Source organism: Sceloporus undulatus, chromosome 1 (assembly GCF_019175285.1).
Source record: "Sceloporus undulatus isolate JIND9_A2432 ecotype Alabama chromosome 1, SceUnd_v1.1, whole genome shotgun sequence".
NCBI lineage: Eukaryota > Metazoa > Chordata > Lepidosauria > Squamata > Phrynosomatidae > Sceloporus > Sceloporus undulatus.
The window spans coordinates 45,307,942-45,443,012 of NC_056522.1; the positions used below are offsets into that span (position 1 = coordinate 45,307,942).

At 40.5% G+C, this 135,071-nt stretch overlaps 1 protein-coding gene and 1 long non-coding RNA gene across 2 annotated transcripts; one reads left to right on the top strand and one right to left on the bottom strand.

The window, feature by feature from the left end:
• Positions 1–17,769: 17,769 nt before the first annotated feature.
• On the bottom strand, positions 17,770–121,379 carry ITPKB (inositol-trisphosphate 3-kinase B). The gene is given in 9 exon segments (XM_042445175.1): positions 17,770–19,270; positions 20,424–20,495; positions 28,455–28,556; positions 31,504–31,708; positions 38,430–38,643; positions 40,963–41,062; positions 110,313–111,464; positions 111,466–111,860; positions 120,914–121,379. Coding segments are annotated over 8 exon segments (2,253 nt in total). The 5' UTR covers positions 111,658–111,860; positions 120,914–121,379; the 3' UTR covers positions 17,770–19,054.
• On the top strand, positions 43,699–93,997 carry LOC121919015. Its single transcript, XR_006101371.1, has 4 exons — positions 43,699–43,884; positions 48,654–48,813; positions 48,928–49,099; positions 92,780–93,997. It is a non-coding gene; the product is annotated as an uncharacterized LOC121919015 (long non-coding RNA).
• Positions 121,380–135,071: the final 13,692 nt, after the last annotated feature.

The window sequence follows — 135,071 nt, forward strand, 5'->3', positions numbered from 1 at the left end:
GTAGAAGTATAGTGTCTAGATCAAGGGAAGTAATAGTGCCACTCTATTCTGCTTTGGTCAGGCCCCACCTGGAATATTGTGTCCAGTTCTGGGCACCACAATTTAAAAAGGATGTTGAGAAACTGGAGCGTGTCCAAAGGAGGGCAACTAAAATGGTGAAGGGTCTGGAAACCATGTCCTATGAGGAATGACTTAGGGAGTTGGGTATGTTTAGTTGGAGAAGAGAAGGTTAAGAGGTGATATGATAGTCCTGTTTAAATACTTGAAGGGATGTCATAATGAGGAGGGAGCTAGCTTGTTTTCTGCTTCTCCAGAGTAGGGATGCCATATCCTGGCGGCCCCCGGGACAATTCCGCTTTTGGGGCCCCCCTGCCTGCCCTGGTCCAGTTCCCCCCCAACCCCGGCCTTTGTCCCGCCTCCGGGCCGGCCCCGCTCATGCGGCCATTGCCGCGGCCGCTAATGCGGCTGGCCGCCAACCCACCTCCTCCTTCTCTTCTTGGGCAGTGCCGCCTTCCTCCTCATCTCCGGCGCTGCTGCCGCCGCACCACCTGCAGCGAGGCTATGACAGAGGAGCTCATCCCCTTGGGCCAGCCGGCCATTGGCCAGCTGGCCAAAGGGGACGGGCTCCTCTTCCCTTGCGCGCGCCACCCCAGCCACAGCATTTGTCCTACATTTGTCCTGGTTTGGAGGTCCTGACTTATGGCAACCCTACTCCAGAGACTAGAACCTGGAGCAATGGATGCAAGCTCCTTGAAAAGAGATTCCACCTCAACTTTAGGAAGAACTTCCTGACAGTAAGGGTTGTTCGACAGTGGAACACACTCCCTCGGGTCTTTAAACAGAGAGTGGATGGCCATCTATTGGGGATGCTTTGACTGAGATTTCCTGCATGGCAGGGGGTTGGACTGGATGGCCCTTGTGGTCTCTTCCAACTCTATGATTCTATGAGTGTGTGTGTGTGTGTGTGTGTGTGTGTAGGACCTGTCTGTGAATAGTGAAAGCATTTGGTAGTGCATCCCCTCTTAGGTCAACTTTGGGACCCTAGATATTTATGGACTCCTATTTCATAAGCCTTAGCTAGCATGGCTAATGATCAGAGAGAATGAAAGTTGTAAGAGCCAATATCTGTTGATCCAAGGCTGGGAACCATTGTCACAAAGAATCCATTTCTAGGACTGTGATTTTTTTCCCCGTTCAGGGTTGATAATGCCTTTAAGAACTCAATGGCAGAATCAAGCCCATTTTTGTTTACTGCTCTAGTGCAATGCTAGCTGGGGGATTCTGGGAGTTGTAGCCCAAAATGTAACTCTTGGTGGCTCTTTGTATCCTCATTGGCACATAATGTGTACTTCCGTCTCAGTTCCAGCTGGGGAACTCCAGAACTTCAGGGTCCACCCAGTTCTGACATGAGACCACTCCACCAACCCCAGTGTCTTTGTCTGTCCACCCAAATGCCTCCCGTTGGCTTCCATTCAGGTCCATTTGTCATTCTCTTCTTTCACATGAAACTAGAAGTGTGTGTGTGTGTGTGTTTCATTTTAAACAGTGTTAAGGCAGGCTGCTTCTCTTCTAAACTCTTCTGTGTAAACATTAAAGGTTCAAACTGTGGACAAAAATACTGGGATTGAAAATGTGGTAAAGCAACAGGGGAGTAACTATGCATGTCAGTATTTTCAAAAGTCCTTCAAAAACTGGAAAGAGTAGAGTCACCAGACTAGGACTATCCCAGTCTCTGAGATTTTAGCAACAACAACAGAGACTTGGGGAACATCCCTTTATTAGAAAGGCATATTACATGCAACTGTGGTTGGTGCTTAAGATATATCACAGGAGGCAGGCCCTACAGATATTATTAAGTATGACATGCCACTCAAATAAAAAACTCATATCTAACTAATGAAGAAAATTGAGAATCACATACCTTTAAAGGCAACACTGATATATTCTTTGGTACTAGAAGTAATGGAAAGTTAGCCTCCCATATCCACAGATTTTTTTATCCATGGATTCAAGCATCCATGGATGAAAATATTATATATATATATATATATATATATATATATATATATATATTCAAAAGGCAAACCTTGATTTTACCATTTTATGGAAGGGCAACTAATTTGACTATGCCATTGTATTCACTGGGATTTGAGCTTCCTCAGATTTTGGTATCCATGGGGGGTCTTTGAATCAAATCTCAATGGTTACCAAGGGCCCACTGTATACCCATCTTGTCTAGTTGTGTTGCAGCCGTTGAGAAACTTAACCTCCATATTATAGTGGACACTCTGTATCTAAAGGGGGCTACTTCCAGGACCCTGTTTGAATAGTTAAAAAACACAGAAGATCAATTTCCTATTAATAATAGGGCGTAGTGCAGCAATACAGGTGGCTTCAAGCTCCAGTTGCCAGGCACACCTTCAGGCTTCACCACCTACCTTCTCTCTGCAACCTCTTCAGCCTCACAATACTGTACTGTACATATTACGTTACTTGTGTTGAGTAAAATATTGTGTATTGGGTTGCTTACAGTACTGTAGTTTGAATCTGCTGTTAGTTGAACACGTGGATATAGCAGTCCCACTGTACATTGGTTTTAACTATTTGCTTATTATTAAAAGATTGATGCCCCACACTTCATTGTGGGGTCTCAGGGGTGGTGTACAAATAAAACAGTACAGTATATATGATTTAAAACATTTTCCAGATTTAAGACCAGAAGATAATTCAAACAGGATGAAAAGAGATTAAATGGATAACAGGTTAATGCAGCCTAAAAGGTTAAAACAATTAAAACTATGTACATTGTTGGAATGGGAACAACCAGAGGAGGGTGGTGGATCACGGTGAAAGCTAAATTGGCTCTTCAGGGTAGGGAGGAAAACAAAAACAAAGGGACCGTACTTGAAGATTGAATTGGTAGATAAAAATATCTAACTTGCAGGTTCTTTGAGAATTAGAATCATCAGGTCATAGTAGAGCTGGAAAAGTTACTTGTCTGGACAACTCCCTGAGTCCCCATGGTTGGGAAGGTCTGGGAATTACAGTAAAAAAGAGTATCTTTTCCAAGATCTGTCAAGGAATACTGAATCCAGAGAGGAGAGCAGTAAATTATGTATCCTCTTTTCCCAAGGGAAAGGCTCACCTGACAAAAGGACACAGATAAAAAAAATTAACTGCTGATCTATCTGTATAACACACATATATAATTACTATAATTATAATTCAGAAGATAAATGTAAATGTAAATATTCAGAATTAGAATACTGTAATTCAGAAATAATTACTAGAATTATAAACAGAAATACAAAGTGGAACATGGCTGTGAGGATGTGACTGTGACCAGGTGGACTTGGTACCTGCTCTATTTTCTGGCCAGGTGTAACCTGTTGATAGGCAACTTCCATGCTTTCTGCTCTCTCTTCTAGTGTTTTTTTTTTTTTTTTTTACTTCTTTAAATAGGGTTTAGACTAGAAAACCCTTCCAAAAGAAGATAAGAAAGGGCCAACAAATCTGTCATTGTAACAGTGAAAAGCTAACTGACACTTATAGTGGGATTGGAAACAGTCCATGTTCATTCTTAAGTGAGCAGAATCATTCTATTAGCTGTGCAGTGTATACCATGCAGAGGTCTGTACACAAATAAAACATATAAATGGTACCGCAAACCAATTAATGCAATTCTTCGCCCTCAAAGAGAGGATCATCTGGATTTCTGAGGGAGACAGTATCTCAGGATGAAAGAAAATTCATTAACTCCTGCTGTTTTTCTTGCCATGGGAATAACTGCTGCACCATTCTGCAATGTGCCACTTCAGATGTTCCACAGCTCACAAACAGCTTTTTAAGCCACAGCTGCAAAAACCTGGGAGAAACTCATGTGAACCAGACTTTCATGCACAGCTTGGAAAAATGACCTTTTTTGGACCACATGTCCCAGAACACCTCCAGGCAGCAAGGCTGGAGGCCATTTTATTTGAGGGTTTAAAAATTTATATTCCAAAATAACTTTTCCAAGCACTGCTTTCAAGCATATTGACATTTAAAGTGAAGCATCCATTTCTCACATTATTTTAGGCCTCAGTGTTCTGTGTTCCATATCTGTTAGATTAGGATCTGATGTCATCTGTTGCTGCTCCAGTTCTCTGTTGCCACTCTAAAAATCTGGAATGACCTGCCGGATGAGATCCACCATGTAACATCGTTGCAGGCCTTTAAGAAGACAATAAAAACGGAATTTTCACTCTCCATTTGTTTAGCTGTACCCACCGGACTTTGATTTCAATCTATTTTATTAACCATTTTATTCGGAATTATTTTTAATGGTATTTTAGGGTGGGAGGGAGATAGGGGAACTAGGATCTAATGTGTCCTGTTATGCTTTTATCTATTGATACTCATGTTTGATTTTATTGTTCTTGTTTGCTGTTACCCGCCTCGATCCAATAGAGGAAGAGGCAGGATACTACTACTACTACTAATACTAATAATAATAATCTGGAGATGGTGGGAGTTATAATCCACTTTAGCTGTCAGATGGGTTGGGGAAGGCACATGGTGAATGGAAGTTGCATGTGCTTGTCCCTCCCCCCACAATGCTAGCCCTGTACTATAGAAAAGAGTTGCCACCCAATTATGGGACTTCAAAACCATACCACAGGCAGTGGCCCAATCCTGTTGCCTTCCTAGCTAAGAACAGTGCAAGTGAAGGTGGATTAATTCAAAAGAAACAGCTGCTGAGCACAAGGCTGACAGGTCAAGCAAATTAATCTTCCTTCAACACCATGATGGGACAGCATCTATCCTATACGAAAGCACCAGATTAGGGTGTAGATCAAGGTACCCTACATGAAGGCAGTTTCGGGTGTACAGATTGGGCTGCTTAGGGCACAGTCCTCAATTTAGACACCTTCTTGGGCTTCCAACACCTGCTCCCTGAGATGACCATCTTGCTCTATTTAATACCAGCCTGCATGTTGTTGAATGAACATCAGGGTTGTGGTGTGATTTTACCAACCGATCTGTTTTTTTACAAAGAGGGAAGGCTTCTGACCCCCCCCCCCCCCTATTTGGCACCTCATAGCAAATACAAGAAGGAGATCAGAAGCATCTATGGACACCTATAGTTTTAGTTTTTAACATTCAATGCTCCCAGTAACTTGGGACCTCAGTAGTTGAAGGAACTCCTCTCCCTATATAAACTTCTCTCCCTATATACCCTTTTCTGTGGTTTGAAATCTGTTGGAGGAATCCTCCTCTATGTCCCACGAGTTGAGAATACAGCATTGAAATCCCTGGAAGAGGGCTTTCACTGCTGTGGCACCCCAATTATGGAATCTGTTTAGAGGCCCAACTGACACCAACACTTGTCATTCTAGTGCCTAGAAAAAAACCCATAACTACTTCATAAGACTTTTGAGAGCTTGATTGAGCTTGTTCAAAGGTGCATATGTGAGTGGTTTCAAATTGTTTTAATAGCCCTATTTTAAGTGTTAAATTATTTCATATTTTTTTAGCCTTCCAGTTATTTTTTATTTTTATTTTTCAGTTATTTGATTTATAGTTTTTAAATTTATTTAAATTTAATTTATTACTTTTGTTTTTAAAACTGTTCAGATTTAGTGTATGCCACCCTGAGATTATCAGATATAAATAAATAAATTGATCGGCTTTTCTATTTTCCAGAAAGAGCAGGTGTGTAATGTTGTTTAGGACTACAGCAGCATGCTGCTTTCCTGATCCAGACTGTGGGTCAGGGCAGATTTGGTCCAGAGGAATCTAATTGCCAATCATAATTCAGATCTCAGCTTTTGGATCTTACTATTCATGTAGCTTCATCTGTTTGTTCTGATTGTGCATTCGGCAAGCCATAACATCTGACAGATATGAAGCAGGAGGGCATACTGATGGTTTGGAGGGTGCAGTATCTGTAAAAATGGATGTCAAGCAAAGAAAGATTAAAGAGAAAGGGTGATCATTCACCCATTTTACAAAACTGTGTTCTTTGGTGTGTTAACATTGTAAAGAGAAGAAACGAATTTACAGACACTTTGATATAACAATAACAACCTGCCACCATCTTGGTGTATATTGTATTGTGTAGACACTTAAATGAAGAGAAAACAGAAGAGAAAACCTTATGACTGTATTTGTGGTGTTTGTTCTTTGTTCTTCAGCTTTGTTATCTGGCTGCTTCTGTATGTTCCTCTGTTCTCCCCCAAAAGGTTAGTCTTGTCAGAGCTACAATTTAAAAATAGACCAAATTGTACCCGAGCTTCAGCCAGGAAAACAAACATGTTACTGAGCCTGAAACATTAGCAAATACTTACTGTAAAAAGCAGAGAGCTTTATTGGGCATTTTGTAAAAAATCCAAATTCCATATTGGGAGTAATACAGCATCTTTAGTTGAGTAAACCAAAAGGCATACAAAGTACTTACTGTAGACTGATGATTACTTTCAGTCTGCTAGGTCCATCTCTCTTTCTCTGTGTGTGTATATAAACACTCCCAGATTTCAGCCCCAAGTGAATTATTATTCCTTTGGAGCACCCTTTTCTCTGGCAACCTGGTTCTATGCACAGACTGACAATGACAGGAACAATTTCCGTGGTGCTCTGTAGTATCAGCACATGCCGAAAGAACTTTTCCCTTTGTTCCCAGATAAGTGTGATTATTCTCTGCTTATAACATTCTTAGTTACAACAATAAATACAGGTGAATTTACATTTGCAACATTTAAAATTTAAAGATATAGCCATGCTAGTCTGTAGAATCAGTGCGTAGAGAGATCTTGTAGCACCTTTGAGACTAGCTGAAAGAAAGAAATTGCCAGCATGAGCTTTCGTAGATGCATCTGAGGAAGTAGACTGAAGTCTAGGAAAATTCATGCTGCCAATTTCTTTCTTTCAATTAGTCTCATTGGTGCTACAAGATCTCTCTATATACTGATTTAAAATTTAAAATACTTCTCCAGAAATAAATTTAAAAATCCCATAATACATAGCTCTCACAGCAGTTGAGTGAGGTGGGAGTCAGTAAGGTAAGTTGAGTTGGAGTTTTAGCATAAGAAAATCTGATTGAATTGAGTTTCTTTTCCCTGCCTAGGTTGGAAGAGTTTGGGACAGGGTGAGAAACTACAAACTTGTTGTTACTAGAGGAAGGGGTTTCTTTTGCCTGTTTAATAGGGAGTGTATGGGGGGGGGGGGGGGGGGAGAAAAATGAAATTTTTTGTTGGGGGGAGGGGGGGGGGTTTTTTGCCCGTTTAAAGGGGGGGGGGTGGGGGGGGGGGGAGAGAGAAGAAACTGGAATCTTGTTGAGGCTGGAAGGAAGGATGGCCTCTGCCCATTTAGATGGGGGAGCTGTGATAGTGAAAGAGCAAGTGGATAACAGTAACAATACCCAAAGGGTAACTGATAAATATGCTGCAGGAGAAATAAGGAAGAACATTGGCTGCACCTGCAGTGGAGAAATAACCCGTTTTGACAACACTTTAACTGCCATGACTCAATGCTATGGAATTCTGGGAACTGTAATTTGTTGTGACACAAGAGCAGTGTCACTCTGAAAAGGAACCATTGCCTATTGGCAATCCAGATAACCCCAGCCAAGCCCTCTTGGATCAGCAGTTGGTGCCTCTTCTGGTCCCTTGTAAAATATCTGCATATTTATCTGGTAAAGATGAGCTCTGATGTTTTATCCTTCAAAACCCCTTAAAATTGGTAGTGGGCTTAGTAAAGCTGCTAGCTTTGTGCCTACTTCAGCACTGTTGAAAGGGCTATTCCTGATCTGCAATTATTCCCAGTGGAATTGGTCTCCCCATTTACATCAGTCTCAGTTTCCTTTACAAGTCCAGGAATATACATGGAGACCATCCTATAAATAAAAAGTAACCATAACTATTGTTTGTGTTTCTGTTTTTTGTTAATGCATGGTTTATCTGTGCTTTAAAATGTGAGGTTAGAATACACACAGTTCCTTAAATGGACTTATATGAGACTACCAGAGCAAAGAGAAAGGGTTTAGAATAAGAATCCTGGGATGTTTCCAGACAAAGCTGCTATTGTGCAAGTGCCTTGCCTCATTAATGGATTTTTTTTACTGGCAATCCAGATATTAGTGCCTTCCATTTACAAACGCCCTTGGGTTTGCACACTACTTCTTCCATTTTTCTCCTATTACCACTACCACCACCATCACCACGAAAAACAACACTGTGCTAGTGAGAGAGGGGAGAGTAGCTGCCTAGTGTCTTCTGGTTGGTAATGCTTGAAACGTGGAAGTATTCAGAGGAGCACCTTTGAGTGAACCTTATTTGGATGGAATAATTTGGGAAGGATTCTATGGGCCACATTCCAATAGAAGGTGCAACTAAGGTTATTGAGTGGGGGCAAACTGAAGTATGTACAGCCAGATACAAGTGTTACCAGTCTGGATATTTCTCCACAACCATGTTCAGTTTCATGTATTTCTATTTAGGAGTAAGCTTCAGTGCAACAGCTTCCCTGGCTGCAAAGCATAGCTCAGTTCTAAAGCTCAGCTTCCTCAGATGCAAAACGCAACTCATTTCTATAACTTACCTCCCCGGCTGCAAACCAGAGCCATGATCTTTATCAGGAGGCAAGGTGTAAAGTTCCAGCCAGGCAGAACTATGTCCCATCTCCCCTCTCATATCCTTTAAAGTCTCTTATGTCCCCACCCCAAAACACGGCCATTTAGCAACTGGTGAACAGCAAGCCAGAGGTTTATGTCTTTACAGTTAGAGTTTCCTCCATACAACAATGGAGGCATCTTTTAGGACCACCCAGGGTTTTCCAGAGGTCTTGGAGAACAACACTGTTGTTGTGTTCCTGACTCTCTGTTATGACCCAATGGTGACCTATGCCAGTATTAAGCGTACATAGCTCACTAATAGGATGCTAACCCAGAGATCTCTGTGTAAACAGATTTCATTGCTTTTGCTGCTCACCAAAGAATGCAAGTAAAAACAGACGAGTGTGTTGGAGAGATGTAGAATGCTTTTAGGTCTTACGAGGCTCCTGGGCCAAATATTTCCCATTACCAACTCAAAGTCTGTATCCTGATGGGGTCTGTCAAGAATTCCATACTTCTCAATCCCATACTTCCCTCCCTCGCGCTCTCTCTCACACATGTCTTACAGAGAATGAGAATTCCTATGCCTAAATATAGGCATGTTTTGCTATATATTCTGTGCATAGAATGTGGATTGGTTTGTTGTTAAAGGAATTCTGCAATCTTGATGACCAACATGCATGCTATGTTCTGCATATTCTGTCATCTTTTGCTGCCACTCCAAATGTTGCGTTGCTTCCATAGCTTAATGAAAGATGAGATCTGTTTCCAGGGCTGAGGGAAGATGATAGAAAGTACTGTTTAAATCTAGAGTCTGGAGCTGCAATTGTCAAGGTCAAAATCTTTTCCAGGCTGTAGCTCAGCACAGAGTACTGAAAAATTTCTTTTCTACATTTCTGCATTTTGGCTTTCTATGGTCTGCTGAAAATACCCTGATATGCTGAGCTTTTAGCAGATCAGGCCAAGTTGATTTAACCCTTGTGTACGTCACTACAAGGGCAATCTTAAAATAGGACCATTATAAAAACAAACAGCTTACAGCTTATGGATTCCCACACAGAACACCAGGATACTAATTCTTGATGGCAGAAATGTCCTGGGCCACAGGAGAGCTAGAAAAAAATGTTTCCTGAAACTTCAAAGCCTGATACAAAAGCAAAGCCAGCAGGAAGTCATAGTAGAGCAGGAGTAGGAATGGTGTGACCAATGAGCCACATGCAGCTTGCCAGGCCTCCACACATGCCAATATTTTTTAGACTAAAGTTCACTTGCTCTTCTGGATGTCTCCATGGAGTGCTACTGGCCATTTAAATGTTGTCTAGTCTGAATTAAAAGTACTGGTAATGACATTGCATGACATAGTAGTTTGAGCATTGGGCTATGACTCTGAAGAGCAGGATTCAATTCCCACTCGGCTATGCAAACCCACTGGGTGACCTTGGGCAGTCACACTCTCTCAGCTTCAGGGGAAGGCAATGACAAACCTCCTCTGAACAAATCTTGCCCAGAAAACCCCATGATCGGGCCACCTTAAGATCGCCATAAGTCAGAAACAAATGCACACAGCACACAATGACATTGAAGGCTCAAAATAGCCTGGGATCTCAATAACCGTCAGAGCACTTCTCTCTGTAAAAGGAAGGACTGAGGAGGTCTCCTGTAGGTGCCCTCCTTTGTTTCCTACCAATAGGAGCAACTCAGTCTGTGAGGATATGAGAGAGAGAGAGAGAGAGAGAGAGAGAGAGACTTCTGCTGGGGCTGGCCATCCCCTGGATGCATAGTTTGCCGACTCCTGAAAACCCCAGCTGAAATCTCCACAAGGTCATGCTGCTCACTGGGTAACCCCTGGCATATATCTCAGCCTATCCAACCTCACATGGTGGTTGTGAAGATGACCTGATATGCGAACATCAATTACACTACCATGAACTCTTGGGAGGAAAGGTGAGCTAGGCATGCAATTATGTTAACAACAACAGGGAATATCAGTGAAAGTACCTAGGATTTAGAGGAAACAGAGATGGATCAGAGGAAGCTGCAGAGATATTAGAAGTACACAATATTCTGTTGAGGCAGTATGTAGGTCTTGAACTCATTCACATGCTGTTCTACATACGCCCTTTCTTGTGGGTAGCTAGTACAAGTGAACTGAGTTACCTGTACAGAACTTTCCTCTGAAATGAACTAAACCTGTTTCAAGCACACATTCTTTACTTCAGTAGCATTTCCAGACCTAACTCATGTTCATTCAAACTGAGCAGCTGTTTACAAAGGCAAATTCAATATAATCTTTAGCCTCATGATTCACTACCACGTCTGGGAACATAATCTAGTGATTTGGGATGCAGACATATTTTCCTGCCACAAAGTGCTGTGTGATGGCTGTCATAAATACTACTATCTGCTGCAAAAAGTTGCGGTTTGGTTGCCAACTGGGAGGCTGCCACAAGTTTTGAAAAGTATCCGAAGAAGCATTTTCTGTTGCCTCAAAAGCAGCACCCTTCAGTCATAATGGATACAGCACTGTATCTCCTTACTGTGCTCTGCAAACTTACGTGGGGTTCAGTCCCAGCTGCTTGTCACAGAAAGCCTTACTCCCGAAAGAGAACTAGAGATGCTATTTTAATCACCATCCTGCTCCTCAGTGCTTCATGCCTCAGAAAATCTTATGTTAAGGTGGCTGCCTTGCTTCTAAGGTCAGGTTTGGGAGCCCTTTCAATTTATACACATTTAAAAGTTTTAACAGTTTGTAACACATTGAAATCATAATGATGAACACCCAAAAGAAAAGCACACCACTCCATTTTCAACATTGTTCTGCCATAAGATTAAAAATCAATAAAAGGCCTACCTGAATAAATAGGGTTTAGCCTGCCAGCATAAAGAAATTCCAGTATGTACAATGCTGTAAACCAGGCTTACAATATTGTAAATACTGAACATTATGCCAGTCTATGTTTTCAGTATAGCTGTTTATTTCTCCTTTCCCACCACCATTCCCTTCTCCTTTTGTGTCATCTCTTTTAGATTGTAACCCTGAGGGCAGGGAACCGTCTAATTAAAAATAATAATTGTAAGACGCTCTGATAGACTTTAGGGCTGAAGGGCGGGGTATAAATACCATAAATAAATAAATAAATAAATAAATAAATAAATAAATAATATTTGATTGTTTTTAACACTTTGTATTATGCCCTATCTGTATTCTGTTTCAACTTATAAGCCACTTTGGGTCCCTATTCAGAGAAAGGTGGGATATAAACTAAAACTAATATTCTACATTGGCTACTTCTTTATGAGTGTGTAATGTCTTCTTGCTCAACCCTCAGCCCCATCCAACAGTCATCAGCCAAATCAAGTGAAGGAGGTCTAGCTGATCATTGGAGGGCAAGGAGAATAACATCTTCCCTGAAGATGCCAGTCACAGATGCTGGCGAAACATCAGGAAGAAACTCTGCTAGAACATGGCCACATAGCCCGAAAAACCCACAAAAAAAAAAATAAGAATAACATTCCTTGCTCCTTTCCACCAGAGGAGCTGGAAATGTCATCATTCTTGTGCCAATCAGCAGCTGAACAGATCTCCTTTGCTCTATCCAGCTGTTGGCTCTTTAATGGCTTAGGTCCAGACTATCTGAAAGACCGTATCTTCCCATACAAACCTATGGAAGACGACTTTCTCTTGGTCCCACCACCCCAGGCTCGCTTGGTGAGGATATGAGAGAGAGCCTCCTTGGTGGCTGCTCCCACCCTCTGGAATGACCTTCTGTGAGAGGCTAGGCTGGCCCCTTCCCTGTTTCCTTTTCACCATCAAGCTAAGATTTTTTTTTAAATTCAAGGACGCTCTTAATATATAATAATGTCAAAAAGGCCTTTAATTGTTTTTAACTTTTGTATATTTATGTAATTTTATAGTTTTAAAGATAGTTGATTTTTTTTTAATTATTGTAAAATTTTAACATGATTTTATTTGTGAGCTGCCTTGGGCCTCTTTCTGGGAGAAAAGCAGCAAAGAAGCAAACAAACATCATTCCAAGTTTGCCCCACACATTATTTATTCACTGAATTTTGTATTTCTGAATGTGTACAGTGTGAGGACAGAATGCATGCACCCCTGAATATTATAAAGGTGTGGAAGCAGGGGAGAGTTCATATGACAAAAATATTTAGAAATGATTTCAGAAGACTGACAAATATATGCCAATATTCTACACTGCCTACTTAGTTACAAATGTCTAAGTATCATCTCCAGCCTGACCTCCCATACAGTATCTACCTTAACAGGTAGCTTTTAGTAGGACATTTTAGTAGGACAAAGTGATGGAGCTCTGTTCAGATGGTGGTTAGGGGCACTGTAGGAAGTTTCCAGCCCCCCTCCTACCAGCAAGCAAGGCTGCATCATCACAAACGGAGCTCCTGTCACAATTCCAAATGTCATCCTATTGCACTTCAGCTTCCAGATGAACAAATGTCTATCACTCAGTGCAGCTGCTGGCTGTTAAGGTAGGTTTGTGGGCCATTTAGGATTGTGGCAATACTGCTACAACAGTGATACACAGTATCACTGAATATAGAGCAGTTATGGATCCATAATCCTAGATTACAAATTTGTAATTGCAATACAGAATACCAGCCACTTTCCCAGATTTTTCTGGGTTTGTGCTGCACCAATAGACCTCCCATCCCAAATTATACCTCTGTTTTTGTTTTGGACATCTTGATGGGTGCATGTTTATGTGTGTGTGTGCACGCGCACGCATGCACACACATATATATGCTAATGCATCATGGAGGAAAAGAAATATCAAAGTAGGCATTGAACTAGCCAACTGTCTGGTACTGCCACCTGTTGGCTAAAATGAGCATCACTGAGTTCATTTTACTGAATACAAACTTTAAAAAGTAGTTACATGGCTCTGTGCTGATACCTTCATGAGATCGACCAAAAGATGCAAAATATACTGTATACAAATGTTGCTTGCAAAGTCCACTCACTTTGTCACCAGGGAAGGATGATTTCAAAAAATCATGGAATGGGAGAGAAGTGACAGTGTTAGAATCAGTTCTTGAAATGTTTAAGGGATGAGGGAAGGTTTATGCAGAGTGAAAGGTTACAACATATACATCATGGCTATAAGGAGGCTCGGAACAAAGAAACAAAAGAAGAGTGATATAATCCCACTTTTTTAGTCACATCAAAAAACAAAACAAAAAAACTCCTCCCTTTTAGTAATGTTTGCTAAAAGGATGAGGTGTAAGCATCAGATGTTAGCATTTTGAGTTACCTGCTAACACCCACACAACAGCAAGAGATTCTGTTCATTGTCAGCTACCCTGGCTATGTCCCTCCTTATCACTGTTGCTTCCTTTTCCCTTGCCCTCTCCATGTGTGTAAGCAGTGAAAAAGGAGGAGGAAGAGGGCAGCAATGGACTATCTTCGTCTTTTGGGACCATGGTGTGGATTGGGCCCATAGGGCAAGGGCAAACAAATGGGCAGTAGTGATGGAGGCAAGAAGGTAGTGCCACTCAGGAAGAGGTTGCCTATTGAAAGAATCTTGATCAAGGGGTCGCTCCCTGGGCACAGATCTGAAGTCAACTGTGGATTGATGAAAAGCAAAGAATATCAATGTCTGATCGTGAACATGAGATCCCCTTTTATCCATTTTTAGGTATACCTACACAGATGCACAAAAATAACTGGAGGTAGGATTATCAAAACCTAGTCTGCATTTTGGCTGCAGGTAGGCAGGCGATGGCTTAGTGGTTAAGATGCCAATTCTGACCATCTTAAGGTTGGAAGGTTGGTAGTTCCCATAACTAGTCCAAGCTTCTGCCAACCTAGCAGTTCAAGCACATGTAAAAGTGCAAGTAGATAAATAGGTACCACTTTGGTGGGAAAGTAATAGCGTTCTGTCCATTCATGCTGACCACATGACCACTGGAGTCATCTTCAGACAATGCTGGCTTCCTCAGCTAAGTAACAGAAGTGAAGATCACCCCTACAGCTGGTTACAATTAGACATTCACATCAAGGGGAAACCTTTACCTTTACTCCATACTGAACTGCCAAAATTGCTGAACTACATTCAGTCTTACTCTCACCTTCTCCTTCACTTTAGATATGCAGCATACCTGTTTGCATTACTAAGGCAGTTCATCAAATTTAGAACAAATTGTTTGCTCTACCCAGCTAATCTCACACTGTGACAAAACAATTTAGTTATTTCAAAGAATTAGACACTCAAATATACCTTGCTGGAAAGGGATGTGTGACCCTCCATGGTGCTGGACTGCAACTCCCATCAGCCCCAATGGCAGGATAGGGACTAGTGAGAAGATGGGAGATGTAGTCCAGTATCTGAAGGGCCATGTGTTGCCCATCCCTAATATAGAATTTGTGCCTGTGTGAAGCGACGTGGGAAGAAACGAATGTGTTTTTGTGAGTGAATGGCAAATTTTAGTAGGATGCTTGATATGATAAGCAAAAGGATTGATATGTTTAGCTGAAACAGCAGTCAGCCAAAGGACTTTTTCTTCAGCCACCCCTAAACTGGACTGACCAGCCAGAAGAGACTGGACAGCTGAATATGCTGTCCAAATTTAAAACAGCACTGAAGAACAGTCTCTTCTGACAGGCTTATCCAGATGATTTTTAAATTGTGAATTTAGATGCTGAATTTTAAATATGAACTGTTTTAAAATGTGTATGTCTTATTTGTCCTTTTAAACTGTTGCATGTTTTAATTAATATATTTTAATTGATGGTGTTCATTGTTGATTTGCTGTTGTTCCCTGCCTTGATCTAAGGGGACAGCCAGGTAAGAAATATATTGTTGTTGTTGTCACCTTACAAACTTTTCTGGCTTAAACCCAGGCTATCTGATTACATGGTTTATGTCCACACTATCCAAGAGATTGTATCTCCCTATATGAAACTGTCATATTCAAGATCCTCTGGGAGGGCTTTGTCTTGGTCCCACCACCATCACAGACCTGTCTGGACAGGACACAGGAAAGAACCTTCTTGGTGGCTGCTCCTAGGATTTGGAACTCCCTTTCACAAGAGGCCATGAAGGAAGATGTTTTCACCACCTTTTTGCCAGTGAGCAACGCTGCAATGATCAGAAGTAGGAGCAATTGCAGGTCCTTGCTACAGCCTCACTTACTGGCAGGAGGGGAGTAGAATCTTTCCTTGCACATCAATTGGAGGCTGAATGGATTTCCCATGCCTGATCTGAGTGGCTGGCTCTTAAGTGTGGAGGGTTGGGCCAGGAGACATTACAATTACATGGTTATGGAGACATAACTAAATAGCCAAGGTAGGATATTGGCCACTACGTTTTGCAGTAATGCTGAATTGGATAACTAATGGCAAATTTTATTGTCACCCTGCTCTACCGTTTCCACTTGCCATATGTTGAGACTGATTTCTTCTCACATACGTAAGTTTCATTTCATTCTTGGTTTCAGGCAATCTCGGGTCAAAGGAATGAAAAAGGAAAGTCACAAGACATCATGAAAGTAACCATCTCATAAGTTTTTATTTTGAGATATCTGACTTACAGGCACTGTGCATCAGTGGTGTTTTATAAGTCTGCAAGTTCATTGTTAATCAAGGAAAACTGGTGTAAAGGGTGTGGGGAAAACTACCTCACAGCAACAGTTCCAGGCTCCAAAAAGGTCTGATAAGACGTTTGGAAGAATAATTCGCTTCTTTTAAAGCCGCAAAACAAGGAATCTTGTTTTACAAACAGATAGGCTTAAAATATATATATATAACAAAAGCCATTAAAAAGCTAGATACAATTTTAAAAGGATACAAATTTATGCTGCTTCATGGACTTTCTCCTCCTCCACACATGTAGAAAGAGATGTTTTTAAAAACTGTATATCATTATTTAAAAGATTCCAAGCATTGAGGCTTAGTGTTCTAGGCAACGGAATAAAAGGAATGGCAATAAATAGAACTTTTAAAAAAAATCCAAACCACTTTTCCATGACACTAATCGAACAGAAACTAGTCCATAAGGCACTTCCACATAGGCTGTTATTAAACAGCATAGGAAGTATGAAAGGAAAAGCAGCTGAACAGAGCAACTATTTACAACAACAGACACATGTCCAATAAGATATGAATGGAGGAACTCCCAAGGGGTTGAGTTCTTGTGAAAGGCTTGCATGGGGACTCAAGGGACATTTCCCCACAATATACACTTGGTGCAAGAACAGAACCTTCCACAGCAAGACTCTGCAGCCATCCCATTGCAAGGGCCAGCAGGGTTGCAGCAATACAATTATGGGGAAGAGTAGTAGCAATGAGGCATCCGAGATGTGTCCTGAATTAAAAGTCAACTGGAAGTTATGCTCGGGAAGATTAATAACCTGAACTCAACACAGTCTTCTCAGTCCAATTTACTGCAGCACTCATGAATTGTCCCCCATGAAAAGGATCAGTAGCATTCCCTTTCGGACATTTCTGTTAACTGCTTTAGCAAGCCAGTCCTGCTATCTAGCTATCTACAGTGGTGCCTCGGGTTACGAAATTAATTCGTTCCGCCGCGGCGTTCGTAACCCGATTTTTTTCGTAACCCGAAAAAGCCATAGGCGCTAGCGCTAAAAGCCGCGATTTCGTGCGAAAAAGCGCCGAAAAGCACCAAAAATTTTTTTCGTAAGCCGAAAAAAAAAAAACGTAACCCAGAACAGTTTTTTCCTATGGGATTTTTTCGTATCCCGGGAATTTCGTAAGGCGGTGCTTTCGTATCCCGGGGTACCACTGTACTTTGTTCAAATGTTCCATGAGATTATAAAATGGCCTACATTCTTAGATGCAGAAGCAAATGGTTTTGCAAGACCTAAAGTGGTGATTTGTTACCAAAATGAAAAAAAAGGACATTAGATTAATTCAGGTTATAAATATCAGGGATCATCACCAATCTCTCTCTCACTAAATGAGACTACACATTTCTTCTCTTCTACATTTCTTGCAGATATATGGAAGTTGTTCACCTCACCACACCCAAATTCCACCTCTTAGGCCTCATTCATGCTATCCTTTGAGATATGAAAAACTAAATGTTTAAAAGAGAGTGAATATAAGAAATTGTTTGCCGTTTCAAAAAGATCTGCAGTGCTAATAGACACCTGAATAATGCTAGCTGCAGTTTTACCACTCTATGATAGTCCTTCCTTTGACATGCTACTAGGTCACATTGAGGCAGGGACTGACAATATATTGATTTAGTGCCCCTGTTCTGAGCCCCTCCCCATAGCACACTGCTGCTGAATTGGTCCAGCTACACCATCAAAATCATGGCCACTTCTCCCCTTCCCTTGCCTTCTTGTTGCTTTAGGAAGACAGAAGATACTCTGCACTGGAGTCTTGCCAAGCTCTAGGCTGAGGATGGATGTTTTGACACTCGGCTGCACCATACAGACTTGCTACAGTATTCAATGAATTTCAGCAGTGGCAATAGTGGTGATAAATCCAAATGCCACTACTGAGATGTGATAGTGCTGTGGCTTCAGCTGCATTCTGGGTTTTCCATTACGGCCACCTGAACCTGGGAAGTTGCCCACCCTGTTTAAGGCAACTAGGGGAAGAATACCTCTCCCCAAGAGTTCAAGCCAATAACAGCAGCTAAATGAATGCACCATGAAATTTAACCCACAGAAGCCGATTTTTGCAATTGCTACAACTACTCAAATATTGCATAGTAGTTATAAGCTAAGAAATTGCATGGCTATATTGAAAAGTAGACCTGGTATTAATTGTTCCTATAAACTCATATATCTGGATTCCTACTTTTAAGGAGGTTAGTAATTATAAATGGTTTTATTGTCCCCTGGCTTTCTTGGTAGATTCCAAAGTTTCATTTGTGAGGGAAATACCCAGGAAAAAAGAATATATATATAATCCCCACAAAGTGTCCTTCTGAAGCCATGGCTTTAACATGAGTGGCCCAAATCATATGCTCATATTGGACATGAGAGGGCAGCACATAACTACAAATGAATCTCTCCTTCACTCTGACAACTATTAGCAAAGTATTGTTAAAACAAGACTAGGGCACCACCTCTTCTTTTGCTGAGATATATGGAAATTGTATAAAACTCTTACATTAAAGGGTTTTTTGTGCTGGCACAGATGACACATAAGAACCAAATACCCTATTAAGGGGGAAGTGATGCAAGTCATGCATTTTGCTAGCCAGTGACAGGAGTCGCTGCTAACACTTAAAAAACCCTGTATTGCTATTCAGTTTCTCTGACTACGTTAAATTTCATGTTCTGTATTTGTTCTGGCACATAACTGCATATTTACACTTTAAATAAAATAATGAGCTCCTAAACTTCTAGATCTGGAAAGGAAGAGGGTGGATGGAAGGAAAGTGTCTTGTAGTGCAGTTCAGAAGGGTCAGTTTGAAGGGCTGGCTTCCAGGTAGTGGCAGAGTTGAACATTTGGCTTTAATGCAGATCTTCACTCTGAGACAATTCTGTTAGGATCTCAATGAGGTTATCCATCCCCCAGAGATAGCCATCCTCTCTGTTGCCTTCTACCCAGGGCACATTGTGCTGAAGGACCTGTCCCTCTGGAAGTGGCGTGGTTTTCCCAAAATCAATCATCCACACTTTGGCCTGTTCTCTCTTGTCATGGATGAAGAGAAGGGAACTCCCAATTACCTGCAAAAGTAAAGATAAAAAGGGATCACCACAGGTGGACTTAAAAGCATGTGCTCAACTAAAGATATTGCTTAAGATCTGCCATCACTGAAGTAGCTGCAAATACATAACTACATACTGTCTCATGATCCTCCCCAAACTTACCTTAACAGCCAGCAGCCACGTCAAGTGATGGAGATCTGTTCTGCTGGCAACTGTGGCATTGCAGGATGATGTTTCCAGACCCCTTCCACCAGCAAGTTGTGGAACAACAATCAGAAGCAGGAACCTGTCACAATTCTTCTGCAGTTTACTGGGAGGAGGCTGGAAACGTTATCCTGTAGCACCCCTGATTACCAGCAGAACAGACAGCCATCATGCATTGCAGCTGCTGGCTGTTAAGGCAGATTTTGGAGGGCATTTGTGATCATGGTAATTCGTCCATTATAGTAAACATGAATACCAAACAGTACGTTTAGCTTACACATTAATAAGTGCTCAACAGGATGCCAGCCTTGGTGGTTTGCAGTTTCCATAGTGTGAAATGAAAACAAGCACTTGTGGCCCAGAAAGAATTTTAAGACCAGAGAAACAGAAAGTTTACTTTTTCCCCTTCTAATTATGAAAAAAAAAAAAAACTGAACACAGTCCCCCTTCCTTCACTCTCATGTCTCAAATGCTGGGGCATCTTTATAAGTGGGGTGATAAATTGGCTCAGGGCTTTAGTCTGAAATTGAAAGGAACTATCCAAAATGCAGCACCTATAGTGGGTTTCAGTTCAGCAACTTGCGTAGCTTCCTTAAACTTTGGATTAAAACTCAGGAGTACATTAACCACCCATTCCCATGAAAGCCAGCAGCTACCACTGGTCTCAAGACTGGTTAAAAACAATACTTTGAGCAAATTAAAATAATGATGAAGTTAAAATAATGACCAGCCTCAAATGAATACCCAAGAAGAAAGTATGAAGCAGGTGGTGAAAAAAATCATCCCAATATTTTTGGCGCAGAGAAAGAGGTGTGTCTGTGAATATATTTGTCGCTTGCCTGTGATTAACTTAGTTTTCATACTTATTTAAACAATTGGTAAATCTTGTTCATTTGCTTAGGCAAACTGAATTCATTTGACACATGCCTGCAGATCAAAACGATCAAATAAAAGTGGTTGGTTTTACCTCATGACTTTTGAAGAATGGTGATGTTACCAATGTTTCACGGATGCCCTTCAACCGGTTAAGGTAACAGTTCTGAAGTTGAAAGAAAAGAACTTGTTAAGGTCTTTAAAAACATCCCAGAGTCCTCTACCGTGCTAATTAGAGATATGTTTCTGGACACGCCTAACTATGTTTGGGATAGAGGAGTTCTGATTATATTATACCCAAAATGTGAAGTCCAGAGATCACAGTAGTGCCATTGTAGTGTGCTTCACAGCATGTATGCATAAACCCCCTCCCACTCCTGTTATCTTGAGCATGGTTAGAGACTCTTGTGGAAGCTGCAGAGCAACAGAGAAAAGCAAGTGGGATTGATTCACTATGGCAAATAGCAGGAGGAACTGTGAATCTGCAGGTTGGTTGCCCATAATTTAAAGAGTCTTGTTTAAGCAGCACTGCCATTTTTATTATAATTAGCATGAGTCCCAAGGGACTCAAGGAAGCTGACAAATTAAAACACAAAAAAGTGAAAACATACATTAAAATACCATTAATGTTCATGGGTCAACATTAATATTAACACAGGATCAACATTAACATGGAACCAACTTTAAAATGGAATTAACTACTAACAACATTTAAATTCAACTTAATACACTGTTTATGAAAAAGCAATTCAATAAAAATGATAAGAACAGAACAGCATCCTTGGTAAAAGCTCTTTCATTAAAACCTCTCACTTCTAAAAGTTTGCCAGAATGAAAAAAAGTCTTTGTCTGCCATCAAAAGAACTGCAGTAAGGGAGTTCCAGAAGCCAAGGGACAACCACCAAGAAGGTGTTTTTCTGTGTTCCCATCAGCCATGTCTGTGAAGATGATGATAAACCACCTATTCCAGAATCTCCCTATAATAATAAATGAAAAGCCATTCCTTCAATGGCACAGAGACTTAAGAAACTTTATCTGGGCAAGACGTAAGTCAAGAATCAGATGGAAGACACTTATTGATTAAAAAAAAAAGATGTAATTTGCCATGTTTGAAAATATACTATTATGCCAGTGCACTAACATGGATAGCAAAGTGGGTGACACTAGAAAATGGCAGAATATTAATGTTAGAAGGGTTCAACAATTGATATGGCTGGCAAGCGTATCTCTGGTATGAAAAAGCTAAGATTCATAAAAATTTTGAAAATCATTTCATCAGAAAACCTTTACTAAGAGTCTGGAAAAAACAGGGGGAAAAGCTTTTACAGAAAGATTCCAAACTGGGTCTCAAGGCAAGAAGCATTCCAAGGAAGATGGACACAGTACAAGAACTGAATCAGATACGAAGATATCCTGGTAAAAAACCAACAAAACCAATACAATATAAAGAAAATTGAAGATTTTGAAAATATAGATCATAATTTGTACTGGTTCCCATATTTACAACTTAAAGAAAGCTATAAAAGGGCTTTAAAATTAGATCAGAGAAACGAATTGGATAGATAACATAATGCTTAGTAAAGGGGGGAGGGGGATGTCAAAATTATATAAATTGTTAAGAAAAAGAGAACTAGACTAAGAAGAAATTCAAAATACAATGATACAATGGGCTAAAGGTATAGAAAAAAACTAACTTAGAAGACTGGCAGTAAGCAAGAAAGAAAACAGAGAAATTCACTACTTCACAAGAATTAAAAGAATTTTTTAAAGATTGCTCAAAGATGGTACTTGACCCCCCCAGAAATTACTGAAAATATATAAAACAAAACAGGACAATTGTTGGAAATGCCAACAGACTCAAGATTCATTGATACATATGTGGTGGAGGTGTCCTAAGCTTAGAAAGTATGGGGGGGGGGGGAATACATATGATGATAACAAAGATTTTGAAAATAAATTATCAAATGAAACCAGAAGTATATTTGTTAAACATGACATGAAAATTAATTAAACAAAACAATAACAAATGTTAGAGAATTATACTTTATATGATAACCTCTGCCAGAATATTGCTAGCAAAAAACTGGAAGACAAGTGAAATTCCATCTATAGAAGAATGGTTGTAGAAATTAATAGATATGTGTGAAATGGATAGACTAACAGCTAGGCTAAATAATAAAAATAATAAAAATATGAAGATTGTGGATAGGAGATAGATTCCAATATTAGACTCTGGAAAAAAAAAGATGGGCAGTTTGAAGAAACAAAATTATATCAGTAGACTTTTGGATAGAAATGCTGTCTGAGACTAATATGAAAGTAAATTATCAGAAGAAAAAAGTAATGAGCTGTAAAATTGTTTATAAAGTCAGAGATACATGGGAATGCAATATATGTATGAAAATGTGTTAATTAGAATAAGTGAAAGGTATGAAAGAGATACACAAGGAAAAGAGAAAAGAAAGTTGAAGAGGGTGACAGTAAGTGATTGAAGGTTAGTGTAAGTGATGGTATGAATAGGAATAGGAAGATAGAAAGAAGATAGGGTGAAAAAAGAAGTAGTAAAGGAATGATAAAAGAAGAAGTAGAAGTAAAGAAATGGAAGATGAAAGGGAAGAAAGAGTTAGGATTGGAATAGAGGGATAAAGATGATGAAAGCAAATTAAAAGGTAAGAATGTGAAGATAAGTAAAAAAGAAGATATTATCATGTTAAGATTTGATTAGCATACCAAGGAAAGAACGTATGAGAATGTATTAGAATGCTCTATGTTTGATGTGTTAGATGAGGTGTTTGACTGTTGTTGTATGTTGTTGTTGTCGTTATTATTATTATTATGCTTTATATAGCGCTGTAGATTTGCACAGCGCTGTACATATAAACAAGAAAATAGATAAGAGTACACCTGCCCATGGCATACAATCTAAGAAATAACAGCATAATACATATAAGTAATACATAACAATACAGGAGAGGGTTCAATAAAACAGGCAACAAATTAAAATGTCAAATAGCATTATGTTTACACTTAAATAAAAACATTATTTTTTAAAAAAAATGACGATGATGATAGGACTGAGAGAAGAGCCTCTCCCTGGACAGGCATTATATGGGGACATTTGGTTTTTTCAGATTCTTCTGAAAGGTGGGACTGCAAACATATTTACATAACAAAATGACTTGGCAATGAACAGCAACAGCATTGTTTATAATCCTACTTCACTTAACTGTCTACTGTAAACTGTCTTGCAGGCTTGGAATGAGCAGAACTCACAGAGAGGGCAGTTTAGAGACTATAATGTGGTGGGGTCTAAAATTAAGTTCATTTGGCTTTAACTTGCAGAAGTAACTATTTTTACAATTCCAGTATTTATAAATGTGCTGCTTTTCGGGACAAAGCCCACCCAAGGCAGCCCACGTATACAAAGCACCTCAAGATACACAAAAACTCCTGGTTGTTCTACCAGAAGACAAAGCCTTTCCTAATTAGGGAGGCTTTCTGTGCTTCTGAATTTGCAACAATCATTTTAACTGATGTGCTTTTAAACTGTTTCAGTTCAATTGTTTTAATATCATAACTTGTTTAATTCTTTTTTAATAATATAATGCATTGTGTTTTATTTTTATTTGTTTTTTAAATTATACTGTGAGCCAACCTGGGAGAAAGACAGACGATAAACATATTATTAAACACAAAACTAAAAACATCTGCTTTTTAATACCATATTAAATCAAGGCCAATGAAAAGTAAACTGAATTACATCTTTAAAATCCATTAAAATGGTAGAAGATGGGATCAGGTGTATCTCATTCAGGAGTTACTACCAAGAAGACCCTGCCTCTAATTCCTGTTTATTTAATAAAACTTGACAGTGGCCTTGTGAGCAGAATGCTTGAGGAGGAATGTAAAAGTTCAAAATGTTTGTATGCATCTTAAAATAACCTGGTCCCCAAACATTTGAGGCTTTAAAGGTCACCACCATTATCACAAAATGAGCCTGAACCAGTAGCAAACAGCCAATGAAACTAGTTATTATATAGACATATATGGTCTGGCCTGGTAATCATTTAGTGGTTGTGTTCTGGTTCATCCGAAGTTTCCGAATCTTCTTTAAAGGCAACGTCATTACAATACATTAATATAACTATCTGGATTATATGTAACCGCAGCACCAGGTTCTGCTTTCTCTCTCTACAGTGCTTCACCTAGCTGCAACCTTAGGATGGTTAAAGGTTAGTGACAGATGCCATCTTTGCCTCCAGATTCCATGAGAACTCTCATATATACTGTCATTTTTTAAAAAATTGTAATTAAATTAATTAAATTAAATACCTCTTGTGTGATGTAGAATGAGCCCATGGGTTAATGGTACTGAAGGCTGCTGAGAGATCTAGGAGAATCAACAGGGTTTCAGTGCTCCCATCCATTCCTGTTGTTGCTGTGTATCTCTAAGTCATTTTTGACTTATGATGACCCTAAGGTAAACCTATCACAGAGTTTGCTCAGCAGGCTTTTCCAGAAAGGGTTAGCCATTGCCATCCTCTGAGGCTGATAGAGTGTGACTTGCCCAGGGTGACCCAGTGGGTTTTATAGCTAAGCAGGGATTCAAAACCTGTTCTCCAGAGTCCTAGTCCAATGCTTAAACCACTACACCATGCTGGCTCTCATCCAATACCTGGTATAAATTATCCAGAAGAGCAACTAGTGTAAAATGTTTATAGCTCTCTCACCAGGCAAGAGGCAAGCAAGATGTGTAGGAGAGGTATGTTGAGGGGGACTGATTTCCAGCGATGAGACATAATCTTGGGTTCCAGGAAATGAAGTTTAGTAGCCTTACAATCATTTCCAGATACACAAATCCTACTGTTTATTCAGAAGGCAGATATTTACTTAAAATCCAAAAAAGATTTCACAAACCCATCAACTCATCCTTCTCTCCCCCTTCACCAGGGAAACCCTTCCAAGTTTTGGTAGTGGACAATTCAGTCAAATATCCCTTTCCACCAACATATTTGGTGCTTGCTCTTCAGCTCCAGCCACTATTGCAAAGTAAATTCTGTCAAGCATTCTAGCAGCTGTATTATTTGGCCACTTTGGGACCACTTGACCTAGGAAATGGATTATCAAAACAATCCTCAGTAGGCTGATTGTTCATAAAGATAACTCATGGTAATCCTCAGCACCTGTTTGCAAACTTGACAAATGTATATGTAGCAGCATTACTTTTATTTCCTTATTTACCCAAACTGGTTTATCTGTTTTCACCTAAAAATGAAGCTCCAAGGGATACAACTGCTACTTGCCACTGTTCCAGTTGTGCACCTGGGCTAGCTAGACACCTGAGCATTTGAGACAAAAATCCCAAGTTACTTCCCCTGTAACTTATAATTTGTTGCCTAGTAATCATGCCCAAAATCTGCTGCACAACACAAATGTCATTGACTCTGCTGAGGTAGGGAGAGAGAAAAAGAGGGATTATCAGATAATGCTAAAATTTGCAAAAATGATTGTTTGGACTGTACTCTACACAGCTAGCATGGCCAAGGAACTCAGCTGGAAAGCTAAATATAAAAAAGGTTCGCGGGTGTTACAATTTTTAAAAAAGGATACAGGCACCACTTCTGGAGATAGTACAACCTTCCTATGCAAAGTCAACAATAACTCAGCCTCTTCTAAAATGGCAAGTTCTTACTCATTTGGATTGCCTCATTTGCAGAGTGCTTTATAGATATATAGATATAGATAGATATAGATATATAGAGAGAGTGCTTTATAGATTTAAACCAAGGGCACATCACCATTTTAGTCCTGAGGAGCCAGAACAAGTCTTGGCTTGGGAAGCAGGAAGCCATAACTGTATAGGTATAGACACACAAACACACACCTAAGTTCACACACATTCATTCAACTGTGGACATAAACATCATGTTGGTGAATGGAACAATGTTTTGAAGATAATGAGGAAACAGCTTTACATATGCAAACTTTTTATAATATATAAGTTGGGCCAATATAGAGAAAAATGTACTGTATGTATTCCCGAAGGCTTCACTAGTACAAATTGCGGACAATATAGTATATGGAAGTGCAGATATATTCCAGTCTTATACTACTCCTTTCTTTCAAGATCTACCATAAAAACAAAATTACTATCTTATGTAACCAACATTAAAGTTAATGTTCTACTTTTCTTGATTTAGTTTTCTATTCATTCATTAAAAAAAAAGAACAAAAAGAACAAGTATGGGCAGACAATTAGGCTTATGAGACACACTTCATTTTTACTAACACACTAAGATTTACCAAACAGAGTCAGGTGTAAAAGAATGACCCTTAGAATCATTAAAAAAAACCTTTTCAGCCCAGGAATTCAAGTATCAGAACTGCACATAGCTTACACTCCTTCTACAAAAACCCATTCCTGGCTACTCCCCTCTGACAACATTACTCTGACAAGTAAGACTGTGGATCAGGTGGAATTATTTTTGTTGCTGCTGCTATTAAACAACTGGAAGTCTTCACACATCTACTTTAAACTATCCAGAGATCTATCCGTAGATTCCATTCTATCTTCTGCCCACTCATAACAAACACACACAAATTACAGGAAAACAGATTCCACCTAAACATTAGGAGGAACGTCCTGACAGTAAGAGCTGTTGGATAGTGGAATACACTCCCTTGAAGTGTAGTGGAGTCTCCTCCTTTGGAGATTTGTAGACAGAGACTGGATGACCATCTGCCAGGGGTGGTTTGATTCTGAGTACCTGCATGGCAGGGGGTGGACTGGATGGCTTTTGAGGTATCTTCCCATTCTATGATTCTATGAAATCAGAATAAAATGGGTCTGCATTTGCCTCCTGAGTTGCAAGGTGTGTAACCTGGGTTAGTGTAAGCCTTGGATTCAAATGTGCTTTGGCAATGCATTTCTCATTCAACTTTACCTTTCTAAATCTTCATTAACAGCTATTTTGGTTCTAGATGCAATTCAAAGTGCTAGTTTTGATTTGTTACAATGTAAGAAGGGACTAGGGCATCTGTAGAATCCCTTCCCCCCTCTATGATCCTACCTGTTTGTCAAAGACATTTTTGGTGCTTTATTCCCATTTTCTCTTCCTCTAGGTGCTTTCTATAGGTACACCCCCCACCCTGGTGTATGGAATATTCTCCCTACAGATGTTCCCCAGGTACTATCACTGTTATCTTTCCAAAGCCCTTGGTTGGGTAGGCTATTACATGTAGGTTTTATTTAAACCATGTCCACTGTGAATTATGGGTTTTGTGTTTGTAATGGAGATTATGCAGTCTTTCTCAATTCTTTGCAGTGGCTTTTAAATAAGCCACCTTGGATATTTATTTAAAATGGAAAGGCAGGACACAAACTTTTAAACTTTTAATCTCAGAGCAAAGTACATATAATTTCTAGGTACAATAGCTTACAAGGCCAAACCTGCTTAGCTTCAGCTGTTTACCTGTGCCAAATTTAGTGGCCACTCCTAGGCTGTGGAACTCAGACATTGTGGGGAAGAGAACTGGGAAATGTTACTTTTTGGACTACTCACAGAATTCCCTGAGCCAAGATGGCTGGCAGGTTTTAGGAACTGTAGTCTAAAAAGTTAATTTTTCCAACCTCTGGTTAAGGCATTTTATATCTTTTGGATGTTCTTACCTACATGGAGAGGAGGAACATTATACTGTAAAGGTATAGATGTTAAACAACCCAGACCAGGGGTAGGCAACCTGCGGCCTGCGGGCCGGATGTGGCCCGGCGAGGCCTTGGGACCGGCCCCAGCCCGGTCCTGCCACCGATTGCCGCCGGGGCAATTGTCTATAGAAGCCTCAGAAACATGCATTTATATTAACATTTTTTTTAAAATCAGCAATTTTTTTCACGTGTCCTCCATTTTTTTTTAAAAAAGTGTCTTCCATTTGAAAATTTTGTCCTACATTTGTCCTGGTTTATTTATATATTTAATTTTTAAAAAAATTATTTAATTATTTATTTTTTGGCTTCGGCCCCCCAGTTGTCTGAGGGACAGCAACCCGGCCCCCGGCTCAAAAAGGTTGCCTACCCCTGACCCAGACCATGAAACAACAAAGGAAACAGTCTGTAATACTGACTCACCAGAATATTATGGTTTCCTTTAGTAAATTCTCTGAAGGCCTCCATGACTTGTTCCTTTGTTCTCGTCTTCTTGAAATCCCTGTTCACAGTGCCATCTTCCTTCTTTAAAAAGCAATGGAAAAATTCAAGGCTGTTACTCAAAAGAACCTTTTCATGTAGCTTTGTTAACATCAAATAGGATGTTGAATAACCTGTGATGAAGGAAGTTGCATGATGGCTATAATTGAATTAGCAACCTCAGCAGTTGCGGTGGAGGGGGGGAAGAGAGGGACAGCTTACTAACAAAGGGTAGACAGCTTACTAGAAAAGATCCAGGTTGCCTTTTCTTTCCCCCCCCCCCCCCTACATTTTGGGTGACATTAGCCATGTCTGTCTATTGGCAAATAGTATTCATTCAGTACAGAAGACTCACCTTTTCCCTGAAGCCCTTTGCAACTCTACCCATATATGTTGAAAAAGTTAGGAGATGCTGTGCAGCAGCTTTGAGGGGCATGAGGGTGGCTCTCAATAAAGGTGGGTGGGCAGATAAGATAAGAAAGCTCAATGACATGAATGGAAGTCCACTTGTACAATGCTGTATGTAGCTATATGAACATAATGCATTTTCCCTCACCCATGGATGGGAAGGGAGTAAGTCTGAAAAGATCATGAATGAGTCTAGTCATGGTTCCACATGCAAGCATATGATTTATTCACAGCCTTCCTGAATCTGGCACCCTACAGCTGTGTGGGATTACAATTTCCATAGTCTCGTGCCAGCATGGAAGGCAGAGTTATAGCAAAAGAAACTGTAATGCACATAGGTGGAATATCAATCTGTCCTGCCTAACACTGTCTGTTCTAGCTACAATGGATTTCAGAAGTTTGAGATACATTTCTTTTCTAGCCCTGCTATCCACAATCTCTTTAATCTACACACCCCTGACAACCTTGGAAGTGCCTGGTGACTACTTCAGACCATTGGGGTAGAAGTGATTCCCCCCTCCAGATCACCTATGCCCCATTGTTTACTCCCCAGCTACATCTGCTGCTTTTTTCTTTTCTTTTTTTACAAAATCAGGTATGACTATGTTCAAAAAAGGATGTGAGCCCCCAAAAATGGGCAAATAGAAATAAATGGGATAATTGAATGCCCCTGGACTTATCCATGTGTCTTGTCCATTTAGAGCTGAATTTCTTTTGGTGATGGAAGAGGCTGTGTGCATACTGCACCATTCCTACTGTTTCATCATTGCATGGGGTGTACAGAACTCTTGTGCCTGAATAACTCTTAGGCCTTTAGTATTCTAGAAGCCCTTGAAGTCAGGAGAAACCTGCACAGTTTATGTACGAATGTACACACGTTTATGTCCATGTGAATATGTATGTCTGATCCCTTGCTGGAAACAGGAGATACTAGGAGTCATTACTAAAGCATTAACCTTACAGCTCAGCAATATGCTTTGAAAAGACACGTATAAACTAGTTCTTTAAGGCTTCCTGTCTGGCAGCTCTAGCTGTACTGAAAAGGTCATATCTGAAGTTTCCAGCCATGAATTTGGCTGAAAGTTTGAAGAGGAGGTTATGTTTCCACTCCAATCCACTTCTCCTGCTTCCCTAAGATATCAAAGCAATGGTGAGAATATGGAAATGTCTTCAGCTCCAGCCACATAGGAAATGACACATCACAAGGCTCCAGAATGTGGAAATATTACTTTTATGGACTACCAACTCTCAAAATCTCTAAGCCAGCAGTAGCTATCTTGGCTCGGGAATCCTAAGAGGAAGTTCCCAAAAGTAATTTTTCAAAGCTTTGCTGAATTTCTACAACTGTTGGAATATGCAGGGAATCATGAAGCATGAAAAGTGCTCAACACACTGGAGGGTTAGAGGCTATGGAAAATCTAAGTTTCTGCACAGAAAAAGGCTGATTACATCCATCCAGGGCACCTCAGGAAGAGTTCATTCATTGTTCATTGTTGCTGTTAACTGCTCTCGAGTGGATCTCAACCCATGGCAACCCTGCTGATGAGACTTCTCCAAGACCCTCTGTCCTCTGCTCAACTCCTGCAAATTTATACCCGTGATCTCTTTAACAGAGTCCATCCACCTTGCCTACAGCCTTCCTCTCTTTCTACTTCCCTCTACCTTTCCTAGCATTACTGTTTTTTTCCAGTGATTCATGCCTTCTCATGATGTGTCCAAAGTACGACAATCTGAGTTTTGCCATCTTGGCTTCTAGGGAAATTTCTGGCTTGATTTGCTCCATGACCCATTTGTTGGTCTTTTTGGCTGTCCATGGAACCCTTAGCTCTCTTCTCCAGCACCACATTTCGAATGAGTTGATTTTCCTCCTATCCTTCTTCTTTACTGTCCAGCTCTCACATCCATACATGGCAATGGGGAATACAATGGCCTGTACGATTCTACCTTTTGTGCTCAGTAGTATATCCTTGTTGCAATAGCAAATACATTTCTATACTGCTTATCAGTGCATTTAAGCACTCCTTAAATGGTTTACAAAGTGTAAGCTAATTGCCCCCAACAATCTGGGTACTGATTTTAGCGACCTCGGAAGGATGCAAGCCTGAGTCGAGCCTGAGCCCCTGAGTGGTACTGAACTAGCAAACGTATGGTTTGTGAGTGAGTGGCTGCAGTACAGGCATTTAACCACTGCACCACCAGGGCTCTTGAGCACATGAACACAAAGGTACTCCTTACAGTGTCACAGATCTTTGGAGATTCAATGCAAACATCTGAAAGGGGCCTGAAAATATAGTCCACTGAACACTCCTGGGAAGGTAGGTTTGTGAAATGCAGAGTTTTGTAAGCATTTTCAGCTGCACTCACATCACAGAGCCAGTGGAAGAACTCACTTAATCTCAGAGGAATGAAAATTTCTTTATACTGCATTCTGCAGAGATGCATGAACATCTACCACAGTCACATATGATACAATATTTGACATTTTAATCACAGACACATGACTCTCAAGGGGTTTTCTTGGGGGACTTTCTCCTCCATCCCTCCCTGGCCTTAATATCCTCTGTTACAAACTTGATAACATTACCTTTATTCCCTCAATTCTGAACCCAAGAGTTGCTGTAGAACTTATTGTTTCCCTCCACTGCATGTATCGGGGCTTGGTTACTGCACGTTGAGAGTTCTCCTCCTCAGTTGGAGCACCAGGATCTACTTCAATCATCTTCTGATACATGTCCTTCCGCAGGCTTGGCTTCTTTCTGGCTTTTGTTAATTCTTCCTCCAAGTAGGTTCTGCAAGGACAATACATGTTATCAGCTTCAGAAATTGGTCCATTAATGCTATCATAGGCACCACGTGGGCAGGTTTAGGGCTGCTTGTATATTTCAGCCCACTGCAATCATCATCATGTATTCCAACATCAATGTAAGTGTTTGTATGTCATATATGTGTGTCTGTAGGAAAACAAATAGCAGGAAACTCAACGTAACTCTTGAGTTTTTCAGTAGTCGCCTTAATCCTGTAGGGGAAGTATGTCTTCATAAGTGAACTTGCTTTTGTAGGAATTAGAATTGGGGAGTTCAATAACATCCATATCCAGTAGAGGGCTGCTGTTATGTTACTGTGTAGCTGGCAAAATGACAGTTGCTCGATAGGACCGATACACAATGGGACTGATGCACAACAGGATGTGCATTGCATCACTCTCAATGCACATCACACTGATACCAAATGTACCACAGGCATTCTTGCCAGTGTCCTGTTATGCATCTACACAATTTACTAAAAGGGGCTGAAATTCTGTGAAATCCTGAAATCCTGTGAATATGTAACGGATTACACATTTGCAATTACTATATACTGTATTCACGATCCCTATGCAGCACCTAGTTTAGGGGCCAAATTGAGACTGTGAAAGTCCCCGAAACCCCAGTTATTAGTAAGTAGCCACTGCAATTGACAGGAGTCTGTTCCTTTGCTGATCAGGAAGCTGCTGCATGATGTTCCCACTCCCCTTTGTGCAAGTGATCTCCTTCCACAACTGGTGCAAGGGAGATTTGCAATGGAGTCCCTTTCCTGACTGTCACACCAGAGAACACTCACAGGAGGGGTGGGAATCACGGCATACAATACTGAAGTCAGCATTACAGAAATTATAATGCATGTGTGCAAAGCACTCTAGGGATTTCAAAATGTCCAACAGGTGCCAATTTTTGCCATCTCAAAGCACATGATGGACAATGAGCAACCAGGACCTTAACTGGCCCATGCATTCAGAACTGAGAGTTGTTACTCTTGAGCAGGACTGGCATGGGAAAGTGCACAAACAACACTAACATACTGCAGTTTGTTGTCTTTTAAAAGGGTCCATTGGGCTCATGTTTAAGACATGATGTTCCACCAGCAAATAATTTATCTTCATTTCTTTTTTGTTTCTTTATAGAACAGTTTAATAATGCAACTGTCCCTTCCATTTGAATACTTATGTATTAAGATTCCATTACATGAAGCTGAATTATTCTAAGTAGGTTGGGATGTTCTTGACATTATTTTGGTTATGTGCTATGACAGCTTTCACCTGACATAAAGTCAGGATGAACTGTAACATTATCTGCTATATGTTAACAAACAAACAAACAAAAATTCATCTTAAATCCTATGGTTGGCAACAGATGCAGCCAAGAAGTCCTTCTACTCTGCATCTATTGTGTCTGCAAAGTGTCATCCGGCAGAGCTATTCAGGGTAGTTAGGGATTTAACTCAGTTACCCACCCCACCCTGAATCCTTTGTTATAATCCACAACAGCCTGCTGTGACGCTTTTAATAATCACTTCACAGACAAAATCTCTCAGATAAGAGCCAACTTGGATGCCGGCTTTAAAACTGAGCCGTTAGGAGAGGTTTCCAGCGTCTCCACCTATACTGTTATTCTGGATCAATTTGAGTTCATCAGTACTGAGGATGTTGACAAGCTTCTTGGTTGCGTGAAAAAGACAACTTGCTCTTTTTTGTGTATTGTATCTTTTTTTAGTGTATTGTATATTAATTTTTTAACTCTTTTTCAGTTTATTCTCTTTTTTAGGGCTTGATAATGGTTTTATGTTAGGGGGAGTGTGGGGGATTTTGGAATTTTTAATCTATCTCTTTTAATTGTACCGTATTTTACTGCTATAATCCGCTTGGATTCCCTGAGATTAAGTGGAATATAAATAATAATAATAATAATAATATATTATTATTATTATTATTATTATTATTATTATTATTATTAATTGCCATGTTAATAACCTCTTAGCTAAAAGAAAGAAGAAAGACTTCTCTGCTAGCCTACTGAATATGAACCATTTTAAAAATCACCTTTCAATATGTTAAATATTGATAGCTCTTCTCCTATAAACCACACTTGTGGAAACAAACAGCTGCTTTGCTACACTATCCTGAATATACAGAAACTCTAATGAATGCATGTCAGATTCTGAGCTAAAAACATAAGAGCAGCTCTCCTGGGTCAGACTAAACCAGATGTGATCAACTATGTTAGAAGTGGAGGGGGGGGGGCATTTTCAACCTGCTTCACTAGCATGCTGTTATTGCACATTTTCCTGGAACCATAAATGATAGGTTTTAGCCTAATTTTTTACTGTTCTAGGAAATGTGAGGGGCCGAGAGAAGGAAAACGTGTGTGTGGTTTGGAGTTAAAAATGGTTGTTCTGAAGGCCACCTGCAGGTTGCCTTTCCTCCACCCTTGGTCTACAGGCTTCACAAGTCCTCATAGTATCCTGCCAGAAGCAATGATTCTGCCAAGAATCTCTGCTTTCATACTGTTCATTTGGGCAAAAACTGATTAACATTTGAAATATTTTATTTCTATCTTCTTCATGGTTGAAAAAGTTTATCTTAATAGGGCCCAGGAAATTCTACTGGGCCAGCCTGTTTTCAGACAAAGGGACTATTTCATCTTTTGGCATGTACAAATACAACTGCAGTGCGCCCTTCTTTTACGTGGGGAATCCGTTCCAGACACACACACACACCCCCGCATAAAAGAAATAGCGAATGCTTGCAGGAATGCAGTGCGGCGGCAGCGCGCGTGCTCCTTGGGCACAAATGCTATTCTTTCTTCCGGCCCGCGGTGCTGCTTCTTCTGGCACTGCTTTCAGCGTATAATGCGCCCGTGTATGACGCAGGTGCACTGTATGTTACTGACCTGTCCGTCCATTTGCAACTTTTTGTGGTCAATGGGAGCAAGAACTCAAAACACAGGCACACATCCTTTTTCCAAATCAGGTTTACCCACTTAGCCACTAGAGGTCTCTCTCTTCGAACAGCAAGAGCTATACCTTCACCTTACTCACAGTACATCAAGAAAATTATGCCAAGATATAGGTTAGCTACCATGAAATACTTCCTTGGTGGCTTTATGTGGTACCAAATAAGACTAAATCTTAAATGTCTCCCAGATTTGTGTGTACCCTAATAACCCAGGAACCAAATCCATTGTTGTTGTCATGTGCCTATAAGTAATTTTCAGCTTATCACAGGGTTTTTTTTGGTAAGATTTGTTCAGAGGGGATTTGCCCTTCTGAGGCTGAGAGTGTTTGACTTGCCCAAGATCACTCAGTGGGTTCTCATGTCGGAGCAGGGATTCAAATCCTTATCTCTCAGAGTCCCACTCTAACATCCAAACCACTGCACCACTCTCTATTCTGCTCCAGATTTGTGCCTACCCTAATAACCAAGCCCCAGACCCAGATTGTAATACAAGTCTTCACCAAGCTATGAAAGTTTTTAGCCCTTGACAACAGGTTTCCTGTGAGGTACAAACTGAGAAAAGTATGAGTGTCCAATGGAAAACTAATATTCTACTGTTCCATCCAAAAGTCTCAAAGCAATGAAAGTTTAAAGCGTAACATCAGCTAGTACAGGGGTAGAAAACTTGGAGTGGGGAGACCATATTAGTCTTTTCTTGGGAGTTCCACCCTTCTATTACTGCACAGCTGGATGTGCTGTTGCAATACCAAGTTCCAGCAAAAATAAGTCATATTTCCACTTTAGATGAGGAGTGCAAAGAGTGTGTGCCTTGTTTTTAAGCCAGGCTGCACAGTTTAACCAAAAAAACAAGGTACATGCTCCTCATGAATTCTGATCCAAGAAAAAGTGTTTTGTTTTGTCCCCCCCCCCCCGACTAGTACAACAGAAAATTCACTAATGACAGTAAAGCTGCAAAAACTGGTGGAGGCCTCATATGTCCTGCAAGTCATGTGTTGCTGACCCAAGATCAGAAGCAAAAGTCTAGCTAGTCTGGTATCCAGCTTACAATACCGTTTATCACTTTTGGGAAACAATTTGTATCCAGGAGTAAACTGACACAGTGCTTGAATATGGTCCTGTTCTTCATCAGTCTTCGAAGCTGTTAATAGATCTATCCCCCTTCTAATTATTAAAACCTTTTAAAGCCATCTAACCGAGCAGCTAATATGACATGTTAATTATGCATTGGGTTAATTTCCTGCATTGACAACTAATCAGTTTCCCTCATTATTTATTCCAAATAAAATATGGAATTACAATACTGAGTTAATCCTGACTTCTTTCAGAGGTCATGTAGATGCATGCAGCAGATGGTCATTGCTTAATCAGGGAATATATTAGAGTGGGGGGAAGGGGATACAAATCCATAGGTCACATGCAAACCTCAAGGCCATTTCAGTAGTTCTCAGGAGTTCCATCCCTACTCCCAACATTTTTGATTTTTAAAAAAACTTAAAAATGAAACTTCTGAGGGCATGGGGAGCAATTTCACTATTGTGGGGAGGTAAAATAATAATGATAATAATAATAATAATAATAATAATAATAATAATAATAGTAGTAGTAGTAATAATATAATCATCATCATCCCGCCCCTCTGTGCAACACAACCGGGGTGGCTTACAAGATTAAAACATACATTCCCATCTTAGTCCTATGCGAGCTTTTTACAAAGTTGGAAGTGACCAGTTTCAGACAAAGGCCTCTTCTGGAACTAAAACATCCCAGTAAAGGTGGGACTGCTTTTCACATCTCTTGGACCAGCAGTTCTCTAATTTGGGCTCCAGGTGTTTTGGACTTCAGCTCCCAGAATTCCCAAACATCAGCTAAACTAGGAGCTGAAGTCCAAAATACATGTTTGGGTGTTTGGTGTTTTGGACAAAGTTTAGAAACCATCATGTTGGAGGGGTATGTGGGGCATTCTGAACATTTTTAAAAAATTAAAAGAAATGTTGGGATAGGCTAGTGAAGAGCATGCAAATCCCCTGGATCTCAGGTAGTAGTGGCCCAATTCTGTATTAAAGGCTATATTAATCCTGGATGGACTTATTCATCACTTCTTTATCCATTTTCCTAGTATATACTAAATCCCTGACATCTAACATATATTCTTTGTACCATTAAATGAAGAATTCCTACTGCAAATTGAATTGGTTGGCTAGTATTCTTCTTAGAAGAAAAGTATGCTCTGTACAACCATATAGTTCTGAAACCCAACACACTCACACACTTTCACAGAAACCCTAGAGAACTGCAGATTTACAGACTGCCTCTAAGTCAGGCAAATGCAATCTTCCATTATCTCCCTGACAAGGATGTACTTTTTTGGGAAAAAGTACTGGTTAGCCCAGCTTAGAATGTTTTTCCATTTGTTCATGCAGCTAATTTGAACTTTGCTTTTCCTTAGCCCAAGTAGATTCCAAACCAAACACTGCAAACAGTCTTTTTCCTCACAAAGAGTAAACTCATGATAACACAAGACAGTGAATTTCTTTATCCTTGAAGGGTGGGATGAGGAAGAAAGCACAACTCAGTATTTAGAGTGCCATTACAGGTAATGCTCCTCCAAGTCTGTGGTTTCTTTAGGACATTTTCTCCACAGCTTGCACAAGACTGCCAGACAATTAATTTAATTTTCCACTTTTAAAATGAATTTGAATCCACATTAACTAGAAGACACACACATCCCTTTCTTTTTTTTTCTTTTTTTGCATTTTAGCATGATAACATTTAGGAGCAACTGGAGAGTGAAAGATATAATTAAACCTTCTCAAATTGTGAAAGGTTATAGATATACCACCCCAGTCCCAAATTATCTGGAATTCCCTAAGCTTTCCTGGATAACCTATTTTAAGTAATTTGTGTAAGGAAACAGAGTGCTCAATCTGGTTACTGTACTAAAATCTGCAATTATACAATTTGGAATACTGAGATCATTCTTGTGGTGGTAATTTGAGATTTCCCTCTGCCCCCAAAGACTAAAACTTAATTGGTTTTTGAAGAGACAATAACCTCAGCTATAATTCAAACACATATAAACAACTGACCTGTGTTGGTTGTTCAAGTGCAACTGAAATGTAGACTGGCATTAGCGCCAACAGTTTTTCTAGAGCTGCCTTACAGCTGTATATGATCAGTCAAGAAATGCACACACACACACACACACACACACACACACACATACATACACACCCAAACACAGACCGCAAATTACTTTCATCCAAGGCAGGAGGAAAAAAAACCACCTGCAGGGCCTAGCCAGACATTATGGGAGATGTGCATTTGACACCAAGGCTACATCTGCACTTTGACACCACTTTGACTGTCACGGCTCAGTGCTATGGCATCCTGGTATCTGTAGTTTGTTGTGGCACCAGAGTTCTCTGACAGAGATGGCTAAATATCTCATAAAACTACAAATCCCAGAATTCCATAGCATTGAGCCATGGCAGTTAAAACAGTGTCAAACTGCATTATTTCTTCAGTGTAGATGCAGCCCATCACATATCCCCTAGCTTGCAACAGCAACTAATAAAAGAAATGTGCCATATGAGGGCACCACAATCAGTGCTTCTATCACCTCTGGCATATAGCAGCCAATGGAGCATGAACCACTATGTATGACATCACTGAATCCTGGATATATTTGACCAGGAATTACTAGGAAGAAGTGGGTTGTGTTTCATCAAAGCAAAACTGACCTGACTCCCATCTTGCAGTCCATGACACAAGGAGAATCAAAATCAGCCAGGAGATCTTCCATTTGATTGTACCGTTCCCCATCTTTCACTATATCTCCATGGTAGGCCGGAACGAAAGGCTTAAGAACATCATTCATTAAGTGGTCCAAGCAGCGCTGTTCAGATTCACAGTGCTTTTTCAGTATCCTCCCATTTGCTGCAGCTTTGAAGCTACCTGAGAGAGAGAGACAGACACACAAAAAAGGGTGGTTTTTTTAAAATCCACATACCTTTGGAATATCTTGTTTTTTGTTTTTACCAAAAAGACTAAGTACAGTTAGGTTGGATATATGTGGAAGTTTCAAATGACGAAAGGATTAAAAAAAATATTGTGCTACTGATCCTTTACAGAATGGTGCAGGTGTAAATGGAGAGACCATGCTAATTGAGAGATTATGGGCATTCTGGCCCAAGGAAGTAATTTTTCTAGTTGGACTGGAGTGCATTCCTTTCTGGCTCTATTAGAACCTTGATCTTTAAGGACCAGGAAACATTGGCTCTGACAAAAGATTCAGCCCATTTGCTGTCAGCAGTGGCATCACTCCTTGAAAGCCAACAGCGACAGGAGAAGAGAGAATCCTTCTGTCCTTGGGTCATCAATCCAAGGATTTATTCATAATGTATATCCACATGTATAAATCTAGAAATTTTAATCAAAAAATTAACCCCAATAACCTGGGTCAACTTATCCATGGGTCAATGTAAGTACTGTACTTGAACTATTTTTTTAAAGTAACCATCCCCTTCTCTGAGTAGAATGGTGAAAGGGGAGAGTTTAGTCCAGGGGTAGGCAACCTGCGGCCCGCGGGCCGGATGCGGCCCGACAAGGCCTTGGGACCGGCCCCAGCCTGGTCCTGCCGCCGATTGCCGCCGGAGCCTTTGGCCTCTCGTGGGAGGGTGTGGGGCATTTGGCCTATCAGGAGGAGGCGGGCAAGGGGGGCAATTGTCTACAGAAGCCTCCAAAACATGCATTTATATTAACATTTTTTAAAAAATCAGCAAATTTTTTTGTGTGTCCTCCATTTTAAAAAAAATAATCCTCCATTTGAAAAAATTGTCCTACATTTGTCCCGGTTTATTTATTTAATTATTTTTTTAAAAAAAAATTTATTTAATTATTTATTTTTTGGCTTCGGCCCCCCAGTTGTCTGAGGGACAGCAACCTGGCCCCTGGCTCAAAAAGGTTGCCTACCCCTGGTTTAGTCCATCCTGTGAGCACCTAAAGGAAACAAGGACTCCCCCTCCTTCTGTTGCAGTGCTGTTTCTGACCTGTTTGGAATGACTGGGCAGGAAAATGGCTGCAGTGGCAGCTCTTTGCCACTGCCCTTCAAAGGAGCACTGAGAAGAATCGGACTCTGAGGGATTTGAACAAGATTTTTGTGTATGTTTGTTAGATTGTCAGGGTTAAAATCATGCAAAGTTATCACATTAAAATTGAAGGATGCAAGCAGTCACTATTTGCTTTGCTATGCCTTTTCATCCTTTTTAACATGTGCACATCTTCTTAGTCTCACCTGTCTCTGGTCACCTCCCACACACATTGCACAGGCACAATTTACCATAGTTCCCTCCTCATCCAGCCAGATTTTATGGGGAGCACAAACAATTATGCCTGCTGAAGTTTTATAAGTTCTTTGGCATCATCTCTCTTTGCTTCTTCCTTTACAACCTTCGTTACATGTCCCTAAGTTTTACTTTTGACTTAGCCATGGGTCATATCAAAATCCCTAATTTTGGCTCCCAAACCTGCCCATGAGTTATACATGAGGCCAACTAATAGAATCATAGGGTTAGAAGAGACCATAAGGACTATCCAGTCCAATCCCCTGCCATTCAGGAACTCACAAAGCACTCCCAAGAGATGACCACCCAACCTCTGTTTAAAGGCCTCCAAAGAAAGAGACTCCACCACTCTCTGAGGCAGTCTTCCACTGTGAAACAGCTCTTCCTAATGTTTAGGTAGAACCTCTTTTCCTGTAGCTTGAATCAATTGTTCTGTGTCCTAGTTTCTGGAGCAGTAGAAAATAATCTTGTTCCTTCCTCAATATGACAGTGTTTCAAACATTTAAACATGACTATCATGTCACCACTTAGCTTTCTCCTCTCCAAGTTAAACAATCCCAGCTGCCTAAGCCACTCCTCAGAAAGCACGGTTTCCAGGCCTTTCACCATTTTGATCACCCATTTCTGAACATGCTCCAGCCTGTCAACATCCTTTTTGAATTGTAATGACCAGAAATGGACACAATATTCTAGGTGAGGTGTATGTATATGTATGTGTACACACACACACAGTAATCAGTCACTCATTTGACCTGCCTCTGTATGCAGGAGGAAACAGGATAACTAAAACCACATACATTGATAGCTGTATACCCAGAGGCAATACATTAACATAGTTAATTATCTTAGCTCTAAAAAGAGATTTCCTTCCTTCCATTAGACTCATTAGATGATGTCTTCCTTTGAGATATATATAGAGGACAACTTGTACCTGCGTGTCCTGCTAGTTGGATCCAAGGATATTTCTTCTTGAAGGACATAACAAAAGGAGACCAGTGCACCATATTCTTGATCTTTCGCCATGACTTACTCTAGAAAGGGAGAAAAAAAAAGAAAATGAATTGAGTAATACATAGAAAATGTATTCTCAGATTTCTTTGACAAGTGCATAAATGTGATAGTGGAAATACACTCGTCCCTCCACATTTGTGGCTTTGGCTTTTGCGGATTTGATTATTCATGGATTTTATTAATGTTTTCTCTAGGAATATCTAGGCCCTCCCACGCAACTCTATGGTCAACTTTAAACAAAAGTTGTACTGAAGGACCTAGAGATTCTTAGGGAGAATATTCCGCTATGCATTTGTAGCTCCTCCAGCATAATTCTATGGTCAGTGTCTGGCAGATGTTGACCACAGGTACTAGAGGACCTAGAGATTCCAAGAAAGGTATTCTCTCAGGTAAAAACATAGTGTTTTTGTTACTTGTGATTTTTCCACATTCACGGGGGTCCTGTGCCCTTAACCCCAGTGAATGTGGAAGAACAAGTGTACTGGTGTAAGAATAAGATGGGTTTAACAGCTAGGCTAAACAAAACAGCAGCTAAATAATCCAACAATCAACCAATACAAGACTGACCTACCTGTTAAGATCTAAGGAAACAGCTAGCCTGTTGAAAGCTGGATATATAGAGGGACAACTTATGTTTATGTACACTTTAGGGGGAAAGATACATCTTTAAGAAGAAAAGTGCAGTACCATAGCAACACAAGTTAAAACAGAAGCAGTGCAGCACAGTCATGTGGCCCATGAATAGGGCTGAAAGACACTTTGTTGGACCACTACATGTCCAGGTAATAAGTTGTGACTGCATGAGAATCTAGTGAGCAGGCAGATAATGATAATGATAATGATAATAATAATAATAATAATAATAGGTTTTATTTGTAGCCTGCCTTTCCAGTAACCTGATCAAAGCGGCATACATACACAAGAAGAATATAACAACACAGAGTTAAAAACAGAGTTAAAAGACAAAGTCAAATACAAGGGGCAGGCAGTTGGGAAGTCAAAGTACAAATTCCGGGGTTGATGATAAAGGGTAAAGAATAAAAAATATTTAGGGTGGAAAGGCTTGCAGGAAAAGATATGTTTTCAGATTCTTATTAAAGAGAATGCAGTGGAGCGGAGCTCGATAGGGAGATTATTCCAAGATTTAGGGGCAGCAACAGAAAAAGCCCTCTGTGTGGTCCCCGCATATCGCGTTTTTGGGACCTCCAATAATTTCATCCCAGTTTACCTGAGTGTGCGGGGCGGATTGTATGGGGAGAGGCGGTCCTCTAAGTACCCTGGGCCCAAGCCATTTAGGGCTTTATAGGTCAACACCAATACCTTGTATTGAGCCCGGAAGCGAATAGGCAGCCAATGAAGATCCTTCAAAGTAGGTGTTATATGGTCAGACCAATCTCGCCGCCATATTCTGACCATGGTAACAAGCCAAGTAAGCCAGCTGATTGTATTAACTAATTAGAAAGGTATAATTGCCTTGTGGATCTACTGGGACTTGGGAGCATTCATTGAGTCCTGCTCTCCATGCTGGTAATGTATGCATGCTGCTGTATCTGGATTTTGTACTGTGCTATTTATATTGTTCTGTTTGCTTCAGTTTTTTGAGACTTCTGTTAAGTAAAGTTTTTGTTAAATTTCCTCAAACCTCTGCTGTCATTTTTTACTTTAATACTCACACCCCAACACTACAATAGGCATGTTTTCAAAGAAGTAGCCATATTAGTCTCTTGTAGCATGAAAAGGAGGCAGAAATGGGGGGGGTGTGCAAAGGAATGTGGCAATACCTTTAAAGCCAACTGGTTTTTATTTTCACATGAGCTGTCATGGATATAAACCCCTTTCTACAGATGGAATACCGAGTGGTATTAAGACCTCAGGTATAAACCATGTTTATACAGTTGTGGGAGTGAGATCAAATGTAATAGGATGCAAATCATGTCCCGTGCTCTAAATTTTCAAAGGGCTGGGTGAGGTGATACAGGCCTTTCAGATCTTTACAGTGATCAGTTAGTGTTGGTGTGTGAAAGCAATAAATCTGCTTCCTACAAGTCATTTCCCCTGGGTTCAAAACTCTCTGGGTTTAATCTTCTCTTTGAGTAGATTCCTATTGTTATACAGTATGTGCAGTAATGAGGGTATTAATATATTTAGTGTATCATGAAGTCATTATCTTTGTTCATACCTCCACTAATGGTTTGGAATTTCTGACTATAATTCAATTCAGCAGTTTCTCTTTCCAGTCTTCCTTTGTGATTTCTTTGTGAAGGACTGCAACCTGTAAAATCCCTTCCTGTATATATAGGATAGGAATGTTGAAATGTTCTGCAACTGGTTTTTGGGTATTGCTATTTCTAATGTCAGATTTGTGTTCATTGCATAGAAATTGTCCTGTTTGTCCACTGTAGAGCATAGAGAGGCACTGCTAGCATAGACAAATTTTCTAATCCAGTCTTCATCAGACTAAGCACAGGGGGAGCAGAAAAGTCTAAAAATTACCCTGACTCAAGTCCAAGCCAATTCAGCAGCACATGTGGAAAACTCCTCTACAACCTTCAAGGTGAAATCTGATACCAACACACTTTACAATGGTTCTACATGTTTACAGACTCCCTCTTGAGGGCTTGTCTAACTACAATTCCTGTAGCTTCAACACCCTGCCAGGATGATTTTTGGACATTCTGCCTCTTTCTGCTCCCCACCCTCTCCACACCCATCCTGGTGGGAAAGTCCTGGAAGATTAAAAAAATTGGCTTTTATAAAATGGCATCTTAGGGGTCCAATAAAGACACTATCCAACTTTTAAGACAACAGGAACATTCAAGAGGACTCACTCCTTTGCCTTCTGGTAATAACACCCTTCCATTTTCTACACTTGTATATAATAATAATAATAATAATAATAATAATAATAATAATAATAATTTATTTATAGCCCGCCCAATCACAAGGAATCCAGGCGGGTTACAACAGTAAAAATAAAGAAAATAAAATACAATAAATAAATAAAATACAATAAAATTAAAGAGAGCAAAGTACATTCACAGTTAGGCCTGATGGAAGTTGGGCCTCTCTTTTTCACTCCCTCTCAGGTCTGATGATGATGTCATGGAGGGAGGGCTCTTCTTCTTGAGGCAAGAATTTTATTTTAATTAATTTTAATTTAATTCTTCTCATTAAATTTAAGAGAAGAATTGGTGGACAGAGTGACATAAGTCACAGTAAATGGGGAGTAGAACTAGGTAGGGAAGGCCTGCCGGAAGAGATCCGTCTTAAGAGCCTTCTTAAAGGCTGTAAGAGTAGAAATGTCACGGATCTCCTTCGGCAGGTCATTCCATGTCTTCGGAGCTGCGATGGAAAAGGCCCTCTGGGTGACTCTGTATGACTGATCTTTGCTTTTACCGTCATGTTCTTGGCTTCAAAGAACATATTTCTGATTTCATGAGAAAGACATCTGCTTTGAGCATTTGTTTTGATTACAAGAATGTCACACTGCCCAAACAAAGCAAAGCTGTTCTGAGAACAGTTTCACCTTTCATTAATGACTCTATTAAAAATGGTTGTCCCATGTGGGAATGTGCTAAAGAGGGAACAAGGCGGCAGGGCAGGAAAAGATCCCTTGCAGAAAAAAATACTGGAAGAGTTGAAAATACCTGACAGTTCAATTTCTAAACTCTGCTGGGTGCATGCACACTGCTCTGTGGTGGGTTGGACCCCTGGTAGCACAAGAAGGCCAGAGACTGGAGCATTACTTTAAATTTCAAATCCTTCCTTTGGTGTCAAATGCTTTTTCTCTTCTAAAGCAGCTATAGTGGAAGTAGCAACTGTATGGCCCTCCAGATGGTATTGGACTGCAGTTGACAGCAGTCCTAGCTAACATAGTCAAAGACGAATGATGACGGGAGCTGCAATTCAATCAGCTCTGGAGCACCACAGAATTCCCATTCCTTGAGTAGCTGCTGAAAGCAAACACTGCCCTAGTCCAATGGCTAGTCACATCCAATGGGTCAACGGGTTTTATGTATGTGTTGACTTATCATTCAGAAGCTGATTTAATGGATCTACTCTAGTTGGTGAAGGTTGGGGAGTTTTTTTATTTATTTTGTTTTGGAAGGGACACACTTGTGGGTGCATCTTTTTTTAAAAAAAAAGAACTTTCAGCCAAAACCATCAGAAAAACTCTTCTTAAAAACATAGGAAAGCTTCACTTCTTCCTGAAGGAAAATTGTTTCCCACAAATTGTTCACATGGAACACAGAGCTAATTAAGGCAGAGGCATTTCTTATCTCAAAGCCAGAAGGCTGGACAAACCATTGAGGAAGACAAGACGCAAACAGAAAACAATGGGTGCAAATGCCTAATTGCACAAAACCAGACACCCAGCATTGTCACTCTGATCGATCCAGAATCATAATCCAAGTTCACACAAAAAGAATTAGCAGCGAGCAAGATAAATAAGATGCACAGCAAAAACAAAATACTGAATATTATGTTAAAACTCTGTGAAAATTAATACTGCAGAGAAAATCAGGATCCCTGCTTTTGCACAATGGTCTTGAATATCCTATTGAGACTAGATATACTCTTTCATTCCATACATGATATGCTTTTTAAAAATCCTTCTGCTGCTCAGCACATAATTATTTTTCCTTAATTACAGGTGAGGAGAAAAATCTAGACCTAAAACCATGTATGTGAAAGTAGCCTGGACTGCATGAACTGCACAACAGCAGTGCTGTGGTCAGTAAGGTGAATTCTGAGTGAGGTGAATTTTCTCCAGCATCTATGTTTATCCATGGTGCTATGTCTCCACTCCTTTCACATACAGATTAGCAAGGTTTCAATACATAGAATCATAGAATTTGCTTCTGTGCCCTTGACTGCAGCTGAACACAGAACTCTGGTGAGTGAAGCTTTTCTCATCACCTCATCTCCATACCAGGAAAGCGTCCTCCTTCATTCATGCCAGGTAGTTTTTGAAAGCACACAGCAGGGCTTGCTCATACATGGAGCCATTCCATTTGGAGACATTTGGCAACAAGTAGTCACTAGTCCATTCATTCTGAGGCACCAACCAATTCTCCCAGAAATGGGATGTTGCTTGGACTGCACATCCCATCATCTCCCATCATAAACTATGCTAGCTAGGACTGAGGGGAACTCCTGGAGAGGCTGTTCTACACATTGTCACAAATAACGTTCAAGACATACTTTTAAAATGCAAAGATTTCAATGTACTGTATGCTCTAAGAAAAGAGTGGGAATATGTTGCTGTCTAGATGCTGTTGGACTGCAGTTCCCAACAGTTATAGCCAGCAAGGCCAATGGTAAAGAATTTTCAGAGCTGCATGTCTGGAGACTTCCAGAATTTCCACCTGTGTTCTAGGTGCTGCCATTCACACATAAGCCTGACTAAAGAAGCATTGTGGTTCTATTCAAAGGAAGGCTTTCTCCATAAACTTCATGAGGAAGAACAGTATTTGCAGCATACTTTTTAGAACTCCCCAAATCCCAAGCCAGCAAGATTTCCAGAGACCCCCAGATTCTGGGAGTTTTAATACAAAAATTATTTTCAAGCTTGATGGTGGTGGTGGGGGGGAGCTGATGTCACAGCAGAATTTTATTCCAGTCCCTATTTTTCAACCACACCTCTCTCATTTAATAGTGTATTACCTAGAAGATGTACACAAGTGCAATAAAAGTAAATGGAATACAAAGGCCAGATTGAGTGATCGATTGCACTAGCTGAGTGATCGATTCAGTGCATTTGCTGCAATCAATTATTGCATTGATTTACTGATTGCATTTGTATCTGAACTCTTCCCCAAAAATGGAACTGCTGAAAGCTCACAGTAAGAATAACTAGTAACTTTTAAAAATGCAATTTAAATACAAACAGTTAAGTTTAAATCAGTTTAAATCACAGTGATAAAAATACAGCAGCCCCCCCCCCCAGTAAATGTCCCTTCCTCAGCAAATATTTGCCTGCTAGTGAAATGGTAACAGAGAGAGGTCTCCCTTCTACAATCTTGGAACAGCCACTGAGAAAATCTTTTCTCTCATCCCCACTAGACAAGGCTCCAAGGGTGTGGACACAGAGAGAAAAGCCTTCCACAAAGATTTCAAATCCCAGACAAGCTCAAATAGGAAAATATGGTTCCTCAGATGACCTGGACTCATGTTATATAGGGTTTATATTACAAGGAACTTCAGAATTAGAGAACAAATACTGCCCCATATGGTAGTTACACTGTATTCATACTTAAATTAACTTTTTCAAGTATCTGAACAGTAGGGGTGGACCAGCCTGTTTTAGAAATATTTTTTTGCATATCAGTCATGCAAAAATATTTCTAAATCAAAACAAAATCAAAACAAAAAAAGTATTGGGTGTGGTTTCTCCAGCTGTATTACAAGCAAAGTCATACTTGATGAGGCTCTCTTTCTGTGCAACACCTGAAAATAGAAAGCTGTTTGTGACCTGGACTTGTAACACACGTTAGCTTGTCCTCATGACAAAAATGTTTTATTCATGGACATTTAACCAACTAATTGCTTCTTTCACTTCAACTACTTTAAAAGATTCTAATCTCTACAAGACAAAGCAAATGTATACATTTTTGTATATTTTTTGTATACATGGAATCACGGGTTGGTAATCAATGGAAATTAAGGACAGAATTCTATGTGCCCTGACTTGGATGTAAGCCCTGCTGATCTTAGTCTGGCTTAATTCTGAGCAAACAAACACTGGACTGAGTTATACATTTTACCCTTATGTACACACTCCTATAACCATAACTTTCCAATACAAATATAAAAAAGTGTCTCTTGTTGGTGGTGTATGCTTTCAAGTCATTTCCAATTTATGGGCTTGCCTTATAGCATTTGTAGCATTTACATTTCTATACCACTTATCAGTGAACTCAGCACTCTCTAAGCAGTTTACAATGTATAAACCAATTGCCCCCAACAAACTGGGTACTCATTTTACTGACCTCTGAAAGGATGGAAGACTGAGTTGACTTTGGAGCCCTGGGATTGAACTCGCAACCTTGTGGCTGCAGTATCAGCACTTAACCACTGTGCCAACAGGGCTCCTAAAACTTGTCTTGACAGGTTTTATGCAGAGGGGGCTTGCCACTGCCTTCCTCTGAGGATGTGTGACTTACCCAAGGTCACACAGTGGGTTTCCATGGCTGAGCGAGGATTCGAGCCCTGATCTCCTGAGATGTATTCTAACAGTTAATCCACTATACCATACTGGATCCCAGAGATGGCTCTTGAATATCACTGCAGATGGCTTTGAAACCACAAGAACATCGGGAAGGAAACAGCTTTGGCAATACTGATTGCATGATGTTGTCACCTATCTATACTTGCCCTGTCCCCCCCCCCTCCATCCATTTTCATTGATGTGGGACACACATGAATGACTTGACAATGGTGCAAGTCTCCAGATGCAAAACATCACTCTCAGGTGAGTGGCAAGAAATTGCAAGTCACGTGGCATCACAGTATCCTCTTTCTCCCTGTTTCACCTCTTCCTAGCTATTCCAAAGCACCCTAGTTACCTATTTTCCCTTTCTTCCTTTCTTTCTAACTTCAATGAGGCAGCAAAGCTCTGAAATTGCATGGAAAAAGAGGCAAAAACAAAACAAAAATTCCCCAAGGCATGCTTGGTATGGGTTAAGGGAGAGCTGAGAAAGCGAGCGTAATGGAGGCAACAGCCCAAGTCACACACTGACTGAGTGCAATGATGGATGGCTGCAAAGTGGTAAGTTGCCATTTTTTTCCTGAGTGACAGTTGCAAGAATGCTACTGGTGCAATAATGTCCTTAGAGCATGTTTACTCAAGAAAGAGTTTCTGATCCCATCCTTCTCTTTACAGCCACCTGCATCCCCTGAAAAGCCTCTCCAGGGAAGAGAGAGGGATGGGAAGGGGCAACCTAAGCGGGATGGACACTGCCTAATTTGGGGCAGTTCTGACCACTCTCAGGCTTTCGGGATCCCAGTGGGGCTGCTGGAAGGACAGCAAACTATTCCTCTACAACCATCCTCAGGTAATCTAAACTGGTTCCAAAATAGCAGGTATAACAATCATGTCTGAAGAATACACACACACACACACACACACCAAAAAATGAAGATATAAGGAGGGTTTTTAAAACCATGATGTGGCTGCTAATCATGCAATCTAGTCTGAGCCTCAGGACAGACTCAAAGGGAAAATAATCCAGAATAGAAAGGTACATCCTATGCACATAAACCTTAGCTTCTGCAAAAGTTATTCTTTCTTAACCAGGCAGGGTCCAGATGTGCTGGCTACAAACCCCATAATCCCCAGACAGATGGTCATGCTGACTGCAAATGTTGGTAGCTTTAGTTTGACACACCCAGAAGGGACTGAATTGGAGACAGCTGACCTAGGTCACTGTGTACACGGGACCATCTGAATGGGCAAGATAAATGGATTCAGAGGCATAGCTGTGTTAATCTGGAATATCAGTACACAAAGGGATCTTGTTGCACCTTTGAGACTAACTGTATGTATAGTTAGTCTCAAAGGGGCAAGATCAATGTTCAGGAATAGTGACAAGAGGGCCAAGAAGGATCAGTCAAAACAGTGGGACTATTTTGTTGGCAGCCTTCTTTATCAAGTCCATGCTTATGCAAAGCTGTAGGTTTTGCCAAATTGCTGTCAACATTTCTGAAGGCATCTTCCTATACCAACAGAAGGGTTTCCACTAAGAATGCCAGGAGCTCTGTACTTTGGCTTCTTTGTTCCTTGTTGGCAGAATACACAGTTGGATTCCCCCATGCTTTTGTTTCTTTTCTTTTCTTTTTAAAAGCAGCTCTTTGCTTTGACTGATGTAATAGAAATCTCCAAGGGAGTTTGGGCTTTACATCAATAAGACTCAACTTGCACAGAAGAGGAATCCTCCTATAAAAACACAAACATAAGTCACTCAGTCCCAGGATAAGAGTGACTGCCAGAGCAGTAACTGTACTGGAGCCAAATTTTTGTTTCCTCAGCAGTCAGTCAACAATTGTATAGCAAAAGAAAACCTTGAGATACTTCAAAGCTTCAAGAATAGTACATATTACCATGATAGCTCCTTAAAGAAGGCTGTCAACAGATTTCCTGCGTAGCCAAGGCTTCCCAATCCTAAGGGTGATCGTATCTCTTGATGAGTTAGAATCCCAGTGGCACATGATGGGGAATCTCCTTCAGAGGTTTAAACATGGAGGGCTAGTTCAAACAGTGCCTTTCTCATGTTCAGGATACTAACAACCATTTCCCAGTGGCACCATCCCATTGAGAACTATGTCATTTAAAGACTCCTTATCTGTGCACTGCTCAATTGAGTGTGAAGCAGACACACCAGCACCTGTTCCCTGGGAACAGTGGCACTGGATGCACACAACTGAGCAATGCACAGATAAGGCATTCTGACATTTCACCATATGCTCCTGCCACAAGGAAGAATTTTTCAGTGGCCTGCACACAAGAGACATCGACCTTTATTTTGGCTACTATGAGCCCAAAGGATAAAGCGACATTGTCAAAAACAGTGACAAATTCAATGAGATGCTATCAGGTTTCTAGCCTAAGTACTTTCTACTGTTTGAGATGAGCAGAAGGAAGAAAGTTTGGACATATGGAATTAGTCTGTTCATATTTAGGTAATCAAATTTGTGAGTTAGGATAAGATACAGCACCCTAGTAGGAAGAGGGTGCTCATTCTGTTTAACTTCTCATAGCTTTCAGTTTCTTGTAGATGACAAATGGCCTATACATATGTAGCAGTTTGCAATTCTTCCTCCTGATTTCTTAACAGCAATCTTCCATACTCCTCTCCAGTATGGAGATGTACAGAAGCAACATCCTGCAGAACTCACCTGTCACATCTGTATAAGAATAATTGTGCACTTCAATTAAAATCAATAAAGCAAACTTCTCCAATATCGATTAGTTCATTGTGTGCCCTCTGGTGTAATACCTTCCTCATGTGCAGATCACTGAAAACCACTTCCTGTAATGGCGGAGGAATTTTCCAATTATATGTGAAATTGCTGTGTGCAATGCTTATGAAAATCGTACCATCTACACGCATCCTGGGATTTGAGGAGTCGCAGTTACCTGTATATTTTTTTTCTTGAATGGCTTCAACGCACTGGTGATGCGCCATCCTTGTAACTTTGAATTTCTTCACCTAACCTCTCCCATGCCATCTTCAACAATGCTGACAGTCCACAATTTAAGTGGTTCTCTCTTACTACAGAGATATTTGGCACCAAGGAATGTGTAGATGGGAACTCACTGCCTATAGAGACCTCTTTCTCCAGCACTGACAATCAACCATGGCTTGATAGACTCTAGGAGCTAGCTTGCCATTGCTTTCTGAGGGAAACATGCCACACCAGTCTATCTACTTCAGCAACAGAAGTGTATGCTTAAAACACAAATCCATCAATTGTTCAGTAAGCAGCTGGTCTCCCACCTAGGCAAAAATTCAAATGCATCCAAATTTTGCATGCATTAAATTTCTTTCAGTTCTTTTGAGAATTCTTTGTCATTCACAGGAATTGTCTTCTCCTTATTTCACTTTTCTCTTTGACTTGCCTTTAAGGAAAATCAAGTGCTTAGTAAGCCATCAAAAAGCCACATTTATTGGACCCTATAGATAATGTAACCTTTAAAGGGTGGAATCAACTGTTTGCTGTGCAAACATTCTTCTTACCCTATTATATAAGAGCATCTAAGAGCATCCAAAAGAGCCCTAAAGAAAGGGAGAGAGTGTTTGCTGAGAAATGAGTCAACCTATTTTTCAGGCTTCACAGTGCAGCCAGCCAAGGAAATGGTGTGTGTGTGCGTGCGCACATAAGTATGTGCGCGCACACGCACACACAACTTTTAAAGAAACTGAGTGAAGGTTATTGGAATCATGTTTTAATTTCAAAAAGGCAAATACCTTTCCTGCCCCAACAAGATAATGAGGCCCAGTTTTGTTTACCAGCTAAGGACAAGTCTGCCCATTTGCAAGCCCTGGCAAGCAAAAACATCTGGCTCAATGGCTTGCCACTGGAACCACAGATTTAAGCCTGGCTTCATTCTTTTGGAAAGCTCTGGCACATACGGAGCAATCATCAAGGAGGAGATGCCAACACAAGTGCTATACAACCCTGGGGAAGATTTATTGCTTGTTGAGAGCAAAAACCGTAACCCACACTACACCAAAGCTTTCCTTTATTTATTTATTTATTTATTTATTTATTTTTGCATTTTCCTCTGCATCCACATCAGTTTCCAAACTAATCATCTTCAGTTCCTATAAGCCAACAATAGCAACAACTGACTCCAAAATTAAGCTGCTAAAATGAAGAAAATGTGGGGGCAAAGAACCAGGAATGACTTGAAAAAATTGTGAACTCTATAGTTGTAGCCAAGGGTCCAGTCAGGGGAATTTATTATTATTGTTATTAGCTCAATAATGCAAGAGGGGGCCTGCTACAACAGCCCTGTGAGGTCACCTCCCATTGTGTATACTGAGAGGAACAGGAAATCCAAGAAGTGGAACAGAAACAGACTTTGCTTAACTAGTATTCAATTTATTAATAAGGGAAAACGTACACAATTCACTAGCGCACACACACTCATACAAGGCTCAGGAATATCAGAGGTTAGTGTGGATAAAGAGTTCAGGCTTCACTAGGGCAATACTTTTACCAGAGTGTAGATTCGCCTCCAGGGATCGAAGGGGGGAAGAATGGTGATGGGACAAGTCCATTCCGCAGCTGGGTTTGAATGGAAATGCCAGTGTCCAAGTCAGAGATCCAAGTGATGTGGAGTATAGAGACCTCTCAGATGGCACTCTGAATTGACCAAAGTCTGGGGTTTTTATAGGGGCAAAAGACTCAACTCTGGCAAAGGTGTATAATTACTTGTCTAACACATGGATGGTTATGTCTGATTGTCCTTTAGGCTTAATCTGCTCGAACAACAGACCCGGGGAAGGGGTAAACAACTCTGAGAGGGCAAACATTGCACCTCTTGATCGCATGGTCAAAATGATAATCTCATCTGTGACTTCCTAGACTATCTGGAGTGACAATATTTACTGAAGATGACTTCACCTTTTAGGTGTGGTGTGTACATGTCTCTTCACTTAGCTCTTAATGGAGGACAGGCCACCAGAGTTCATCTAGGAGTCATATATGGCTATCATTTATTCCAAAACTTAATAGAGGTAACATAGTGATACTGAAAACAAATTCTTGGGCCACCAATGGTGTCTCATTCCATTATTCTATGTGTATATCCAGCCTTTTCTAAGGACGTTATTTTGCAGTTGGCTCCAGCTGGTAAATCTCAGGTTTCAAATTAAAAACAAGAATTATTCCCATGATAGGAAAAAGAGCTATAGCAGTGTTGGACAAAGTGTGGCTTGTGGGCTTCATGAAGCCAAGCCCCCAACTCCTTTAAGCAATCTAAGAAAAAACGAATTAACCTCTCCCTGGACTGTCACCCCAAATTAGCAGCAAATAACTACCATAAATATGCTGAATATGGCACTGTTTGGCTTCCAGAACCAGACCAGATTTGATGCCTTTTGGGTATTTAGGCTCTTACAGCTTATTACTGGATGTTTTCTTAAGCACAGCAGACTTTGGTTTGTTTTTGAATGCAAGAATGAAACTTGTCATTCTGTTGTCCTGTTTCATCTAAATGAAACTTTGGTGCATTACAGACCGCCCAAAAGCATTAATATTTCTCCTCCTTTCCCCTGAGCCTTGTTTTTATAATGTCCCATCAAGTGAACCTGAAGTGCTGGCATTCTACCCAGTCAAAGTGATGCTCATCACAGATGAACCCCTTCCTGTTGTACTGGTTGAAACATTGGAGATTGCCCCAGGGAACTGTCCAAATAATCTTTTTGCTGAATTCACACATAGGCATGCATGCATGCACACTGTACCTTTATGCACCCTTTTAAAGAGAAATTAAAAAAATATATATGTCTATTCAGCCCAGAATTTGCTATTTTCATCAGGCAAGAGGCCATTTTTCCCAATGCAAGCAACTGAGTATTAAAAAAAAGTGAAAATTGACAAAAAAAATAGATGTAAATCAGGGAAATATGTATGCAAATGGATAAATATACATTTGTTTTATTATAAACATTTTATTCTATTACAATAAATATAATATCAAGAAATAAAATATGCTTAAACACTATGAATTATTTTAAAAGATTAATATTTTAATACTATAAATATTGTTGTATTAATTACAGCTCATTTAGAATCAGCATTCATTATAGAATAAATTACATTAATTTTAAAAGTTATTTCATTATCAGACAATTGTTATTTCAAATCAGCTAGGGAGTCCATTAAATTTAAATCATCTTATTAGGGTGAAGTAAGACAAACAGTAGCAGTGGCAGCAGAAGAAACAAATTAAGATTTTCTGTTCCATTTGATATAGCCAGTTCCAGCAACAAAGACAGAATCTGCTCTAGTTTTGACTAAAATCTATCAAGAAATATGGGAAACAAAACAATGGCTCACAGTTTGAAAACATTCAATATACACTCCAGTCCCCAAGAAAGGGGACATCAGGAGTACAAGACCATTGTATTAATCATCCATGCAAGCAAAGTGATGCTCAGAATTATACAACAAAGACTTTTACTATATATGGAGTGAGAAATGCCAGATGTCCAAGCTGGGTTCAGGACAAGAAGAGGCACTAGGGATCATATGGCAAACATACATTGGATAATGAATTGTCTTGAAGAATTTCAGAAGAAAATTAGCCTGTTCCTTTTACACTGGAGTCCCTCACCATCAGTGGAGTGTGTGTGGAGATATGGGGCTGAGAAAGAGCTTATGGATTTCCTTTACCTCCCCAATTGGGAGTAACTTGAGAATGGGGATAGTTTGAAAACCGTATCCAAAACACATTCACCTGGAATGAATTAGGATACAGTTGTATGGGATCTTTTACAACAGGAAGAAGAAAAAGTAGAGTTATATATTTAGAACTGACAAATTGATTTGATTTGATTGCTAAAAATGTGGAATTACAGCAGAAGGAAAACAGAACAGCAGCAACATTGTTCAAGCAGTCCCCTTCTTGCCTATGTTATTCAACCTCTATTCCACTACAAAAGACTTGTGTGAAAACGTCATAAATTAAGAAGTTCATCTGAAATAATGGTCATCAGGTATGATCATACTCCTCCTTGTCATTGCATATCGATCCAAAGGGAGAAGCGGGAGATATAAATAAAATTTATTATTATTTATTATATATGCAAAACTGTTGTGTAAAAATATTCTCTGGGATGTGACGTTGAAGGCTTTCACGTAGTTTTTGTGGGTTTTTCAGGCTATGAGGCCATGTTCTGGAAGAATTTATCCCTGACATTTTGCCTGCATCTGTGGCTGGCATCTTCAGAGGTTGGTGGCATAGAACAGAGTGGGGTATGTATCCTGTGTGAGCCATGGTTGAGAGGAAGTGATTTACATGTTAATTTGTCTGTTGTTGAATGGCAAGGCCTCAGGATGGGAGGATTTGCAGGAAGGTATGTGTATCTATTTAATTATCAATCTCTTGTCTGTGGGGAAAACCCCTGACCCTGGGTGATGTTCATTTGCATGTGCTGAGTCTTGATTTAGATGTTTTTCAGGACTGGTAGCCAAACTCTGGCCTGTTACAGACTGCCAAAATAAAGCTGCTTCGGGTCTCTCTTGAGGTATGCTGTTTAAATGATGCATGCATCCTAAGAATCCAGAAGCTGCACCAAAGCTGCACTCCCGTGCTTAGGAATGGAGTGTGGCTTTGGCGCAACCTCCGGACTTTTAGGACCCATGCATCATTTAAATAGCATACCTCCAAAGAGACTCAAAGCAGCTTTATTTTGGCAGTCTGTAACAGACCAATGTTTACTTTCAGGGTTTCTTCTTTCTTGTTGAAGTTGTCCAGGTGTTTGTGAATTTCAATGGCTTCCCTGTGCATTCTGACCTGACAGTTGCCAGCATGGCCCAGAATGTCAGTGTTTTAAAATAGCATTTTATGCCCAGGTTGGTTTATAATGTGTTCTGCTACTGGTGATTTTTCTGGCTGGCCCAGTCTGCAGTGTCTCTCGTGTTCCTTGATTCGTGTTTGAACACTGCTTTTTGTGGTCCCTATGTAGATTTGTCCACAGCTACACGGTATGTGGTAGACCTTCTCACGACCTCTGAAGATGCTAGTTACAGATGCAGGTGAAACATCAGGGATAAATTCTTCCAGAACATGGCCATATAGCCCAAAAAAACCCACCAAAACCTGGGATGATCTAATATAAGGTGAGAATCACGTGGCCTTCCAGATGTTGTTGGGCTGAAACATCTAGCATTCTCCACCACTGATTGGGGCAGCTGGGATTTGTAATGCAACTATATCTAGAGAGCTGTACAATTTCCACATATGATCTAATAAGAGGTTTTATTTTGCTTACTTGAGTCTGAATGAAATCAACACATTCTAATTCATCCCTTTGTAGAAATATGTTCTTAATACTAGGCAATTTGTAGCAACTGAGACACTCTACTCATTAACTTTCTAATTATATGAAACTATCCAAAAGGATTGAATTCTTAAATTCCCATTAGGAAGGCACTTGTACTATTAGAAGATTCCCAATTTAGAAGTGATGAGAGTATAGACCTGTGTAAGTTAATAGCTTTTTCTGCTTTTAATTAGGATTTTTCATTATTCTGGTTTATACCTTAAAGTAAGCTAGAATCTTATGAAACTGATGTAATCTTCCCTGTAAAAGTCAGTTGGCACTGTAAGTTTCTCTTAATTTTTTTAAAAAAAGTCAAGGAGTATCAGTGTTTGTTTTCCAACACTCCCTAAGCAAGAGAAATTCCAAAACACTCCTTGCTTTTTACTAACACAGATTATAACAACTGATTTCAGAAATATGTCTGTTTTAATTTTAACAAACAAAATAGAGCCTTAAAACTAAGTACTACTGAACAGCCTTGACCTTTCAATTTCTTTCAAGGCCTTTTAATTCCCTGTGGTTTATATTTGGCTTTAGCTGCATGAGTGTTTGGACAGCACTTTAATGATTTAAAGTGCTATTTGAAGTTTTATTGTTTTGCAGACTTCAGGAATGGAAACAGCAAATGCTGGTAAGTGTAAAAGGGAGCTTTTCATGGCCACTGTAGCTTCTGTGAAGACAGAATACCAAGCAAGGCAGAAGAAATTCCATTTCTCCTTAGCATGCACCCCTCTTTTTTCCCACTTCCACTTAGGTCTTCAGCTGAATGATAAGTCGGTGACAAATTTTAAGATTTTATCACACAAGCTTCAGTCTTGTTTCAGTCATACCACAATTACATTTAAATGAACAGAAGCATACCAGTTTTGTGGTGTGTGTGTGTGTTCATACCATACCTCTCTTCAATAGTGTGATGGGACCACTGACTGTCTCATGCACTCTCTTCTGCATTCCCCCCTAAACATGCTTTCCTGCCCTATTCCTGCCCAAAAAGGGACCCAAGGAGGCTCACAATGTAAAAACTCATTAAAACAAAGTTTTAAAAGACAATTAAAATAACCTAATTAAAACATTACCAAGTTAAAATTTAAAACATACAAGAGTTTAAATACATAATCTAAAATAACTCCCTCAAATAAAGCCAACCTTGCATGATTTTAAAAAGCCTGCCTACATAAAAATGTTTTTACCTGCTGACAAAGAGGTGGCTAACTAGCTTCCCACTGAAACCACTGAGAAGGCTCTCTCTCGTGTCCTTACCAGGCGGGCCTGGGATAGTGGTGGGATAGAGAGAAAGCCTTCTCCCGAGGATCTAAGGGCTCTAACTGGATTGTATGCGGAGATATGGTCTCTCAAATAGTCTGGGCCTAAGCCATGTATGAAACTCTGTACTTGTGTTACTCTGAAATAAGGTAGCAAAACCTTTACATTTTTTATATATTGAAAATTCTTTCTTTTAAAAAAAATTTAAAATTACTACAAGGCCAAGAGTATATTTTCAGCTTTAATAAGACTGTCTGCTGGTCCACTGGGTGACGTGAAGAAATTATCTTCTAACATAGAGGAAATAGTTATTGGAAACAGGAAAATGGAATGTTTTAGCATTAATAATAGAACAGCATCTCAGCCATACAGATGCTTGCAAATTTAAAGAACAATGCTGATATACCAAGCAGGGTGGGGGGGCACTGCAAAATATTTTATTCTGGGAAGGGTGTGCCCATTATCATTTATTTATTCACCCGTCACAGTTATATATGGGCCTTTGTTTAAAGAGTTGAGGACAACGTAACTAGCATTAACTGGCATTTTATCATCACAACCACCATCTTATCATCACAGCCATCACTGAATACATTCACATGGCTATATGCTAGGGGAGGGCAAAGTGCAACCTTAGTTCCACAAGCAGAATGTAAGCCTTCTTCCTCCGGTACCCAGCATTCAGTCCTTTCAAGGTCCTTGGATTGTCCCCTTTTCTGGCCATAAAAAGGAGCAAAATGCCTCTTCTGAAACAGTCAAAAGGGGAAATATATCCTTTAAATAGGTTGCACTGTTTAACATCAAAAACAATTTCCACATTTTTTTCTAAACCAGATGTAGACACTTGCACACCTCCAGTTTTGTTTTATTTAATTTTAGCACTTTTGGCCCCAGGGAAAGACACACACACACCCTGCTGCCCAAGACATGTTACAGTTATTTACACCTGCTGTAGACTGGAGTACAAGATGAAGGACATTTTTCTCAAAAATGTATGGTCTTGAAGCAAAGGGAGCCCTGGTGGTGCAGTGGTTAAATGCCTGTACTGTAGCCATTCACTCAAAACCACAAGGTTCAAGTTCAAGACCAGCAAAAGGGCCCAAGCTCGACTCAGGCTTGCATCCTTCCAAGGTCGCTAAAATTAGTACCCAGACTGTTGGGGGCAAATTAGCTTACTTGCTGTTCACCGCTATGATCTTTGGAATAGCAGTATATAAATAAAACAAATTATTATTATTATTACATAACAGGTCCTATCTTTATAGTGTTTCCAAGGCATACTGGTGTAGTATTTTCTAAACTGCAGGATGTGCCTATATTTTCCAGATGATAAACAGTAGAATAAGAATTGCATGGACTACAGCAATAATATAATTTAGGAACAGGAGAACCTCTGGCCCACGGGCAAAAGTTGCCCCAGGTGACCTCTTCATTGGGAGCTAAGGCCTCCAGTGAAGTCCTGTCTTTCCTCCAAAGCCTTTCCCTCACTTGGGGTCAGATATTGAGTTAGGACTTTTCTAGGACTTTTTTCACTTCAAAGCTGAGTAAAGGGACCCACTATTTCAAGATATAGGAACACTGCTTCCCACTTTTCTTTTGGGAAACGTGAGGAGAAACTGGGGCTGGGAGCCACCATTTCAGAGAACCCCTGGGGGCCTTTATCACACAATTATAGCAGTATGATTCCACTTTAACTGCCATCACTGTGTTCTATGGAATCCTGGGTTTTTTAGCCCGATGAGACAGTAGAGCTCTCTGGCTGAGAATTCTAAATATCTCTCCTAAACTGCAAATCCCAAGATTCCAAAGGATTCAAAGGCTTTCATGGCCAGCATCAATAGTTTTTGTGGCTTTTTCAGGCTAGGTGGCTGTGTTCTGGAAGAATTTATTCCTGATGTTTCACCTGCATCTGTGGCTGGCATCTTCAGAGAATGGTGGCATGGAGGTGTGTGGGCTATACTGTATGATCCTTGGTTGAGAGGAAGTGATTTACATGTTAATCTCTGTGTTGGTCTGTTGTTGAATGGCAAAACTTCAGGGAGGAGATGCAAGGGGGATTGTGTCTACTTAATTAGTGATCCATTGTCTGCTGGCAACCCCCTTCACCCTGGATGATCTTCACTTGCATGTGCTGAGTTTTGATTTTGATGTTTTTCAGGACTGGTAGCGAAACTTGGTTTACTTTCAGGGTTTCTTCTTCTTTCCTGTTGAAGTTGTCCAGGTGTTTGTGGATTGCAATGGCTTCCCTGTGCATTCTGACTTGACAGTTGTTGGTGTGGTCCATAATTTCAGTGTTTTCAAATAGCATTTTATGACCAGGTTGGTTTATAACATAATAATAATAGGATTTATTTATATGCCACCCAATCACTGGGAATCTGGGCGGCTTACAATAGAGGGGATAATAGATGGTTCCCTGCCCTCAGGCTTAAAATCTAAAAAGACACGACGCAAAAGGAGAAGGGAATGGTGAGGGGGGAGGGGATCAGGTCCAGCATTCTTCTCTCCCTCTGAGGCCTGGACCAAGGCAGATGGACTGGAGGGAGGGCTCTTTTTCTTAATCGAGGTCGGGGCTGATGGCGTTGGGCCTGTCCTTTCACTTCTTCCCAAGACAGAAGATAACAGTTGGAAGGAGGGAGGGGGGGCTCTTCCTCTTCAGGCCTGATGGCGTTGGGCCTGTCCTTTCACTCCCTCTAAGGCCAGAAGATGACAGGTGGAAGAAGGGCTCTTCCTCTTCATGCCCGATGGCATAACATGTTCTGCTACTGCTGATTTTTCTGGCTGGCCCTGTCTGCAGTGTCTCTCATGTTCCTTGATTCATGTTTGAATGCTACGTTTTGTGGTCCCTATATAGACTTGTCCACAGCTGCACTCCTGCTGTCATGAGAGGGTCTCTCCTGTCCTTCACTAAGTGCAGTATTTGCTGGATTTTCTTAGTCGGTCTGTAGATCACTTGGAGGTTGCATTTCATACCTCACACACCTCCATGCCACCATTCTTTGAAGATGCCAGCCACAGATGCAGGCACAATGTCAGGAATAAATTGTCCAGAACATAGCCTGAAAAACCCACAAAAAAATATTCCAAAGGGTGTTGGCATAGCAGTTAAGGTGGGATCATAGCACTCCAAGTGTATGAAAGGGCTGCTGGAGCCCTGAAGCGATGGCTATTGAATGGTCCACTCACCCAGTGGAAAGGCATAAGATGAATGAATAGGACATATGTCCAGGAAATACACCAATGGTGATGTTGGTGCATGATAGGAGTAAAGTTATCCCTACTATGTCTTTAATCCCCTGCTAATATATAGCCTGTGGCATTTTGTCCTTTGTGTAATGGATGCAGCATCATATTTAGATTTGAAGGAAACCCTGTTGTAATTCCTGTTCAGCCAGGAAATTCTAGTCATCGGTCACTGTCCAAACATATCCTACTATTTGCTCTGAGGCTGAAAATAAATGGGAGTACATTCTACACACAGGGATTGGGCTTTGAGGAGAGGAAATTGTATTAGATAACTCTTCTCCAAACTAGCAATAGACTGTCAGTGTCAGGTAACTACACAATTATGGCCAAAATATTGCAAGTGGACCGAAGTCTCTTTTTACTAAAATAGAAAGTCACAGAACACTGAACTCCCCAATTGTTCCCAGTTTCCTGTTACTGGAGATTACTGCAAACAATTTCAACTGTGCTACCTTGCTGTTATGATGTGCATTGTCAAGCCAGCAACAGGAAATGCAACGGCACTTCTGAAGAGGCTTAACCCCCTGCACCAACAATCAACTGCTGGACATTTTCTGCCCTGTTTGAAACCAATTAAATTCTTGGCATAACTCATCAAGGGCTCCTCTGTTGGCACAGAGCTGGCTGCAGCAACACCAGGAAGCCCTGGTATTTCCCTGTTCTTCTTCAGCTCTTTCACTGAATGGGGATAGGAGGTGGGGGACACGACTTGCACTTCAAGCCTTTGTGGAAACCGAAAGGCAAGCCAGCCAGTTAAGAAAAAGTTCAGTGGCAGTGGTTGGTTGCTAAGCTACTGCGTGACGTACAGGTAGGCCCCATTTCTACATTTTTCCATTACATTGTCCTCACTCAGACTAGCGAGCCTGAACAGGAGGAGTCCCTTCAACAAGCTGCCTCTCCAGAGATCAGCAAAAGATTATAACAGTCCTGTAGGGCATTAACAGCTTGACTGCATGCATTTAAGCCAAGAAGTACGACTTGTAGGCACAGCACAAGGGTGGAGGCACTTGCTGAGTTGTTCAATACTCCTGCTACAGAAATGTGTAGCAAATGCAATGACAAAATCGTGTTGCGGTCACAATTAATTAAAAAAAACCTAACAAACCAGAAAGATGCTGGCGAAATGTCAAGAATAAACTCTTCTAGAACATGGCCATATAGCCCAAAAAACCCCACAAAAAACATAAAGAAATAACGCAGGGGTTTATTATGTAAAGATGACTGTGTGTTGTGTGCCTTCAAGTTGTTTCCAACTTTTGACAACTCTAACGCGAATCTTATTACAGGGTTTCCTTGGCAAGTTTCTTCCAAGGGTGTTTGCCATTGCCATCCTCTGAGGGTGAGAGTGTGTGACTTGTCCAAGGTCACCAGAGGGTTTTCATGGCCCAGTCTGGATGCCTGCTTATGTCAAAATCTAGAAGCTTTCCAATTTTTACAGGTGTGCATAGAAAAAGTATTTCCAAGGATAGTGTACATTTGCTCAGCACTTCAGACTGATATTTTATCCTGGTCTGGGGCTGAGCAAAGTGTCACACTGTGGAATCTGAAGCTCTGTTGTGTCTCCCCATTCATTTAATAGTGAAGCTAATGTCAATAATTTTCTTCTTATAACTGGGTGAAATTTACAGGCAAAGCTCCCTTTCTGAGGGGATGACATCTGTCAAGTTTCAGGCAGCACATTGGGGTTTTTCTGTTATGCTTTTTCACATCCCTCCCCAAAACAATATGATTTAAAGTAAAAGCTTAAGTCCAGATAAAGTTGTTGCCTGGTTAAAAACTAGAGATGTCTCAAAACTATACCATTTTGTCTTTTGCATTTCCCTCCATATTTTCCTTTTACGATGAACTTTTATGATGATATGGCTGTGGGAGCTTTTAAAATACATTAATTTTATACCACACTGAAACTAACTGATTAAAAGCTTGGTAGAAAGCCCATTCAGATAAGAAAGGCATCTCTAAAGCAGAGGTAGTCTGAGTATCTCCAAAATGGGATGGTCATGGTCAGTATCGGGCCATCATCCTAACAGGAGACACCTTTATTAACTATATTTTTCATACAGTAAAAATTCTATAGCCACCACCACCCTGCAAAAATATGTGAAGAAAGTACAGATACTCCTCAATTTAAAAAGTACATGTGTTCTTGAGCATCACTTCTTTAACAGTAAAAAATGGTACCAGTGCAGAAATAACATAGGAAGGATATGTTTCTTCACCATAAAAAAGAAGAGCAATTCAACAAACTGTTGATCCAAAACTAACAATATACACATGTGAAATGAAACAATCTGGTCAGGTAAGCAGAAATAAACAAAACTAATTAAAGATTTCTTCCAAAATTAATCTAGCGATATCTTTTCTTGTGACTGCCATATATACCAATATAGATCTATGATTCTTTAACATACTGGGCAGAACTGGTGAGGGAGGCTTATCTGATTTCCACTCTTTGCTTTGTTTTGCTGATCATTCATGCTCAGTAATGAATGTTGTTTACCTTGCCTGTTGTGTAGGCAAGCACACACTGCTACAATAGGATCAGCTAGAGTAGAACCTCATTCTTTCCCAGCTCAAGTTCTACTATATTGTTTACTGCATGCAGGCTGCTGCAAGCAGACACTGGAACTCTGTTTCTCCAACCTTCATCTTTCCAATGTTGATGCTTGCTAAAAAACAACAACAATAAAAACAAACAAAACACAGCTGGACAGAAGGCAAGGAAGAAAAGAACGCCCAGGATAGTGTAAAAGTATTTTCTAAAAAGGAGCTTCTTCATCAAAAGTTTTGTTAAGTGAGGCATGGCTTTACATGTTCTCTAAGAATGGAGTTCAAGACATTTGTATGTAAGAATTATACATAGTGCAACTAAAGCCAGAACTACAGTTCATGTGTAATTCAGGCAAGCTTTGGAATTCAAAAATCAAAGGCATCAAATTTGCAAATGACATCAAACTAGGAAGGGTAGCTTATGCATAGATGAACAAAACAGGATTCAAGTTGATCTTGGCAGGATGGCGAACAGAGCCAAAACTAACAAAACAAATCTAAATTGAGATAAATGCAAAGCTCTACATTTAGGTAGAAAAAATTAGATGCAAATACATAATGGCTGACACCTGGCCTGACGACATTACATGTGAAAACGAGGAAAAATGTTTAGAAGACTAGATTCTAAAGATGAAAACATCTGTGCAACTCATCATCCTTACTTTTTCATATTTCCTGCTTCTAGTCTGGTGGTGGAATACAATACTATGTTACTGCACTAATATGTTGCTATGTTTAGGACCACTAGCTAATATGGCAAGTCCTTTTGAACATCAGTAGAATACCCTTCTCTCACCAGCTACCCCTATTTAGGCTGAGGACAAAGAGCTACCATATAAGAATGCATGACATTCTAAGCAACTCTGATTTTCAAAATGAGCACATGATTCTCTATGCCTATATCCCTATATTTTATATTTTAAAATATAAGTGAGACATCAGGGATTTATAGAGGAAAAGAAATTTGTCTACCTTTGCCATATGTAAAGTGGTACATTTACAAGCTTAACTCAAAGTTGCATTTGCATATATATTTTTGCAAAACACAGATTTTGAATGTACTGTTTGTCCATCTGTGTAAACAACAAGCCTCCTTGTGTTTTAAAAAACCAAAAACGTAAGTCTGGAAATCATCCCCATATTACCTATAAAAATGGAAATGTATGTCCTTGAACAGATTACAATGCAGCAATAGCCATTCGAGTTCATCAATACTACCTTAGCAAGCAATACTAATTAGGAATGAGAACCTTGAGAGTTATTTCTCCAAGCAAAGAAAATCCTTGAGTTTAAGTTACAGGTTTAGCTATAGACAACTATAAAACCTGTCTTACTGATTCAGACCCAGGGTCCATTTTCAGCTCTATGTCAAGCCAGTGGCTACTTAAATGCCTGGCATAATGTAATAAAAATGTGCAATATTTTTTGAATATTTCAATACAGAATGTTTTCAACTTCTACATTGCTCAAAAAAGGACGTTTGATTTGCCTTTCACTTCTCATTATGTCGTATCACTTCTATGAGTGCACAGTCTTATGTTTACATAGATAAAATGAACTCACTCTTTAACAGCCCCAAAAGATTTTGAAATCCGCAGTTGAACTTGCCTGCTATGGATAAATAATGTATACACAAATTCACATTGGTAATTGAAACTGGTGTAAATCCATATGCAAGCTAAGTGTAGCAAGCATGCACATGGTAGCATAACTGCAGGAATCACCCATGTCAGCATCCCCAGAACTCTATAGAAGACTGGAATTCAGTAAGACTTTAAGACATTCTATTAATCAGTGAAATATTGAAGTGAGACAGGCCTAAAGAGTTGTAGGTAAAACATACATATCAGAAAACAAATTCTCAGCAATCTTCAGGTTTTACAAAAAAGGAACTATGTCTTCTTAAACACTCTTTTTTGTTGTGTTTGTTATTATCCTGCTTTCTTCCCAAAATTGGGACATAAAGTGGCTTACAAACTGAAAGAACAATACAATTAAAAACATACAAAATTGAACACTAAAATAGAATTAAACTAGTACAGTAGCAAACACATCACTCATTAAAAGAATGAAAGACAAAAAAGCTAAAAGCACTTAAAAATAATACATATTAAAACAGTTAAGAATACTAAAATGCATTAAAACATTGTGGTGGGGAAGGAACATTAACAACCTAACATTAACAACCCAAGATATGCAGATGACATAGTACTATTAGCAGAAACCAACAAGAACCTGGAACAATCACTGATAAACGGTAAGAAGGAAAGTGCCAAGGTAAACTCAATGCTGATCATTGAGAAAACAGAAATAACCAAAGAGCTACAAGAATTCTTCCTAGACAACGAGAAAATCAAAACAGTCAAAGATCAAATGATTACCAGAATAGAGACTGTAGTCAAGAAATCAGAAGACTAGGAAAGGGGAGGGCAGCTATGAAAGAACTGGACAACATCCTAAAGTGCAAAGCTGTAACTCTGAATACTAAAGTGAGGATAGTCCAAGTCATTGTATTGCATTTCCCATCACAATGTTTGGAGAGAAGGGTAGTGAAAAAAGCTGAAAGAAAATCAACTTATTTGATATGTGGTGCTGGATAAGAGGGCTGAGGATACCACAGACAGGCAAGAAGGCAACAAAATGGGTTCAAGGACAGATCTAGCCTGAACTTTCTCTGAGAGCTAGGATGACTAAATTGAGGCTGTTATACTTTGGCCACATCATGTGAATATATGAATAATTAGAAATGATAATGATGCTGGGAAAGCTAGAGGGCAGTAGACAGAGAGGAAGACCACATACCATATAGTTAGACTTAATCAGGGAGGCCACAAGTTTGAGCTTGCAGGACCTGAACAGGGCAGTCGAGGACAGAGAATCTTGGAGATGTCTTATCCACAGGGTGACCATGAATCAGAGTCAACTTAAAAGCAATTAACAACAACCACCCTAAAGCAGTGTTTCTCAGACTTTTTAACCTTGTAACCCCCTTTACATCTACATGTGGATGTCAACCCTCCCACTTGACATAGTATATAAATAAAAGTATTTTGTTTAGTGTGGATATTTTCGTTCATATGTGTATTCATATTTTAATATTTTATAACAATCTCTCATCTTCCTCCTTCCTCAGGCAGAGGCCCCAAGCACCCTCCTTGCCTTTTTCTTCCCCTCAGGACAGAAAACATTTGGGAGGAGAAGGAGAGATCTCGCACTCCCCTTGACCTCCTTGGGGTCCCACCCCATAGTTTGAGAACCACTGCCCTAAAGGTACTGTTTGATTCTGTCTGATCTTGGAAGCTAAGTAGGGTCAGCTCTGGTTAGTACTTGGACAAGAGACTGCCAATGAATACCAGGTGCTGTAGGCTATACATATTTCACAGGAAGAAACTGGTATTTCAAACCATATGAAAATAATGAGGAAACCTGCAGGTACATATATGCATGCATTGGTTATAACTGTAGCACAGGACCGCTTCTGTTACATGAGCCTAGCTAAGGAAATGGACAGTAATAAGAAAAATAAGCCTTGGACCTATTCTACCATCTTCCTATCAAAGTAAACTTTAACCCCACACTGTGAAAAAGCTGCAGCACCATGACCCAAAGGCAAGCTATTCTTATGCCCTGCCTGCTACCCTTTGTCTCCCAACAACATGTGAAAGACATGAGTGATGAGATAGCTTTTCCCCTTTCACACAACCAAGTTATTCCTTCTGTACTGGCAGAGTAGTGCAGTAAAGAGTCACTGATGAACTGAGCTGAGAAGATTCTTGAGAATCACCAGTCTAAAGCTTATGAAAATAAATAATAATATAAAAATATAATAATAATAAAATTTTATTTGTGTTTCCCCGCCTCTCCTGATGGATCGAAGCTGGGTTACAGGCTACTAAAATCAAAATACATACAACAATCTTATAAAATACAAAGAATAAATATAACATCAATAGCTTATCAAACCATCAGACATCCAGGAGCAAGGGCAGAATATCGTTGTCAGACAGGCAGATTGGTTATCACTCCTCTGGGGGAAAGCTTGGTGAAAGAGCACGGTTTTAAGTCTCTTTTTAAATGTTTCCAAAGGGGTCATGAGACGGAGCTCATTTTACAGTTAAATAAATGAGTAGATAAATAAATAAATAACCAACCAACAACAATACAAAGTGAGCCAATTCCTCTACTCATTCTTATACTGTACCTCATTTTTTCATGTCTGATCAAATCCCAGAAAAGCCAAGTCACAGTGAGGTGGAGAATAAGATTTATAAGTGAGGTAAAGAGGAAAGGAAATTGAATTTGTATTCTAAGATAGAAAATAGACAAAGCACAGAAAACAAAAGAAGAACGCTAGTCATTGTCATGCTTATTGTTTTGTGTACTGCATCTGTATAGTCAGCCATAGTCACCCATCTCCATATTAAACAGGAGGGGACAGTTGACCTATTCATCTATCCTATAAGAATTAAGATTACTGGTATCTTAGTCACAGAGCACTGTCTGTTCTGACTAGTAACAGTTCTCCAGTATGTCACATATTTTCTTCCTTATCACCTGTTAACTGGGCACATGGGGAACTAAACATAGAATGTGCATGCAAAGTTGTGTCATGCTCAATGTCTCAGTGACAAAACTGAATCATACAAAACATGTGCTTAACCACTGAATCCATCCCCTAAACACCAACCAGTGACTTCACAGCCAAACTGAGATTTCTGAATCAGAGATTTTCAGTTCATCTCCCGCCCGCTGTACTAGCTTTTAGTTATGACGAACATCACTGATGCACTGCCTTCTTTCACCTTAGACCTGATAACTATAATAATGGAGACTAAGAAGTTACCCTTCTGAGGGCAAAGTCTGACATGACTAGGCAAACCTAGTCTCAGCCACACTGGCAGATAGATCTTAATGTTTTCTTTGCCATTAAGATCAGACAGTCCAATATACCTGCAAGTGATGGAACTGAACATCCTAACAGAAAGTTATGCTCATTTTAAAACTTCACATCCAATGTGTTAATTTGAGATGAACATAACAGAAGATACAACCTGCATCTCTCTCTCTCTCTCTCTCTCTCACACACACACACACACACATTTTTGAACAGCAGGAAAGATATTCAAAATGTATTAATTAACTTTCACAGCGGTAAGCACATCTCAGTGGTAAAACATACCTCTGTAAATCTTTTAAAATTGCATTTTTACAATAGAGGGAAGAAGCTTGCTTTCTGCTGTTCCAGAAAGAAAGACCTAAACTGATGAGTTCAAACTGAAAAGAATATTTCATATGAACATTTGGAAGAACATCCAGACAGTAAAAGCTGTTTAACAATTGAACAGACTGCCTTAAGCAACGGCAGGCTCTCCTTTAAAGAGAGGTTGGATGACTACCTGTCACGGTTGTTTTAGCTGTGTATTTCTTCCAGCAGCACGGCTACAGCCCTCAAACAACAATCAATTTTCTCCTCAAATGAACTAGAGGGTGTGGGGGCATTTTCACTAAGTTTTAAGAGCCTTCTGGGACCCCTTTAATCTTAGGAGAGGCTTTTTTAACAAGAGGAAGTGAGTAGAAGTCACCATCTGTTAATTTCCTGGGCCTAAATGGTCTGGGAGACAAAAAGATGGTGAAAATGCCCTTAAACCTCCTAGAGGGCACTGGGGATAAAACATTTGACCCCTGGGGCACCTCATGTGGACCATGAATTATACTTGGCCGACCTGTGCTGAATAGGCATAGTGGAGACCTATTTTTTCCTACCCTTTTCGTCTAATCAATACCATCCAAATGTGGTAGAAGCTACAGAAGCTAACGTTGGCACCTCATTCCCTTTATCAGTCAGTGCTACAAGTCTGCAGAGCATTATCAACTGGGGGGGCTTACGGCAGTCTTTGAAACTCTTCAGTTTCACACAAATTACTTAACTATTTTCAGAGCAAGGAAGCTATGCCCTTGGTAGGGTAAAAAGGTTGATTTACCAGTGGCGGCAAATACATGCCACAACAAAGCAGTCTTTCCTTAATTTGTTTAGATTAGCAAAGCAGGTATTAAGGGATGCAAAATCAGATATCTGCTGTCTTCTACAATTAAGTAGGAATTCTGGAGGGTAGGAGAACTAGGGGACTGCGGGGCACTTAATATCACATGCGGGTTAGATATATGTAGGAGAATTTGTAGCCCTCCAGATATTGTTGATATCCAAACCACTTCAGTCCTAGCCAACCTGGTCAACTGCAGGGCTGGTTCCTCATTTCTGGCTTAGATACGGAAGAGCTGGTATCTGCAAGGGGAAGAGCTAAGGTACAGATGTGTGGAGTAGAGTAGTGATGAGGTATTAGAAGTGCTCAGGCTTCCCTGTAGTGGCTGTATTCATAACTGACTACCCGAAAATATCATCATGTATTGCTAAATACCCTAAAGATACCAGATCCTGTCTGATCTTGGAAGCTAAGCAGGACCACGCCTGGTTAGTAGTTGGATGGGAGATAGCCAATGAATACCAGGCACTATCCTCTATGTATCAGAGCAAGGAACTGGCCAAACCACCTCTGAGCATTCCTTGCCTAAGAAAACCCTATGAAATTCATGTGGTTGCAGTAAGTCAACAGGCCACTTGAAAGCACATAGACACAATGTCACATTTAGTTGGCTGTTAGGCATCAAGCCATAGAGCAGCTTTTTATGAATTTATCTGGTTTGTGGGTGCTTGCTTGAATATTCTATACTGCGATAAATATGAACCAAAGCTTAGGAACATTTTGGACTAGCACTCCCATAATCCCCCTGCCAGCATGCCTAGTGACTCCAAAATAACTAACTTTTCCAAGCTCTGAAATGAATATTGAAAAGAAGCCTGAAAACAGCAGCCAGTGCAACAACACAATCACTTATTCAAATGTCATGATAAATTGCCAATAGAGGTGATGTAGGCTAAGACACCACTGTCAACAATCCTAAAGTAAACTGGTCCAGTTCCCTTAGTAATAAAACATCTGCTACATGAAATCTCTCTCCAAGACACAGGCCATGTATGTCTGTCATGCCTGAGGATCACTTATTTAGGTTTCCTTACACTGTTGAATCCAAAAGACAGTGAATTTACCATCATGTTTACTGGTATTCCGACACAGCCTGCCTTCACTGCTGTGTTAGCTTAGCTAGTAGAATAAGAGCCAATTGTTACAGCATGGCTTCCTTTCAACAGTTTATGACTCTTGCCAGTATTTTGGCAAGTATTTATGCTGTTATGGGCAGAACTGAATTCCATATTGTAACCAGGTCAGCATGAGACAGCAGTACTGGTAGAAACTGATTCTCCAGACTCTTGGGTACTCATTGTAGCTTGGACTCTCAACAACAGCAACAAAAAAGGCTCATACAGACAGTCTTGTTTTGTACAACCACAGCTTCTAGGGATTTCATGAGAAGCAGTGTAAGTACTTTGTTTTAAATGTATCAGCAAGATTTTAGATGTCTATTATGTGCCTTTTATATGGAAAGATATATCCACTAGCAACTTCCAAAAAAATTTAACCAACTTGTGTTATACAGGACAAACCAACCAGGTTTCATTTTGACCTGGGTGTTACTCAAAATGCCAGGGTTCTGGAGGGCACCCACAACCGATATTTAATAGGGGGGATTTTATTAACGCTAGTAAAGCTGCTGAGAGGGCCTGTGGCTCTGAGTTACTTTCTCAAGCTCACCACTGAAGGTTCACCTTTTTGTTTTCAGCACTACGTGGAGTCCATGAATGTGTTTGGACATTATTTTACTTCTCTTTGGCATCTTGTTTTATTGTGAACTTTTAAATTCATAAGTACTGGAACTTACAAGAACATGGAAACTTCAAAATGCTAGTTATAAAGCCTTATACAGCTTAGGTCTAGGCCAGGTGACATTCCATATGTTGCCCTATGAGTCTGTCCAGCCCTGAGATCCACAAGAGAGGCCCTTTTCTCAGCTCTGCCAGTTTCAAAGGTATGACTGATGAGGGTGCAAGATAGGGCCTTCTCAATGGCTGCCCCTAGGGTTTGCAACTAATAATAATAATAATAATAATAATAATAATAATAATAATAATAATAATAAATTTTATTTCTATTTCCCACCTCTCCCTGCAGATCGAGGTGGGATTACAGTAATCAGAATATTTCAAGAATAAAAATATATCAGCTACATACAATAAAACAATAGCATTATTTACTCTTCATAAAAACATGCAGTATTAACAGAGGTGAGATGTTTTACAACAGGTTTAGTTGATAGGCTCGCCAGATGAGATCCATCTTCAGTGCTTTCTTGAAGGCATCTAAGGTTGTAATGAGATGGATCTCTTCCGGCAAATCGTTCTATAACGTGGGGGCTATGGCAGAAAATGCTCTGTGGGAAGTTGTTGTAAGCCTGGTTTTTATGTAGTCTAATGATTTCTTCCCAGATGTTCTGAGAGTGCGGGGCGGATTGTGTAGGGATACCCCCAGGTAACTCAGCCCCAAGCTATATAGGGCTTTAAAGTGTGATAACCAACACTTTGTATTGGGCCTGGAAGCTAATCGGCAGCCAATGAAGAGATTTTAATATTAGTGTTATATGGTTAGACCTAGGTGGTCCAGTGACCAATCTAGCTGCTGCATTTTGAACCAGTTGAAGCTTCCGAACTTGGAACAAAGGTAGCCCCATGTAGAGCACATTGCAAAAGTCTAAACTAGAGATTACCAGTGCGAGTACCATTGCTTCAAGGTCCTTTTGGTCCAGGTAAAGACGCAGTTGGCATATCAACTGAAGTTGGTACCAAGCACTCCTAGCCATCGCATCTACTTGAGATAACAACTGTAGAGACAGATCCAGGAGTACTCCCAAATTGCGAACTTTGTCCTTTAGGGCAAGTGTGACCCCATCCAGGACAGGTTGGCAAACTTTCTTGCCTGGGCCTGGGGATCCTGTCGCTAGTACCTCCATTTTCTCTGGATTCAGTCTGAGTTTGTTTTCCCTCATCTAGCCCATTGCCAACTCAAGGCAGGCATTCAGAGGAGAGATGCCATCCTTAGTCACTGCAGAGTCGGAGGCATAGAGAAACATATCTGGGTGTCATCAGTGTACTGATAACACCGTGCCCCATGCCTCCGGATGATCTCTCCCAGCGGCTTCATGTAAATGTTAAATAGAATGGGGGACAGAATGACGCCCTGAGGGACACCAGATGTCAGCTCTCTCTTAGAAGAGCAGCTGTCCCCCAGCCTCACCATCTGGAATCTACCTAAGAGGTAGGAATGGAGCCACTGGAGCACAGTGCCCTCAATACCTAACTCCCTCAGGCGTTCCAGAAGGATACCATGGTCTATGGTATCGAATGCCGCTGAGATGTCCAAGAGCACCAGTAGGGTCACGCTTCCCCGTCGATGCCCAGACGGAGATCATCGACCAAGGTGACCATGGCAATCTCAACTCCATAACCCACCCTGAAGCCAGTTTGAAATGGGTCTATCCTTCATCTCTGCCTCTGCTTTGTGGAGTTGTGACATGTCATTCAACAACATCTGGAGAGGCACACATTTCACATCCTTGGACTAAATCAATAAAAAGCAATCAAAGATTCATTGAAATTCATGGAGAAAAAAGCAAATCTTTCCAGAATTCAAATCAGAGGGAAAAAAGTCCTTTTCACTTCCCAATACCTTGACATGCAGTTTAATTCAACTGTAACAATAAAGCCAGGCTTTTCTTCCAAAAAAACAGTATTTGCCTAATATCTAAAGTAAGAACAGCACTAAAGTGAGAACTGTGTTAATTGCTTACATTTTAGCAGTCACAGAAGTAGCTTCAGGACTATTAGTCAAAAAGTAAGCAGAAACTCACAGCTAAATTATATTTTTATCAAGTAAAAATGCCACATGCACAGTGCAAAAAACATTTACCTCTCACACCAGAGAGCAGACTCGAAATGAATATGAAACCATATTTCTGTATGTCAGGGCTGTACTTAAAACTAGGGGGGAAATTACTTCTCCGCAACTGCCCATTTCCCTAAATGAACATGTTGCTGTAAGATATCATTCAAAACAAGTGGGAAGCAATATTAAAATTGACTTTATCATTTCATTCATTCATTCACTTTAAATTGTCTTGTAAGTTTACTGCAAACAACTGCTTATATTCCACCAAAACTGGTAACCGGTTGGCAAGAATGTTGTTAGCAATTATATTGTTTTCTGCCTTACCAAAGAAAACATTTAAACTGATAGGTAACCAATGGTGGAACACATCTCTTAAGTCTGTAGCAGCCGTGGAAGTTTAAACACTTATATTTAGGCACTATCCCCCTAAATCTGAGTGTTGTAATTTACAATCTAAGCCTTCTCTTTCCCATCTTTATCTCAGGTATCACTAACAACAGACAATAAAGCCTTTACCTTGGATAAAATGCCTTTGTGGAATTGCTCTTGTCCATTGTTGCTGTCCCACCTTTGAAACCCTGGCAGTGCCATACAGCCCTTGCAGGTTAAGTCCTCTTTTCTATAAGGAATATAATGTGTCCCTGGGGGGGGAACCTGTACTGCCAGCTATGCCCTTCCACGTCAAAAGCTTTACACTTCAAGCAGCAGTGCATCCAGGTTTTCATGGAGGTTTCCCAGATTTTCTGTAAAGCAATTGGCCACTGCAAGTCATTAATTCTGATGCTTAGTCACCCCTGTCATCCCAACCTGTGCCAAGCTGGAACTATTACTTCACAGTACATACTGTACCAGGTTGCAGCCAGTCCATCTAAGCTAGTTGCTCCACTCCAGATCAAAAACTTCCTGCTCTCAAGATGAAAGAACATGCTTCAACCTCTATAAAATGTTAATGAAATATCCAAAATGTAGAGAATGTTGACGATCCAGGAAACATCTGGAAAATGTTCCAACATTAATAGTAAAATGGAGACTGTCTCCTCAAGCTCATCATCACCATTCACTAGTGCAACACTGTACTTTCAAAGTAGACTTTTATTGTGCAGTGTAATCCCTCCATGTTTCCCACTGCTGCTGCTGCTTCTTTTTTCTTACCACCAAAAAAATCCATTAAGGAGGGAAGATACAGAATTATCTATGCAATATTTTACCCCTATGTACACTCCATAGAGGAGTATCTGTTCTACTTTATAGCATTCATTATGCAATGAAATATTTGAAAAAATTCCTTATCACAGTGTATAATGTTTTTGGATGCTGTATGTTTGTAAATCGAGCTATTTATTGATAGTGTGTGTGTGTGTGTGTGTGTGTGTGTGTGTGTGTGTGTGTGTATAAAATCTGCCTTTCTCCAGACATATGACCCAGGCGGCTTACAACAAATTATAACAAAATACAATCTGGCCCATCTCCCTCCCTCACAGCTGTGAGAACTGTGCAAGCAAGTTACAACAGAGAAAAATTTACTCCCTCAGTCCATTTTCAGCCTTCATATCTTTTCTCAGCTTCCAACTGCAAAGCAAATACAAAAAGTATTGTGTGTGTGTGCCTTCAAGTCATCTGTCAGCTTATGGTGACTCCATGAATCTCAGAGTTTTCTTAAGAGGGGAATACTCTGAGATGATTTTGCTAGTTCCTTTTGCTGAAATATAGCCTACAGCACCTGGTACTCATTGGCGGTTATAAGATCATTAATACAAGTGAACTCTTTCAAGCCACCGGACATCTGTGCAAACAAGGACTCCAAAACTTATTTTTCTGGTGGCAGACGTCCAGAGGGCAAACAAATTTCTTGTGCAAAGAAGTTTCACAGCCTAGGAGCAGCTACTGAGAAGTCTCTCTCCCATGTCCTCGCCAAACATACCTGTGATGTTGGTGGGATTGAGAGAAAGCCTTCCCCCAAAGGCCTTCAAATTCAGGCAATATTGCATAAGCAGGTATGGTCTTTCAGATAACGTGGATTACAACTAACCCTTTCAATTCTGCCCAGAAAGAGAATGATACCAGAGCAGTTGATTAAACATGGGAGTTCTATGTTCCCATCCCCAGTCATCAGTCTGGCCGCAGCATTTTGGATCTGCTCTAGTTTACAAACAGTTTCCAAAGGCAACCCCACATGCAGTGTGTATATTCCAAATAGGATGTAATCAAGTCATGTGTCACTGTTGCCACATTTGACAACTTTTGGAATGGGTGCAGCCAGAACATCGGTTTTAAAACTCTTTTCCTTCTTTAATGAAAGAAGAAAATCCTAAGTAACAGAATGTAGTGACTGAACTCAGTCTTATCAATTTTACCCTGATCTTACTAGTTGGAGGGTGTGGCAGCTCAAAAACAACATTATACTGGCATTTCTACAGCTTTATGTTGTTGTTGTTGTTGTTGTTGTTGTTGTTACTATTATTCACGATGTTACAAAGGACTGGAACTGAGAGATTCTATTCAGAGACATAGCCATGTTATCTGGTATATCAGTATACAAAAGGATCTCAGAGCACATTTGAGACTAACCAAGTGAAAGAAGTTGCAGCATAAATTTCCATAGACTCGGTCGACTTGCATCTGAGGAAGAAGACCAAGTCTACGAAAGCTTATGCTACAACTCCTTTTGCTCCGTTAGTCTCAAAAGTGCTAAAAGACCCCTTTGCATACTGAGTAGTTCTATACAAAGCTAAGTAGTTTTATACAAGATGTTCAGTTTTTCAAGGAAAAAACTGCAGCAAGATGGTGGAGTTGGTCCTAGTAGGCAAAGTGTTTTTTGCCCTTCAACTCCTCTGGAGTCCCCGTACCATTCTTTTTCTGGCCCAAAAGAAAGGATGGATTGCATCTCCTGGAAACTTTTTATACAGGTTGCTTAATTGTTTAACCAAAAAAAACAACAACTGGTTTTAAAAAAAACAGATAGTGAACTTCTGGCTATTTCCATTTTTGTTTGTTTTCTGGCAATTCATACTCCTACTGGAGAATCTTGAGAGAAGAAAACTGTCCTCCAGATACACCAGATTTGTCCACTATGGTATACATATAGAGCTGGAGCCAGACTAAGACCTGGTTAGAGCAAACCTGCTAAAATTATTAAACAAGATAGCCATGAATAACTTTAAGCCCAAGCACAACTAACTTTGGATTACCATATTTACTTGGACTACCATAAGTGAACAGGAAAAAGCAACAGAACAGCACCAGAGAATTAGAGATATTTTTGATCCCTCTCTTTTGGTAGAGGGGGGGGGAGACATCTAAGAATTAAAACACTTGAAGTGTGTAAAAAACTGCATTAGGGTAAGAAGAACAACAGTAAAAACAGTGTTTAAAGCTTTAAAAAAAATCAAGTAACAGACAGCTTGCCACAGTACATATTGGTATTGATAAACTACCACAGTGCAGTGTCATGCTTTTTCAGTGATTCAGTTTCTCCATTTTTCCACTGTGTGTGAGAAGTAATCAAGAAGACTGTGTTTTTCAGCAAAGTCCAGACTCCGCCCTTCGTGTTTCCAACCATTGTAAAGTTTTTTTAAAAACAGAATGGGATTGGCTTAATGAGCATGCACAAAAGAACTGGGTTTGTTACCTAAGCTGATGTACAAGGAATCTGTACATACAGAGCCTATATTCATATACGTGAATGTGCACACCTTCCATTTTTCCCAGGGTAGGTATCAGGCATAGGTATACACAGAGAACCTATGGACACAGAACCCTTGAACATGCTGAAATCAGAGGCAAGGGAGGCAGAAAGGACCCTCATCACCACCCCACGTACTTAATTCTGGAATTAATACAGAAATTGATTTACTTATTTTCCTGCCCCTCATGTACATGTATATCTTTTATCTTCTTCAGGCATTGTTACGTAGCTCCCTAGCTTGTTGTGTGTTAGAAGAGAAACTAGTCAATGAAACCATGCCATTAACTGAAAAGCAATGTCCTCTTTTGAGTGTATGTGCATGTATGCCCTTCTCCTGCTCTTCCTGTTTGCCATGTGAATAAAAGACCTCTACCCTTACAATTCAGGTCAGTTCAGAGGGCTTCAAAAATAATGCAGATCTGAAAAGGAAACCTCCTTGTTGTTGCTAGGAGGAACTGCACAAAACATGGTTTTATGTGTGTTGGCGTGTTTGGTTTGGATTACTGCCACCAGAAAAAGGAAATGCACTGTGCATCCTTGGCTCCTCTTTTGTCAGAGGAAATCACCTCCCATGGATGCCAAGGAATGGAAATTCTTTTGCCTATGCATCACTGCAACCCTGACACTTGCTTTCCTTAAACGCAAACTAGACCTGGCATGGAAAACAGTCCCACAGATGGAATCAGAAAGTTACTTTAAAAAAAATTCTGCTAATCCATAAAAATATTAAAAGTAGCCTGCTCCTTTTTATTGTTGTTGTGTGCCTTCAAGTTGCTTCCAACTTAGGGTAACCCTAAGGAGAACCTATCAAGGGATTTTCTTGGCACATTTCTTCAGAAAGGGGTTGCGATTGCATCCTCTGAGGCTGAAAGTATGACACAGCCAGGTCTATCAGTGGATTTCCATGGCCAAGCCGGAATTCGAACACTTTACCCCAAAATAGAAGTGGTTTGTTTGTAGCCCAGTAGAATCATCTCTCAACCTAACCATCCCACATGCTTATTGTGAGGATAAATGCTAAGTACTAGGTGACCTTGAGCAAGTCACATGCTCTCAGCCTCAGGAAAAAGCAATGGCAAGCCTCTTCTAAACAAATCTTGCCAAGAAATACCCCATGATAGGGTTGCCATAAGTTGGATACAATTTGAAGGATCACAACAACAATAACAACTACTACTACTACTACTGAAAGGAGGGAGAATTGTAAAATGCAAAATAAATAAATAAATAAATAAATAAATTATACATCACTGTGAGGTCTGGGGTTCAGTGAATGAACACATCCTTTGCAAATGATGGGGAAAGACATCCATCTGAATTCTTAGAAAGGTTTTGTTGTCAAGTTAGACAATAGTGACTTGATTAATACCAAGTCAAACTTGTGTAAGGCAGCTTCCTGTACTCCTATCTGCTTAAAATCAATTAGACAACAATACCTGACCTTCAGCAAGAACAAATCATCCCGGGGGCATAAAACAGCAGTTTTTGAAATGGGTTATCTCAGCATGCAAAGCCTGCATACAGCATTGGAATTATAAATTGCACTGACTCATGCTTCACTCACATGATCTTTGAAGGCCACTTTCATTCTCTCTCAGATCTTTCGTAAGTAATCCCATGCTGCCTTTCCTACATCAACGTTAGTTCATTGTTTGTTTCAACATTGGGTTACTCAGTTAGTCTGGAACTCACCTGCTTGTTAAAAACAACAACACATTGCTCATTACTACCAACACTCCATTCAGTTGTGCTGAAATGTCAGATAGATTAGTCAAAATTAGAATGCAAAAACAACTAGCATTCAGCAACATGTATGTGTGACCCATCCTTGATCAACATTTCCAGTTAAGTCACTCCTGATCTATATCACTGCAATTAAGTTTCAAGTTGGAATCATTCTAAGAGGTTTTTAAAAATCACCAACCCAATTCTTATTATGCTAAGCCCATTTTGAGATGGCTAAATGTATGAGCTATAAGGAAGGGAAGTCCCTGGTTCAACTGTGACCTCAGTCACAAACTCACTAGGGGTGCTTCCAGAGTGACAGCTCCTGGCACTATTAATCTTTGATCTTCTATTATAAACTACAAGTGGACTGCAGGTGATTTTCAACACGATGGAGTATTGTGCTTTCAATGTTCCACCTAGAGGAACTGGTGTTACATATTAGTGTAAGCAGTGAGAATACACTTTCGGATACACTGTAATTATCAACAAACTTTATAAGCCAACAACAAACCATACAGCTTTTTTTTAAAAAAAAATCAATTTAATTTGCACCATCTCTAATAGAGATGTGCTTGCCTAATATGACCTTTTTTTTTAAAAGGTACAAACCAGTTTTTTTGAATTGGAAGAGTCAGAATATGTTAATTAAAATGTGTTAATTGTTTTAGATCAGAGTGTGTAAATTGAAAAACAAAAACAATAAAAATACCACATTCTACCAAGTGGTGATAAGTTTGCTTGCTGAAAGTGTCATCTCACCCATGGAAACTGCATTTCTTCAAAGTGGAGACAGCGCTAAAGTTTAGGTTTTTATTTTTTATTTTTTCACTCATCAGATTTCTATGAGTTGAAAATTATGTGGAAATTCCTCACTACTGTAAATATCTGATGCATATGTGCCCTTGATGGACAGGTTCTCACTTACACCACATTTTGCTGTCCTTCAGAGATGTAACTTTCCCTTCAGCTGACCCAATTAGAGCAAAGAAACATACTTTTTCACAGTGGATTCTCTAACAGCAAGGAAGTTTCTGGATGCAACAATAAGCCAATAAACTGAGATGAAGACATACTGTCATCCAAATGTTGTCCAAATTAAAACTCCCATCAGCCCTAAGCAGCATAGCCAATTATGAGTTCCCCATTGTTGCAGCATCCAAACTTGGTTGGAACTAAGTCCCAACTCGCAATGAATGTAGAGGCTCACTTCTAAGTAAACATGAACAGGATTGTGCTGTCAACTCCTCAACCAGATGCAATAGAAACTATTTCCCAGGATCTGGATAAAAAGAAGGGAATTAAAATCATTTTTACTTGGAATATCTTTATTGGTAAGAAGGGATTTGGAAACCTTGTGATCTTTCACATAGAATCACTGAAATATATTAAATGCAGCAAAGAAATTACCGAACATTATTGACTTCCCAGTGTGAAATCTCTTAAAAGTACAGGGAATGAGGAGTGAGAGAATGAGGTAACTGGGAAAAAAAGAATTAGCTTGAGAATAATATATTACACATTATACAAAATTGGCAAGATCACTGTGCCTGCATCTGCAAGGAATCATATTCCACTTATATAATAAGCAAGGAACACTGACAAGTGAAGAGTTTTCATGATCCATGGCCACAGTTAGTTTGGAACTATTTGGAAATTGCTGTTGATAACTGCCACCACATCAGTTTTGGCTTATGGAGACCCGATGAATGAGAGACCTCCAAGTCACCCTGTCACCAATTGTCCTGCTTGTGTCTTGCAGATACAGGGCTGTAGCTTCCTTGATTGAGTCTATCCATCTCTAATGTGGTCTTCCTCTTTTCTTACTGCCTTCTACCTTACAAGCCTTATTGTCTTTTCTAGTGAGTTATGTCTTCTCATGATAAAGCCAAAGTACTACAATCTTTTAGTCATCTTGGCTTCTTGGGACAGTTCAGGCTTGACTTGCTCTAAGAACCATTTATTGGTCTTTTTAGCAGTCCATGATATCTCTAGAACTCTTCTCCAGCACCACATTGCAAATAAGTTGATTTTCTTCCCATCAGCTTTCTTCCTTGTCCAGATTTCACAACCATACATAGAAATGGGAAATAGGATAGCATGGACAATCCCAATTTTAGTATTCCATGATATATCTTTACACTTCTGGATCTTGCTACTTCCTTCATAGCTACCTTTCCAAGTTCTACTCTTCTTCCAATTACTACATGCTGCCACGCATGCTTATGATAGGGTTTAAGGCAGCAATGGGCAAACCCCAGGCCTAAGAGAGCTTGCAGAATCCCCCAGTTAAGTATTGTACAGCTTTCCTTGTTCAAAAAGAGATGCAGCACAAGAGCAACCATGCTACTGTCTTGCCCTTTGATGTCATCCAGCCTACAGAGTATACAGTGAAGGCATACCCACATACACATCTTGAAAAGTTTCCTGATCCCTGGCCTAAGACCATGAAGGGTATATTTATGCTGTACCATAAAGAACTCTGATCCTACAAAGCACTCCCATTCCCTGATGGCTTATGGTTTTTTTTTTTATATAAAATGAGTATGCTCAGATAAAATCTGAGATATTATCTGATACAGTGGTAAACCGTAGAGTGTTTAGTACACACAGCCTACTCAACCTAAACAGTTTTCCCTGCAATTCAGAAGTCCCAGAACTAGTTAAAAGGCTTTTAATCCATGCATCTTATGTAAACTCTGCGTAACCACCACAAAGACCCCTCCTCAAGTTTAAGATGCCATGTATGTTATCCAATCCTTCCCAACCTTAAGGAGATATGCACAAAGTACCAGTAAATCCAAGGCAAAACCTTACCAAGTAGAAAGTGACTAAACCCATGAAATTATACAGTAAATTCAGGAAAAACTCTGGGTCAAGGCAGGTGCAACATGTACAACCAGCCTCTAGACTGGTCTTCCTCATTCAAATATGTTCATCAGGCATATACACATATTCATATTTATATGTGCCATCACTCTTAAAATATGATCTAATCAATGTCTAGCATTGCACAGCAAAACACACATGTACTGATGAAAGAAGAACTTTTAGAAATAATTTTATAGTCTCAACTTACTTTTGATTACTGACCTTCTCCCATACATAACAATATATTAATGGATGATATTCTATCCTCCCTTATTCACAATTACTTTAATAATTCTTCCTCTCACAAACAGCATATGTGCTTCTTCGTTTAGCCATAATCTCCTCCCATGCAAGAACTGTGTGTACATAATCCCATTCATTTCACTGGGACTTGTGCCAAAGATGTTTTAAAGTCTGTATATATTTTTTTGCATTATTAATTAATGTCTCTTTACTGACTCCAAGAATATCATTAGAAAGTCAGCATGTATAGTGGTTTGAGTGTTGGACTATGCCTCTGAAGACCAGGGTCTGAATCCCTACTCAGCCACGTAAAACCACTAGGTTACCTTAGGCTTGCCATAAATCAGAAATGACTTAAGGGCACACAACATGAACAAAATATAATTATTGGAATAATTATAGTATGGGGTTTCTGGACAATTCTGACCTTTCACTCTTTTTTCTTTCTATTCTTTTGTCTTGGCTTTTCCACACTCTACTCAGATCTTTCAGTAGCTCATTGACACAAATGTACACCCACACATTCAGAAGGCCCAAGCAAGTAGGCACACTTTCTCCAGATCAAACTCACCCACACACTTCCTTCCCATGGGCTATAGTCTTGTGCTCCTACTCATGAGCTGCACATTTTTTTCTCCCCCTCCCCATATGCACACATACCATGGATGGAACAGAAGCTTAAAGGCTGCTAGTTTGATGACTTTCTGTTCTTTCTCACTTTTCCCTATTATTCAGTACAAGAAGTACTCACACACCCCAAAACACCAGATTCCTTCCTTAAACCAAACATTGATAATTTGTTGATACTGGAAGTAACTTAATCTCATATTGTCATTCTTTTCTTTGGGTGAATCAGTGCTGTTTTGGCAGACACTATTTTGAAGGCTCAGTCTGCTTCCACTGCTATCGATCAGAAACTTATTTCTCAGACATTCAGGTTTGTGTATAGGACCAGTCCTTCTTTCTGGAGTATCACCAATGTGCTCTTATGCAGCTATATAGCAGGAGGTCTGAGAAGGACAAAACACAGAGCATAGAAACAAGAGACTGTAAGCAATGCCCCACATCTCTAGTGAAGCACAAGCAATGAGCACAGTTTCTGGCCAGGCCAAGTTCTATCTGACAGAGTGGGAAGAGAGAAAGAAATGAGCAAGATGTTGGAATAAGGATGGCTCAGGCCCGCTGTTTTGGTGAGTATGGATTGGCCCGAGGATTTTTCTCATCCTGCCAATCCAATGGGATGTGGGAAAGGACCTTCTCTGTTGTGGCACCTCAGTGATGAAATGCCCTCGTATCAAAAACCCAATTTGCATCAATGTTTGGCTTCATTTTGGCATCAAGATTTTGGCATACTGCTTTGTATTAGAGCCTTCAGGGTCTAAAGATTTTATCTAGTTTATACATGTGTGAGCTTTAACTGTACTAACTTGTTAGACAGCTTAATACATTTCTAGCCCGGAAATTATCTTTTAACACTTTGTATTACAAATAAGCTGAAACTGTTTAAACTAATTTTACAACACCCTGAGACTGATGTATATTTGAATGAATGAATCAATCAATCAATCAACCAATCAAATTTTACTTTCAATTTGAAATTGTACAATAGGATTAGGGTTAACCATTTAGGCTTCTTTCCCTCCTCCAAAAACAACACACTAAACTGCTACACAACAAGACTATGATGTTACAAGGAAATAGCATGCTTGTATTCTGTAGCATTCAAAGATATCTTGTAGCACCTTTGAAACCATGCAAAAGAAGTTGCAGCATAAGCTTTCATAGACTTGGTCAACTTCCTCAAATGCATGAAGTGAACTGCCTCTGTATTCCATACCATCTAAATTCTCAAAATGGGAAGCAAGCATATTTAATGAAGCAAACAGCCTTAAGAACCCACTAATTTTATAAGGAATGCTTTGTCGGGTGTGACCCATCACCTGTGTTAATGGGTGGAGTCCATGCTTTGCGTACCACTGAGGCATGTCAACAGCAAGAAAGAATTTTTAAAAAGTTGCCACCTGGGCCACTTCTTCTAGAAATACCTGTCTCAGAAAGCCCTCTCTAGTGTCTCATGAAAGCTAGACGAAAGCAAAAGTAGCCATGACAGCCATTAGGGGAAAAATCCAGTATCTCCATTAGGGTAATACCAGTACAGTATCCCTATTAGGCCAAGTCATGTTCACAGAGTAGTATGCAAGTTTTTGAGTTCTCCACAACCCTTCAAGAAGCAGCAATATTCAAACATTTCTTTGCTTTTTTTAAATACTTGGCAGCTGGTACTGATGTTATCTTGTTTTAATCAGGTTTCTTCCTATTTGTGCACAGTGTTGTTTTGAAGAGAAAACAGTGGGTGCATCCCTTTCCTGAGCAGCAAGGTAACCCCTGATTGGAACTAGCAGCAGTCAGCTAGTGCTGGGCAAAGAGAATCACAGTAAAATCGTTAATTCATTCATCTTCATTTTGGACTAATCCCAGCAACATAGTTTTTGATTAATTTCTCACTGAAATGAAAAGTCTCTCCACTTTTTCCTGCCACCACCATGAGCAGAATCTGGAAGTCTGTCCCTTGGATCTAAGCTTGGAGAAGTTACTTTTTTGGACTAGAGCGTCTAGCATCCCCCCATACAACCAGCATGGCCTGGAGTATTCTTGAAGTTGTTGCTCAAAGGAGTAAAATTTCCACGGTCTGCATTGTATGCAGTGGCTAGTCCAAGAGCCTGACTCTCTCCACTTCAGCACAGCCTTAGTTAGCCTCTTTATACTTGAATTCAAGCCTCCTTATGCTTGAATTCCTGGCTCAATCTTCCTCTGCAGGCCCTCTGCCCTGGAATCTTTACATGGATGGGCTGCAGCTGCTCAGTCACCTTTGCCTCACCCCACCCTTGGCCAAATCATCACAGCAACAGCAAGGCTTTGCTCCTTCCCATAGCTCTCTTGTTTACAAACATGGAAAATATACACAGCAAGGCGGTACAGGAAAGGAAGTCTTCTTCCCAACACCAGGCAACTTTCAGCCAACTACTCACTTGATTAAAATTGAATTGTGATAAGCAAGACTGGTTTTCCACAATCAATAATCTCTTCACGTGGGCACTGTGCAGCAGTCTTTCAGTGGCTACCGTAGTATCAGTGTCCACAAATCCAGCTGCTAACAAGATTCAGCAGATGACAAACCAGAGCTTGGGAAAGTTCTGTTTAATTACAAGGATCATACATATCCTCTTACAACAGTTTCAATAGCTGCCAGTTTGTTTCAGGACACAATTCACAGTGCTGGTTATGATCTATAAAGCCCTATACGGGCCAGGATGAGACTACATGTCAAACGATGAAGTTTATCACATCACTAAAAAACCCAGCTTACCGTTCCCGTTTTGAATTCTAATTCGGGATGCAGCCAGGGATCAGATAGTAAGGAGGGGGCATCTTTTAAAAACCAGGCAGCTCCAGGCTTTGCCAATTGGCTGGCTGAGCTCAGATTCTAGCCGGAAGTTAGCCAGACTCCACTCTGCCGGCAGCTTCACTGGCACAATGCATCTGATAAAACCTTGCTGCATCCCTAATTCGAATTCAAAACAGGAAAGATAAGCCGGGTTTTTTAGAGATGTGATAAACTCCTGTATCTCCCTAGTACAGTACCAGCCTTTCCATGCCTTGAGATCCTCAGAAAAGGCCCTTATTTCAGTCTCACTATCATCACAGGCATGGTTGGTTATGGGGATAGTGGAGCCTTCTCTGTGACTGCCCTTCGACTCTGAAACTCCCTTCCAAGTAAAGCTAAAAAGCCCCCCTCCTTACAGTCAGTCAGTCAACCTTTATTAGGCATAGAAAAACAACATGCATTTACAATAAAACTTCAGGATCATTATTAAAATTTAAACCATAATCTTGTTGCCTCCTCCTTACTATCCTTTCATTGGCAGGAAAAGACAATTTTATTCTGTCAGGATTTTGAAACAGAAATCTTTTAAATAACAGTTTTTAAAGCAGTTTGTTTTGAACTGAACTGTTTTTAAATTGCTTTTTATCTTTTTAATTGCATTTTATTTCTTAAAGTCAGTATTTAAATAGTTTTAATATTGCAAATAGTTTCATGTTATTTTAAGGCTCACTTTTTATACATTTTTGTTCTTTTTAAAATGGTAAGCTACCTTGAGTTTCAATTTTGGGGAAAAGGCAGGATACAAATAAAGATGATGAGGAGGAGGACAACAACTACTCAAATCCACCAGCCATCATGATCTGTGGCCATACTGGCTGGAGGATGTTGCAAACTGAAATGTAAAAAAAGTAATTTTTCCAAGATCTAAAAATCCATAGATATGTGATCTTTTCTTCTCATACTGAAAAAAGGTTATTTCAAAATACCATACTATCAGCTTACAAAAAGTTCTAAAACCACTTTTTTCCACTGAGTGCCACAACACTCTGCGTTTTTTTAAAAACTACTTCCTGTTCCAGAAACAGCAACAATTACAAATCCAAATTCAGTGCTTTTTTAAGAAAGTCAGAAATAGCTTAGAGAGGCTCTTTTTATTTTTGTTCTTAAACATTTGTCTGACACCAAATTAAAAGCTGTTGGATGATGCTGGACTTGACAACTGTGGCAAGCAGAGTTATCCTCAAAACACATACAACCCAAACTGTGGCATGTTAACAAAATGGCCCAATCCATGAGTCCACAATACAGAGGATATAATATGTATATCTTGGTTGTTTATGTTGACAATCAATTTGAATGATTTATGTCCATGTCATCCACTGTCAGTCCATCCTTTTTCTCCATGTAGTTTTCATATTCCCAGTCTCTCTGTGTAGAAGGCCACTAGGGTAATTCCTTATTATAAGGAATGTCCTTTATTTCAGGGTGAAAAACTTATTCTTTATAGGACTGGCAGGTGTCCCTTGTTATGAGAGATGTCCCCTATTTGGGTAGGAAGAAAATCAACTCATTTGAGGGGTGGTGCTGGAGAAGAGTGCTAAGGTTACTGTGCACAGCCAAAAAGACAAACAAATCAGTCCTTGAACAGATCAAGCATGAACTCTCCCTAGAAGCCAACATGATCAAATTGAGACTGTTGTACTTTGGCCACATCATGAGAAGGTATGACTCATTAGGAAAGACAACAATGCTAGGAAAGACAAATAACAGTAAGAAAGGAAGGAAGACCGCAAGCCAGATGGATAGACTCAATCAGGGAAGTCACAGGACTGAATTTACAGGCCCTAGGTGCAAGACTGTGGGGTTTGGAGATGTCTCACCCACAGGCTTGACCATGAGTCAGGGTCACTGTAGTTAACTACTACAATGATGTATATGGCAATAGGAAAGAAGGGAAATCACATTACTGATGGAAGCCACATCCCTGAATCTCCAAGACCTGAGTCAGGCTGATGATGATAGGGTGACTTGGGAGATCTCTCAGTCATAGGATTACCATAAGTTGTAGTAGACTTGATGGTAGTTAACATCAATAATGTTCAGGGTAGTAGTGTGGGATCAACAGTCAGAGGCTTGCTCCAGTGCAAGTTCGTGCCAGATTTTAAAAGATACAGCAACTACTGGCAATCTGGCATGGAGGAAAATCTTGTGCAATCACATATACAGCATTTCATATTATCTTATTATCTGATTTTTCCAGTTAATTGTATCTTAAGCAAATGTTCTAGATGTGCTAATCAGATCTGTAGTAGGCAGTGCTCTATTCTTACACATCTCTGGCTTCTAGGGAAACACAGACAATGTAGCAATCTTTGTTTAGCTTCATCAGTCAACATTATAACTGCATTTGCTATCCTTTTATTTAAAAGAAATTACTCTGATATAATTCTGATAGTGTTTTATATTTTGTGTCAACTGACAGTTTGATCCCAATCAATGTGACTAAACAATGCCAGTTCAACATTGCACTTATTGCTTTTCCTTCAAATCCTGGTCTTTCTTTCCTGGTCTTCCCAGCTGGAATGAAATAGTGACTGTCTTTTGCAAAAGAGTACAGTGTATGCTGTTTTCCCATACATAATTTGTCCTTCCAATAGATTGCCTCCCTGAGCATGCTTACTTGGGAGTAATACCACATAAAGTGACATTTCTGGGATAATGAGCTAAGGATTGCTCCATAAAGGTGCTGCTATTATAGGACATGAGCTGAAGCATCAGCATGCATAGTGACAAAATGAAATGGCAGAGAACTAGTGCAGTTGTTGAAATATTGGAGTAGAACTGAAGAGGCCTGGATTCAAGGACTTCATCTTACCCTCTTTGGATTTGGGATCCTGGGACTTGTAGTGCAATTGTAAAAGATTGAGCAGTATATTTTCCATGTAATATTTCCATGCTCTAACATATGCATTATGAACCATTTTGGTTGTCAGCTGTTTACAAAATATGCTGATCTTTGCTTAAGCAAAGATCAAGTGATTACCAAAGGTCAACTGGTGCTGAGTTCATTTTATGTTATAAGACATCACATGACCATGACCACAGTCACATAACCATGACCACAGAGTAACCATGTGTGGGTCAGATATTTATATCTTGTTTGGTGCCCCCAAAGAATACTTTATATTCCCACACAAAGTATGATTCTGAGTGCTTTCTCGTGGAATTAACAAAACAGTGATTGAGTTTAAGACAACACCAGAATGGGTGGATAGGGAGCAGGAGGTAGATAGGAAAAATGGTCTTACTCACCTTTGTGCAATAAGACCTCATTTGTAACTTAGGGACTGTAGACAGCCTGTTCAGTGCCGCCCCTGAACAGGCTGGGCCGGGGATGCAGCAGCTGCACACCACACCCCCAACCCGATGTAAATAGGAGCCATGAAACCTGGCTCCTATTTGCACCCTGGAATGAGTGCCATAAGGGCCTCAGTGCAGCCTTATGATGCCCATCATGTGCAGGGCTATGTAAGTGCTGCACACGAGCGACATCATCGTGGTGTGCTCCATCTGTACAGATGCATGCCAAGATGGTGCCCAGGGTCCATGGTAGGGTGGCTGAGGGTCTAAATGCTCAGCCCTCATGCAACCCTAGTCCATGGTCAGGCCGGCACAATGTGCCAGTCTGTACCAGGCCTTAGTCCAAGGGGATATGCAGAAAGCCTGGAGGAGGATGGAGTGATCAGCAAGCCCATTTAATCTTCATTTTGATACTACCTAAAGTTCTCTACATGTCGTCAGGTCAACATGCCTTTCTCATGCAAAGCTTTCTACTGTTCCAAAGGCATTGCAGTATCTTAGGAGCATGCTTGGCTCTACATATGAAAACCCCATATATAGGGTATCCTACCAGATCAAAGAAACATGTTAGTGGAGTCTTGAGGTGAAAACTCAGATTACTTTCAGAGACTCGGAACACAACAGCCACTAAAGTTTGGCTTGGTTACCACTATAGTATATCAGTTTCTGCTGCTGCCATACTTTGACAAAAGCCAGAGGGGGGGGGGGGGGAATTTGGGTCCCAGTAATATCTTTTATATAACATTTTTGGGAAACATGAATGTGGCAAATAGGAGTACTTATTATCCAGGTGTTAAAAACATTTGTTGAGTGGAGGGGAGAGAGACAAAACTAGCAGCACTTTAAGTTAATATTAAAATCATGCCCAGAAAGTAATATTTGGATTACCAGGCAGTATGTTCAAGCTGAAATTGCTAAATTTGCTGAGATACAACAAGTGAGATACTATAGTGTGCCTTTCCCACTGGCTGAGGTTCAGTTCCTGGGGGCCCCACATATGAGAAAAATGTGGTAGTTCAAGACCATATTAGTCAATGGGCAACAACGTAAACAAGCCCACATCAGCATGGCTGCATGCATGTGCCACCATTGACTAATTTGGGGCAGGCTGATCCACAAGAGCTCCAACTCACAGATGGCTAGTCTGCTGATATAGCAGGCCCACTGTATAAAAAACTAAATGCACACTGAAAAGTTGCTATATTGCAAGTGCCAGAGGCCTAGAACAAAGTATTGTAAGGGAATAATGGCATAAGAGGAGTATTGGCAGAATGAAACAAGATACATTTTTGCTTCTTCTATTATTTCTTGCTGGAATCACTCCAAAGATGGCTGTATCCTCTCCTATGAGTACATTCCTAGAACTGTGCTGATACCTTTCCAGGTCCAGAGCTTCAAAACTTTTCTTTTTTGGACAACAGCTTGCTGAATACCCCAGCCATCATGGCCATTGACCAAGTCTAATTTCCACCCTAACATTTTGGTCAAGTCTAATGTAATCTGTTTTTTAAATTTTTCATTTGAACTTCCTGTATCATTGTGGTAGTTGTTTAGTCTGAAGAGGGAAAAAAAACCTCTACAAATATCTTATCATTTTCCCTGAAGAGAGACACTGGGAACATATTCCCAATGTCACAATCGCATAGTCTGCTGTATAAGACGTAAAAGGGTATTATAAAAGCTTATATAAAGAAAGCTAGTTTCCCAACCACTTTTTATTTTTTAAAAGTAATTTTGGCACATATTTTCTCACTACAGCATTGGTTTTTAAGAAACACATCAGTATGTAAAGAAGATCGAGAATTCCACTGGATTTTCTATCTTTGATTTGTTTGCTGTATGTCCCAGCCCTCCTGTACTTTTTAGATGTCACATATGTCTTATCATATTGAATTCAGAAAACAGTGTGACATAAAATATTATTTTCCATACAGTCATCAAAGGTCCAAAACACACTGCAGAAATAATCCAGTTTGAAACTGCTTTAACTGTCCTGGCTTAATGCTAGAGAATTCTGGGAACTGTAGTTTTGTGAGATATTTAACCTTCTCTGTCAGAGAGCTCTGGTGCCACAATAAACTACAATTCCCAGAAGCCAAGGCAGTTAAAGCAATCTCAAATTGGGTTATTTCTGCAGTGTGTTTTGGACCAAAGATTACCTGATTTTGCCGAGCCTCCCTTTCAAGAGGATGAACAAATAAATAGTGATGCAAACATTGTTTTGCTCATCATTGGGCTATTCCCATTTCTTCCCTGAGAGCAAATAGGTATATCATACCTGACAACTCTCCACTCAGGTAAATAACGTTTTTAAATGGCCATGAAGGGCTAGTTTAAAAAAATAATTTTCTTTACATTCAATACTATACTGAATTAATTCAGGATAGTTCTGGGCTGAATTTAATTTAGTTTCACACTTATCTGCTCCAAAGTTTACATAGGCCTGTTACAGACTGCCAAAATAAAGCTGCTTCGGGTCTCTTTGGAGGTATGCTGTTTAAATGATGCATGCATCCTAAGAATCCAGAAGCTGCACCAAAGCTGCACTCCAGTGCTTAGGAATGGAGTGTGGCTTTGGCGCGACCTCCGGACTCTTAGGACCCATGCATCATTTAAATAGCATACCTCCAAAGAGACCCGAAGCAGCTTTATTTTGGCAGTCTGTAACAGGCCATAGATTATTTGTCAGAAAGTGCTGTAAGGTCAAGTTCAGTTTATTTAGCAAGGACCTGCAGCTGGAATCTTAATTTCAGTTAGATGCTTCTCAGGAAGGCTGTCTTTGAACTAGCTTCATGGATGAGGCATTCTCCATAACTGTGTCCACAGGAGCCAGTCAAAAAGCCATCCCTAGATACGAAATCTGTATTTTGGAATAGTCCTTTAGTGAAGTTGACTAGCACAGCAAATATTTTCAGTTTCCCTCTCCCTTCCTCTCTTTCTCCCTCCTTGTAACTGGGAAGTATGTTGTTTGCTTAAGTCAGGATGAAGCACTACTTCACTGCCTGGTGTAGAACAAAGCCAGTTGAATAGTTCTACGGTTACCATCTGAAGGAATTAATGGCTGTCTCATTGCCACATATAAAATTCAGACCTTCCTGGAGATTTTAGGACTGATGTCTGGTGCCAACAATTTTCTCTTAATGTGTATTTGTGTGTGTGTAGTTCAGCATCTCAAGAAACTACTAGACACCTTTCTCTATCATGCAACTGTTTATTATTTGATACCACTTCAAGGTTCAATGTGAACAACAGCCAAACAGAGACAACATAAATTGTTCAATGAGCCTCTGAAAGGCTACAATACACTTCGGGCATATTTAAATAAATCATCATCACCACCTTGTAACAGTCCTGCAGGAATTTCAAAAATTAATTTATATATAAACACATATGTACATTTAAAAAAAACCCTTGAACTAGGCCAGCATCTAACTAACAATGGTACCATTGGTCCATCACTGATACAGATGTTTTCTTAAAAATAAAAGCTGTTTCTCTGTATGAGAATACAGGAAATAGATGTCAAGATGATTTTGCATCTGTAAATACACCCATCTAAAACACATGAGCTTTTGGATTGGTTAAATAAGGAGTACCAGAGAGACAATGAAAATATATCCTGTACTGTTTGTACCCATCCTGAACTGCCATCCTGCCACCACCTGTAGTCAATAGTTTTTGTCCAGCAATTTGTAAGAAAATGTACCCCTTGCTGTTTGAAAAATGTGGACACAGATGATGCCTGGAATCTAACAAGGTGCAATTTGTTCCTGCCTAGGAATGCTTCTCCAAATGTCTATGTAAAGGGAAAGCTGTATTCTCTATGCTTCTAGCCTACAACACAGAAAGGCTGTTCTGTCTGATGTTCAGAGCAAGCACTAAGAGAGTATTTTGTTTTTTACAGCATACAGGAGAACCACACTAAAAATATTATTCACAATTTTCTCTTCTTGCAGCTGAACACATCCTATAACACAGGATTTCCACATGCATTCAAGTAGATGTGTGGACATGTCTACAAAATGTGAGACAAACAGTGGTAGCATCAAGTTGACAAGTATGATACCAGCTACAACATTTGGGCAAAGTCTGAAAACACTCAAATAATTTTAACCTACTGTGATTCTGTTGATAACAACATAGTCCCCATAAAACTTTGGGATAGTACATTATCAGCACAAAATGCAAAGCCATGGCTATTTTTTCCCTTTTTTTATCTTCAATATGTTGATTCATCTGCAAGTTTTTGAAGCTTGGTTTGTATTCATTCTCCACAAATGCTGCTGGCTATATAAAGTTTGCCAACAGCAAATTACGCTTACCTGTATTCAACTGGAGTAAATCAAAAGAAATACCACTTAGTCCTAATGAATTCATTGAGAATGAAGTCCCACTGCACTCACACTGAGGCTTATTCTTAAAAACACATATACAAAGTATGATTCCACATACTTCCAATACTACCTGAATTTTCTCCTGTATTTTCCAGCTCTTATTTGCTGCGTTTTTTAGTAACTAAACATAAAATTGATTCACCAGCTTTCACAGTTATGGACAGATAAATAATTTTTTATTCTTTTCAGGACTCCAGCACCATTAACTGAATGCTTTCTGCTTCCACATTTTGCCCTTTTCATTGCCTTATGATGACATCAGCATGGAATTAGTTGTGAATATCCCTTAGTTGTCCTTTCAGTACTTCTGCTAGTTTTGTTCCTCCAAAGGAGAGGAATGGATACTTAATTACTCATTTTCTCCCATCTTCTTCTTTTATTTTGTTTGTTTTTTTAAGTGGCTTCCTCTAGCAACACTAAGGGACTAAGGGGCTCTTGTTATGGAAGCATCCTTAAGACTCCTCTTCAGTTATATATATCTCCTCCTTAGTATTTACAGACTTCTCTTGTAATCCCTTCTAAAGTCATGGTTATTGTTTCTTGTTCCAGTCTCACGCCAAATTGCTGTTTGATTTTCCATGTGAAATTATTAAAGGATTATATTGTTTATCTTATCCTTTATCTCTCCTGTTTGGTTTCCTACTGGTCAGCTGTGATGGGATGGAAAGGAGAAACATTATTCAAACTGTTCCTTTATTACCATAAAGGCTGTTTAAAATTATTACTTGCTAAGTGTAAACGCTGTTGACTCTTTGAATGTGACATTTATTAAAGAAGGCATTAAACATTACAACAAGTCATTGGATTAGACAGCCTTGATTCAGCTCCAGCTGTGGAAGAAATGCATAACAAGAAATCCTACGGAATTACAGTATGCTTTTTGAGACTGAGGTCATCAATTGCCATAGAGAAGATAAAAACAAATGTAGTTAAGCCTGGAAAGAATGTTGCTAAAATTGGAAAAAACATTTACTGTGAGTAGCCTACGGGTACAATAACACTGTACTGTAACTTAAGCAAATTCAGCAGCATAAAGCATACCCCAAGGACTGCCAACTTTGCTTTTTAGCTCTCAAATCTCCAGGAAAGCAAAACTCTCCTATTTCTTCCTATAACCTCTGTCGGTTATAGTCCTGGTTGTACAAAACTTGCTGTGTCTAACAGCAACTGTTGTACAACCTATGCTACTACTACTTCATGGAAAGGGGAACTGCATAGTAAGTTTATTCACTGCTTGGGAAAACTCCTGGCAGCAACAGACTCCAGAACATACCAGTGAAAGTTAACAGCAGTTACTATTCATAATAGTAGTTACACGTTTGAATAGGGAGGTAGGAAGTATTTGTGAATAGCTAAAGATTTCAGTTAGCATGTAATGTCTTAAATAAGCCATGTTTGCTTGTTTTTTGTTCCAAAAAACATAACCATTTCACAGGAATACAAAGAACATAACCATTTCACCATAAAATTATCTTTTCAGTATTTCAATGGCATTTCCTTTCAGTTCACAGGGAAATTTTAACAAGAAAATTTCAACACAAGGATATACCATTATTTTGGGAGGAGGGGGGGGAGACATTGCAGGGAGTTAAAAATGACAAAATGTAACACATGATGGCAAGAGTATTCTGGAATATGTAGCCTGAAAAAGTAACTTTTCCAAACTCTAAGGAGATCCTCACTTGTTTTTATTTGAGTATCAGGACTGGGGATACAGCCCCTTCCTTAAGCCTCCAAATATTGAGCAAAACAGCTGGAGAACTCAGCACCTTACCATCTCAACACTTTGTCATTATCAGGAGTGTTTATTTGTGATCATGAAGAGCCTCATGAGCTATCTCTGAGCAACAATTATATTAGGAATGCAAGACTGATACATGGCAACCCCAGCATACATTATTGTTAAGATGGCTTTGTGAGGGTGTAATGGTTTTGTGGAGGTATAGTGAGGTGGGGTGTAGTGATGATCCTTGTGGTTTCTTCAGTTATTCATAGCTGTGCAGGGGGACTAGGAAGGAGAAAAGTTCTAAAGCTATGAAGAAAGTTTCTCTTTTCACTACACTAATTTTTATAGGAACCAGCTGTCACTGGAACCAACCTAATTTAAATGTAAGTTTCCAACTCCAAGCACAACACATTTTTTTTTTAAAAAAAAGGAAAATAACTTCTCCATTCTTTAGATAAATAGCATAGCATGACCAAAACATTTACTTTAGTTCTCATTTTGTAAATGTTATTCATATACTATTCTTAGTTGCTATAAGAATGTTCCAAACTTTAGACAGACTTCATGTATCGTATTTTCCGGCGTATAAGATGACTGGGCATATAAGACGACCCCCAACTTTTCCAGTTAAAATATAGTTTGGGATATACTTGCCATATATAACTAAATATAATGGCTAACAAAGTTAAACATATAGAACATATAAATCCCTGATACCCTCCCCTCCTTAAAAAAGTATTAAATCCAATGCAGAGTTTAGAAAAGGAAAACAAAAAAAAACATCATACAAGTTAAAAACTGACCAGAAGGTCAACAACGTCACATCAGCAAAACAATCAATGGGAGCAGCAGTATCTTATTCCCAGACGTTTTTCTGAAGCCGGATTCTCTGATCTGGGAAGGCCTGCCGAAAGAGATCCATCTGAACAGCCTTTTTTAAGCTGTCTAAGGATGTAAGTAGACGGATCTCATCCGGCAGGCCGTTCCACAGTCTGGGGGCGATGATGGAAAATGCCCTCTGGGAGGTAGCCGAGAGCCTAGATTTTTGTGGCTGAAGTAGGCCTCTCCCAGAGGAGCGGAGTGCACAGAGAAGATTGTAGAGGAGAAGGCGGTCCCGAAGATAGTTTGGACCCAAGCCATTTAGGGCTTTAAAGGTGATAACCAACACCTTGTACTTGGTCCGGAAGCTAATGGGCAGCCAGTGGAGGGACTTTAAAACCGGCGTAATATGGTCCCTCCTGGATGTTCCAGAAATTACTCTGGCTGCCATATTCTGTACTAGTTGCAGTTTCCGGACCAAGCACGAGGGTAGCCCCATGTAGAGCGCATTACAGAAGTCTAGACGTGAGGTTACCAGCGCGTGCACAACAGTCTCAAGATCCCTTACTTCCTATAAGACGACACCTGGTGTATAAGACGACCTCCAACTTTTGAGAAGATTTTCCTGGGTTAAAAAGTAGTCTTATACGCCAGAAAATACAGTAGTTCTCATTTCTACGCTCATTCCAGATATCAGCAAAGGTTCAATATAATACATAAGACATTGGGAAATTACTTTTCTTTTAAAAAAGAAAGATGTCCTTGCAAAAGAGGTAGCCATACCATAGTCACCTCTTTTCTTTTTCAGTAAAAGAAGCTGTACATCATATCACTACAGAAAGGTCACTGAGAAGAAGGACAGCACATGCCTTGTATGAAAAAGGGAACCATGTTCAATCCTCAGCATCTTCTGGTAGGGCTTGGAGTAGCCAGAGAAACCTATGTGAGTCAATACAGATAATACAGAACTAGAGAGACTGAAGGTTATAATTAGTATAATGCAGATTCCTGGGGTGGTCGCTCTAAGGCAAAGAAACATACAGCCGCCAACTCCCCTTTGTGTGGTCCCCCAAACCCCAACCTCTCCAAGAACCTGCACCATCAAAAACATATTTAATAAATTCAGGCACAATTATTTGAAAATGGTCAGATCTGCTCATAATGCATCCCAACCCAATACCTTTCACAATTCTGTAAACAAAATAGGAATTCATAACTGCAAATCTGGGGCACTGCTGCAGAGGTAAAAGTTAGCCATTACTAACATTTCAAGGTTGTAGGAAAAGGGAACATTTCTCTACAAATCTCCAGGTACTCCAGTGCAATTCTCTCCCCTTACTCCAATTGTAACAAAATTGCTTCAAAGTGTCCCCTATTACCAATTGCTAGTAGATTCCTGCTTTACTAGGTCTTTATATCAGTGGCCTCCAAAGTATTGCAGCAGCTGAGGAATGTGTCACAAAATGATAGGCATTAAAAACAGACTGTGAAAGTGAAGGCCTAGATAGAAAATAGCAGGCAGAGTGAAGATGCTGTTAGGCTGTACTGTTTAATTGTCCCTGGTGCTAAGAGCAGGTATTGGAACAGAAATGTGCTTTGCCATTTCTGCTTCTCTCCACAACCAAGGGGGCACGCCACCCTATGAGAGCACTGCCTGCTTGGAGTACAAACCTCCATTAACATAAGCAAAACAGCATGACTGTTTAGGAAGTGTGTGTGTGCACTTGCCTGCTTGCTTGCTAGCTGGCTGTTGAAAGGGAAAGCTTGTTCATTCCTTTGACTGGCAGTGACTGGGAAATAATGCTGAAGTGTGCTTTGTTTATACATCAGATGTTTTCGCCAAGCACCAGTCAGACCCTTTGAGTCTGTTTTCCCCAGGCAGTTCCAAATCGTGGTTTGACTAAAAACCACTTTATGATTTATTCCAAATATCACAGTTCTTAGTAACTTACCCATTCCTTCTGGAGGTCTGATATTACTTGGGGAATGAAGGAAGAAAGGGATCCATTATTAAGTGGGAGCTAAATTTTGTGAAAGAATAAGTAATAGTTGGTTACTAATCCTAAACTGTATCCTAAACTGAGTTAGGTGACTAGGACTGGGTCATAGGGAGTCTGGGTCTCACTCACTAGGAGCTAGTATGATGAAGAAGCAGGAGTGATGATCATGGCACAGACTCAATGGCATATTAATCAATATTTCTTTGATTAAACCATACTTTGTGTTGTATGTAATCCTTCCTGTTCAACCTTTCTGGTTTTTAAAACATCTTGGTTTTCTGTCACAATATTGCACTTCGGAATATAGGAGAGGCATTTCAGGATACATGTGTATAAACACATACACACAATTGTTGTACACAGAAATTCATCCTGGATCTAGCTGGCTCAGGACATAGCATATTCCCACTCCCATTTGTGTTCCTGATTAGTTGCAGTCCTAGGATGGCTGTACCACTTCTGAAGATGTAGATCAGCTCTCACATTTCATAAAATTTGTAATAATTTACTATAAGTTGGTTGCAGTTCATGTGCTGCAATGCAATGGTTTTTCAGTTCTCTGATATGGGGCTGTGGCAAGCCCCCCCCCCCAATTTGCCAGAGACAGGGACTACTGTATATTTGTGCTCATAGACTACAACTAGTTTCTTTCTTAGTGGGAAACTTGCCACAGACTTGCAGGTAGTAACTTACCGACTTGCACTGATTTATTTTGAGTAGCACTGCTCTAAAGCATCTAAGCTAGGTGACTTGCTACCACTGAACCAAGCCTGAATATTTGTTGTATGTTCCAAACAGTCCGACACTCAGGAAATGCTGCCTGACAGACTAGGGCTTATAGCAATTGAACTAGGACTTGTAGCAGTGGTGAGGAACTTTTGGCCCTACGAATGTTTTGGGATTGTGGGAGTTGTGGTCCAAAACACCTGGAAGGCCTAAGGTTTTCCTTCCTTGTCCTCAGTATCACATGACACAAGCAGTGTTAAGGGACCTGGCTCCCAGATAAGGGTTTGTGAGTTGTCTTCAAGCCAATTTGGGAGAGTAGATGGGTAGGCATTTGTAACTTGTTCAAGTTGCATGAGTTCTGACAACAGTCCAAACCAGACGGGGAAGATATCAGATTAGAAGCAAGGGTAATAACTCAAGTACACACCAAATCCATCCTGGAGAGGCCAGAAAGACGTACCCCCAGCATAACTGTGCTATCACACTGAAGGTTTCAGACACATTATGCACATCCAGGACTTATCCAGTAATAAGGGAAGTCCTGGATGAGCAAAAGGCAAAACCCCCTCTGAAGGCAAAAGGCAAACCCCCTCTGAACAAGTCTTGCTAAATCAGAGAGGACATGAAGGCACACAACAGCAGCTTTCTTTAACCAGTAACATTTGTTTCAAAACAAAATTGTCTGGTCCTTCAAGTATGTCCTGAGAAAGTTGTGCTTTGAGAAAGGGAAAAGGGAAAGGGAAAATAATTTGCATATTGGAAAGCTGCAACATGTGCAGCATGAAACCTCAGCTCTGAAGCGTGAAACATGGGACTTATTTGGCAGCCAGAGTTTGCATTTCTAGCATGCAATCATAGATATCTGAAAACAAGTGCTCCCCCCTTCAAATGATTTCTAACTTTCAATTAAGATTTGAAATAAAACATACTGAAATTTATTAAGAGAAAGAAATCACCAGATATTTTGTAAGTGAATCATGTCTTCAAAATTATTTAAAGTCTAGCTGCTTTTAATTGGATAGCTAGAAACTTCAAAATTTAAAGAAAATGTGAAATTATTATTTAAATATTTTGTATCCAGAAAAAGAACAACAAGCATGGAACAGTGGTGTAACATTTCCCATATTATTTACTGTCTTGTTTATAATAGATTTATGTTTAGTGAAAACACTAGTTCGGTACTAATGTTTAGTCCTTTAGTGTGGCACTGAAGTAATTTCTTGATTATGTTGGCACATCTATATGGTATAAAATGCCACAGTGGCTAAATGCAATCTTGCATAATGCTGAAAGTTCATGTTTATGTTCCAGTGGCTGAATACATCTAGTTGTTCTGACTAGTTTTAGATAGATGGAGCCCAAACAAGATTCCAAACACGTATGTTTAGAGCACAGTAATCGCTATGGATAAATGGAAGTCTTTTGGGGAAATTGCTATCTAAGCCTTCATGGACTTTGCCCTCAGTAAAACAAATGTTATTAGGTAGATGTTAACATCTGCAGATGTTAAAAAGAAGGGCCAAGAAATACCGCCTACAGGATCCAAAAGTCAAACCCCTAAAGCAATATGGTCAACTGTAACATTTTTTTTTAACAAAGGAGTGATAACACCTTCTATGTCTCTCCCAGCTAATTCAGTGTATAACCAACTATATAACTACATTGGGTAGCAATGTTTGGACTACTATCTGCTAATAGAAGTGCATATAAAACCTCTGATCTAAACTACAACCTATAAAGCAGAAGGAAAAGAACAGAGTATTCAGGCCCTTGTGTTGGCAACACATAAAACTGGGCCTGTAATTGATGCATAAGTCAGTTTGTGCACAGGAAATTTGAGGGCATATTGTAGAGTTGTGATTCCTCACCATTGTGCATAGATTCCCCCACCATTTGTGAAGTTTTTGCTGTGTTTTGTGGGGGTGGTATCTGGAAAATAATGAAACAAATGCAGATGGAGAGACACTTTCATTTACATAACTGTACAGTTGGTCCTCCACATTTGCGGTTTTGACTTTTGCGGATTTTATTATTTGCAGTTTTGATTATTATGTTCTCTTTAGGAATCTCTAGGTCAAGGGCAACTCTGCCAGAGGTTGATCATAGAGTCGTGCTGGAGAACCTAGACGTTGGTAGAGAAAACACTTTTTTAGGCATTTGTAGGTCCTCCAGCATGATTCTGTGGTCAGTTTCTCACAAATGTTGAGCAGAGAATTACTTGGATTCAGCATAGCAAGGGCTAACAATTTCCCTTTTGCACCAGCAGCAGCTCCAACTGGGTTTGGAGGCAGCTTTGCTTATCTTTTCACTGGAAAGCATTCAGCAAATATAAAACAAGGACAGTAGAAATAAACAAACAAACAATAACATCCTACTCATAAATGCAAGCATCCCAAACCATTTGAAAACTCTTGGCTACAAAAATGGTCGGTACTCAGTTTTAAACATGGATTTTACTTTGAGGCATGCTTATGTATAGTCACTGGGTGAGAATAAATGCAGATTCTACTCTCTCAAGACACATGGACAGTAGTGTTTGTTACTTTTTTGTATATTCATTTTCTGCTGCACAGATTGGTTCCTTTGGCTTAAAAAAAACTGCTTTTTGTAACTATCACTACCAGAATCTTCCCAGCCAACAAGGTCAATGGCTATGCTGCCTGGTAAGATTCTGGGAACAGTTGACCAAAAAGCATTTTTCCCAGGCTATAGCCTATACATACATACATATATACATATAGTGAGCTTGCACCATACGCAGGTTGACTTTGGCCTGTTACAGACAGCCAAAATAAAGCTGCTTCGAGTCACAGTGGAGGTATAGTGTTTCAATGATGCATGTGTCCTAAGAGTCCAGAAGTCACACCAAAGCCATGCTCCAGCCCTAAGGACTGGAGCGTGGCTTTGGTGTGGCTTCTGGACTCTTAGGACGCATGCATCATTGAAACACTATACCTCCACTGTGACTCGAAGCAGCTTTATTTTGGCTGTCTGTAATAGGCCTATATGTGGCTTTAACTTTATGTGGAAGGTTAAGCCGCTAGAAATATAATGGTGTGCATGCCGCGCCACATGTAGGAACACTCTCCCATTAAAACAAATGGGGTTTGAACATACACGTTTTTCCCCATACGCAGGAGGGTCCAGAACAGATCCCCCCCGCATATGGGGAGGGCCCACTGTGTGTGTGTGTGTGTGTGTGTGTGTGTGCTCGCGCACTCACAAGTTTTCTACACATTATTTTTAGATGAATAAATAAAATATTAACTGGGGGGAGAGAGAGACAGAGAGAGAATAAAGATGTCTGCCAGACAATAGCAAATTGTAGATATCATACTAATCCAACCTATACTGCACAATGGAAAGGAGGAGTTTTAGGTCCACCATGAGCCTTCAGCGGATGACCACATCTTATCAGATTCTACTATTATTTAAAACACAAAATATGTAGTGTTTAAAATGTTAAACTGAGAATATTAGATCTGCAGATTCTATGACACGGGGGATAAGAATGACTTGCTGAATCATAAGTATTCATATAGTCCAGCATTCGGTTTCCTATACTGGTCAACAAGATGTTTCTCAAGGTCAACAGCTGTTTCTCCCAAACATCCTGAGCTCAAAAGTCTGAAATTCCATTCTGAGCTATTATAGTCAGTATGTATGTTTGTGTGCTTGTGACGTCAAGCCACTTGTCAATTTATGGGGACACCATGAATTTCACAGGGTAAGGAATACTCAGAGGTGGTTTTGTCAGTTGCTGTCTCTGAAATATAGCCTACAGCACCCAATATTCATTGGCAAACTTCCATCCAAGTACTAACTCTGCTGGGCAGGCTGACCCCTCTCAGGTTCCAAGGCCAGACAGAATCTGGTCCCTTTGGGATATTTAGGCCTCAATTTGCTACTGTACCATAATTCATTTCTTAACCTTAGGTATATACCTCTCATATGCAACTTTAGCTATATCTATGTGTTTGTATACATGTACATGTAAGCATATACACGTCAAAGCTTGATAAAGTTTCATTTCTGGATTTTCTTGTGTGCCTTTAACTTGCTTCCAAGTTATAGAGACTAAGGCCTATTGCAGGGCTGGCAAGATTTGTTCTGGGGATATGCTTGTGTGCCTTTCTCCAAGGCTGAGAGTTTTTCTTCTCCACGGTCATCCTGCAAGTTTCCAGGGCTGAGTGGAGATTCAAACTTGGGTCTCCAAGGATCCTAGGCCAACACACAAACCACTACACCACACTGGCTCACCATTTTTGGATGACAGCTCTCTGAATTCCCAGTCACCATGTATGAGCTGGAGCATTCTATAATTCAAATCTGTAGTTTTTCCAAGCTCTGGTATGTGTATGTGAGACATTTTCTGTAACACACCATTTTCATATTTGAAACAAAAATTAAAATAACTGCTGCAAAATAGTGGTTTCTGCCTTTCAGTTACTGCAAACCATGTCTGACATGAAACTGGCCAACAACTACTTTTTTCCAAAGTGGGAACATCTCAGCTCCCCATAACAAAGACAGCCTTGAGCCAATGACAGAACCTTTCTGACCTGTGCAGGGAAAGTCAAAGACCATTACGGTATATTAGAGAGTACTAATATTGCAGCATAGATGGCATTTCTCTGACAATGTGCTGATAAGCTGTGTGGTCAAGAGAAAAGAGGGGATGAGAGAAGAGGGGACCTAAGCAACTGATCTGCTGAGGAGCCAAGACTAGAGACAGCAACTATGGGTAACTTCTGCAAGCCAGGGGCAATGGGACCAGATCTTATTGCTTCATCTGAGCTCCTACTGGCCACCACTTACACACTGCAGGACATGGGTGACAGTGCCTATAAACTCTTTTTGGTTTTATCTTTTGAAGAAAAAAAAAGTTTCAAAGCTTACACCCCAAAGTCCCTGAGACTGTGCCAACCAAGAGAAAGAGACAAGATAGGTCAGGATGAAATGCTGGAATTCTCTCCCTGGAAGCTATACCCAGGTTATATAATCCACGGTCTAGATTGAATAATAAAGCCTGTTGTCTTTTTTTTTTTTAAGCCCCTTCACTTTATATTCAAGTAAATGCAGCATTCCTGCCTTTCCCCCTCTTGTAGAGTCTCACTAATTTTTGAAACTTGAGCTTCATGTGCAATATTTTCAGTTCCTATGACAGGTGGGTTGAAGGCAAGCACACACATACACACACCCTTAGAACATAGAAATCACTACACAAAGATGTAGTTAATAAAGGAAAGCTGGACCAATTGCCTTTGGTGTCATAACAATCAAAAAGCAATAAAAACTCAAAGGACTCAGAACAATGTAATCTGAAGCTAACAAGTCCTATTTGAACAAAATAAAAATGTTACAAAGAACTTTGTTAGGAATTTATTACATTGCCCCACAGCACAGAGGTTGAAGAAGTTACATTTCTGGACAACACAATTCTCTAAACATCATAAGCAATGTCCAAGCTGATGTGGGAATTCTGAGTTGTCCAAAAAATAACTTTCCTAAGATCTGTCTCTAGTTTATGTACGGGATACACTGAGTAGTAATCTAGTTGTGGAATTTGGGAAAGTGACAGTGAAATCTTCTTGTAATTTGAAATACCTTTCAGAGCAGGGAAAGTCTGAGCAGCCTGGCCTTCTTAGCCAATAGTGAGTAACGTGGGGGGCTGAAGCCCAGAAACAATAACAGAATATGCCTTTTGGTTTTAGTCATGTTGTTAGCTACCATGAGAGCTATATTTAGTGGAAAGGCAGGATACAAATGTAGCAAACAAATACACGCTGGTTATCTGAAAGAAAAAAGTGTCAGTATGATGAACAGAATTACCATACAACCTCCTTAGTTGTTCCTATAATCTGGACCAGGGTGTGTCAGACAAACCTGGCAATGCAGGCTGGGAGATTCTGAGAAGTGTTGTCCAGAAAAGTAACTTTCTAAGCTCTCCCACAAAAGGTGGTAGTAATCCTTTGTAGCAAGTGTAGGCCAACCTTTATATCAAGCCCACTTTTGCCAGATTCCCAAAAGTCCCTGCATTTTCCACACCTCCCAAAATTTAGGAGGTGATTTTATTTTGTCCTCAAATGGCAAAAAGGACCCACAAACCCCAATGGCTATTTTACTACATTTTTTAGCACTTTTTGTACTCTCCACATTCTATCCTTTTGTCAGAATATGATCCACAGACCCCTTGAGGTTCTGGGGGTAGTTGGATGGTGGGGGGGGGGGGATGCACTTTTATTTTCATAAACTTCTTAATCAGAAATTTAGCATTTCTTTCTATTATTAATGTAGGCAGATATTTTTGTTGCATGTATCTCAAAATCATTCACATTCATCACTGCTTTTAAATTACGATAGTTATTACATCTGCTGCAAGAGTCAGGGTGAAACCTATGGACGTGCTGCCATAGAATGCCAAAAGGCACAAAAAAGGTTGAAATCTCCCACTCTAGATGCATTTTTTTCAATTTTTCCTCAAACCAGGAGGTGCTTAGACTTCCTGCTCCAACCATTTCCTAGTCTGATGAAAGGCCCATAGAAGTCAAAAGATAGCCTCCACAGGCTTTAAAGGAGGACAGAGAAGGATGCTTCTAAACATGGCAAAATAGCCAACAGCTGCCACCAAAGGCCAGAGTGGTAAGAAATCAAAAATATATTTTTCATTTTGTGGGACGACAATGGAACAATGCAGCCCTCCAAGGTCTCCGGGAAACCAATGTAGTCCCCTGACAATTGCCCACTCTTGCTTTATAGGAAGGAGTTATATAGAGTTTCACTTGCTGCAGGTGAATAGGGGTTGCTGCCCAAAAGGAAAGGGGGCAGTAGTGCTAAAAAGTTTGAGGACCACTGATCTAAAGCAGTTCACCTTCTGTGGAGCCATGACATTTATGGTACCGCTCTACCTAACTTACCTCACAAGAGTTTTACAAAGATAAATGTGGTTTCTGAAAACAGCACACCATGAAATAAAACTGAAATTACAGTTGGCCCTGCAATGGTCTTGCGACTTGCAGTTTTGATTATTCGCAAGGTCAAGGCCATTTCCATGGGCATTCCTCCTCCTCAGGAAAGAAAGCCCAGGAGCCAACCGTTTCTTTCCCGGCCGACCAAGAGTAGCTCCTGCTCCTCTTCACCTGTCCACCTCTCCCTTTAACTGGCTTCTATGTGGAGGGTGAGGGTGGAGTTATTTGTGATTTTTCCATATTCGTGGGGGGGGGGTCTCATTCCCCTAACCCCCATGAATATGGGAGGGAGGATTGTATAACAAAGAGACCTTCTTATAGATGCATATGGAGAATTTAGAACACTACAGATACTCATCTATACTCTGTATAGTAGCCTTGTTCTCGCTGCCATAACAAAGGGAAGAAAATTGCTCTCCTGAATTAGAAAGGGCAGAACTATTATTTTCAAAAATTTAATAAGACATGTTAATATCATAGAAGAAAATGCAAAGCAGCAAACATATCTGCACAAGGTCGTATTTAAAATTCTGGTGATACACTTCAGAGCCATAATGGACACAGAGAGAAAAAACCTCAAAGTTCTGCTTTTGCTAATGTCTTTCATGCTGCCATGACTGTAGCCTTTTCGGGATCAGAATGCATGAATCTACTTGAAGCACATACTTCATTAGATTACAATCAGATCATGATGTGAAGGTTTCAAGTTACATAAAGGTCCTCCGGGGACAAAACACTACATTAAATATATGGATGTTCCCTTAAAAAATAAACACAACCAGGAATAAGGCAAGTCTGCAAGTATAATATCATTTAAAACTCATAACATCAGTGGAAGATAGGGAACAGGGAAAAGAAAAGAAAAATAGCCTTGTTTGGGGATACATCTTGAATGTACGATAGTAGAAAGTGAGTGGTCTGAGGACATGCGTGCTGACCATCCCCACAATGTGCTGTCTCCACCCCTTCTATACTTGACCATTACACATTCATGATGAAGGGATGCATCAAGCATGCTTAGATGAACACATGTTCATGTCTCAGGAAGGCTTCTAAGTGCATTCAATTGAGTACTGTCGACACATGTGAGGGTCTTGGGGATGAGCCAATGTACATCTTTGGGCTCTAATTCTGTGCCTTTGCATATTCATGCACAATGCTTGAAGGGGGTTAATGTTAACTATAAATGGGTCTTTATTTGCTCTTACATATTTCACATAAATCTGACTTTGGTTTCCAAGCCATAGCATATTCAGAGCACTGCACAATACAGGTGGTTGGTTCATAATGAAAACAACACGAGAAGACTGTCTTGTTATTTAATGACAATGGATAGGTTCTCTAGCTTTTACATTCTGAGCATGGCAGGAAAATCAAGGATTAAATGAGGATCTTGCCCATTTGCTGTTTTGGAATGGTCAGACTGGTGTCAAGGAGATAAAAAGTGTCAGGTACACTCCAGGAAGCATGTTAGCTTACAAGGTTCTTGTTTACCTCATATATTCCCCGTTAGTATATCTTTGTTTCTTTGACTGAGCAAGGATGAAACTGCTGATAATTCCACACGAGGTAAACAAGAACCTTGCAAGCTAACGCTTCCTGGAGCATACCTGGCACTTTTTATCTCCTTGACACCAGTCTGTTTGGCCATTCCAAAGCATCAAATAGGCAAGATGCTCGGTTAATCCTTCCCTTTCCTGCCATGCTCAGAATGTAAAGACTAGAGAACCTATCCTATACTTGCTCAGCCAAAGAAATCCATTAGGTGACCCTTGGCAAGTCACGCTCTCAACCTAAGAAGCAGGCAAAAGGCAAATGAATAAGTGCTGTCAAGAAAACGGTGAGGGGGTCACCTTAGGATTGCCATACATCACAAACAATTTGAAGACATGCAACATGTGTCAAAAATGTTATTTTCTTCCCTTTCTAAAAAAAAAAATAGGTGTGTGAAAACTCTTCTGACAACCACATGATCTTTACAAATTTGTTGCTAAGTCAGACAGAGTGTGCCTGGCACTTCCTCTGGCTTTTTGAGAATAGGAGCATGAAGAATGCATGATTAGTAACATCTGAAGGTTCTTAGTGATAAATTAGAACTGTGTGGTGAGCTAGCAAGTTTTCTTTCCCTCCAATAACAAATAGCAGTAGCTTTTCCCATTCACAGATGGGACAAGTGTGAACAGATGAAATGCTCTCTGCTCTAAATTCACACAGCACTTTAGTCCTGCTGTGAGATAACTTCCTACCCCTTATCTTAATTTGGAAATCCATGTGGAATTTGATTTTGAGCAGTTGAACCACCTGTGTATCACAGGCCCACAAGGATTTGGAAACTATCAGAGGGGTTAAAAACAATATATCTCTACCATATCTACATTTGCAAGCAACAACTGCATGTAAAGAAGTTCACATGGAACTGCTTTTTGTTCAAACTGAACTAAGGGTTATATGTTTGCAATGTGAATGAAAACTGATGCTACGTAGGGTCTTCTCCTTTTTTCTTTAACTATATCTTATTTTAAACCAAAGTAATTATTATATCTGGGGTTTTTTACACAAACATTTTAAAATATTGTGCCTGTGTGTGCCTTGAAGTCACCTGAAGACTTAGGGCAATCCCATTAATATCACAGGGGTTTTTTTAGACAAGGAATAGTCAGAGATGGTTTTGCCAGTCAGATCCTTTCTCTGAAATACAGCCTACAACACCTGATATATGTTGGCAGTCTCCCATCCAAGTACTAATCAGGCCAGACCCTGCTTAGCTTCCAAGATCAGATGGAATCTGGTGACTTTATGGTATTTAGGCTTTTGCAGTCTCTTAAAATTTAAGGATGACTGTCTATTAAACAGGTTTAAGTTTTACTGTATATATTTAAGAACTCTGGGGAGAAATCTGCAATTCTTAACATTAAGTATTATAAATGACAAATGTGAAGCACAAGAGGGTCCCATCTTGTATAACACCAGAATCAACTACAAATTCCATAAGGTCGATGATGCACTCCTAAACCCCTCTGATTTCCTGAGGGTCCCAAATTGCACACTTATGATTCTCTTAAACACCTGCTACAGGCATTTGTTTACCTTACGTCCCAGTAAGTTGCTATTTTGTTCAGTAACTACTATCCTGGATTATGAGGTATTCTAGAAATTATTACAGTCTTAGTCTTCAAGCAGAAATCTTGCTTGCACATGTGTTGTTGTGTGCCTTAAAGTCATTTATGATTTATGGCAATCCTAAAGTGATCTTATCATGGGTTTTCTGGGGCTGAGAGTGTGTGACCCACTCAAGGTCACCCTGTGGGTTTGCATGGCCAAGCAGGGAATTGAACTCAGATCTCCAGAGTCATAGTCCAACCCTCAAACCACTACGCTATGTCTACTACTTTCAAAAAAGTAATATGTTTTTTGTCTCTTGAGTAGATATAATTTTGCAATGCATGCAGGCTCCATGAGCAAAAAATTTACTATATTGTTCTAGATTGCATAAAGGCTTTATTCTATGGGAACCCACTATAGTTTAGGTTTTACAACAATCAGTTGGTATGCATGCTTCTTTAGTGAAATGGGGATTTAAAACAACTTCTAGGAAACTTGATGTAAATCACTAGTTTTAAACTGATCTCATTTCTTGGCCATTTAAATATTTAAAGCTGGGCGTAAGTCCAACTGCATTTAGTTGGACTTACTTCCAAGAAGTCATTCATAGGATTTTTCTGTGAGTTGCCTCTATTTAACTCGGTCCACCCTAAGTGTATGATGCTCTCTAGAGATGCAATTATTTTGTCAATAAATCACAAGGAGAGTAGCCAAGATGGATACACAGCCCATCCCCCAGAGATCCCTGGATGAACCCTCAAAGAATGACTGTCATGTGGTTATCTTTTGACTCCATTCTCCAGACTTAATTTGCTTCCTACCCATATCACCAAACTCCATGAAAATGTCTAGCACACTGAGATCACACAAAATGACCCATGTGCGACTCCTTAAAGTGAAAATATTGATCAATAACCCTCATTCTTAACAGAAAGAAGATCAGCAGAACAAGCCAGACACAGGAAAAGTTAAGGGATTACAATGGTAAAATTTCAGCAGTGCAGATAAAAAGTTTTAAAAAAAATCTTGCAAAGAAATATGTCAAAACGTGAAAAAGGAGATGCCAACTGTATGAAAATAATAACTTTTAAAAATCTTGCAAAAAAGCATTTCCATGTCAAAACGTGAGAAAGGTCAGCAGGGAGATGTGAACTGTTTTAAAAAATAATAATATTAATAATAATTTTAAAATTTCTTGCCAAAAAAGCATTTCCATGTCAAATTGTGAAAAGGTGGGCAGAGGGATCCCAACTGTGTGAAAATAATTTCTAAAAATCCTTGCAAGCAGCACTTCCCCTTCAAAATGTGAAAAAGGTACTCAAGGAGATAGATGCCAAGTGTCTGAAAATAATTTCTAAAAAAAATTGCAAAAAGCATTTCCATGTCAAACTGTGAACTCGGTGGGCAAAGAGATGCCAAATGTGTGAAAGTAATTTCCAAAGAATTATTACAAAAAGCATTCCCACATCAAAATGTGAAAGAAAAGGTCGGCGGGGGGATGCTAACTATGTGAAAATAATTAATTTTAGCAAAATTCTTGCAAGAAAGCATTTCCATGTCCAAACGTGAAAAAGGTTGGCAGGGAGATGCCAACTGTCTGTGAAAGTACCCTCAGCAAGACCCCGAGAAGCCTTTGGCTGCCCTGCTGCCACTGCCCAAGCCTAGTCCAAGGGGATGACAGGGGAGACAAGTTTAGCAGTAGTGTAGCTGTATATAGATAAATATAAACGTTCTTCTCTGTGCATCTGACTTACCACTCTGGGCTTGTCCAAGGTCTGGAGGAAGGCCGGATTCTGGTCCAAGGCGCGCTCAGGGTCGCTGGAGATGTCCTCCTCGGACTCTTCCCAGGAGGAGGAGAAGCCCGTCGAAGAGGCCGAGGAAGAGGAGAGTTTCCGTCCGGGGTTGTGTTTTGGAGGGCTGCCCCCCACTCCAGCCTCTTCCTCCTCCTGAGCCCCCCCCAGGTCAGTGACAATGACAGCAGGGATGCTGCTGCTAGCAGGAGGAGTAGAAGTAGTGCTGCTGCTGCCGCCAAGTCGTCCTCCTCCTCCTCCTCCTCCTGGGCAGCAGCAGTGCTCTTTCTCCTTGGGAGACTCCCCCGACGGTGGGACCCCTCCTGCCTGCTCTGCTGCCAGTCCAGCCCCGGGGGCTTCAGCCATGGGCTCCCAGGCTGTCCTCTGCTCCCTCTCCGAAGTTTGCCAGCGGTTCTCTTGCCTGCCTTCTGTCCTGGCCAAGTGAGGGGGCTCCTCGAGGGGTTCCAGAGTGGCTTCGGTGCTCGAGCCACTCCTCTCCTCTTTGCCTTCCAAGAAAGCCAAATCCTCGGAGGACCCACTCCGTTTCGACAGAGGCACCTTCTCGGGGCCATCCCTGGGCGCCTGGGAGCCCTCCTGGCCCACCTCTGGGGCGCCCTCCCCTTCGAGGGAGCCTTTCCCCGGTCCTTTTCTTCTCCCCAGCTCAGCCCCACAAAGAAGGCTTGCCTCGGTGCTTCTCGCGTCTCTGTTCCAGGAAAACCTCCCTTCGTGGGTCCTGGGGGCCTCCTTCTCTTCAGTCCCAGCCCCGTGAGAGCCTTTCCCCGACGGCTGGGGCCTTGGAGGCTCCCCCGCAGCCCCTTGGCAGCCGAGGAGGGGCGAGGAAGGCGGGGAGCCCCTCCTCCTGCTCCTCCTGGGGCTCTTGAGGAGGACAGCCCCGATGGCAGCGGAGGAGGCCGCCTGGATCTGGGCTTCGAAGAGCCCCACTTTCTGGGTGACTTGGACGTTCTGCAGCTCCCGCTGGAAGAGGCGAGAAGCCGAGGATGGAGATGGCGACCTGGAAGGAGGGCTGGCCCAACTGGGGCTGCTCAGCCGTCGAGGGCTCCTGGGCAGGGATGCCTCCTTCCTTTCTTCTTCTTCTTCCTCGGGGAAAAGGAAAGCCTGGGGGGGCTGGGGAAGGGAAGGTGCTCTGGCTACTAGGCCTCTCTCCCCTTCGGACAGGACTGGGCAGCCCTTGCCGTCGAGGCCCGGGCATGGCTTGGCTCCTTCTCCCTCCTCCTCCTCCTTCTTCCTCCTCCTCCTCGCCGCTCTTCATCATCACCAAGGGGTTGAGGGCATAGCAGGACACGGCCATAGTCCTGGCTCCAGCCGTCGGGGCACAGGAGAGTCCCCTGCCGCCGCCTCCTCCTCCTCCTCTTCCTCCCAAATCAGCCTTTGCCCAGCAATTGCAATAGTTTCTGCCGCAGCAGCAGCATGGCCCTCCGCGGGAGAGCAGCGCAGGATGCAGGAGCAGCAGCAGCAGCAGCAGCGTCCAGCCTCCCGCGGCTCCATCCACAACTGAGGAGGGAATGAAGGAGAGAGAGGGACCCGGTCAGGCACTCAGCGCGGGAAAGGCAGCCCCTCCTGGCCCCCCTGATTGGCTGCCGCAGACGAAGCGGACGGCCAATGGCGACGAAGCCACTCCGCGAAAGGGCGGAGAGTGACCACAGGTAATGCGAAGGCATAGCCGTGTCAGTCACTGAAGTCAGCAGGTGGAGGCAGACCCTTTGAGACTAAACGCTGAAGCTAGACTTCAGTCTCCTTCCTCAGATTCTGGGAAAGGTTGTTGGTTGTGGCACCAGAGCGGAACTCTACCATTCCCAGAATCTGAGGAAGGAGACTGAAGTCTAGGAAAGCCCCTGCTGCCAACTTCTTTCTTTGAGTCTCAAAGGGGCTATAAGAGCTCTCTACATACAGGTAAATGCAGTGAGTGAAGGGAGTAGGGTCCCAAACACAAACTGCAGAAACAATCCACTTCAACACTGCTTTAACTGCTAGGAAACCCCGGGAATTGTAGTTTATTGTGGCACTGGAGCTCTTTGACAGAGGTCCAAAATACCCTGCAGAAACAATCCCTTTGAGCCTCAGCCATGTTGGCTAATAGTCTGGGAGCTGGAGTCCAAAATCTCTTAAAGGGCACAGTTTGGGGACCACTGCTTTTTAACTGCAGTAAATCCTGGGAATTGGAGTTTATTGTGACACCATGGGTCCCAAACACACAGTGCAGAAACAATCCACTTTAACACTGCTTGAACTGATAGGGAATCCTGAGAACTGGAGTTTCATTGTGGCACCAGAGGTCCAGAGCACACTGCAGAAACAATCCACTTTGAGACCTCTTTAACTGCTAAGGACCTTGGGAACTGTAGTTTATTCTGGCACCAGAGCTCTCTGACAGAGAAGGCTAAATGTCTCACAAAACTACAGTTCCCAGAATTCCCTAGCACTTAGCCAAGGCAGTTAAAGTGGTATCAAATTGGAGTACAGTATTTCTGCAATGTGTTTTGAAACAGAGCCAGTTGTGATAGTGGTGAAAGGATTCTGGGGGTTGTAGTCCAAACAAGTAACTTTCCCAAAACGGTTCGATCATTGGATGATAATACTAACTCAAGTCCTTTCTTTTGATGGTCTCTGAGATACAAATCATGAAGCAATGGTCTTTGTGTTTGGACTAAACTAACTCTACTTAAAGTAACCATAGCCACAGGCATAGTGAAATAAGTGGGTAATAAACAGGCTTTTTTAATTTGCCCACAAGCAAATAAATAAATATCAAGGGTGAAGTGCTATCTTAGAAGGATATAAAGACAGTCAAAAGGAGGATGCCTGAATTGTCCTGCTCAGTGCGGGTTTTGACAACATAAGCTGGAGACCAAGGCTTGCCCCCCAGAATTGGTTTTCAGTGCAATAGTCACTCCTAGACCTAGGCCTTTCCTGATTAAAGTGCCCAGCCACAGAATGACTGCCTCCACATCATGGATTAGCCCACCGCTCTGTCCTTGGTATATTTTTATTGTGTTTTTAATTGTGTTTTTAATAGATATTTTAATTGTTAACATGTTTAATCCTGTTTTAAGGGAAGGAATTTGGGACATGTTATAAATGTGGATATTTTAATATGTTGTGAGCCGCTTTGATTGCCTAGTTACAGAAAAGCGGGATAAAAATAAAAGTTTTATTATTTATTTATTAGACAATTGGAGTGTGGTATGGTCTCCTTCTTTGGAGGTCTTTAAACAGAGGCTGGATGGCCATTTGTCAGGGATGTTTTGATTGTGTATTCCTGCATGGCTGGGGGGTTGGACTGGATGGCCCTCCAGATCTCTTCCAACTCTAGGATTCTAATATGGCAAAATGAGAACAATGGGGATCTCAGTAACCACAACCAGCACCAACATCTCAAAGGAATGGGCAGGAGAGCAGAAGATCCAACCACCAAGTTCTCTAAGGCCAAGAAGCTTTTTATTAAAGATGAAATGCAGCAAGGAACAGAGGTAGTCAGCCTTTTTATTAAAGCTAAGGAAAATAAAAGTGTTAGCCTTTTTATTTAAGCTAAGAAAAATAAACGTGTGAGCCTTTTTATGAAAGCCAAGGAAAATAAAAGTGTGGGCCTTTTTATTAAAGCTAAAGAAAATAAAAGTGTGAGAGTTTCGATTCATCATTATAAACCCGAGGGAAGTGATGACAACTGCCCTGTGCCCAGGCCATGAGTCTGGAGGAAATTATAGAGACTGGGACTGGAAATTCTAACACTGACTTTTTTTCCAGGGTGTGTGTGTGTGCGTGTGGAATGACTGAGGAAAACAAGCCAGGGAAAGATGGCGTGAAAACACCAAAATCAACAGGGGATAGCAATATGGTATGTTGAGTTATAGTGGTTTGAGTGTTGGACTAGGATTCCAAGAGACCAGGGCTCAAAGATCCCTGCTCAGTCATGGAAACACACCAGGTGACTTTAGGCGAGTCACACTCTCTCAGCCTTCGAGAAAGACAATGGCAAACTTCTGAATAAATCTTGCCAAGAAAACCCTAGGACAAGGTTGCAATAAATCAGAGTTGAATTGACCAGCACATAGCAACAAAAGTGTGGTACGGCAGGAATATCTGGGCCAGGACCTGCAAGATAATGGAAAGGAATACTGTACTGGGATATGAGCCAGTTCAATGGGGTAACTGTGTGGGGGACTACACACAAAAAAATTGTTTTAAAAAATGGGGTCATAAGAAAATTGCAGAAACTTATCTGCTGAATTTTTCTAAATCCTGAGTTTGTGCTACTTTAAATTGTTACTTTATCCTGCAAAAGGTAAAAGTAGTCCTTTGACACGAGTGTCTAGTTGTAACCGACTATAGGGGGTGGTGCTCATCACAGTTACTAAGTAATACAGCCAGCATTGTCCAAAGACTACTCTGTTGGTCATGTGGCCAGCATGACTGCACCGAACACTGTTACCTTCCTACCAAAGTGGTACCTATCTATCTGCTTTCATTTGCATGCTTTCAAATTGCTAGGTTGGCAGAAGCTGGGACTAGTGATGGGAGCTCACCCTGTCATGCAGCACTCAGGCCTCAAAATGCCAATCTTCTGATCTTCCGATCATCAGACTTGGTGTCATAACCACTAAGCCTCCACATCTCTCTACTTCACCACATTTTTAATTTTAATCTTTGTCCAGTGCAAAGGTGAAAAATCTACAACTCTTCCAGTGTTGCTGAACTCCATCTCTGGCCCTGCTGGCTGTGGCTGATGGAAACTGAGGGGCAGTACAGATCGCCCCAAAAAGGCGCGCTGGAGTCACCTGTTTTAACTGCGGAAGGATTCTGCAGCCGCCAAATTGCATGGCATCCTTCCACAGTAAAAAGGACCCGGTTCTTCCAGGTTTTTGTGGCGCATTGTGTAAGTCATGGCACACTAGTGATGTACGCAACGTGCAGCAACATGCAGACGCTGCAAGACGGCAGCGGCATCATGACGGCGCCCATGTGGCCAGGACGCCACCATGATGCAGCCACCCATATGGACTAGGGTTCTGGAGCGTGCGATTGCCGCACACTCTGGAACCCTAGTTTCCCGGCAGCACACCACTTTTGGACAGTGTGTCTCGGGCCTGAAAGCCAACGTTAACAAGAGATGTGCAGGTTCTGTAGTCCTGTCTTAATAGTTTGCAACTCTGAATCTGTGAGCAGTTGGACAGCTTGCTGAAACTGTAATGGAATTACTACATGCATGCACTTATGATAAAACAAGTCTTATTGAATTTAATAAGATTTATTTTTGAGCATAGGCTCCAGCTGCATGTTATTACTTCCTCCTTTAATCAAGTATGTATGCAAACATATATTATGCATGTATGTTTATACAGGTATATGGATATATTCTGCTGCTTGTGGCAGTAAATTCCTATTGTCTCTTCATATGAGTATGCAAAAGTTTAAAGCCTTTATTTATGTATTTATTTATTTATTTATTTTATATGCCACCTTTCTCCCACAAAGGAGCCCAAAGTGGCTGGTTCACAGATAAAATTTGTCTAATTTGTCTTCCGGCAGGTTTACTCAGATAATTTTAAATTGTGAATTTTAAATGATGTATTTTACACATGGATGGTTTTAATATGTGTGTATCTTGTGCTTTTAAACTATATGCATGTCCTTTTAAATTGATGTGTATTTTAATTTATGTGTTTTAACTGATGTGGTGTGTCTGCTAATTGTTCTTGTTTCTGGCCTTGATCCATGGGGAGAGGCAAGTAAGAAATAAATATTGTCATCATCTTCATTATTAATATCAATGATCTCCTCTAGATTAATCAATGCCTCCATTTTTTATGCTGACGTTATGTGCAAGGAACTGTTCTTGTGCATATGTAACACCCTTCACATTGTAGCTAGCTCAGTGTACAGTCGGCCCTTCTTATACACTGATTTCTTATACATGGATTCAAAAAAAGTATACATTTCAAATATCAAACCTTGATTTTCCATTTTTTATAAGGGACACCATTTTGCTATGTCATTATATTTAATGGGACTTGAACATACAGTACACAGATTTTGTTATACACGGGGGATCTTGGAACCAAACCCTAGCATATAACAAGGGTTCACTGTATTTATTTGCCCATGTAGTGTGCCTGCTTGCCGTATGCACAAATACTCAAGGTGTACCTAAGACCTTTTTGTTCAGGTAAGGTCTTGGTAACTGGTTGGCTGCTGAAAAGGGACTTTTAATGCATAGTGCCATACTTCTTCCTTTGTCTTGCCTGATGTGATTTTAAATTGTTTTTCATCCAGTTGTTTTAATGCAATTGATTTAACTGTGTTCTGATATTATAACCTGGTTTTGTTTTGGGTTGTATCTGCTCGCTGTGAGCTGCCTTGAATTCCAGGCCTATTTACACTACCGAATTACTGTATAGCACTAATATTCCACTTTGGCTGGCATGGTCCCTGGGATTGGAAGTTTAGGGAGGCGCATCTAGAATCTCAGCCAAAATGTCCCCCCCAAACTACAAACCCTGAGATTCCATAGGACAGAACCATGGCAGTACGAGTGGTATTTGTTGCTGTTGTTGTGTGCCTTTAAAATCGTTTCCGACCTATGGCAACCGTATCATAGGGTTTTCTTGCCAAGAGTTGTTTAGTGGAGGTTTGCCATTGCTTTCCCTTGAAGCTGAGAGCATGTGACTTTCCCAACATCACCCAGTGGGGTTCATTACTACTACAACCCTGGTCTCCAGAGTTGTAGTCCAACACTCACACCTTTACACCACATTGGCTCTCAATAACAGTACTATAATTTTGTAGTGTGAATGGGGAGGTCTTGGGAGAAGGCTGAAATATAAATCAAATAAATAAACCTTGCTCTCCCTCAGCACTATGGTTCTACTTTGATTTGCCTCCTGATCTTGTGGCTATCATTTGGAAAAACTGGGACATTCTGTTCATCATAGATTTGTGATGAACAGTATTTGGATTACTTCTTCATGCAACTGAACTGAGTTCTGCCCACAAAAACACAGGGCACAATAATTCTGTGAGTCTTTAAGATGTCATGTGGTTCTTAATTGTTTTTTTAGTATGATAGGCTAATGAGCTCTCTCTCTCTCTCTCTCAAATCTGTAATGGTATTCTCTCTAATTTTTTTAGTACTTCATAAGTACAAGACCCATAGTTCTAACTCCATCATAGTGAGGAAGGCAAAAACTAAAAATTATTTATCTAGGATTGAATTGGGAATGAGCTCTAAAAGCCAAACCATCTCGTCTAGCCATCAAACTATATTGTTTAGTGAGTACAACTGTATGCTTTACTAAACATCCCGTGTGATCACTCTGTCATCATACATATTTATATTAATTTTACAGGATTAGGTCAATTCTTAGATTAAGGCTATACCTGTAATATCTCTTATTTCTTGGTATTGTTTTGTACATGCGTGTTTATATTTCCCTCTTACTGTCTACTGATTACAAAACACAGTGAACTGCACGCCTTGGGGCTAGGCTTGTAAATTATACAGAGTGTATGAATATTTGCAGTACCACATGCATGCGCACTTCTTGCAGTACCTCCACTTTTAAATGAATCAATCTACAACTGTTTGTTTGTTTGCTTTAAAGTTTTTCACATTTACTAGGTCTCTCTATCACCTGCATTTTTACATATTTCCCAGAATTCTGCCCTATACTACTAGTATAGCCACACAAAAACATTCTGGGGAGTCTAGCAAGCATACTTTCCTTGCAGTTTGTGTTGGTTGGAGTCAGATTTGGTTGTTCAGTGCTAAGCAGTTGTCTCTGAACCAGTTACAAAAGTTCCTTTTTAGGACTACAACTCATGTCATGCTGACTGGGACTAGTAATTTGAAAAAAAGCAACTTTCCCAAGCACTTCTCTATACTTGAATGGCTTCTCAAAAACAGAGTTCGTTTTGTGGAAAATCTGAGTATGCCTAAATATGGAGGGAAGCAATATATGCTGGATATTTTGTAAACATACAGGATATTTTATGTGTGTATTTTAGGTACAGTCTAAAGCCCTGCTACAGATGTCTTAACCTTACACAACTAGACAAACAACTGATGGCAAAACTCTACCAGTAGTGGCTGGTCCATTTGGGCAAATGGGGTACTGCCCCCCCACAGGTCAGGGCATTTGTAAAGCTATTGTTGCTGGGTGCCCATTGTCCCATTCAAAAGATTCAGAAGTATAAGTTTCTCCACTACTTATAATCCTGACATTCAGATTGCCTTGAAAGTGATTTTTTAAAATAAATTAATACATAGGTACAAATAAATTTCTCTGCATTACTATCCTAGCCATTTTTATTATCCTGCCTGAATTAAAAAGAAGAAAAATATCTGGAATTTTTACCAAGGCTTAGAAAAATTGCTAATGAACACCACTGCTCCAGAATTGCAAACAACAGGCGGGTGAGTTTTTAAATTCTAGTTTGCAGCATTGCATAGTGGTCTGAGTGTTAAATGATGACTCTGGAGATCAAGGTTTGATATCTAGCTCGGTCATGAAATCCATGAGGTGACCTTGGACAAGGCACCCGCTCTCAACCTCAAGGGAAGGCAATAGCAAACCTTCTTTGACAAACTTTGCTAAGAAAACATCTTAGGGTCACCAGAAGTCAGAAACTACTTGAAGGCAAACACACACACACACACACACACACACACACACATGCAGAAGGGACTGAAACAGGACGGGAATCATGTACTTCGCTGTGTGTCTGTTCATCTCCCCTGGGTATCCTAAAACTAGGCCTGGGTTTCAATTTGGACACCCAACTATTACTTTAAAAAGTTTTGCCTCAGGTTCAGAAGGAATGTCTCTTTGATCTGCACTGGCTGATGTACCCTCCAGCCCAATAACCAGAATGGCACCCACCATGGCTGATTTCCACCACTGACAAAAGGGGAGATCCCCACTCTTGTTCACCAGGTCTCCCACACGTTCACACCACAACGTTGTGTTGTGGTTGGTAGCCCCCTACACATGGGCTGCTCAGTACCTCTGGCCAGAGAGCAAAAGGGAGGCTTGCAGAACTTGAGAGGAGGTGTAGGGGATTGTTCCTGGGCACATCTACACTGTAGAAATAATGCAGTTTGACACCACTTTAAGCGCCACAACTCCATCCTATGAAATCTATAAAACTGCAAAAGATGGGCGGGGGTGTGTGTGTTCATTTTCATTTGTAGTTTTGCTAGGTCTTTTGCCTTTTCTGCCAAAGAGCATCGGTGCCTCACCAAACTACAAATCCTCAGATTCTGTAGGACGGAGCCATGGCAGTTAAAGTGGTGTCAAACTGTGTTCATTCCACAGTGCAGATGGTTTTCCCCGCCAGCTTCAAGCTGGCATCTCTGCTCCTAGGGGGTAGTTTCTGGAAAGACACCTCTCCAATGTTTCCCTCTGGGCAAGCATGGTTTCTCTGTACATAAAACACAGACACGCATACAACATCCTGCATGTTTACAAAACGTCCAACGTATATTGCTTCCTTCCCTATTTAGGCACACTCAGATTTTCCACCAAAGGGAAACTAAGGTCCAAAGCACACTGCAGAAATAATCCAGTTTGAGACCGCTTTAACCGCTTTAACCCTGGCTCAATGTAGGCAATTTTGGAAAGTGTAGTTTTGGGAGACATTTAGCCTCCTCTGTTAGAGAGTTCTGGTGCCACAACAAATTACAATTCCCAGGATTCCCTAGCACTGAGCCAGGGCAGTTAAAGCGGTCTCAAACTGGATTATTTCTGCAGTGTGTTTTGGACCATAGCCATTCAAGCATTTCAAGCAATGTTTGGGAAAGTTGCTTTTTCCCCCTTTCAAATTACTGGTGCCAGACACTCCCAGCCAGTGAGTTGTAAAGTCCCCCCCAAAAAACAACTTTTCTAAGGAGTTTTATCACACAAAGGAGATTGGGAGTTTATCCCATGAATATCCCAGAAAAATGGTGTAATTACGCAAAATGATTTCACACGTCACACAAAACCCACCGTGAAAGTGGCCACAAAGACAGATTAATGCCTATCTTTTTTACTTTCGGGGTTTCAGCGACAATGCCTTTCCGGTATCACTCTCTTTGCGCAATTGCGTGTGACCACCATTTTCACTTTCTTTGCGGGATGCTTCAAATACGCTTTAATCTCTCTTTTATGCCGAAATTAGCCTCGGTGTGATAAACTCCTTTAACTCTGCTTCAGAGACAACGCTTTAGCACTGAACCATTGAATCTGAACTCCAACCAACACAAAATGGCAAGGAAAAGTAAAAACATGCCTCTTGCTTGCTAGATTCCCCCCCTCCAAAAACAAAAGCATTTCTATGGCTATAGAAGTAGTAGAGGGTGGGATTTGGGGAAACAGGAGCTTTAATCTGGGGCCAGAAGATTTCCATAGCCTTGAGCCATGGGCTGCATCCACACTGCAGAAGTAATCCGGGTTGATAGCACTTAAAGTGCTATCTACCCGGATTCCTTCTGCAATGTGGATGCACCCTCAAAGGGAAAAGCAGTGTCAAACAAAGCAGGGAAGAGAAGAATGAGAGAGTTTGGCCCTTACCTGGGTCAACAGAGCCCTTTCACATCTTTTCCTGAGTTGGAGAAAAATAAAACCCTGGACATCCAACTCCCAAAAAACAACAAGAAGGCTCCAGGAAAGGCTCTCCTCCTCCTCCAGATCCTCAGGATGGTCTCTTCTTAGGCCTCTGTAGAGATCTCCTCCCCTGTCCCTCCAGGCCAGCCCCAAACCCCCTGGGCGAAATCAAAGAAAACACGCGTGTCGTGGGCGTCTCGTCTGAATGGAAGAGGCTGATCGCTGGCCGCCTTGCCTGTTTGTTGACTGTGCGAAAGAGAGAGAGAGGGAGGGAGCGAGGCAGAGGGAGGGGGTCGGAAAGCAGGAAGGAAGTTGTGAGCTTGTCTGGGGTTGAACTCAGCGGAACAAGTTTCTTTTCTTTTCTTTCTTTTTTCCTCCCTCCCTTTCTTCCTTGCCTCTTTTTCGATTGCTTGGCAGCAGCGATGGAGGGAAACACTTTTGCAAATGTAAAAAAAAAGTTTCCACTCTGAGCTGGGCTTCCTGGTTAAAGATACACCGTCCCTTTCATTTCGTTTGATGTGGTCGTTTCTTTCTTTTTCCACTCCTGCCACACGGGCCAAAGCATTCGTTACCCGAGTTCCTTTTTTGCAGAAGGGCAAGGCTAAACATCATCATCATCATCATCATCATCATCTTATAGTAAATAAATAATCAAATAATAAATAATCAAATCATCATCATCATCATCCTAGACTGGAGTGGCTCTGCTTTGCAACTGCATGGCACATGGGAGTAGGAAACATAAGGGAAAGAACAGCAGTTGTGGTTGTGGTTGTCATTTTTATTTAATTTTTTTACTTCTGCCCCCCCTGAGGCTATGGGTTTTCCGTGCCAAGTTTCTTCAGAAATCCTTCCACTTTCTTCCTCATAAATGCATCTCAGGAAGTAGGCTGAAGTCTACGAAAGCTCATGCTGCCAATTTCTTTCTTTCAGGTAAGTCTCAAAGGTGCTGCAAGAACGCTCTGCGTACTGATTCTACAGACTAACACAGCTATATCTTTGAATTCTTCAGAGGGTGGTTGCCTTCCCCTGAGGCTGAGAGAGTGTGACTTGCCCAAGGTCACCCCCTGATAGGTTTTTATGCTTCAGTGGGGAACCAAACCCTGATCTCCAGAGTTGTAGTCTGACACTCCAGCTGCTCCACCATGGAATAACAATCACATTTTTTTAAAAAAAAAAAACTTCAAAGCCCACTTTCCCTTTACAGCCTTATTTTTATTTTGCGGAGAGAGAGATGAGCAAAGGATGCTTTGAGGATGTGTCCAGCTTCCAGAGGCAGAAGCTGACTCCAACTGCAGTGGTCCTTCCACATTCACTGGGGTTAGTGGTGAAGGATCTCTTTTTATGTAGAGAAATCTTGTAGCAACTTTGAGACTAACTGAAAGAAAGAAATTGGCAGCATGAGCTTTCGTAGGCTTCGGTCTACTTCCTCAGATGCACAGTTCAAAATGTGGTTTGTATCCATTGCTCCTTGTCCTAGTCTCTGTTCCCTCTTTCATATGGCATCCCTTCATATATTTTGGAAATGAAAAGTAACCTAGGATTGTATGTACACCTATTTACAAATAATAACGCCATCAAAATAGGAGAATTAGTGCAAAAGGACCTCCTCCATTATAGTGTCTGGAGTCCATTCTGGTTGTTGGTCATACCTGGGCCGAACTAGGGGCAAAGTGCATTGTTCATACATGGAGAGAGAGAGAGAGAGAGAAGCATTCAAATATGCATACATGCATGCATTCATCCAGGCATTTACTTTGGGTAGGGGTGGCTTGAGACTAAGCCAAATGGACCTACCTCTGCTGCTGCTGTAATAACGTAAATTGGGAAGGCAAAACTCACCCTTTCTAGAAATTCATCTTACCCCTTTTGTGACCCCCCCCCATATACACTTGTCCCTCCACACTCACCAGGGTAACGGGACCTCCATGAATGTGGAAAAACTGCAAATAAGAAAAACACTATGTTTTTACCTGAGAGAATGCCTCTTGAGGAATCACTAGGTCCTCCAGTGCAACTCTGTGGTCAACATCTGCCAGACATTGAGGACAGAATTGCTCTGGAGGAGCTACAAATGCCTAGTGGAGTGTTCTCTCTAGGAATCTCTAGGCCCTTCAGTGCAATGTTTGGTTAAAGTTGACTATAGAGTTGTGCTGGAGGACCTAGATATTCCTAGAGAGAATATATTATTGCAGACCGTGAATAATCAACTCAGCAAAAGTCAAAGCTGCAAATGTGAAGGGTCGAGTGTATTTTTTTCTGGTGCCACAGCTACCATTATTAGCAGCCTGTTGCAGAGAGAGAAGCGAGAGGATGAGTCTCCTTATATTTGCTCAACTGGGACCAATGGCAGTTTGGCTCCTGCTCCCTTGAGCATAGCATATCTGGTAACATATCATAGTGCAAGCAGTGCCACCAGGAATACAGTCACCAATTATGTCTTACCGCATGATGTCACTGGTATCCTGGTGTCATCATTCTGTTGTATCTCTGTTGCAAATGTGCATTTTTTCACACTGGAAATAATCTACTAATGACCCCTTTCTTGCTACCAAAATATAAACCTTTGTGCTGCAGAACACACATTGCATTTCCTTCCATGAAAACTCCAATAGTGGATGAGATATGAATGCAATGTGGGTGTGTGGCCAGCTTATTCCTCTCTCGAAGATTCCCAGGAGATCTGTGCAGGGAATCCACAGACCAGTTCTGGTGCTTGGGTGGCAAAGACAACTTTTGTGGCATGTTTAATTTAATTTAATTTAATTTTAAAGCCCTCCTTATGCTGTCATAACAGCATAATATTATAATGCCTTAACATTTTAGCATCAGAATTTAATCGCTTGATGGAACTTTCCACCATAAAAGGCAAAACACAGTCATGCAGTTAACAGGGGGAAAAAATGGCACAGTTGAAAAGTCAAGGCAGTTTCATCTACACAAAATGGAAAGAAATGGCAGGGAGTGGCATGGCCACCTTTTCCTGCCTGACCTCACATGAGAAAAGGTCTCATCCATTGCCCGATGTTATGACGTCATAACATCATAGCAGCATGATGGCAAAAAACAACAACAGACTAATTGTGAAGTGAGAGTTGAGATAGGAGTCTATGATGATATAGGTACTGTGGAAGAGAAATCCATTTGTGGAATGTGCTGTGGTGAGATTACCGCAGAAAGGCAGCGAGGTGCAATATAGTTAATCTATAATCAGGACCCCTACCGCAAATGACTGGAACAAGAGCCAGATTGCCACAGTGGTTTGAGTGTTGGACTACAACCCCTCGATTACCAGCTCAGCCATGAAACCCACTGGGTGACCTTGAGGAAGTCACACTCTCTCAGCCTCAGGGGAAGGCAATAGCAAACCTCTGAACAACTCTTGCCAGGAAAACCCTGTGATAGGCTCACCTTAGGGTCACCATAAATCAGAAACAACTTGAAGGTACACAACAACAACAAAGGAGCAGTGCAGTAAGGCCACAGAATTGTCTCTGCATCACCATCTCGCTGAAACAGTATGTAACTGAAAAGTCTTGGAACTGCATTTCCTTGTTTCTCTCTGTCCTTCCCATACATTTTGTTTTTGTTATTCCATGTTTTACGCTCACAGGCCCTGGCACTTTCTGAGAAGCAGACCTCGGAAAAGCTCCATTAGGACTATAACTCTCAGAATTCTCCAACCTACCTGGCCACTACTTATTATTCAAAGAAAATAACAAGGTGAGAGGCTGCAATAAGCAAGTGCTTAGAGCAAAAAACTGAAATATAAAAATAAGGGAACTTTTTAACCCTGTTTACATTTATTTTGGAAGAACCACTGTGTAATCAGAGTTTGTAATTTTTGGACTGCAACACCCAGAATCCTCTTGGTAGAGGATTCTGGGAATTGTGGTCCAAAACCGGTAACTTTTCCAAGCTCTGGGTTTAATCATGGTTGGATTGTTAGAACAATCATGGTTGGTCATTAGGGCAAGACCTGTGAGAACTGGCTTCATATCCTCATTTGGTCTTGATGGTCACTAGTAGGTGGCCTTGGTTTCAGTCAGTATCATTCAGTCTAATCTTCCTCACGTGGTTTCTTCTCCATTTGGCACATGAGATTGGATAGGCAGATGATTTTGACCAATGGAGGGCTTAAAACCACAAGACCTGCATTACCTAAAGGCAGCACACAGTACTGGAAGCATGAAAACAGGAAGTACAAATCATTCACACTTGCTCTGTCACTGCTTATTTGTAACATCCAAAATTGCCTGCTCAGCAGCTACCCCTTTCAGCTTATTTGTCAGCGTCTAGTCTTAAACTTTTTATAGAAGAGCAGCAAAAGCTTCTTGTTTTAACTTACCCTTAATGGCCAGGGGTCAAGTATATATAGCATTTCTCTAGTTTGCATTAATGCTTTGTTTATTTTAATGGTTATTGGACCGCAGTCAAAGTAGGCTTTGCCCACACCAAGGTCTCCATAAATGTGGTGTTCTTTCTCAAAATGTTAGCAGTTGTGGGATCTATGAATGTTGCATATCTGTCCTTTCAATTGACAACATGATCTGTGGGTTTACCCCCACATTGATCTCTTGCCCATTGATACAACTGTAGAAGACAATGTTGGCATTGGCATGAGGCTCAGGACCATCTCAAGGACTATGCTGCCAAAGGCAGGACTGCAAATGGTGCCAAACTATTGGCAACTATGTTATTTTGCCATCAGAGGCAGAAAATTTCACGTAACTCCTCCCACCAACACACCAACATGACAGTAAAAATACCACAATAAAGGTTTAACAATTTGCTGGTGATCTTTTATCACACTTAAAATTAGCTGTCTAGAGTAGAGCAACCATCTCACTTTCCCTGAGAAGATCAGAGGGCTTCTACAAACTTCTAAAACCAATTCAGGCTTCATTCCTATATTCACTTCCCTATAAATTCCACTAAACTTTGTAGAGCTTATTTCTGAGTAATTGAATAGAGAATTAATCTGTAAATTCATTTTTACTGATTCTTCTATTTAACTCCCTAATTGGTTTTTTAAATCTCCCTTTTTAATTCACTCACTAAATTTACCCATGCCTTCACTGAAATTAAATACTAGAGTATACTTTTAGCTGATGATTATCACATAGGTTTGGATCCAGATGAGCAATGCAAACCTAATTCAAAGGTACATCAGGTGTAACGGTTAGCCACAAATTCTCTTTAAGAAGTTGACCTCAAGAGATCTGCCAACATAGCAAATCTGCCAGCAGAACTGCTCTGCTGGCAGGACAGGCAGGGAAGGAATGAAAGAGGAACCCAGGCACACTAGATCTAGACCTCCTCCAATCCAGAGATACAGCCACACTGCTCACACAAAGATAGGCCAAGTTGAGAGAAATTCCAAGTACTGTATCTTCTGGCGTATAAGACTACTTTTTAACCCAAGAAAATCTTCTCAAAAATCAGGGGTCGTCTTATACGCCAGGTATCATCTTATAGGGCAGGTGCTGAAACCTCTGAGCTGGACTGGAGAATCTGCAATGGCTGCATATGGTGGGGGGAGCTAAAAAATGGCTATGGGGTATGGAAAAAAGAGCTGTGTTTGCACTACTGCTCTGATAGTCTTGGAGACAGGGAGGGCTGGGCAGGCAGGGAGAGCTGACCAATCCAAGCAGGCTTTGTATACAAGTTTTCCTGCTAAGTAAGTGCATGTCATAAGCATTTGAATTAAAATTACCATATTGAAATCAAATCATATGTTTTTAAATTTTTTATTTGGTGCGCGTTGAAAGAGGGGTAGTCTTATACGGCAAGTATATCCCAAACTGTATTTTAATTGGAAAGGTTGGGGGTCGTCTTATATGCCCAGTCGTCTTATATGCCGGAAAATATGGTAATTGGCATTACCTCTAAGCTAAGCAAGGTCTGACTTGAGCACAGCCTCATCTGACCCTTAAGCATTTTCACCAGCTAAAGTTGAATTTTTGGTGTGTCCTTAATGCACTGTGGGTGTACACCTATTAAATTATAGGATACAATCCAGTTAAAGTTAACATTCTTAAGTATCTAATTATTTCAATGGGATGGTTAAAGATAACAATTTAAACCATTCTTGTTTAAATCAGTGAGCTGCAACAAACATAGCACTGGCTGGATTGTGTCCAAATTGTACAAGTATATTAGAATCCCACTGAAATGCCTGAAGTCACATTATGATTAAGCAAGAAACAACAGTTCTTTACATTTAAGAAAAAAATGTTCTTTGTATATGCAGACTTCTTTCTCAAATAGAAGAACAGCCCCATGCCTGCTGTTTTAAATCAGAGAATTAACATGTGTGACCCTCCAGATTTTATCTATGTTGCACCCAGCTCTCATCATCTGTAGCCAGTGCTGAGGGATGATGTTTGCTGCAGTTTAATAATAACTGGAAAGCTATAAATTCATTCTTGATTTAAATGTATAAACATTAAGATGATAATCCTATGCATACTTACCTGGGGATAGGTGCTACTGAATCCAATAGGATTTACTTCTGAGCAGATGTATCTACAGTTGCATTGCCAATAGCTAATTGTTTATGTCTAATGTTAAACCTACATGGACTCCAGAACAAGTCCAGCTGGTCTAGGTTCAAGCAAGCAGCCTTAACAGTAGTTGAAGATAAAAAGAAAGTGCTACATAGATAGTTTGACAGATGTAATAGCTGTACGTTTGATTCAGATTAGCAGGCCAGTATAGTCCTAACTCCCGCACTTAATAGCATTGTCCATGGCTGGTACAAGTTAGGCTGCAATACTAAAATCCTAGCTTTGTCTGACTTTCTTTTGTGTAATCAGGCATGAGGTTGCAGAGTTAAAAACTGCTAAATGCTCTGTGCAATGCCTTACAACTCAGCATTATGACTTCCTTCCGTACAAAAAGCAGGGAAAACATTATAAGCAGCAAGAGTCAAAGTCTCACCCTCACAAAGTTACAACTGAACTCAATGGAATTTAGTTCCAAGTATTATATTTAAAATAAGGGCATACTGCAGCAGACACTTCTATTTTTAAATTGGGTTTTATTGTAAATATAGGGTCAGGGGAGAAAATTTTTTTTTATTTTTTTTTTATTTCAAGGAACGGATGAGAGAGGAGCCCAGGTCTGTTATTTCTTACAATATTTATTTTCCACCCTATATCCAAAGATCTCAGGGTACATATACCCAATGCCCGATATATGGTATAATCATGGATTGGCCGCTGTGGGAATACCATGTTCACTAGAATGGCATAGTGCAGTTTTTATATGCATTTGAGAAATGGAAAGGGGGAATATTGGTTCAAAATTCACTTCGAAGGAAAGGTTTCTGTTTCTTAACCTGACCATTTTTATTCTAATAGAATATGATTGTATAACCATAATTGGACAGCTTTGCCTTTGTTTTAGTTTATTGAAATAGTGGCAGGAAAAGGAGGAGGGGTTGTTCTGGGTTGTTTTTTTTTAAAGTCTCTAAAATGCCGTAGAAAGTCATTTCCCTCCCCCCCCCCCTCTTTTTAGGGAGTACCCCCCCCCCCCAATGCCTTTGTAACCCATAGTAGATGTATGATTTATGACACTGCTGACTGAGATAATCCACAGTACCTTTTTAGGGATGAGGCAAGCAGGAAGTCACAGGAAATGCTGCAAAAGTTTCCACTCAGTGCTGAGTGGCTGATACTTTTTTTAAAAATGTATTGTGGGCTTTGGGAGGAACTAGCTGTATAATTTGAGAGACAAAAATAAGAAGGTAGAAAATTTAACATACTTTATGATCCAAGCCACATACACCCAAAGGCTCTAGATGATCAAGATTTAACAGAATACATATGATATGAAAAATGATTTTTATCTCAAGCTTTCAATTCTGCAAAAATTAAGGACAGTTTTGGAAATGTTCAGCAGATGTTAATAAATGGATACATCTGGGTTGTTATTATTAATCTTGAAAAGCTAAAGCAATAGAGCTATGAAAATAGCCTTAAATGAGGTAGTTGGCCAGCACTTTATTTATGATCTGTATACAGTACTTCTTATTGCCATGCAACGTATTACAAAAACCAACAGGCCTACGTTTGAAATTATCACTGCATGTGTTGAGGTTTTCATAGTAAAGGACCAGCCCTTAAATGTCAAGCAATAATTCTGAGCAATTAAGCTTTTGGAGAAAGTTCAGCACCTCCTTATAAAACACTGGAGACAATAAAAACTAATTGGAAATTACAGGTCTATGAAAAATACATCATCTTAAGCAGCAGAGGTACATGAGGAGGTGGGGTTCAATGCTTATTTCATAATGAAAGCAAACAATACAAAGTTCCACAGTTCTACTGATTCCTTATTGCTCTGAAGGTCAGAATTGACAAGGTAGTGAAATATCTGCAATTATCCTCAGTTTGAAGGCTTCATTGCATTTCACTCTGATCCCACTCCCTTCAATATACATTTGTGAAGCCTGAATATTGCACTCTTTCAGAGTATCATTGGAAATGCCATCTGATCCCTGAAAGCTCATGCTAAAATATGTCCATTCATTTTAAAGGTGCCACAAAACTCTCCTTTTGTTTCTCTCCTCTGTGTGTGTGTGTGCGCGCGCGCGGATGCGCCTTCAAGTGACCAGTCAACTTATGGTAACCCCGTGAATTTCATAGGATTTTCTTACACAAGGAGTATTCAGAGGTGGTTTTGCATGTACCTTCCCTGGGAATATAGCCTACATCACATGGTATTTGTTGGCGGTCTCCCATCTAAGTAATAACTAGTACTGACCCTGCTTAGCTTCCAAGATGAGATGGGATCTGGTGCCATTAGAGCAGGGGTAGGCAACCTTTTTGAGCTGGGGGCCGGGTTACTGTCCCTCAGACAACTGGGGGGCCGAAGCAAAAAAAATAATAATTTTAAAAAAATTAAATAAATAAACAAATGTAGGACAAATTTTTCAAATGGAGGATTTTTTTAAAAAAATGGAGGACACACAAAAAAATTTGCTGATTTTTTAAAAAATGTTAATATAAATGCATGTTTTGGAGGCTTCTGTAGACAATTGCCCCCCTTGCCCGCCTCCTCCTGATAGGCCAAATGCCCCACGCCCTCCCGCGAGAGGCCAAAGGCTCCGGCGGCAATCGGTGGCAGGACCAGGCTGGGGCCGGTCCCAAGGCCTTGCCGGGCCACATCCGGCCCACGGGCCGCAGGTTGCCTACCCCTGCATTAGAGTATTTACCCTACTTTCTTTTTATACCCAAACAGACTAAAGACATTACTTCATACAGCTTTTAAACCATGATTTCACCAGAAAAGAAGTGGTTTTGGCGATACTCATCACATGCCACTGTCACCTCTTCCAACACATCCCTTTTAATTGATGAAGAAATTCATTAATGACCTCACGATTGTGCATGGATTCATCATTCCACTGACATGGAAGCCATCAGATACCAGTGGCCACTATAAGATATTCTATGAAGATACCCTTAAAGAAGATTTGGAAGCCGTATCAAATGCAAATATGGATGCAAGGTGGTAATATGTGTGACACCCATATTGTACCATTTACACTGATTATTTGTGTGTTTTCAAGCCTAATTTAAAGTAGAGGTATTGTATTTTAAGACAAAGCAGTTAAAAGGACCACCTTTTACCCATGTCACATAACTTTCAACTGTTCTGATTTGGCAGCACAGTCCCAGCTAATCCTCTGTCGTCCCACTTTTTCAGCTGCTTTCAAAATGTCCCAGTTGTCCTCACTTACATTAATTGCACCAAACTGAGTTCAGACTGTAAAAGCATGAGGGCAGAGAAGAGAAGAAGGTTCAGAATTTGCCCCACAGACTCTCTGAGATTGTGTGTTCTTCTTCATTAATAGCTTTTGCCATTCTTGACCACACTCTGATTTTGTTGACTACACGTGTCCCAGTTTTCACCAGTGAAATGCTGAGGTTATGATATCAGCCTGCTCTTATATTGACATTCACTTCTGAGACTTAGTTCATGAGACTGTCTATAAACCCATTAGGAGATATATAATCCCCCTTCCCGTGTTGCTACCATATTCGTTCCTATTACGATTCAATAGGTGCCATCGTTAGAAGGTTTTAAGCAGGCATTCACTCACTCATTTATGGTGTTTTTTAAATTATTGCAAACATTTTAATTGGGCTTTTCTTAATATGGTGCTGTTGATCTCCAGTTTTATTGGGCTGAATACATTTTAAAAATGTGTTGATGTTATTGTTGGGTGTTACAAATGGTAACCACTTTAAATGTTATAAATAGCAAGCTATTGCAAAGCACAGTGCAATCAAAATTAAGATATTGCATATCTCACTGTAGCTGCCAAAATTAAGTTGAGTTGTTCTAGGGAAATACAATCCTCCCTCCAAATTCATGGGTTATCCGTTCTGGAACCCCCTCCCCTGTGAATTCATAAATTCACATATAGTCACGCCCCATAGGCTTGAATGGACGCATACTCCCATGCTCCACGGGTGTGGGCACCATTAAGTTTAATGAAGGGTGCCCTTCCATGAATAATCAAAACTGCAGATCCCAAGTCCGTGAAAATGGAGGGACAACTCTAGTGTGTGTGTGTGTGTGTGTGTGTTACAAAATATAACTGGGGGTATTGCACACTCTAAGCTGCATTTACACTGCAGAAATAATGCAGTTTGACAACACTTTAACTGTCATGGCTCAGTGCTATGGGATCCTGGGATGTGTAGTTTGTTATGGCTCAATATATCATAAAACTACAAATCCCAGAGCTCCATAGCATTGAGCCATGGCAGTTAAAGTAGTGTCAAACTGCATTATTTGTGCAGTGCATATGCAGCCTTTAATGTATCAAAGATAGATTTTGATAACTGAGGGCCCTGCATGGTAGACCTAGGTAATAGACCTTTTCTGGAGAGGACCTCATGGAAGCAGTTTGAGGTAGTTTTTGTGGGTTTTTTGGGCTGTGTGGCCATGTTCTAGAAGAGTTTGTTCCTGGCTGGTGAAACATCAGGAATAAACTTTTCTAGAACATGGCCACATAGCCCAAAAAACCCACAAAAAACTATGGATGCTGGCCATGAAAGCCTTCAACTTCACAGTTTGAGGTAGTCTGCAGATGTGATTAGAAGAACCAGAGTAGAGAGATGCTTAATCCCATTCAGCTCTTTTCTGCTTAGAATTGTTATTCTGTGTCTTTGCCTTAATATGTGGAAATGGTCAAGTTTGCAGGAAGGTGAGCTGAAAAAGAACCAGGAGGGCATCCATATTTGTTCAGGTTTGCAGCTTCAGATGGCTGCTTTATTTAAAACAACAATTAGTAATAGCATGTACACTTGTATACCGCTAATCAGTGAACTCAGCTCTCTCTAAGTGGTTTACAATCTGTTAGCTAATTGCCCCCAACAAGCTGGGTACTTATTTTACTGACCTACATAAGGATGGAAGGTTGAGTCAATCTTGGAGCCCCCTGGGATCAAACTCAAAACCTTGTGGCTGCGGTGCTAGCATTTTAACTACTGTACCACCAAGGCTCCTTACAATTGTTTAAGTGTAATTGTACATACCATCAGGTCACCTGTCAACATATGTTAACACCATAAATTTCATGGTGTTTTCTTAGGCAAGGAATACTCAGAGGTGGTTTGCCACTGTCTTCCTCTGAATGTAACCCACAGCATCTGGTATTGCTTAGTAGTTCTCATCCAAGTACTAACCAAGCCTGACCCTTCTTCATTTCCAAGACCAAATGGTATCTGGTGCCTTTGAAGCATTTTGGCACTTGCATTTAATCCATGATATTTTATATTGTTATAATTTGGCTTAATTTATATATTTCTGCAAGCTGTTTTGTAAGGAAATTTTTCTGTAAGAGAAGATATACATGATAGATTGAACAGATAGCTAAGTTAAGTTAATGAATGCATTTCAGCTTGCTTTTAACTGAAACTAGATGGGAAGCTGTGTTTGCACAAAAGAGTGTGTGAGAGAATTATTGAGTAAGAGGCTGAACTACAACTGCTTAGAATGGCAACAAATTTGCTTCTTATATGTGCAGCAGAGTGGCATCTCAGTAGGAGGAACATGTCAAATTCCAGTAGAGATGTTCACGATAGCTCACAAAAGATACACAGTGAAAACATAAAGGAGATAAAAACTGTAATCTAACAAGGTAACCAGCTAAGAATAATTTAGGGTTTGATTCATGAAAGTATGTGAGCATAACCATTACACTTTGAAAATCAGAGCAAGACAATGCAGTTAAACAAGAGACATAGTGCAGATCAATGTACCATTAAACAGAATAAGGTACAACCTGACCCCTATGTGTGTGTTTTCTCCAGTGTGTTAATCATGCTGCAGACTCTGAAATGTAAGACAGAATTATGACTATGATATATGCTGAGGAAGTCCAGAAACAGATTGTGCAGGCTTAACATTTGGTATATCTAGTTCTTCTAAATTTGAAAGAAATTTTACAAACAGCAAGTATACAGACCGAATTAAGCAAAGTAATATATTCAGTAATTAATTCAAATAGGATGCCATGCAGCATCGATTGTTTTAACTAATGCTGAAGATCCTGGACCTAAATAAAAGTTAGAAGCAGTTGTCACTTACTTATATAGATATATTCAATACTAAAACGTCAGGTGTGGATGAGGCAGATCTAGGCAGAATAATGGCATTTTAGGCAGGGTTCTGACGACTGGAGAAGGCATTGTTAGAGCAAGACTGATGAACCTTTGGCCATCCAGATTTTGCTGAGAATCCAAGTCCCATCAGCCTTAGCTAGCCTGGCAAATGGTGACTGATTCTGGGAAAACTAGATGGAAAGAGTGGAGAGCCACAGGTTCCCTACCTCTGTGTATTCATGGATGTGAAACAGGATATGCAAAATGTCAGTTGAGAATAGAAGTTATGGTTGATGCTGCAAGTCTGCATCTAGCCAACATGAAGTGTAAAACCAATAGGCTTGGAATTTTAGGGTTTAAAATCAGAGCAGGAAAAATTGTATTATATTGTATTATTCTGAATTGTATTGTATTGTAGTATACTTTATTTATTCCCTACCTTCCCCTCAAAACTGAGACTCAAGATGACTCAAAGCAGTTAGTTTCCACAGAAGTAGATGTGATATTCTTTTCAAGCAGAAACAGCTACCCATGGTTTTTACATACAATTAAAATTCTGAAATCATAGAATCATGCAGCTGGAAGTGACCACAAGGGCCATATATTCCAAACCCCTGCTATTCGAAGCCCCTGCAAACCACAGAAATACCAGAAATAATTTGTCAAACAGATCCTCACTTTTGGAAAATAAAATTATTTGAAAGCCTGGGCTCCTTGTCAAATTCACAGCAACCTACGAAGCAAACATATACCAGACCAGACTATTTCTCCAGCTGCCCTAATATTGTCTGTGCTGACTAGCCATAAATCTCCATGGACTCAGGCAGATATCGCCCCCCCTTGCCTGCTCGCCTGCTCCTTTTAACTAGGATGAGGAACTAGAGCTGAGAATTGTAAATAACCCTCCCTATAAGGCAAATCCCAGAATTCCTTGTAGAATGGAGCAGTGACAGTTAAAGTGGAATTATATAAAATTATAGCATCAGAATGCTATAATTTTGCAATGCGAAAGGGACTAAGACAGATGCAATGGGTCCTCACTGTGGATTGTTCATCTCCACAGAGTTGTCTCCTTTCAAACTCTTGAGCAGTCTGAAGGATTGCTAACAAAATAGATTCCCTCCAATGTGTGAGTAGGGATGTTGTCCTTATGGTTTTTGTGCAGATATCTCATTAGCCTCTGTATGATCAGAATGCTGGACTAGATAGACCTTGGTTACCTCCAGCAGGGGTCATCTTCTCTCCTTAAGTCAGTGGTTCCCAACCTTCCTAATGCAGTGACCCCTTAATACAGTTCCTCATGTTGTGGTGACCCAAACCCATGAAAATATTTCCGTTGCTGCTTCATAACTGTAATTAAATAGGTGTTTTCCAATGGTCTTAGGTGACCCCATGAAAGGGGTCCCGACCCAGAGGTTGGGAACCACTGCCTTAAGTGTTCAAAGTGAGCAAAACTCCGGCTCTGTTAACCCATAAACGTTGCCTATCACTGACCTTGATAC